Genomic DNA, 144,179 nt, shown 5'->3' with positions numbered 1-144,179 from the left:
AATTGAAGTACTGTACAACGAAGAATTAAAAAAGAAGGGGGAAAGAGACAGTAAGATGTTACTGACCTTTTAAGAAGAGAAGTTTTGATTTCAGTTCCTCTCTCGTGTACTCAGTCCCTGTCAGGAAGCTCAACACTGTTTCAGTGCTGGCTGACTTGTGAAAGTGAGAGCAGGCGAGATAGAGAGTCAAATTTGCTCTGAAGGTGTGTCGGTGATTTGGGGGAGTGAAAAGGTACCGTTCCACGAAACGGTTATCTAAGAAACACAACAAAACAAAAACTGCTACACCCACCAGCCTCAGCCAACACCCCTCCCTCCCCCTAAACCAAAAGTATTTGGCAGCGTTCCCTACAAGTCCACCTGTGCTTAGGGGAGGGGAGTGACACGCACTCACACTGGCTGGGCCAAGCCTAAAAACCTGCTTGCATGCTTGGACTGCGTGGTATGGTTATGGCTGGGGATAGGCAGAGTTGAGCTGTGGTGCTGGGGCTTGAGGACAGAGAGGGTGGAGGGTTGCTGTTAGGTCTAACCAGGGCCTGAAGGTCTGGAACCAGTGATGAGGCTGGAGAGTTGGAGCAAATGCCAAGCCAGTAGCAAGAACTCGAAGCACTGAGACGGGTCATAAAACAGCCAAACTGAGGCTGATGTGCAGCTGGATGACTGCGCTGAAATTACAAACAGAGGAGAGGAAAAAATTGGGGAAGAGGTTGTTGTAGTATAATGCAGGGTTGAACCAGTGGGTGGGTCTTTGCCTGTGCCAAACAGGAGCTAGAGGGGTTCATATCAGGTGTTGAACAAAAGACATATCAGGGGAGAAATGAAAAGAGTCGAAGAAAGGTTTGTGTGATAGAGAGTTGGTGACAGTATCTGAGTGTATCTGGGTGTGTGCTTCACTGTACCAGCTCGTACCTGGCAAGACGTAAGAACTATTGTGCTCTTCTGAAGCCTATAATGCAGCGTAATGGGAATATAATAAGAGGGTGTAATCAGTGATGTAAATGCTGCTGAAATTGTCAGGAGATATGAGAGCAGTAGACACCATGGGGTCTAATGATTCTCTGAATAAAGGTTGTGATTTTTGTGACATTTGGCCAGTAATGGAAAACATTAAAGTGAAAAATATCTACTGTTTTCTTTAGCAATGAGTAAGGGTGTATTTATTTCCATTTTAAAACTGAATTCTGAAAAATTTATGCTTGTGAAAAACAATCCAACATCAAATTTATAGCGTCTATTATCAATATTTTTGTAACAACGTATCAAATGACAATGTCATTAAAATTCTGTCCACACAACCTTTATTTCACACAGTAACTCCAAAAGCGTGCTGGTGTTAGCTTTCTTTCACAGTCTCCCCTTGTATACTTAAGTATACAACCTTCCTTTTTCAAAACATTGACTGGAAATCTCATCACTGTTGATTCTCCTTTGATATTTGATAATGTACGAAGGAGCTCACTCAAAAATACGACTGATGCCCTGGACCATAGACTGTATATAAAGATGGTCAACGTGTCTCCACTTCCTCACAGTGTACAAAAATGAAGCCAAAATATCTCGCATATGGTGGCTGCCATTTTGCGCTGGTGATGTCATTTGGAGCCGACTGGCACAAATACTTGTCAATCATGATGTCCATTTGGCTAACTAAGTCAAAGTTATTGGAAAAACGAAAACCTGAACGTACAGCAGCGTGATAAGAACTAACTAAAATGACAGGAACCATCTTTGAGAAAATTATTTGATGTGTACTTTGGGATTTTTAGTTTGGCCCATGTCCCATTCATGAACACAGAGAGGGCAGAGTTTATGATGTATACTGCAGCCAGCCACCAGGGGGCGATTGAGATGTTTTGGCTTCAGTTTTGGGGAGCTGTCATGTCGTCCACTTTTACTATATAGTTTATGTTTTAGACATGCAAAAATTTGTACTTCTCATCGACAACAATCTCACTTTGAAATTTGTCTCACCATCTGCTCACCACCGTTTCTGGCAGACTTTAAACCACAGGTGCTGAGGTGGACCAAATAATACTGGACCCAAAAAACAGCTCCATTCGTCAATGAAGTGGTGCAGCGATACTATACTACAATAACAATAACTTTAAGTGTAGTCATTAGACGTGAATCCATTCTAATAATATTGTATCCCCTGAAATATTTCTGTTGAACTTAATGAAAATGAAAATAATAAAAAAAAAAAAATTGATCACAAAAAAGTGTAGTCATTAGACAAAGCAGTGCAAACAAAGCACAAACAAATCGGTAGCACACCATTGCTGGCACATGCTCATTACAGAAAGCAAAAATGGGCACGTGCGATTTAGGGAGTTGAAATCATTTCGCAAACACTTGAAGCATTAAGTGTTCCAAAACTGTGTTTGCATGTGGATGAGAGGCCAAAATGTAGAGGAAAATATCAGTTTTCACAAAATATCTGTATACATGTAGACAGGGCCTTAAGGTCAATGGTGCTATGAGCGAATGTCAACATGCCAACATGCTCACAGTGACAGTGCTAACATGCTGATATTAAACAGGTATGTTTATCATGTTGTTTAGTTTGTTAGCATGCTAACATTTGCTAATTAGCACTAAACACAAGGTACAGCTGAGGCTGACTGGAATGTCATTAGTTTTGTACTGTAGGTAGTTTGTGAGTTTTAGAGCCCATCTTAAGTATGTGTGCTGTCCTGTACAGTGACTCCTCAGTCAAATTGTTATTTGTACTGAATCACACAAGGTCACAACAGGGCAAAGATGTAAGTGTTAAACATGCAACATCGTGCTTTTCAGTCTGTGCAGCGAGATCTTTTTTTCCCATGGGGGGTGGGGGGAGGTCTGAAACCTAGATAATCCACAGTGAAGTCAGTTTAATGCAGGAAAAGTAGCTTGCAATTGTGCATTGTAAAACCAAATGTATAGTTCTCAGTAGTGCTCAAACTGCAACATGACCTCATCCCTACTTGTCATATTTTGATGCTTGGGCGGTTATAATGAAGTCGAGGGCAGCCTTTTGCGTTGAATCTTGATGCAGAAAATGTTGGCAGTACGATTAGTATTCTGTCTTTAAATATATGAAATAATGCATTTTTTGAATAAACTGCATTTAGTACCCCAGAGTAGCCCAGAGGGAATAATCTGTAAGATTTCTGCAAGGCACATATACAAGGCCTTTACAATTAAGGTTTAAATTACTATAAAGTTCACGCAAAGTCCAAACATGAATCTTTGAGATTGTCCTGAACTTCCTCTCATACTGTACCTGCATAGAACAACATGATGAGGTGGTTGGTAGTCATTAGCATAAATCCGTTGGCAAGGTTTACCACCCTGTTAATTACCGGGGCCTCACAGAAACTTAAGCAAGGGGAGACACATCAAGGGCAGAGCAGCAGAGCAGAGGCAGACTTTTGTGATTTTTGAATTCCTAGCAAAATTAAAAGTGAATAATCTTGTGCAAATTCTGTTTTTGTATAAACAGATTTTCTCCATGGCATGCATAAATATTACCTCCAAAACTGATCGGTGTTTTTAATTTAGTCTCTGAGTGTGTCTGCTAGTCTGGTGATTTTTTTGTACATAAAGCTAGGGTCTTGTGTACAAGACTGCCCCCTTTGAATACAATAAAGAAAAAGGCTGACAGTACACAAAGCAACAACTCTAAGTTACACCCACATGCTTCTGTCGCTTTCATTCTGCCACCTGTGGAGTGGGTGTGACCATCCCATCCACAAAATCTGTCAGATAGACCTGTTTCTGCTCACGGGCCATGTTTTGGGTGATGGAATCTGTTTTATGAATAGCTTTTGTTGTGTTGTGAAATGTGTTATGCTGTAGGCTCTTCTCTCCCCACGCAGTAGATGTGGTTATATGGACAATCACAAAGTGGTGGTCACTTTGTACTGTGCTCTGACAGAGACATGTGAAAGCCAATTATGCTGATAGATCAAGAGCAAGACAAAAATGTTTTTATCTTTGTGTTATGTTAAAGAAGATTGGTGAAGTTCTGGCTTTGGTCAGGAATGGCTTTTTTTGATTTCCTAGAATAAAATGGTCAATTTGTCTAGCATCCACCCAAAGGGTTATCATAAAATTATGACCATACATTAAATTCTGTAAGGACGGTATTACGGTATAAATATTGCACTAAATATGTCATCAGAAAGAAGAGAAGCTGAACAAACCCACACATACACACAGAAACGTGACACTAGAGTTATGTAATTTTGATTTTTTTAATAATGAGGATGAATTACATTGAAATACTAAGTACGTTTTAAAACATGTGTAACACACCAACCATTGTGTAATCATGCTACGTTTTTTCAGCTACTGTATATAAATTGCTGTGAAGTTCTAAAGCCACTGCTTTTATTCACAGATTGATTGATTGGTATTGTCAGGGCAGATTTTGAACAATGCAAAAATGCACAAAGCAACAAATCAAGAGAGACGTTCTGTACATCACTACTACAAAAGCAGGACTGAATCCAACTCGTGTAATTATTTAAAAAGTCCCATGGAATGAAAAAGTAATTTTCCATTGTTCTTCAATCTCTTCAGCATGCCGCACATATGTATGTCAACTCCTCTCTCTCCCTGTAAAAAGTAAAAATTTGGTCCATCAAGCTAACTAGAACTAGAGGCAGTAACGTGGGTCAGAGGTGTGTAGGTGTGTGTGGGAGGTATCAGTTTGCAAAATCTCCAACATTATTCGCAGCTCTCTTTGCTTCCAATGGTTCGAACATATGTGGCCTGACGCCTGAGATACAAACATGCACCACCTCATTGTCCTGTTCCACCTCCTCTGTGAGTGTGTGTGTTGGGGGGGGGGTGGGAGGGGTGGGGTACAAAACAAATGATTGTCAGTACTAATCCAGTTTTCAGGCTTTGTCCTGCCTGATTTTGGATGCTCAGGTCCCTCTTAGTGTTACAGCACATCCCCATGACCCTCTGTAGGACTCAAGCAGTTATTTGGCGTTGCCCCTTTTCTTCAAGGGGTTATCACCCTACCTGGATTTACTTTATTTTGATTTAAGGTACTATAATATAGGCTTTGGTTGTCGCTTATGAGACTAACTATCCAAACTAGATCAGGAAGTGCAGTTCAAGTCTTAACTGTTTGTGCTATTAGCAGATGGTGGACACACAGACAGACCTGAGCACACACCCAGGGGTGTGAGTGTTTGCGACAGTTGGTTAAGAAAGGTGTACGTCAGTTTAGGGGCTAGCACACCATAATTCATCAGCCATTCAAAACATGTCACAAAGAAATCTTCCCATAGATGCAGTAAATGGGCCGCTGTGATAATCATAGAACCAGTTAGACATGCCTTCCTGAAACAGAAGTGGGGAGGAAGCCAACATTTCTCAAAAGAAAGAGGTGAAGACAGAGAAAGAGAAAGGCAAGGATGAAAGAGAGACTTAAAGAGCTCAACTGAGGAACACTGTCTAAACACTGTAGATATTGGAATAAATTACTTTGACCAGCAAAAGTTGCAGAAAGTTGCACAGATTCTTCACCTTACGTTTTGCCAAAGGAAACAAGAATATTTTGGGAGAAAGGGATCATGGCACATAAATGTGGCAACACAAACAAAAGAGAAAGCACAAGTGAACATTGTGTTTCCAGAGCACAACAGGCACTCCTCAAACTCTGCTTTGTTTTCTGTGGCAATATTTACTACTTGCTACTTTCCAGCCAATAATACAGCACAGTTCAAACCTTTGAATTTCAAGTCTTCAAGTTCCTTCATCTCTTATATAAAGACCTGGGTATTGGAAAAGTGGCTAATTTGAAGTTGTACGATCATAAAATCATGCACAATTGCAATGTGACTTACGATAAAAGGTGTAAACTCCATGTAATTGTCGCCATTGTCCATCTATTTCCAAATCAGACTCAGAACATCCTCAGTGAAAGCTAAAGAGGATGTTTCTGTCACCTGGCCTTGAGTAGTTAGCTTGTTGAATATGAACTGGGGTCCCTGAAAATCAGAGGATTTATCAGTATGCACTGGCTGAAGGTACTTTATTGAACACATTAACTAGTGGAAAATAAGCTTCCACATTTTCTGCTTTAATCAATGCTGTTGAGACTAAGTTAAGGAGGGAAGTCATTTACAACCTGATCTTGTTCCAGCAAGACTGTGAGTTGCAATTAAACAGTGGAACCAGAAGACATCTAGACATAGTTCAAGGTGGTCAAGACCAGTTCTTTTTTAAACTGATGTTTTAATATGATTACAGATCTGTCCCACATCTGTCAGATGGAGAATAATCTCTCATAAAGGCATCTCAGGATGTAGCCTACCAAAGAACGTCTTGGTCAACTGAAATTCAATTGATTGCTTGACAGGGGAAAAAAAATCTATGTTATCGCTAGATTAACTAAATCGTCTTAAGTAACCTTGACTGCACTCTTCTTGGTTGTGTTTTCCGGTCGCCAACTATCAAAAAAATGTTAACTTTGGGTAAAAATGCTGCACTCACCACTTAGACTTTACCCAGCCATACAATCACAGTGAAGGAAGCATGGGACAAATACCACAAGGACCAACACAGTGCTAAACATCAGCAATAGAGTAGGAATGAATACTGCTGGCCACATAGACTGGTGGGTCCATCCTCTTTCCATACATGCTTCAGCCTTTCCTCCATCCAGAACAAGCACTCTGCCCTATATTGAAATTTTCCTTACTTCTGTGGATATTCTGTATCATAGCAACCAGACGAACCAAAGCATTTCAGCTAAGAAAAAAAGAACCTGCGCCTCCGAAACACTCAAGCACTCCCAGCAGGGCGTTTTCATAAGGGTGCCTGGTGTTTTGGGTGGTAAAAAAGAAACCCTTTGAAAATTACACCAGTTATTGTCTGACCAATGACAATTTGGTCAGACACGAGCATAAAAACCAACCAATCGACCAACTAACCAGAAAGTGTAAGCCCTAAAAACGTCTTGGAACTAGCTTGTTTCGTCTCTGCATCACTGTAGAGCTATGTGGAAAATTAGGGCATTTTATTTCCAGCAGGTTATATTCCTATCAATCCTGGCCACAGATGTGTTCATGTGCATCTTATGAGGACTGTATCTGCTCCCTTAACATTTCTATTTGTCTGATTTCTGACAGGGTCTAAATCAAACAGCCCCAAGAACAAAGACTAAGTCTACAATAAATTAAGAAAATTAATGGCAGTAAAATGCTGGATTTGTGGCCTCTTTGTCTTTCAGCTCATGGACCGAGGGTGGTAGAATTCCTTTAGGCCTATCTTCGGTGCGGATTACCATTTGCTGTACCAAAGCCTTCAAATAAAATCTGACACTACACTGGCATCCCTCCACACAATGATTTCTTATATCCTGCCAAGCACACCAAATGTAGCAAATGCAGATATATTTCACAACAAAATACAGCACTATTTACTGCAGGCTTATTCTCATAAAGATGCTTAGACATTTAGTTATGGAGGAATTTGCATTTATTCTCATCTCAGGCTGAAATGATCTAATTTCAGGAACTCATTGCCCCCTCAGTCACTGTTAGAAGTGTATACACACAACTGAAGCCGTTTTCTCAAATGAACTCTGAACAGTGTTTGGGGAATCAGGTCTGGACATTGTCTGGAGTTTCTCTTTCACACATGTAGCACACAACAGGAGTTTGTCTGTGTCAGAAGCAGTCTGGAAATACTTCGCTTGGTTTAGGCGAGGGGTGGCGCCTGGCTAGAGCGTTCAGGAGGGAGGGACATGACGTGGACTACACTGTTCTCAGATAGCCGATTCATAATTTAGTCATAAACAACAGTCTCTTGCTGTTCCTTGAATTTGTCTGACCATTTTGGCTTCCGCCCTTACCACCAGAAGTTCCCAAATCTCATCCTCTCTCCAGTAAGACATTTTCATTGCCGTCTTCATGTACAGTAAATGACCCTTCTTCATTTTTGGTAGTTTGTTTTTGCCTGATTTCCTGTGGGCCGCACAACAGAAAAGTCATCAACATGTCCACTCACTTGCTGTGAATTCTCTGGATAATTACTTGCCCTTTTCACACATGGACATGGACATTACACAGACTTTGTACAAGGGAGCTGGCAGGGTGAAGTCCATTTTAATGTCCGATCCAACTGATTTGAACATTTGCATTCTCACATAGAGCTCCTCCGGGTATTATCTAGATAATTTCAGGTTGTATGTGTGAAAGGAGCTGAAAAGTTATGGGATTACCAAAGCTATTGTTTCACTCAGAACTGTCCGATGAAGAACACACAGCTCAAAACGTACGTCACGGTGCAATAAATTATATTTTTTTTCTGCAAAGAGTCTTGCAGTGTTGCAAGTCATTCACCCTTTTTTCATCTACGACTATCGACTCAGCACCTGCCCTCCCACGGTGAGATGTGCGTGCCTTTGGTTTGATTTATTACCAAAGTTATTACAATAGAGAGGCAGTCTATCCCCTTCCGATGTCCCCCGGGGGACCTTATTTTGAAAAAAATATGTATGGTAGTTAACAGTGAGAGACAGTTTTGATCCTGTTTGATTTGTGCCATGAGTGACACGTACGATGTTTGTCAATTTAAAAGATAACTCAGGAAGTCAAGAAAGTTGCAGTTTGTCATCAGTTTGTCATTGCACCATTAATTTGGTGTGTAACCACTCAATGAACTACATCTCTTGTCTCACACAATATATGTCACGAACACCAGCTAGCTAGTTAGCTAGGTAACTATTTTCCAGTCACAAATGTAACTTTATCTGACCTGATGTGTTGTATTCAGCGATTACTGGTATTTTTATCAGCTTGGAAGTGAAAGAACAGGCAAGACCCCGTTGGTCATGTGAGTTCATCCGGGTACGCAACATAGAGGCATCATAGCCTCAGTAAAAGAAAAAGCTTTTAGGTCACTTAGGTCACTTGTGTAGTCTTTCAAATTACATATTTTTACAGTCCTATACTTGAACAGTTCTACAACAAACTGCGACTTTTTTGACTTTCAAAGTTATCTTTTAAATTGACAAATATCCTATGTGTAATTCATAGCACAATTTAAACCAGAACCAAAAATTATTGGTCTCTCTCCATAAACTACCGGGCGTATTTTTTCCAAAATACGGTCCCATGGTGGTCCACCAGAATGGCAGGGACTTTACACTCTGTTCATCCTGAGGGGAAGATGAATGGCTCCATCGAATTTCATGATAATCCATATAATAGTTGTCGTTACAGTTCGCTAAAACCACCAATGTTAACCTCAAGGTGGCACTACACAAAAAGTCAGCGGATCACCGGAGTCATTTGGATTCATCATTGTGATCGGAATATCTGTACCAAATATAACAGCAACCCATCCAACAGTTACTGAGATAATTCTATTTGGACCAAAGTAGCGGACTGACCGGTCACAGCACAGCATTGTTAGAATTATCTTCAAAGTAATGTATTTGGTCCCTGCATGTACTGAAGCAACTGTAGAATACAGTATTCAGTATTAAATTAAGTGTTAGGGATGTCCCAATCCGATATTCGGATCGGTATCGGCCGCCGATATTAGCAAAAAACGGGCATCGGCATCGGATCGGACTGCATGGAAAAATGCAGATCCAAGAACTCCGATCCAGTTTTTCACGGAGTCCGCTCCAGGTTTTTCAGCCAGCCCAGCACTCCGCGATTCAAGCAGTCCATTCCAGTGATCCGCTCCAGCTCTTACTATCAATCCACCAGGCCAGCATGCAGACGGCAGACACACACAAAGGGAAGGGTAGGAAGAGTAGTGGTCAATTTAGTTAACTGACTATTTGTTTTCTGCTCTGTTTTTTTGAGAGTGATATTTTTATTTGGTTTACACTCTTACTGTTTAAGTAAAGAGCACTGATGGCATTGTTTTGGGCACAATTAGTGAAATTGGAGCCATGGATGGACTATTGCTTGTTTAAACTGTTGTACAATATTGTGTGCCTGTGCACCAGGCTGGCATTGACTACTAAAATAACTGAAAAGGAAAGGCTGCATTGTTTGTTAAATGTCAACAATGTCTTGTGGTGTTAATCTATTTTTTATTTATTAGGGGGCAAAGCACAAGTGTGTGGAGTCTTGCTGCTATTTTAATTTCAATGTTAGACATTTTAAAGATTTCTTGTGTTGATTTATTTTCTATTTATTAAGGGGCCAAAGCAGCCAAAGCAAACCAGCTATATTTTTTATTTAATGTTAATGTTCAAGTTTAAAGTTTGTTTATTTAACCCTGTTAACAATAAACAGGTCAGTTTCTCATACCAACTGTTGTGGATCATTCTAACTAACCTGATTAAGTAGTTGTTCTTGATTAGAGTAATATCGCTTGATCAAACCTTTTCTAACATGACTGACAACAAAATAAGTGAATATGTATAATACGCGCTTGGATCGGATGGGTATCGGTATCGGCCAAAACTCAAGGCTGTAATATCGGTATCGGATCGGAAGTGAAAAAGCTGGATCGGGACATCCCTATTAAGTGTTGCCACAGTCAAGTAATTTGAGTGATTTCTGCCAACTTTTAAGTGCCTGTCTTCTTGATATGTTTCATTGTATTTCATATTATTGTCAGATTTTTCTGTCAGTCTAAATCACTAAACTTATGTTAAACTGTTAAAAAGTAAAATCTAATTAGTGAACAAGTGGGAGGCAGCAAGAGAAAGAGAATGGCAGAAAGGAGGGTGGAGAAAGAGCTCGTGTGAACCAGTTTTGCCACTTCAGGGGCGTAACGCTGGTGCTGCTTTTGTGAGAACCGTCGGCACTGCCCATCTCACAACCCCCTCCACCCGTCTTTCACCATATCCATTCCTACTTCCCCCACCTCTCTTCCTCTGCCTCACTCTTTCTCTCTCCATCTCTCCATCCCCTCCCTCTCTTCCAGCCAGCCCCACCACAAAGCCCCACCCACAGCATGAGAAGACAGGGAGAGGAATATGATCTAACCACACTCCGAGAGATATTACCTCACCAGCCACCCCCCTACACACACATGCACACACAAACATACACTCCTACCTTCCCCTCTGTCATACCCATACCCTCCACTCCCCGTCTCCTCCCCTCCCCCCACATTCCCTTCCCTTGCTTCCCCCTGATCTCCTCCTCGTCCTCCACTCCCAACAACACTGCTGCCAGGCCGTAATGTTTTTCTTAGCCTCTCCTACACAGCTTTCACACAGTTTCCCTCTCCCTCAACATACAGCAACATCCCACACACCCTGGGCCCAGATGACCCACTGAGAGAGGAGGTGGGAGAGCTTTGGGTGGGCAATAACGCCATCACTGAGGGACAGGCAGTGTGTGTCTATTTCACTAACAAGACGACTGACGAAGATTTTTAATCAGCAGGAAATGTGAACATGATTCCACGCTCGTCCGCTTTGCTTTCAATGAATGAAAAAAAAATATTTTGTGGGCTTTCACGATGCATCTTTTCCAGGTTTCGATCCCTCTGCTGGCACACATTTCTGCTCTGCTTATTGCATGGTGTTTTTGCAGCAGTCTTGTTGAGGCCATGATGATGTGGGGTTGACAGGATGTGGTGTAGGATTCATTCCTCTCCACAGAGAGAAAGACAGCTTTAAAGGTTAAGGTGTCTGTTTTCAGCAGGTCTCGGTACCCGCCATCCGTCTGTTGTGGTTTTCTCAGTAGGGCCCTTAAACAGAAACAGCATCCATCTGTGGGTCTCAGCAGATACACCCCCCTGGTGTACTCTAGATGAGACAACAACTCTTGAGAATGAGAGGGAAAGCTAATTGTCACAACTCTGCCCTCTTTCAGTTGTCTCATTTAAAGTTAGTTAGTTACTTACTTAGTTTGCTTTGGTGTCATGCTAAACATTAAGCTTACTCCACTTGGGGTCACAAGACACCACTATATATCAAACAACTAATAAAAAAAACATCTTCTGGGGACACAGACCAAACAAAAATCATAACATTAGGCACATATTTTTAAATAACATAAAAAGTGCACTGAATAGCAAAAGAAAGAAAACAAATACAACTGAGTATTTTGTGTGTGAATAGCAAACTCAGTCTTTGTGCTTTGTTCATGTTTAAACTAGACGAAACACCTTAGCTTACCAAGTCTGTATTTTTTCGAATGCGTTTTTGACTGTCATCAGATCAAAATTGTTACGAGCATTCTGAAGACAATGTATTTATTGTTCTATTTATTGAGAAAATTTGCAGTACCAGACAAGATGGAAAGAGACATTTGCCTCCTTGTTTCGTCTTGCTTTACCTGAAGGGCCTGAACTGTCTTTCATTTCTGTCTCCACACTGTCTTTCTGCTCTCACTGTCTGTATGTGGTCTTCATCCTCTATGTCATCCTCCTCCTCATCATCATCGTCCACCTTAATATTACTATCTGACCTGTTGAAGTAGGCTATCTAAGTGAGGAAATGATAGCTTACTGTGCACCCTGTTCCTCTCTCTTTTTGTGTCCCATAGTTTACCCCACATTGTCTTCACTGCTTCTTGGTAGAACAACTCTCTCAGGGCTTTTTTACGGATGCAAAAAAACATATCTTGCAGGCATTATGTTCACCATCCTAGTTTAGCGTGTTAGCATATAAACATTTGCTTATTAGCGCTAAACATAAAGCACAGCTGAGTCGCTATGCAGGTAGCTTTTTAATACACCAGATAATTGGACAAAGTGAAACTTAGACATCTGATGATGTCACATTATGAAAGGTTAAATACCACCTCCAACGCAAATCAACTTTTTAATCTTGTTAACATGTCCATATGATGTTATTTTATCATGTTAAAAGACATCATGAGTGACATAAACGCTATGGCTGAACATTTCCACCTTGGAACTGCAGTGTAACAATGATGGATTCAGGACCCTTACATGCATACACTGCAACCTGAAATTATCTAGACATTACCCGGAGAAGCTGTATGTGAGAACATTAATGTCCAAATCAGTAATTAAACAGACTTTATTCTGCAAGCTCAAGATGCACTCAGACCTTTCTACCTGCTCCAGTCACCTGTTTCCATTTTCCCTCGTCAGCTCTGCAGTATAGAAATGGCCAATTTACACTCTTTGCCTACCCATTTGTCAAAACTGTGATGTTGCTTTTTGCTTATGAGCTTCTGTAACCTCACCGATCTGCCTGTCTGTGAGCCTACATACTGTAAAAATCACTCTGAACTAAGCCTGTCTGCTTGCTTTGTCTGCGTTTGGGTCCAGTCCTTCATTTCCTGAGTTCTGACAATGATAATCCATTCGGTAATTGTTGAAATATATCAATCTGGATCAAACAGCAATCAACAAACAGACGAATTTTACCACACTTTCAAATCGAATTCTGTTTTTATCTCACTCACAAAAATAGTCTTCTTCCCAGTAAAACGAAGTTATCCCTCAGTGAGCCTGAACAAATCTGACTGACACATTTTGTCCAGTTGCAACACTGAGTGGTAACACACCAGATCTAATGAAATTAAATAATGTTGTAGAATATTTTCACATTATGCAGCATACAGTGCCGGTTCATCAGAGGTCAGATCCCAACTCATAGCTGTCTAATTAACCACTGGCCGAAAACTACAGCCAAGAGTGGCTGTGTTAGAAATGTTTTATTTAGACTCAAAAAATAAAAAGTCATGTGTTGCTCTCTAAACAAAAGTGCATGGTGTTGACCTCAGATCCACGCAGCAGCCAGTTTGGGCAGCTGATTTTATTAACTTAATATTCTAGAGTGAGAGCATGCCAAATGGAAAACAAAATTTGTTATTTTCAATTGTTTCTACATCAATTTTTCTTACTGTTTTTTCACTAAATTCTCCACATTTCCCCCAAACTGTCCATCATAGTATTTGGATTATTTGGATTATTGTTTTGAATGTAATAATCTTTGGTGATTATGATAGAGTGTTTCAGTATAGCCACACATTCTTCAGCTAAAATACTGTGAATGTACATACTGTAGGGCAACCTCAGGCCCCAGGGGAATGCAACAAAAAAAAGAGAGAGAAAGTCAGACAGAGTAGGATACAGCACTCCTTCGAGATTGCTTGTTTACTGTTTTCCAGATTGAGGCAGACACATGCGGGACAATATAAAAGTATATTCAGTGAATGATAATAATCCCCCTGGTCTATCAATATCCACATAATCATTATGGCCAGCAGAGAGGAGAGGGCGCTGGTCAGTAGAGGATTGTGGGTTTTGCAGTTCAGAGCAGCTAAAATAGCCGTGCCACTGGTGGGGCATGTGACTACAGGGACCAGAGGAGCTCGGGAAGCGTCCTGGCAGGGTTGATGAAACCACACGCTGACACAAATGACTGGCCTCGATGGCTTTCATCTCAACAGGGAATCAGAGGCCCTGGTCAGAAACAAGCAGGCAGTTATAGGCCACAAAAGCACAAGTTACGAGTGTCAAGCCATGCTAGTGAGAAGGAAAAACACACACTGCCGAAAGGACAGGAAATGTTTTATTTAAACATCTTCATGGTAGTTTGATTGAAGAAGATACTTGACTTTTATTGGGTGATACAGTGCCTGGGTTTGTCATCAGATCGTCAAATGTGGGAGTCCACACATGAAAATGATTTCATTCTACATTCAACATCTGGATTATCTGAATTAGCTGAGAATGAAGGCTCTTAATAAAATAAATAGTTCAGCATTTAGACTCATTTTTTTAGATGAGACGATTGATAAAATCGTCTAAAAAATGAGGTTGCTTAAAAGCAGTAGTTCTCAACCTTTTTAATTCAAGGCCCCCTAAACAGATGATCATGGACCCCATATGATAGGATTTTACCCCAGGGACCTCCATCTGAAAATATTTTGAATGTAAGATAAGACCAGAGGTGTACAGTTGTCAGCTACAGTTCAGGAGAGAACTGTGGTGAAAGGGAAACCTATTATCAGAGGAGTCACTCTTATGATTCTTATACCCTTTTACACCAAATTTAGCTCATGTATGTGTGTTTTTTAAACACATGAACACCCACTAAAAATAGGGGATTGACTCCTTTCACATTGCGAGTAGTCTGGAGCCGTACACATGGCTCTGCAGTAGACAAGCATGCCTTTCTGGCTTTCTTTACTGGTTTGTCAGAATTGATGTCATTATTGACCAGAAAACAGGTTAGTAAACAGTAAAGCAGCATGGAGGCCAGTGGAATAGTTATGGTGGTTACTTCTTTTTATATCTCTTACTTATTCAGTCTCTGTTTCAAACTCTGTGATAAATTTGAACAATGTTCGATCACTGCTTGGATGAAGGTGGACAGTATTTTGTAAAGGGGCTAAAATTAGCATGTCAGCCCGGATCTTGTTTTTCCATCACTGCTAATCGAAGCCGATCTGAGCCGGAGCCCATACATACCTGTGACTACCGCAGAGTCATTTTATCTGGAAGTGAATACGGATGGTAACCTTTCCCATTGAATAAAAAAGCCACATGTTAGTGGGTGTTAGTGGGTTGTTTGTGCAGTGGGAATGGGGCGTTACTCACACTGGGTTCACTTCTCTGGTGAACTGAATAGTGAAAATAAACTATCCCCCATTTTTGTATGGACCCCCTGGAACTGGAAGGGTGCGGGATACACCTGGATCCCTGGTTGAGAGTAAAGTATCAATAACAAAAGTACTCCATGCATAAAAATAGCTACTGGCAGTATAATGTGTTTTTTATTGCATGTTTAAATCCCCATTTAAAGTATTTCTCAACAGTGTGTTACTATCACTCACTATGGGAGCCAGTGTTTACTGTATGACTGGTTTAAGTGCTGAGTTAAACAGGACTAACAGTTGATAAAGAGCTGATTGTGTGTGTGTGTGTGTGTGTGTGTGTGTGTGTGTAACGTTATTTGACTTTCGTGCACACCTGCAGGTGTTTGTGCTCCTGTGTGTGAGCATGTGCTTTTGCATGTGCGTGCTGCCTTGTGCTGGAGCCCCCTCACTAGGCGGCAACAGGGCTGAGGTAACATAACACGCTTTTTTCTTTCTCTCTCTCTTTTTTTTTTTTTTTTTTTTTTTTGATAAAATATATATATAGCTGGAAGTAAAAAGCTCTCATAACTACTGTGGTTTTTAGTGTTGCCAGGTCAACCTGCCCACTCTACACTCAACAGCACTGGGATGGGATGGGTTGAGCAGGGGAAGAGGTGAGTAGAGGAGAAGTGGGAATGAGAGAAAGAATTTGGGGAGGGAAAAATGATGGCAGGCAGGTGGTCGAAGGGAGAGGGAGGATGAGGAGGTGGGGATGAGGTAAGAGGAGAAATAAAAGGCTGAAAAACACTCAGAGAAGGGGAAAGAATCAAAAGAGGAGACAATTGATGCATTAAGATGAATCATGACGATGAGGACGAGCATGACGAAGGCCGAGGTGAGACGGGTGATGATTAGTTCCTTTTGCTCTTTAACCCCAGCACTCCACCCTGCACTAACTGTCAGACAGTGCTGTCCTGGCATACCCTCTATCCACTTATTTTACATGAGATAAAATGTGTTCCTGCGTGCATGCGTTCATGCATGTCGCTGTTCGTGTGTGTGCGTGTGTGTGTGTTTGCAGTTGCCCCGGCCTGCCAGCTGCCAGTGTGTAGCTCTCAATCCAGCAGAGGCGAAGCCTAATTACAGACGCATGGCTACAGATTTAGCCGGCATGCTAACCATAACGGAGGAGGCAGCAGGGAGGGGATCGCTTGGAAAAGTCACGGCTGGACGGGAGCTTCATAAGAGTGGACCACAGGGACAAGGGAGGGGGGGTACTCTATTTCAGGATCCGCTGCTCTCATTATTTATCATAGTAGAAGTCTCGGCAAGAAGAAGCAACCTACAATTGACTGCACACATTGGCGCAAATGGGCAGAAGCTGAGCTAACCCCCAACTCACCCACGCCCTCCCGCCCGATTCATGTCCGTCGCTGTCTACAAACTGTTCAAAACATCAAACAAAGCAAGCAGCATTTCCCTCATTTTCATGCGCCAACATTGCCATAGCTGCAGTTATAACGCACTTGTCTCCACCGATGTAACAGCCAGTACGAGCGGGGTGACACAGAAAGCATACTACTCATTACAGGGATAGATTCTTCTCGTGTCTAGCATACACTAAGTGAGATGGAAAGTTTTCCAGGTTGCCAAGCTAAAACTCTGTGTGCAAATGTGTATGTATGTGCAAGTGAGCATGTATGTATGTGAATGGTTGTGTGTGTGTGTGTGTGTGTGTGTGTGCATACAAGTGTGTGTGTGTGTGTGTGTGTGTGTGTGACGGACAGTTTGTGAAACCAGGGAGGGTTGGCAGTTAAACTCTGAGCTCACCCACGACTCTACCACTTCCACCCACAGTGTCCTCTATACAGCTGCTCTCACTGAGCCAAACTCACACTTCATCCTCATCCCTCTCTCTTTTTCTCTTTGTGCTTCTCTCTATCGCTCTCTCCCTCCCTCCCTCCCTCCCTCCCTCCCCTCGTCCATCCATCCATCCATCTCTTTTTAATTTACTCCCTTCTCTACATCTAATCTTTCCTTCTCCTTCCCTCCATCTGTCTCTATTTTTCTCAGTTGCTACCCTCTACCCACCTCTTTCAGTGTGTTCGTTTTTATGCAATCTCTTACCATTGGCAAGTCTTTTGCTTACTATTTCAAACTTTTGGACTTTTGACACAGCCTATCCCTGTACACAGACTCAGTGTAGGAAGAATTATTTTCACATATAGATGAAGCATCCATTTAAGGGTCTACTTATGTCTACTCAGCTTTTATTGAGATGATGTGATGACTGAGAGGGGGTGTCACAGAATAGCATTGGAAGGGATTACAGTTTGGCAGGTGTACACATGGCTGCAGGGGAACAGTCACAGTTACAGAGTTCATTGTCTTATTTAGACTGTTAAGTATTTTGAAGGCATGAACGCCATAAAATTCACATTTAGCATACACTCTCATTTCAATACTTCTTGTGTTCATTCAGTTTCTGTATAAATAATCTATCAGCCATTTGTACGAAAACGATGACTCAGCGTTGCAAAAGAAAAAGTCATCCACAAGAACAGAGGAGTTGACTCACACAACAACAGCTCATACTCAAAACCAACTCAGTGTTTGTGCTCTGTTTATCAGGGATTAGTTAACCAGAAGTCACACAGTGTTATCACGATCAGTCTTTCATTGACGAAAAGAGGAACTTAGAGTTGCAAACATTTTCTCTGAGACTCCCCCGAACTCGATCTGCTGACGCAGCTTCAACACTTCCCATCAGCTTTATAATAAATGTCCGTGAAGTCGCGGCTCGTCCTCCTGAAGCTGCCAAACAAAATTGACAAAATTGGCTCTTTTTTAGATATGGCAAGAACAATTGTGGTGATAGCGGTAGGTGCCAATTTTGTTGTGTGCCCTTAAAGCAATTTTCGTCATTTAAAAATAGGCTTCACTCTCCTGCAACCTGCACACACACACTCACATTCACACACTTCTACACACACATGCAGACAAGCTGAGGCCGATTAAAGGTTTAAATGGTGTCTAATGGTTTTATGCTTTGCAGTCAGTGAACTGGAAAATTTTGTCCTGCTACCAAAGTGCAGAAGGTTTTGGCACAAGGACAAAACTGCATATTGTTGACTGTTTTATTAAAAATATATACGTGATATGTATTGAAATCCAGAATTAAAATGTCTGCTTTTTTTTGGCTGATTCAGCATGTTTAATTGGCAGCTGAGCGCAAGAGAAGAGAAACAGAAGTGAGGAAAGCAAAAGAACGGCTAAGTCCAGAGGGCGTGAGATTGAAACAAACTTGTCATATCGGGTAAAATTCATAACTGTATTGGCCGCTAGCCCACAGTGATTATCTTTTGTTCTTTCCTCATCAGGTGGTATTGTTATTGTGCTAACTGGCTAACTAGCATCTAGGGCTGGGCAATATGACCAAAATCTCATATCACGATATAGGTCATTTCATATCCTGATAAGGATACATATCACGATATAGCATGTTTTAATCCAATGAATAAAAAGTTGCCCCCCCACCACCACTGGCATAAATGTGCCTCTGTGTGTGCTTTTACGTAGCATGCAGGTGTTCCGGATTCAAAGGGGTGACGGAGATTAGACTGATCTTTAACCTCTGCCATTAGGGAGTACAAAAACGTTACTAGGAAGAGGGGAGGACATTTCTCCTCGTTTGATAACATTACGATGAATTGGGCAACCGACTCATTTTAAAGAAGACGAGAGAAAAAGAGAGCGAGCGAGCAAGCAGCTGTGGTCGAGCAAGTTAGAGAGTGAGTGAAGAGAGGGAGCACTGGTAGCAAGAAAGCTGGTGAATCAATAAAACGTTATTTTCTGATTGTTTCACAGCGGTTATGTTCTAAAGCACAAACATACCCACACCCCCACACACCTAAGCTCAACACTGAGGCTGTACTCCGCACCACCTGATTTGGTCTGAATATTGTCACCGTCTCGCTGCTTGTCTGCTCTTTCAGCGCAGCAGAGACAGACAGCGGTGTAGTTATATAAACTCGTTATGTTACTGTAATTGCCGTAAAAGCTTTGGGAATTAAAAAGCCAAAAACAGTATTTTATCAATGTGATCTGTGCAAAAGATGGACAGACTCCAAATGACGAAAAATATTGCCATAAAAAGTGTAATTTGCGTCACAACGATATAAACGATAGAGAAAAATATGAAACGATAGACATTTTTCTCTCGTCACATAATATATATTGTCATATCGCACAGCCCTACTAGCAGGGCGTAAAATTAACACCCGCCAAGCGCCAATGGCGGGTAAAAAATGACTTTGCCGTGTAAAACAAAAACACACACCTGCCAGTGGCCGATGGAAAATTTTGAATTGCATGTGGGTTTTTTATGTGCTTCAACCATTTCTGCCAGCTGTGTCCAGGGACGGTTTTTGCTATGGGCAATGTGGGCGACCGTCCAGGGCGCAATCTATGTGAGGGCGCACGAATGCCCTCGGAAAAAAAAACAAAAAAAACTTGCCAGTTTTCTAGACTACTGCTCATTTCCACGTCAAGTTAGTGGAGTGGGTGCTGGGGCGCCCCTATTATCACGTTTCAACCAGCAGCAGAAAGGAAGGGTGAATCCTGGAGGTTGTGGGTTGAACAGGTCACAGACAGGAGTACGGCGGAGGCTCATAGTGCTCTGCAGCGCAAGATAACGGCTTACCGGTGACAGAGAAGTCCGACTCCAGGTCCAGTAATTTCCTCTTTCGTTGGTGTCATGACTGCCCAGTAGTACCTGGACAACCGAGCCGTGGCGGCACACAGGTATGTGGCATGTCAGAGGAGAAACGAGCCGTTCAGATTTCCACAAATCTCACCGCACTTGGGACTGTTCTTTACTTGTCAGGGGAGGAGGGTGGCTGGTGGATTTTTATTTTATTTGTTTATTTTATTTTGATCCCCCTTATGTTAATCACTTATTGATGCTGTTTTTGAAGTATGAATAAGTCAATAAGTAATTTATTCCATTGAAATATCATTGATGTATTATAGAAAAAGTGATTTATCTTTTTATAAATGACAAAAGGCACATCTGTCTCATTTTTGCCGTGGTATCGTGATACTACTACTGCAGCCTTTGCCGCAAGCATGCCAAAGAAACACAGGGTTGGATTTTTCTAAAGTTGGATTTTCATACTGAAAACGTAAGATAATTATTTTTTGTCAAATAAGGCACAATTTTTTTATTTGGCTGGTGAAAAATATGTTTGGCCAGTAAATTTTCACTAGCCAATGGCAGATGAGGTAAAATGTTAATTTTACGCCCTGCCTACTAGCATCTTGGATCCGTCCTGTCAGTCTTCCAGTTTCCAATTTTAATGACAACAAAAGACTACTGCCACCTGCTGGTACAGAGTTATTTTCTGTCATGCAGGTGCAGAATGTGCGTGTTGGTTGGCCTTTGGCTGTAGTCTTTGCAGTGTGTTCGAGTGCAACATTTGGGAAGAAGCAGCATAACAGTATGCCTTAATTGTCACTAGTTCTTTGATGTAGCTTTTGTGTGTCTGGGCCCTAAAGGGTCACAAGACAAATCTGAGGTAACGTGTGATGATTATTGCTGTTTTGTGTTTTTTTTGTAATCTTTGCATTTTTGTGGAATACACTTTTATCATTTTTCAAATTGTAATTGTTGTTATTGCTGCTTTTTTGTTAGTTGTTACAAGCTGAAAAATAAGGTTGGGATCCAGTGGTTTAAAGGTAAACAATGCAGGATTGTTGGTTACCATTTGTTAAGATTCTTGCTGGCAAAAGTGAAACTAAAAGCCAACCCCAGATTCACTCTGGCGTTTCGCCTCACTATATTTGCATTTCTTCAGCACTGTTTCACTTGGATGCCTGCTTCTTACAGTCTAGCAGCTGGTCACTACCTTTTTATAAAGCCCTGATCTCACCTGAGTGCTGTGGGGGTACACGCCCATAAATGTCCTGAACACAGGAAATAAGAAGATAATAAAAAAGGGCAAAGTGGGTCATAAATGATGATTGAAAGGGATACTTCTGTTTTGAGCTTCAACACCGTATTTATGGACAATCTTGCATAATGTACTTTTAATCTATAACCACTGTCAGCAACTTCGCTGTCAGACAGCAGAGAAAAAATGTAATGTCTCTGAAATCTATTAGAGTAGAAGTGTAAAGTACCATAAAATGGAAATAATAATAAGAATGATGATATTAATAGTAAAGAGCAAGTACCTCAAAATTAAACTTAAAACATACAGTACTTGAGTGAATGAACTTTGTTACTTGTTGTTACTATTATTATTGTTATTTTTATTGTTATTATTACTATTATTATATTCAGCAAAGGACAATATGTTCATGTGATGATGGCATATATGACTTGAAGTAACTTACAGACATGATTTTTACTGCACATAGCATTTGTTCATCTCACAGTAATTTAGAGAAGACGTTATAGGAACTGCAAGGAGTTGTATGCAAATTATGAAAGTGGGATTTATTTTTAAATGTATGCCCACAAACACACACTGACATGTAATATTTGTCTCCTTACCCCACTTTCTCAGGACACAGGTGGTGCTGACAGATGTGAAGCACAGCAACAGCAAAAACCCATGTTTATATAAATGAAAAACTGAAACCAATAAGTTACAGATAATGAAGATAAGTCTTAACCCCAAACCTCACCTTGAAAAGCAACGCCTACCACTGGTTTGAGCTCTACCAAGTCAGTAGTACAGTATGGGAAATGAGGAGTGGGTGGGTGTGTGACCCGACGACCTATCAACAACTTGCTCAGGGCCCAGCCGCACACCATCAACATCTCCCTGCGCTCGGCTCCAGCTCGATCGATCGCCCTCATTTTCACATATACAGAAGGAAGTTGCAAGATGTGTGTGAACTGGGGGAGGTGGAAAGGAAACTGCATCGCAGATGGTTGTTGTGTTTCTTGAACACTCAACAGTTTACTCACCTTCTGGGCTTGTTATCAGTTTTACATGATGATTTTATGAGAGAGAGGACATGAGATTATGGCTCATTAGAGTATATCATATTTAACCTTGTGGTTTACATGATTGCTGGTGTCTGAAAAGCATGTTTCAATTATGCAGTATTTTTCCTTAATCCAGTGGACTTCTCGTTAAACTTCTCGTTCCAACATTCAGCAGTTTATTACTAGAAGTATGTTGCCCACATATCTTCTAAATTGGATGCATCTTGATATAAAGGATAGTAATGGGTCTAGTTTTATGACATCATCATGTTCTGATGAGCTCCGTTGACACTTAAGAGAACAAGGCAATTACATGAATCATTTACTTAAATGCACTGTATCTTCATGTATAAATTGTGGTTGTGTACATATGAAATATGTACTTGCGAACCACAGTCTTATAGTTTATGCAATTAGAGATAGAACTATTCTGTTTTCTGACAGTTCTCCTGGGTGAGCAATGCCGTGTACACATGTACACTTTGTGTGGTTTAGCCTAGTTTGACATTAATTACCTCTACTGTTATTTATAGCGAAATGAGTTGATGTAACATTCAATAAGTGCAGTGAAAAGTAATGCTTCTGCTCTGATAAAGCAGAGTGAAGTGAAACTTCAACTGTGCTTCGTGGTTAGAGGTTAGTGAAATGATCGTCTTTCCCTGTTCAAGGTCACAAGGAGGCAGATCCTCTCCCAGCATGCACTGGACAGGTCAACAGTCCATCGTAGGTCTCAAACAACCGTGCAATCATCAGCCGAGGTGCCCGAGATGTCAGCCCACAATCACAGACGTCATGTGCTGACAGTCAGGTAGCTTGGCAGTTCAACAGATGGTACTCTTGCTAATCACAAAACTCGCACTCAGCAGGGAGGCTCAGTGTTTACACAGATGATCATTCAAACAGTGAAACAGAGTTCAAGAAGCCTCAGTGGTGCAGTTTTGTGACTGAGCCTGACCTTTAATTATACCTGGAACACGGTACGAAAGCATCAATAATGTATAGGATACTATTAAAGGATATATAATATGCTCATTTTTAGTTTCATACATGTGTTTTGGATTTCTACTAGAACACGTTGATGTGCTTTAATGTTCTAAAGCACTTTAAATATTCCTTCTACTGTCTGTGCTGGATTACTGATTTTCACCCTCAGTCTGAGACGCTGCCTGTCTCTTTAACCCCCCTTCCGAAAAAGCCCAGTCTGCTCTGCTTGGCCAGCGTTTTGAGGTCTTCCGTATCTGCCCTTTTGTTGTTTCTGCACCACCACTACAGCTGTGGATTGACTGTAACAGAAAGTAGCAGTCCAGTCTACCATTAAAATTACCAATAAAAGCCTCTGAACCAAAATCTTCATGTTCCAGCAGGAATATGATCAGAAATCCATGAAAAATTATCAAAATCATCAGTAAAGATTAAATGTTTCCCTGGCATTAGCAGCATTATATGTAACGTAAACACTTGCAGTAATGTTCTTGGAGCACATGACCATATAAATACATGCATTACAAGGTGACTTCATCTTGTCTTGAAAACAGAAAAAAAACCTGTTGGAAACTGTATTCTAAACGGTTTGAAGTTTATGTTTACCTCATTATTTAATGTATCCTCATACAACGGTTTGTATGATATGAAAACGAATTAGTGTCCAACAGATGGCATAATCACGTGATTTATTAAAGTTAAAGTTAAGTAGGATAGGTTTAGGAAAAGAAACATGGTCATGACATACCTTAAAATAATTCAGACTTTATTTGGGGCAGCTGTGGCTCAGAGGTAGAGTGGGTCGTCCACCAGTTGGAAGATTGGCAGTCTGATCCCTGGCTCCTCCAGTCTGCATGTTGAAGTATCCTTGAGCAAGATACTGAACCCCAAATTGCTCCCGATTATGCTTTCATTGGTGTGTGAGTGAGTTAAAACTGAGTAGCAGGTGGCACCTTGCATGGCAGCCTCGGCAACCAGTGTATGAATGTGTGTGAATGGGTGAATGTGACTCGTAGTGTAAAAGCGCTTTGAGTGGTCAGATGACTGGAAGGGCACTATACAAATGCAGGTCCATTTACCATTTGGTTCTACAGGGTCCTGAACACTGGTCCCATGGGTGAAAGTCCTGTGTTGTTTAACCCATCCACCATCCCAACCTGCCTCCTTATGTAGACTTTTGCTCTTTATACGACTTCCTACTCTCTTCTAGTGTAATGGTGATGTCACAGCCTTCACGGTCTCATGAGTTATACATGAATTACTTTTTCATGGTAACGTGTTATATACAAATTTTGTTGCATTACTTTTCTAACTAATTTATTTAAATTAAATTTAAATTTATTTAAAACATATTAAACGTTTGCCACATTTAATATGAACATCAGACATTGTAACTTTAAATATGACAGAAATTAAGGGGGGTCATCCCTATGTTTCCAGGGTTCTATGTTTCCCACTTACACAAAAAGGGTTCTATGTTGCCCACTTGGTTGAGCAGGCAACATAGAACCCGGGAAACATAGATGCTTTTTTGTGTAAGCGGGGAACATAGAACCTTTTTTGCAGGGTTAAATGGGGAACATAGAACCCGGGAAACAGATACGCTCCCAATTAAGGAGGGGCACAATATGCCCCCTTTAAATTACATTCAGTATGGTACAATATATAAAACTGGTCATGCTGAGCAAATATGTAGACTATTCACAATTTGTACCTAAATTTTTCATTTGTAAGATTTCTGCACTGAGTTTGATTTCTGTTGGACCAAGAGGCGGCTGGTTACTTGGGCTTGACGCACATAGAGATAAGAAATGCTCAGCACTGAGTCACAAAGTACTGATGAGATTCAGCAGGTGCAAAATTTCTCACACCTCCTCCCAAACTTGGGCTCAAAAAAAATAAGTTCCTAATTTAGTGCCCTTTTTTCAAACAGGAAAGCAGTCTTGTTCTTAAAATTATAATTCATTTTAAAGAAAATATTGTCATTGGAATGAAAAAGAATATAGAAGTTCAGGCCCTTGGATTAAATTCAGTGAGACACCCTTGTAAAGGTGGAAAGTAACAAAGTACATTCATTCATAGATTTCACTTAAGTACAATTTTGACTGTAAAGGCTGATAATTTACTGAATTACCAGAGTCTTAGATACTTTTACACCTTCATTCTGCCTCAGTATCATATATTTTAATCCACTTAATTAATGTAATAACAGTAGTAACAATTTAATTTTGCTTTAATGTGCTTGTCTTGTACGTGATTTTGTCAGTGAAGCATAATATAATGACAAATAAAAAACACACGTTGTAAAAAATGCATAAATTGAACCACAATCTGTGAACATCTTCACACTTTGTCTAAGAAGCAGACTCCGTACTTCCCCTATAGACACTGAGGTTGGGCCTCACTCATATCAGGTGTCAGAATCTTGAATAACAAACTGAAAAAAAAGTCAGTGATGCTCTTTTAATGATTGTGACTTCGGAAAACACTGCTAATGTCGTTATCTCCATGGCCTTAACATGCGTAAATACTTAATACACGCATACAAGGCATACGATAGATTAGAGGTGAATCACTCTGATTCAATTTCCTGATACACTGTTTCCTCTGATGAGGGTGCAAGATAGAAGAAAAGCGAGTTAAAGGTTTTCTGTTTGTGCTCTCTGGTATCAAGATCTTTTTCACTGTACATTTGTTGTATTCCACTGCATTAGCTTCAGCAAGATGTAGCTAAGACATTAGCAACTGAGTGTATAATTTCAGAGGGAGTGATATTAAAGAAAATAATAAATAAATAACACTCATGCATTTATCAAGTGCCAAAAACTGCAGTTCCTTGTATGACCACTTGAGGCCACAGAGCCCAATTTTAAAATGCCCAACTTTACAGCAGAAATAAACACGTTTACAGCCCGGTACAAAAAAAGGTTTTGGTCTCTATAGGTAATTCCCGTGTTCATGACAACTGTACGAGGTTAAGTGTTTATAGAATACACCTGTTAAATTTCATCAAGGCTTACAGTTTTGAATAATTCAGTGTGTGGCTGCTTTGTGTGACAGGCTTCACTACATTCTGTGAGTTAGATCAACCCCTCCCTCCACCCTCTCATCCAAATATGGACACTTCTGGCTCCAAAAATCCAAGATGGTGATGGCAAAAATGCCAAACTCGAGGCTAAAATCACACTTGATTTGTGGTGAGGAATGAATGAAGAAAAGAAAAGTTTGGGAGAATATAGAGTGTACCAGGGCTGACGTCAAAACCCAGAAGTTTAGCATCCCGCTGGTTCCCGGAAGAGAAAGTGAATGTGATTTTTGCATTGTGTTTTGGATTATGTCAGAAAATAAGCTCTGTGGCTAACACAGGTTTATGATACTTACAGGTTTTGTTCAGCGAGCTAATCTTCACATATTAACACCTTTCATACCGCATTTGAAGCTTAAATGCGATTGCCAGAAGTAAGACTCTTGACGTCACCGCCACTAAGCTTTCAACTGATTTCAGCCGCTTTATTTTAAAAACATTGTATAATGGGGAAATCGGACTGTTTAAGCTAAATAAGAAGCTGTAATGGTGGACTGCCAGCACTCTCGTCTGTTCGGGGTGATGACGTTTAATGTCCCCAACAGGGTTTGTAGTCGTATTGAGCAACTTGTTAGCAATCGCCTTTTTTACGACACGTAAAAGCTTCAAAATTCACAAGTAGGGTATTTACTGACGTGTTTTATGTTGTAGAACAAAACCTGAAACTCGTTTAAGCTTTTGTTAACCACAGACCTTATTTGAGGCATTTTACCAAAATCCCATTCAAAAAACGTATTTACTTTTAGACGAGAGAACCAGAAGTGCTAAAAGCGCTAACGGAGTTCCGGGTTTACTGGCATACTCTATTATGACCAAAGGAAAGCCATGAATTCCTTAAACCATTTCAATGAAAGGAAAATCAGGACAAAAGTGGAAATGCGACAAACAAAAAAGTAGATTGGGTGTGATTTAAAAAAATGAGATCCCCTGTAATGGACAGAGATGGTGATTGAAGCATGCTGTGAGAAAAGCAGTTGTATATTGTATATAGAGGAGTTGTGCCTTGATCTCTGAATGTGTGGTACTTGTATGAGGAGAATGAAGAACAGGAAGAAGCTGAGGACAAAGGGAAGAAGGAAGGAAGGAAAGGGCATCATGGGAAAGAGCTGTGGCCAGTGTATACAGCTGATGGGCTGCACTTTGTGTCTTGGGGTGTTATGCCAGAGGTGAAAAATACACTGGAGACAAAGAAAACAAGTACATGGGAAAACTGAGACTGGCATGTGCAACTCTGCCATAAAAAAGACAAAAAAACTGCAGTATTTTAGAGGACAACTGATGACTGAAGCTGGTTTATTTACTGCTGTTACTACAGTATGAATGTAGGGGAAGTGTTGTAATTTGAAACAATGAGCCAAACTACAAGTGGAGGCACCCAAAGGACAGTGGCCATGTTTGACAGTGGTAATGGGAGAGATAGAGCCTGGAGAGTGGCAGCAAGAGCTGAGGGCACTGGGGGTACTTTAGTTTAGTATAACTTTAAGGTCCTTGTATTTTCAGCCAAGTTTTCATTCCCAGGGCATCAAATGTGGCAGCTTGGTCAGTGGCCATCGGCATCTGATCAGCTAACAACAATGTAAACCCATCTGCAGCAATTATGTAATTTAAAGAGTGACAAAGTCTGAGAAGAGGGGGAAAAGAGGTGGTGCATGGGTCAAACAAACACAGGACTTTGAATCAGGAGACCAGGGTTTGTGTCCCATGTAAAACACTGTTTCTTTTAAAGGTATGCTATGCAGGAATTGTCATTTATTGTTTGTAAACAGCAAAAGTGAAAGTGAAAAAAGCCAAGCCTAGATTGGCATCCTCTCCCCAATATTTGTGGGGCGTTTTGGCGCTGAGTCCACAATTTTTTAGCTCCCTCTTGGATTTGTGCTTGGATTTGTGCTGCCTATGGTCTGCATCTCAGGTCGCTACCTATGGAGCTACGTTTGTTTCTTTATTATTCAATCAAACAGAGTAGGTTTTGCAATCAAAAACAAAAAAAAGATTTGAGAGCAAAAGTATCAATATTGCAATCAAAAAAATGTTTTATTGCAAGTAAAAAATGATTGATTAAAAAATGCAAATCCAAAAGTTTTGCGAGTAAAAAGTTGAACCTGGTGGGCGGGGCCTAAACTGAAAGCTGTAAGACTCGTCTCTACTGACCAGTCTCGAATGGAATGACAGCTCTCAAAGCAACATGGGAGTTCTGTAGTTCACGGGGAATTCAGTGTGGGAGCTGTGGCGAAAATCAATGAGCAGGTATGCTTATACATAACTAATAACAGCAAGAATGTTTTATTTGAACTGGTGCATGTAGATTGCTTTCGTTTAACCAGGGCAGAACTATTCGACGGCGTAACAGTCAGTACTGTCGATGCCCCGGTGTGTAGCAGTAATGCCGACTGTCGAGCGTTTGCAGTGGGAGAGAGGGAATTGTGGGTGTAGCCCACTCTGGAGCCATGTCAAACCCACCAATAGAAACTCTTCTCTCATCCATCAGCATAGGCCCCGCCCATTAAGTGCAGTTGAACTTGCAAGCAAAAGTTTTTAACTCGCAAGCAAAGAGGACTGATCTGCAAGCAAAAGTTTTTAACTCGCAAGCAAAGAGGACTGATTTATAAGCAAAATGATCATACTTTTTTACTTACAAACTTGATTTGTGACAGGGTGGAATTTTGTCCCCTTTTCTTTTTAATGTATATATGGATGACTTGTCACAGCAGCTGAATGTATGTAATACAGGGTGCATGGTTGGCTCTATGTTAATCAATCACCTTATGTATGCTGATGATTTAGTAATTTTTTGCCCATATAGTGCTGGCTTACAACAGCTATTGAAAGTCTGTACACAATATGGTTTTGACTTCGACATCAAATATAATGCAACTAAGAGTAACATTATGATAGTCAGAAGTAAAGGTGATAGGAAATTAGTTTTCCCTGTTTTCTTTTTATCTGGTTCTGTTCTTGAAGAATGTAATGAGGTGAAATATCTTGGCCATCATATTGTAAACGATCTGACAGATGATAAAGATATTAGCAGGCAGTGTCGCAAGCTTTACTTGCAGGCCAATCAGCTTGCACGGAAGTTTAGCATGTGCACTACTCATGTTAAGGTAGCATTATTTAGAGCATACTGTACTCCTCTGTACACTGCCCATTTGTGGCGTGTTTATAGCAAAAAAAACATGCAGAGACTAAATGTGGCCTATAATGATGCCATGAGGATGCTTTTAAAGCTTCCCTGTTGGTGCAGTGCCAGCGAGATGTTTGTGAGTGTTGGGGTGCCGAACTGCTCTGTTGTAATACGCAATCTCATGTACAAATTTATGTGCAGGCTGTCGGCCTCAGGAAATGACATCATATTGTACCTGTGTGACGGTAAGAAGAGCTCGTTTCGGTTCTCTTCAAGACTGTGGAGCCACTGATGCTCCAGTCTGTATGTGAGGGCTGATAGCCTACCTGATGTCTGTCCCTCCGTGACTACATCTGGTTGATAATGGCTGCTATGACTGTGATTGATGTACGTTTTTATTGTATTGTTGCATTGTTGTTTTTATTGTCTGTCTTTATGTATTTTTTAGTCACTATGGACCTCTTGCTTGTGTCCTTAATAAAGTCTTTATTATTATTATTTTGATTGCAGTTCAAGAAATATGCTCTCAAAACAGTTTTATATGATTGCAACAAAAAGACACAAAAATACCTCCATAGCTACCTTTTTATAAAGTCCTGACCTCATCTGACGCTGTGCCCAGGAACATCCTGAACATCTGTGTATCTGTGGATTAATACACTGCCACACACTTCTTGTGGGTCATATGTGATTATTTAGAGGGGTTACTTCTGTATGAGTCAATACATTGGGTTTTTTTTTCTTCTAAAAATTATGCATCATATTCCATTAACTACGTAATGTAGTTCATGTCATATCATGTGACATACTTGTAAACTTACTTAATAAGTCCCAGTCTCTTGAAAATGATATCTCAAATTTGGTACACACGTCCACTTGGACTCAACAATATACTGATCAGATTTTGGTGGTCAAGGATCAGAGAACAAGGTCACTGTGACCTTGCATCTGTCTTATTCATGTGAACATGATATCTCAAGGACACCTTGAGGGAATTTCTTTGAACCTGGCACAAACATCCACTTTGAGTTAAGGATGTACTGATTAGAATTTGGTGGTCACTATAAATAGAATATGGTCAAAGGTCAAGGTCACTCTGACCTAATAAAACATATGTTTGGCCATACCTCAGGAATTCATACAATTCTCATAACAGAATTTTACATAAATGTCAAAAGGCCCAGACACACAAAATCAACTTCAGAGAACTAGTGGCGATGAAAGCCAACTGTTGTATCGCTTCAGGTCACCTATGTCTTGGCCCAAAAAAGTTGCAGTTCTCACTTTGAGAAAATAACTCCATACCAACAGTCTGTATTTATCATTAAAGAGGAAAATCAGAAGACCATCTTGACACTAGTTAGCTAGTTAGCACATTAACAAAACAAGCCAGTGTTGAAAGAACAAAGTATATTTACCAGGCGCCAGTGGACAATAACACAAACCATCACAAATTGTTTTTGCCGAAGAGCTTAATGGCTAAGGAAAAATAATCTTACCTTATTTAACACCTCAGAGATCCTGCAACTCTGCAACTCCTCTATGTCATGTCCTCTTGACTTTAGCTCTTTGTTTACTTTCCTCACTTCTGTTTCTCTTCTTGTGCACTGAGCTGAACTGCCAGTCAGAGTGATTTCATTCACCAATGGGCTCAGCTGTCATCAATTCAAATTCTGAATTGTCCAAAAAAAAAAAAGATGATGGGGGTCCAGCGAGGGGCAATTGTGCAGGACACACCACACCAACTCGGGCGGAAGGTGCTCACCGACAGCCTAATGGTGACTGACAGCCGACTGTTGGTTTTAGGTGTGAGGGCCTTGACAGGATAAAATGATTAAGTGATGACATTTTATATCCGAAAGGTCAACTTACTTGTGACATCATAATGTTCTGCAAAAACATGTTTCCGGCCATTATTTAAAACTCAGGAACAGTAGGGGAGACATTTCATCAGCAATGAATTGGTGACACAAATTTTGGGTGTCCCAACACATTCTCATCCCAAGTCGTCACATATTGGTGCTTTGTTAGTGGACTTTCACATTTACATATTACGCGCTAGATATCCTCCTGTGTTTGCTGTTAACGTTCTGGGATGCTGCAACCAACACGGCGGATGTCAACAAAAGCATGTGTTTGGGTTAAGACAACAAAAGCACGTGGTTAGGTTTAGAGAAATACATCATGGTTTGGCTTTACATTCATATGGGAAGCAAACCCTCCCGAGTGAAAGTCCAGGATTTGTCGGACCCATCCACCAAATGCCGCCTGCCCTATGGGGACTCTCCAGATCATTATAGTACGTCTTTACTTTCAAAGTGATGCCGTCCAGGGCCATATCGCACTGCTGCGTCAGGTGCTGTCACGCCGACTGGCGGTGCATCATAACACCGCAAAATGTTCCGTCCAGCTGCGTTACAAACTGACACCACCCATCAGCATATCGTACCACCATGAAAGGTGGCTTTTGGCATTGGTATCTGATGCCAAAATCACTGACAAAGTGGCAGTAATTGACCACTTTCGAATGAGAATGGGCTGGGTGCCCTTCTTCAATTTGCTACATTAATTGAAACTCAGCAAGCACAGCATTACAAAGCAATGCAATCATAGTCATAAACCAATAACAGAAAGATCAAGGATAAACTTTTTATTTTTTATCTTCTGCTGTTTGGTGCACAATTTATGTGAAATTTGACATATAAACATGTTAAAGTATACAGAAATGCGTTAAATATTGTAGCCTAAATTATGTTTTCTGTTTGTTGGTCATGTGTTACCAGCAGAGCATGTGTATTATGGTTTGTTTTTAGTGTTTGATATACAGTATTGTTGCAGCTTGTAATCGTATGAGGGACAGGCCAAATATTTGGCATTACACAGAGGTAAAAGGTATAGTGACTCTAAAGGGTCCATTTGGCGTGATGAGTACTTTTACATACTTTTGAAGTACATATTGCTGATGATACTTTGGTACTTTTAGAAATGTATTTATCAAAAAATGTATAATGGCTTCCTCAATAGTTTTATTCATTCCTGTTGTGCCTATCTGTCCTACTCCCTCAAGCTATATCGTCACTTCCTATAGCCCCTGCACCTCTATTAACTTTTATTGCCATTCTCCAGCAGATGCTCTCGTACTTTCCTCATTGTGGTCACCCTACTCCCACATTCTCCTGCTCAGCCGTGTTTCTTTTCCCAGTCAGCCCCTTTTCTCTCATCACTTGCCAAAATTGTCAGTGATTATGTTTATGTGCACAAAAATATTTCGGTTTTTGCTCTTATTACAAATAAGACAGTATTCCTCCTCAGCTGTTTACTTGACTAATGAAAATGAATATTCCCGTTTACATTCAGCCATGTTTTCCACCAATGGTGAACTTGTTTGACTGTACGAACACAGCCTCCCTCCTTGATTCCTTCAGCCGCCGTCTTGAAAAGGTTGGCATTGCGACATTTGTGCATATCCAAAAACCTGTTAATATTCAAGTCTTCTTAACGTTTAAAAGTAGGTGTGTTTCCTCTTCCAACCAGGAATGTGGGCTTTTCTTTTGGGCATGCATCTCTGCCTCAGCCTTGCAATCTATTGGCAAGTTGATTTGTGTACAACACACAGAGCTGACCATAAACAGGCAAGAGGCTGTGTGTTGCAAACTGCAGTTAAAAAAACCCAAAACAAAATAAAACATTAAGACACGGATTTTGAATGTGCTGCATACATGTCCAAAGAATGCTAAAACCCAAGTAATATCAATATACCCCACATGTCAAGGCCAAACTCATAATATCCAAAAGGAATATGCTGTTTACATGACCTGTACCAAATTCAGAATATTCCCTTTCCCCCATGTATCTTCAACTAATCCTGTTTGGATATGCTACCCATACCAGTAAGCTTTTGTATTTTCTTTTTGTCAATATATCACTGCAGTCTTCCTGTCTGCTTGGACTATCTGCATTTCAGTCCTTCCCTTGTTCCCTTGAGAAAACAAATTATTCAACCGCTTTTATGTAGAACTGCATGTACATGTGAGATTTTTTCAAACAGTATATACTGTGCATATGTTAACGATACATGTGACTGCTTTCTCTGACAAATATCACACAATTGGAAGCCTAAATAAAGGATTACATTCTTCCCTCTTCTATCCATTTCACCAGATTCATGAGTGAGAGGTGAGAGGGTTTCCTCAGCTGGTAACTTAAAAACAAACAGAACAATGGTGACATTCTGTAGGTTTATTTCATAAAAAGGTCTTCAGTGTATTTTACATGATTGTGTACTAGTTCGTCCATATGTTTTTACTGGTACACACATTCCTCTGTGCCCGCTCTGGTCATAGCTGCTGTGTTGTGTGACATGAACAAGCTCTAATCAGCTCACTTCCTTGGGCATCAGCCTCTGGCCGACGGCACAAAAGGCCACACTGGGACCACCAAAATCCATCCTGGGCCATTAAATACCACAAACACATCAACTGACACACACCAACGCATGCTCATCCTCACACAAACATACGCACATACACGTTTTGGGATAGCATACAACCTGGATCAGGTCAGATCATACTGTTTTTTTAATAGTTTAAAATAAGCGTTTAAAGAAACATAGAGCTTCATACTTTACTTTTAACCTCCAATTTTTATATTGTTTTCATCACCTCCAATAATTTGTTAAAATATATCAAACTGTATTTATGTTAATTAGCGCATTTTATCTTCCAGCTCCTTTCTTTTCTTTAGTTTGCTAAAAGGTGAAGTTGACTAATTTCATGTTATTTTAAAGGTTTCTGTTTTTGTTTAAGGGAATCTACTTTGTATTATTTGGGTACTTTATTTCTGAAAAAATTTAAATCATTTGTGGCAAATATTTTGACTATGAACCAACTTGATATTTATTTATACTGTTTTCTGGGATGGGGATATGCCTGAATTTAAGTTATTTAGTAATTTTTGTAAACAGGCTGTAGTAATTTCACATAGGTGAACGTTGCGGTTGCTACCTTGAGTAACGAACCCTTAAGAACCCCCATCAGTAGAACTCAGACTTCTCAGCCAGGGCCAACAAACATTCATAATATTTTTCAGTATATAGAATAAATGAATTGCCTGTTTTCAACCTTTCAGTGTTTGCTGTTCTCACTCATCTTTGCCAAGAGGCAAATGCAGCCACAGCAGCCCTGTGCAGGTCAGGTGTATGCAGCGATGTTTCTAGGATTTGAGGACATTCAGGGTTTAGCCCGGGCCTCTGTCCACCTCAGTCCCTTTTTTTTTTTTTTGTTTAATAAAAAAGCTCTTTTTGATTTTTTTAATGTACTCTGGCACCTTAATGACATTCAAAGTTAAAAAAAAAAGAACATTGTGAATCACTTTATTTTCTTCGTGAATAAGAAAATGGTCGGCAGGCTACCCTGCATCCCATCCTAGCCCAAGGACCATAAATTGAGTATCACTGCAGTAGATTATTATTGTCGTTCAAACTATAGAGAATCCAGAGAGAAAAAAAAACGGTTAGGTATTGTACTTTCTATCGTGCACAAGCTGCTGAAGCTTTCGTCAGGAAGTGACCAACTGCAGATTTTTATGTTTTCTTAAAACCGAGATAAGTGTTTCTTCTTTCACCAAGACGATCGGTAGAAAACCCAGTGTCCGTTTTGTTATCTGCTGTAGATAGATGTGAAAGGGCTGACGTTTCTGGGTCAGTCCTGTGGGTTGGTCGTGTCAGGCCATCATAAGGTGGGCCTTTCCATTTTGTGCCTGAGTCACACACTGATGGCAAAGATGAGAAGGCCGTGTATAAGATGACCCCTTTAGATTAGAAAAAATGTTGCGTGTGTTGAGTGTTCTTGTTTCTTTGTGTTTTAAAGTACAACTGAGGTTCGTATTTCCTGAGAACTACATACAACCTTTGTGTTTGTTAACGACTGTGGATTAACCTAAAAATCATAATATCAAAAATTTTTAAATTTCTCCTCGCACTTTTTTTAATTTTTTTTTTGCATTGAAGGTGCCCCCTATTTATAATTTTTAGTTGCAATGCAAACAATGCCTGTACTACATTTGACTGCTGCACACACACACATCCTACCTGCTGTCCACCACTCTGAATAACATTACACAGGCCTATTTGGAGTAATTGATTAAGAATTGCTGTCTGATTTTGCAGTCTCTGGTTGCCATGGTGCACATGAAACTAAGATCTGATCAGGGTTATCGCCATGGTGACGCATATGGCTTCCCCTCACTGTGTCCTGTAGGATGAAACCTCAAAGCATGCAACTGATAGGTTTGAGAGTTTTCTAATGCAGGTGTATCCAAGCAGCAGCAGTTGCAGCACTCTCACACACACTCACCAGTTTCCCTTTACTCTTTCCATGTCCTCATCCCTCCACCCCTCCCCTTCAGCTGCCTTTCCTGCCCGCCTGAGAAGCAGAGGCACGGCCCGTTGGCGTTGACCTCACCCTTAGACCCCCAGGAGACACTGACCATTACTGCGCTTCCGGCTGTCTCACAGTCAGCCAGTTATCCCTGCTCAGACTAAAATAGCATCTCACCCTCACATCCTCTGCCTATTAGCAGTCACATATGCCCTCACCACTGTCCCCGGTATTGTTTTGTTAGAGGACTGGTTGTAGAGTGTTAATGGCACAGCACAGGCTTTACAAAAAACTATTCAGTAAGAATCAAACAGGGATAGGAAGGAAAAAGGTGTCGTGACACTAAATTTTGCTCAAAGAAATCTAGTTTTCTTTTCATATAATATTTACAGTATTCCCACATGAACCTTTTGACGTCAGTGAGTTCTCACTGAAAAAAGAAGTGCTCAAATCTTTTGAATACAAAAATGTAAAAATACTTAGTTACAAGAAAAGTCCTACATCCCATGTAAGTAAAAGTACACAAGTATTAACAACAAAAATATACCTGACATATTTGAGTGATATATTGTTATATATGACAATAAATAATACAATATAATATTAAATTGTTTAAGATTGTATTACTGTGTTAGCAGCAATTTACTGTTGTAGTTGAGGTGGAGTTTTAACTATGTTATGTACTGTATATGTGGGTAGTTAAATCCAGTGGTTCCCAACTAGGGTGTGGCCCCTATAAAACAGTGTCACAGGACGAATCTGGGGGGATGTGGGTTAATTAATGGAAGAGGAATGAGAAAAACACACACTCTCATACACAAATCTATATTTATTTTACGAGGTATCTCAAACAAAAGCATGTCTTTTGAAATATTGTTTTTTAAATTATTTTATGTGCTGAAACAATGACAAGTTTTGAGGGGAAATGTCTCTTTAATGAAACAGCTCACATAATCATAAATCTTATTATTTTATAAAGTTATTATATGTTTTGTAATGTAAAATCTCAAACTATGGCTGTCAGATAAATGTAGTGGATTAAATAGTATTTTAGTTCCCTCTGAAATAAAGTGGAGTCTACCTATAAACTAGGAAAAAAAGGTATACAAAGTAAAGTTTAAGTACCTAAAAAATTGTACTTAAGTAAATGTACTAAGTTACTTTCCATCACTGGGTTTAACACACAAAATCATGCCCAACTGTGTTGAAATCACTTTCAGCAGTGACGCAGTGGGCTGAGGTCGCCTCTGAGTCTGAGTTCATCTGTCACCGCTGGACGTTGTTTGACATAACTGGAGAGGAGGATGATGTTATGAAGGGACATGGGAAAAGAACAGGGAGGAGGTGGCACAAGAAACAAGTCTAGTCAAAATCATTTAAAAATGTATCTGAAGCTGTAGAAGTACTTCAGTTTTCAGTTGTTCTTCATGTGCTAGGACAACAACAACAGGAAACCCTTTGAGAATACATTCTAAGATAAGAAAATGGTTGGTGTGAAGGAGATAAAGATCTTTGGTATCAAGACACGGATGCACTGAAATGTCTGTTAAGCGTTTGAGAAGTCTTGTGGGGACAGAGGGTACATTTGGGATCTGCAATAACAGTTTCAGCTGGTTGTCTCCTGATATTCTTTGTACAGTGACAGAAACCCGTCTGGCTCTGTGAGACTAGACTCTATGAGGAGCTGGTTGTTGAACAGAAGCCACAGGTGGTAAAGATACAGCAGTATGAGCCTGGCAGGGAGGAGGGTGTCCAGAGTTTCATTATTAAGTCCCTTTAATAGGGGATCAGCGTATAGGTGTCAGCTGTGAGAATTAATTGTATAAAAGGTGATAATTCTAGCGACACATACCAGGGGTGTGGACTCGAGTCACAAGACTTGGACTTGAGTCAGACACTATAACAAATTTGATGACTTAAAGGGGATTTAGCCTATGCCCGTCGCCTATGCTGTTGTGAGCATTTTTACTTCTGCGGTGGTGTGTCTGTGTCACTCTGCAGTTACACCTCCAAAACACTAGTTGGCGGCAGAGGTTTCTGTGAAGTGCTGTGAAGTGTAGTTGATTCAAAACACACATTAAACACTCATTAAATATGGCTTAATAGAGACAATTTCAAACACAAGTACACAAATTGTCTTCACTACAACTCGCAGCATTCACAGACAAACACTTGTGTTAAGCCGGACACATTTTCTCCACAAATACAACATGCTAACATTATTAGCACAAGTCTATGGCATTTTACATTGTAACAACTTGCCTAGCAACTAGCGATCTTTTCCTCTTCTCATATAAAACCAGGGACAACAGCAACATTAAACAAAGGTAACGGCACACAATTTGGCTCCATTACAACTCACAAAGTTCACTGACAAAACAACTGTCCTGTACTAAACACGTTTTTTAAACAAATACGACATGCTAACGTTATTAGCACAAGCCTATGGCATTTTACATTGTATTGATTAGCCTAGCGGCCGGCGATCTTTTCCTCATCTCATATAAAACCAGGGACAATAGCAACATTTAACAAAGGTAACGGCACACAGTTTGTCTCCATTACAACTCACAAGGTTCACCGACAAAACAACTGTCACATTAAACACGTTTTCCAAACAAATACAAAGTGCTAACGTTATTAGCACAAGCCTATGGCATTATACATTGTATAAATTAACCTAGCGACGAGCGGAGATTAATTAATGCCAGTGACTCATGACTTCACTTGGACTCAAACCTTTTGACTTGAAAATCAAAGACGACACTTAATTCCACACTTTGAACCAGCCCAACATTATCCAATCAAGTTGCAGGAGAGAGCTATGAAAAACTGACAATACTTTACTGAGCACTAAGAAAAAATTATACCAAAGATCATTTCGTACGAAACTACATGGTGGTCAACAGAAAATGAACTGCATTAAGCAAAAAAATTACAGACAGAGATGCAAAAATTTTCACTAAGCGTATACAAATACAAATTTTAAAAGGCATTCATAATTTTTGTAGTTTTACCATATTACTCTGTTGTTAAAATGGCATTACATTGGGTAAATAGAGCATGAAACTCGGGACTTGCCTGTCTTGAATGCAAAGACTGGACACTTACTCCCAACTCTGCCACACACTGAATTACGCTGCGATGTTTTGTCCTACACATGGAGGACATGCAGGAAATGACAGTGTTGTAAAAAACATTTCTTGACCAATATACAACAGAGACTTCTGAGACGAGTGGTATTTTAAATCATTAAATTTTAGGACTGAAAATTGATATGTTTCTAACCTCTTGCTGTTTTATAGTTTTCATGCTTCCAGTAGCAAAACAGCAGTTTATTTTAGAGCAAACAAAATAAGAACCTAGTAGTTAGACTGAGCAGAGGGACCACACAAGACAAAGAAACAACTACTGAAACTTGAAATGATGGTATCAACAGCATCCTCTTACTTTGGCATCCCGACCAGACTTTATTCTTAATGCAGCTATTCTGCGCTTCATTTACCCGCTGTGCTTTTAACCGAGCAGATAAACTTTTGTTAAACATCATTTTTGCTACAGTTTTTTAGCTCCAGATGGCAGTTTAGACGGAGAAACTCAGTTACCTCCTTGAATAACCAACTGAATAATTGACTGACTGGTTTCCTCGTGGTGAAATATAACAAACACCTACTGAGACATACATAACGATTTGAAACTGAACCATTAGACAGTCGAACGCTCCTAATGACAAATGCAGGAGAGAAATTTTGCAGCAGTTAGCGGGCCCCCCCTAAATCACTCATTGTGAGCCCCGCGCCCCAAACTCTCCCCAAAAATGAATTGGACCAAATCTGTTTATGTATTCACTCCATATACTCTGTGGCACATTACATTCTGCATTGCAAATGGGGGTGCAGGTAATGAAGCTTATGCAGTGTGAAAAGGCCAATTACTCTAGTGTGTGGTGGCTGGGACTAGAGTGTGCTTGGGCTCCCTCCAGGCTAGAGACAGAACCTAGTAAACACCTCATCAGCTGATGAGATACACACACAGAGACACACACACACACACACACACACACACACACACACACACACACACACACATACAGGGCTGAAGATCCTCGTAGACTATTGTGAAAGACGCACAAAAACACGCTCCAATGAAGAGTGTACATGTTTGTAGGTATGCAGGAACGCTCACATGTATATGTTTGCATGTAACCATAAATGCATTAGAGAGGTATTAAAAACACGCACAGATCAGCATTGAAACACTTTATATAAAATGACAAAAGCTGATCCAACTATCTGCATATTCACAACAGTAACCTTGCCAGTGGATGAGTTGGGAGGAGAGGAAAGAGGAGGCGGAGAAAGATTTGAGCCAAGGATCCCTTCTTTGTATCTTCTAATACTTTAAATGTTTGCCGCCCATTTGTCATATCCTGCATGAGGACTTGTTGTGTCTTGTTTTATGTACACACTCGCTAAAGTAAAGTTTTTCCCTTTTTTTTTTTTACTACTGAAGACACGATGAGATCTGTAGCTGAGAAAAGAATGGCAGAGATGAGAGGAAATTGGGAAGACAGGAATAGGGGGCAGACGGGAGAGGAGAAAAAACAGGAGAGACTTGCAGCAGGAGGCCACTTGTGTCACCAGTTGAAGAGGGTCATGGTGGGGGAGGTGAAAATTAAAGCACGCGGGTGGCGTCTTGCACCTCGGCCCAGACTGAACCCCCTCCCTTGCCCTTGGTGGTGTTGGTGGCCTGCGTTTGTCTGTGTGTGTGTGTGTGAGGCGGATGGGTTAGGGGGAGGAGTGACGGGTGAGGGATATCTCAGGGGCACGGACATGCACAGGTGAGTCACAGGTGTAGCCGCTGTCACACACGCTGCATATTTCAAGAGTATCATCATGGGGCGGAGGGGCACTTGAGCGTGGGGCGCGCCATGTGCCTCCCTGTTCGTCGGACAAATTATTCTGATGTCTCATTGTGTAGAGCAGGGAGTGTGGACTGGAATTCAGCATAGAAGTGAGACCTGTTGGTTATGTGGAGAGACACAGCGTGCAAAAAGAAACTAGGTGTAATCGAGCTTGTAAACATGCTCTAAAAGGATAAGATTGGCTTTTTTTTGCAGCTACTTCTACTCCCAAAAAATGTGTTGTAAGGAAGTTGAAGAAAATATTGCAGATGGGAGGTGTCACCTTTGGAGTATAGAGAAAACAAATTTTAAAAAACATACAGTGTGTTTCAGGGTGTTCAAGATACTGTACATCATGCAAGCAAGTTTGTAGATGGATTTGCGTAAAGATGAGAGTCTTAAGACGTGCTAGCTTCTTTGTGAGGCGCTACTACTGAGCTAAATGCTAATATCATCATGCTAGGATGCTCAAAATTAAAATGCTAAAATGTTTATTTTGAAAAGTACAATGTTTTCCGCGTTCACTGTGTAGCCAACATTTAGAGCACATCTATGATTCACAACAAAGAACAGAGAAGCTCGGATTACAACACACATTAAGCGTCACTTTATTCTCTGCTCAGGACGCCATTACTCCACTGTGTCTTTACATAGCAAATATATCTATATGAATACAAATGATAAATATATTAATTCTATGAATAAAGTATTGTGTTGTGGGCCAGGAGCCCTTGCTCAGACCCATAGATGTACAATAAAAACTAGATACCAGACCCCAAGATAGCGCCTGTTCAGTCCAATGGAGTTGCTCACCTGTCGCATACACCAAAAAAAGTTTGTAGCTTCCAGGTGTACTTCCATTGAATGCGGCCCAGTGAATATGCGCAATAGTTTTTCTCATGCTGGCCCCGCCTGTAAGTTCGTGCTTGGCTCAGTTTACGTTGTGATGACTTAAGATTTTTAAGTAGTTTTTCTTGGCTCAAGGAAATTTTTACAGTTATGAAACCTCCATGCATCAAAAAAAAAATCATAATAGAAAGTGCTTTTATTGACCTTGTTTGCAGTTCAAGGTGTCCTGTCAACAGATGTCACTTTTATAGTGGTGGTCTAATGACCCTTTCCTCATTTCCTCCCCACCTACTTTTGGTGTCTTATCCTATCTTACACATGTTGTCACGTTGGCAAAAATCTGTGCACAGACAGACATATTATATTATTATTAACAATTTATAAAAACTTTTAAAAAAGAAACTCAAAAGTGCTTCGGTGGTAGTTCGTGCCACAATCTGTGTCACCAGGACCGCATTTCACCATGATGACACACATACATGCACACAGACTCACGAGGGGAAAACAATACCAGTGGCTGGTGTCTTTTTTCAAAGCATATTCATAACTATGTTTTCTTTAGTGAATAATCACCTGAAAATAAGAATAGCTGTGTTTTTGTTACCTTAGAATGAGTCCTTTATATTTACATAGGGAGCTGGTCCACATCCACAGTGTGCACCATGTTTCTACAATAGGCCAGAATGGACAAACCAAACACTGGGTCTAGAAAGGACCATTCTTGTTTTCATTTTTACCAGAAGGCTATGGTTCTACTTCACAGGATGCCACTAAACACTACACACTGCTTCTTTAACACGAAGTTCAGCTGAGGCTTATGGGTATGTTGAAAGTTTTGCAGGTTCTTGGTCTTAAACCAAATATTAGTATAGGACAAACTGAACATTTTGGCCTAATGATGGTGCTAGAAGACAAGTCAGGGGATCACCAAATTTCTTGCAGTTCATCCTGTGGGGAACATGAACGTCTGTCCAAAATGTCATGGCAAAATTTGGAACAGACAAATCGTTTTTAGACGTGGCTTGAAAATGCATAACTGCACACGACAAAAAACAGATGCAATCGGTTGTGTGTTATACTGTATATTACAACACAGTACCATTTTGATAACCTATGTATTGCATATTTCTTATACAATACGTTTTTGTATATGGCAATTTAATCTCATGTTTTAGTATAAAATGTGTCATATATCATATGAAAAAACATATAATAAACTAGTATGCAGTACTCCCCTAGTATATTCTGTGTATACAATATAGTATAATGTTGTATGAAGTGTGTGAAGAGGCCCTTAGAACATGACACAAAATATGCCAATTTCTTTTTAAAGTACAGAAATCACACATCTTACAAAATATGCCTGCTTTATTTTTTATATGAATAAGAGTTTTATTTTGTATTGAGCACTTTGAGACTTTATGCTAAAAAGTTAAAACATCAAGTGTGAATCCAGCTCATGATGAAAAAATGATTGCCAGGAATGAAGTCTCAGATTCCTCGCACCACTATGTCCGCAAAATTAGTCAGCAAACTGCTTAATGTGACTATGACCCTTCTAAAAAATAATGTGTTTAGGGATGGGCTCATTGTTCACAGCAACAGGTAAAACAAAAGCTAATTTATTGGTTCAACCACATTAATCATGTAAGAAGCTAAAATATATAACGTACATGTGATGAAATGATCATTGAGAGCATTTCACCCTGCCATCTAGCCATGTGTGTGTGTGTGTTTGTTTCATTCACATCCTATCTTGACCTATGTGACTCAGCATGGGTTTTTGTGGTCATATAATCGGGATGCCCTAGCACATAAACCATAATCATCTCCCTTTCCATCTCCCAACATTAAAGGCCACTCATTTTTTCTACCATGTAATAATAGGGAACTTCCAATTCATGCCTTACAACGGCTTGTAACTTTGTACAAATCACATGCCCATCAAAAAGCTGGCGCTTCCCCGCTGGTGTTTATTTCACTTGCTCTGAAGGCTGCAAAAACATAAAAAAAAAAAGAAAATCTCAAAGATTGTCTATGAATTTGGTTTGTTAAGTCGATGAGTTAGCGTTGTTATCAAAAGGAAGTGAAATTGAATTTGAGGTGGAGAGAGGGACAGATAAAAAAAACAGAGACGATGAAGGTCAGCATTGTAGACAGAAGGAGTGACAGGACACGAATCTCTGAGAAACACTCCAAATAAAGCAGCAAGAGGAGAGGGAGGAGGGAGTAATCTCTCTGCCTCACCAGAGGAGAGGAGGGTGGGGAGAGCTTGGACCTCACTGCGCACACACATACACATGCACACACACACACACACACAGACGCGTTTCCATGCAAACAACTTGGCCATGCCGGGCGGTTAGGTGGGAGGATGTAAGGGAGAGGGCTACACCCTTGTGCGAAGCTTTGTTGTGTGACACATAGACAGCCCACCCTAGCATTCCCACCCCTATATTTGGCCTTGAATACAATTGCAGGTTTGAGAGTGACAAATCGGACTGCAGGCAGGCAGGCAGACTCGGGCGAGGACAAGGGCAAAATTACATGAGTAGAAGGGGAAGCCACTATGGTGGAGTGGCTGTTCTGCAGCGATATTATAGATAACAAAGATACGGTGCAGCACATATAGTGAAAACTCATTTTTAGGTAATTTATTAAGCTTTTAAAATTAGAAGCAAGAAGGTCCTTCCTGTGTGAAGCTTGAGTGATACGGTCACTGTAATCAATAGGTGTGAATAGGAGACAGTGTTTCCGTCTGTGTTCATCCGGTGATGGGTTGTTGTTGTTTTTTTCCATTCTGATAACCTGCTATCCACCCAGTGCATGCTGGGAAAGGCTACAGACACCTGCAGCAATATAAATAAGTCAGGAGAGAAAAAGGTTGCAGATTTTAAAAAGATTTTCAACACATAGACACATCAGACTATTTATCTTCATGGTTCCAAATACAATTTAGCTCTGTTTGTCCTGATTTATTTCTGGGTCCTTGGTGCCCCAGATGTTCATCTTTAAATTGTTAATCTTCCATTTTAGTGTCTGCATTTGACACATCCAACATCAGCCCCTTGATTATTTGATTTAGATTTAGATTTCATCATTTCTGTCACCCCTTTTGCACATAATATTGTACCTGTGTTATATTGTGAACCTGCACATTTCCTGGACAATCATTTGCACATTCCTGCACAGCTGCACACTTTTATATACTGTTCATATATATGTCTTTATACTTCCTATTTTAAACTTTCTTGATTTTATTTTATATCATCTCTATATATTTTTGCACCATGTTCAAATGTTATGCACCAAATTTGTCAGATTTATATGGCAATAAAACATTTCAGATTCTGATTTTCAGATATGAAAAGAACTAATTCCAAGAAACCTAAAAACATATTTCAATTTAATTTAATTTAATCTATTTATTTTTTACCTATAAAAACCTTTAAAAAATAAAATAAAAAATGCACAACTTAAAACTACTCTCTGGAAATTTAAAATAGGGAAACTAAAATCACATAAATGCAGACAGATGGTTTTCAAAATACAGTATTTCAAAGCTATAAAATCCATAGTACTTGAATTTTAGTACATTTTGCAGTTAGGTATTCAGCTGCTTGTAAGATTCAGATCCTTACCGCCTTCCTTTGCTTCTGTCCTTTTTAAGTTATCTCATCCTATTTCCTTTTTCTTTACTTTTTTTTTTTTTTTAGAAAAATTATGTTTGGATTCTGAAACTAAATTCCATGTCATTGATTTGTTTTTGCAGCACAGAAAAACATAATTTTCTATCTAACCGGATTTTAAAAAGGGCTAAAAATGTAAAATAATGATATAGTTGAGCTCTTATTCGAATGCACACGTACACACACACAGCACCAATAATTAAACCCTGTACACAGAATTAGAACAGAAAACAAAACAGCACATACACACCGAGCATTTGTGTTCTGCAGCCATGTTTGTCCATGCATTGTTTTTTGTTTATTTTTCTGCCCTTGTGATGCACGTTTTACCCATGTGTGTACATATGAGTGTACAGTAAGTGCGTGATTGTGCTGTGTGACTGTGTGTGTAATTATGTGTGTGTAACTTTGTGCGTGTGTGTGTGTGTGTGTTAGGGTAATTATACAGTAGTGGACTGGTGGTGGGACAGTAAATCAACTGTAGAATGACTTGGATTGGTCTGCTTTGCCGGCAGCACTCCTCGCCCTAACCGGTCATCAGGGAGGGATACACTCTTAGAATAAATACTGTGTGTGTGTGTGTGTGTGTGTGTGTGTGTGTGTGTGTGTGTGTGTGTGTCTGTGTGTGTGTGTGTGTGTGTGTGTTGGGCTGCGGGCATGCATGCGTGTCTACATGCATCTATGCATACATCAGATTAACAGTACGTTTTTGTGTGCACATGTACGCGCATGTTGTGTCAGTATGGAGTGGTGTACCCGTCTGTGCGTCATGCTGTGTGTGTGCCTATATGTGCACTTGCAGTATGGGCGTGTCCGTGTATGAGTGTATTTGTATGTCGGTTGTGTGTCAGCAGAGTTCCTCACCCAAACAGGTCATGAAAAAGGGACTCTTGACTGCTGCCTTCCCACCGCAGTGGCCACTCGGCCTGCAGCCACACGGCTAGCTGCAATTAAAAACACTCTCCACAAACCCAGAGCAAAAGAAATATTTCAGTGCGTCACTCACAATCTAAAAGCATTTCTCAAATTTTATGAGACGGCCCAGCCTATAGAGGTCTAATTTGTTACAATATCTTTTTTCAGGGGTTTGTTATCTTAAAGGGTTACAAAATTACAAATTACAAAAGTATTTCCAGCCATGTAGATAATTTTGGTTTTATTTGTCTAGGTTGGGAGATATCTGTGTCCAGTGGTGGAAGATCTTTAACTAAAGAAAAAGAAGCAATACCACAATGTAAAAATACTCCATAAAAAGTAAAAGTCCTGCATTTACAATCATACTAAAAAAATCCCTAACCTTAACATTAACCCTAACCCTCAGATATCATCATACCAATTAGCAATGATCGAGTACACTATTACCATCCATCCATTTTCATCCTCTTATACGAGGCCGGGTCATGCAGGGCAGCAGGCCAAGCAAAGCACCCCAGACATCCCTCTCCCTAGCAACACCTACCAGCTCCTCCTGGGGGACCTCAAGTCTTTCCCAGGCCACATGAGATATGTAATCCCTCCAGTGTGTTCTGGGTCTGCCCTGGGCCCTCCCATGAATAGGACGTGCCCAGAACACCTCCTAATGGGAGGCGCCCAGGAGGCATCCTGATCAGATGCCTGAACCACTTAAACTGAACCCTTTTGATGCAAAAGAGCAGCGGCTCTACTCTGAGCTCCTTCTGGATGTCTGTGTGATGTCTCTTCACCCTATCTCTAAGGCTGGGTCCAGCCACTCCTGCAAGGACACTCATCCCGGCTGCTTTTATCCGCGATCTTATTCTTTCAGTCACTACAAAAAGCTCAATATTAGGTGACCATAGGTGAGGGTTGGGACATAGATGGACCAGTAAATCGAAAGCTTTGCCTTCTGGCTCAGCTCCCTCTTCACCATGACCCAAACCACATAGAAATCAGTATGCAGAATGACCCCTGCATTATCATACAACCTTTTATTGGTTAATTATTAGTGATACTCAAGCATCTTACTGTTGTATTTGGTGGAAGCATTGGAAGTCATTTGAACTTATCAATATACAGTTTGGTTGTATTTTCTAAAACAGCTCACATATTTTATGTTTAAGTTGATACTAAGTTTCTTTGTTAATAGGGGAGAGCGGGGCTGGTTGGAACATCTTTGAATCGACATGAAATGAGCCTCCATTACTCAAAGACTACTGGAACAGTAATAAAATAATTTGATCCCTGCACAGATGCAGGTATCTGCTAACAATCTCTCTAGTTTTTTAGTGCCTAACCCAATCATGAAAGGCATGATTTTGTAAAATGTATAAGTGCATCCCCCCCAAATTCTGCCTCCCAGTGGGTAGGGTCAGTTCCCAACTGTCCCATGGAGACAGTTGGGACAGTTCCCACTGTCCCAACTGTCTGTTGTACTACCTACCAACAGAAATTCAGACAGTTAACACTAGCATGAACTGATAGGCCAGAAAATCAGCTTACGAACAATATGTTTTTGTATGTGGGGTAACTAAAAACAGTATGGTAGAAAAACAGTTCCAAAAGAACCAAAACTGTTGTAGGTGCATGCTGTAGATTTCAAAACTGTGAATAAAATATGAGTAATAGCCAGAAGGTTTCCAGTTTGAGGCTGAAAGTGAAAATTGTGTGGCTGAGTATGAGCATGGTGAATGGCACAGGGGTACAAGGTATACACATACAAGGTATAAAATAGTGTGGTAGTCTCAAAATCTATAGGCTACATTTAGCCTATATGGTATCCACATCAAGCTGATAGGTGCCACTGTAACGAAGACTTGAAAGACAGCCAGGTTCCATATCTCAGTAACTTTATAAAATAAAATAATTTACAATTTTTTTCTTTTTCTCAAAAAAATGTGTGAACAAGTGACAATGCAAATATAGGGCATTCAAATTTAGTACGTCAAAAATACCTCAAAATTGTATTTAGGAACTGTACTTGAGTAAATGCTACTTAGAAGAAAGTAGTTTTAATAAAAAAAAGTGTGTGTGTGTTACATGTAATTTTGTGTAATGCTCTGTACATTACAAACATGAGGCCTCATTTAAACTCGATGACTGTGTTTGTATGTTTGTGTATGTGTGTGTGTTCGTGATGATGATGAAACTGCCGCTTCTGCCAACACACAGAACGTGACTGACTACAAAACTAAGAAATCTGAAACACAGGCATGTTCCAGCATGAGTCACACACACACACACACACACACACACACACACACACACACTGTCCAAATGATTAGAACCAGCGATTATTGGCAATAGACACCAATCAGCTTGCTCGCACGTCGTGTCAGTGTGTGTTTACCTCTTCCTTTACAGAGCATAAATGTGAAACTTGGATACATATTGCTGTCTCCCTCCACATTGTGTGTCTTTTTGTACCATTTGTTCATGATGAAAAGAAACCCACACCCCATCCCTGCTGCACACAAGACCTATAAAGCACCAAGTCTGTCTGTATGGGGGTGGTTCAGTGAAGCCACCGCTACAAACACACACACATATATACAGTATAACTGCACACAAAAAAAACGGTGCTCTTGATCACGTCTTTAGCCACAGCTACAGGGCAGCCCCCAACCTCCCCTCACCATGATGACCACGGGCCAACTGCTGACACACACATGTACATGCACACACTTTTTGCACACTCCTTCTGTCTCTCCAAGGCTGTTATTAGGGGTCTGGATTTGGGGTGACGCCCCGCAGGTGCTTCAATACTTAGCTCACTGTTTGTCCAGGGTTTGATAATAGCAGCCATGTCTCTTGTATGGAGCCCAAAAGTGAATATTAGATACATGAATAAGCAACTTTGAAATAAATGTATTAATACATTGTGTGAAATATATAAATGAAACAACAGTGTGTCAGATAATTCAGAAATATTGAAATTCATCTCAGTATATCATTATTTTTCATAGTAAGAGCTTTTAATTTCATGTCACTTTTCATTTCATAATGTGAGCACGCTTAGCAACTGCTGCTAAATTTAGCCAATTAGCCATTGTTAGCTTGAACAACAACAAAGTTAAAGTAATTCTGAATCAGTTATCTTGCTGCTGATGTGACTTTACACAGCACACAAACAGAAACTAACACGCCCTTGTATTTACAAGGCTGCATACTCTTCCTAACTGGCTACTTAGCTCGGCGTAGTTATAACTTGGCTTATTACTCAATATCAGAGTAGAAAGCCAGTGCTGATGGCAGCAGCTAACATTAGCTGCAAGGGTATAGGTTTAGTTTCAATATCAGGGGGACACATACTCTATATATAGACGGGTCCCCCCCCCCCGCCTTCCGAAATCTATGCCTATGATAACCTTGTTCATTTTGTGAGTTACAAAAGTCTTTATCTGTAGTCGCTCTCCCCAACAGGAGCCAACTGACTAAATTTGGTACCAGTTGTTGAGCTTACTCACTAAAGAGAGGCAGGTGGTGTGTGATTGGCTGAAAGGTGAGAGGGCTGTGACAACACCTATATTTTGAAAAGTGACAGTATGAAATAAAATATGTCATTAATGAAAGTGATATGGATGACACAAAATGAAAGTGTGATTTAGAAAATGCCAATATAAAATAAATCCTGAATAATGACACATTACTATGAAAATTAATAATAAACTAGGCCTAAATTAGTTATTTCATAATGCCTTTTTTATTCATTTAATATTAAACACTCTGTGTACTCTTGGGTGCATTTCTGTTTACCCAGCAAACAGCGCTGGCTTTCATTTTGAAGGCTTTCAGGTTATTTTATTGCACCACTGAACCACCACTGAACCTCAACAGAATTCAGTGCATCTAGAAAATAGAGAAAAAAAAGTTAAACTCACGGACACACTTTTACATTCAATTGCCTTTAACACACACAAAAGCTTATATTTCTTACAATGACCCAAAAGTTTTTTAAAAATAACTTGACTCCAATAACTAAAGAGGTATCCAAGCAGATACCATAGCAACTCTCAGCTCACCTGAGCAAGTTCAATGTGCAAGTCAGCCATCTGATGACAATGCTTTAACTTTTATTAACCCACAATAAAAATAACAAGTGTTATAAAACAGTTCAGACCTGCTCTTATGGAGCAAGCAAAATACAGTACAGTACTATTTGAAGCTGCAAAGAATGTATGTTTTGATAAATATCTTTTTTTTTTTTTTTTTACATTTGATTTTATTAAAATGCAAACTTATTCCTTTTCAGTTTTGTGTTCAATTCTGCTGTTGTGTGATTTAACTTGATGACTGCTGATTAAATAAACACAAATAGCAACAAGATAGGTGATTTTGCCATATTTTGTAGCCTTTTATGTATTTATATTTTACTCAAAATGAAAAGATTTGACTTCGTATCATGCATAGCTGCCATAGGAACAACGCTCACATGCCTATATTTGACAAGTCTAGAAAATAAATATGTTTCAGCATCCGTGAGAACACTGAATGCATTAAAATGATTGCAGCCATGACACATAGACATGGTCACACAAACACACACACACGCTCACATACACACAGTATGGAAGAAAGTGAAGAAAGTGAGGACTTTTAATTAAAAAAAGGTCCAGAGGAGCCCACAGTCTCTCAGCCTTGTGTGGGATGTAGTTTGGCTGGGCATGAACGCAGCATAACCAGACACACTCCTTTCATTTTCCCCCTCCCAGACAAGACATAGAAACACACACACACACACACACACACAGATGTTATGTTGGATAATTTTAACACCCTGCTCTGACCTGAAGGCACCTCATGCTATCACTCTGTGCACTGTACAGTTCAGACAAGGTCAGTTAGTGGGCTGAGATTTCTGTTTTAACACCCCTAGTTGGAGTCCTCCTGCTCAACACACACACACACACACACACACACACAAGTGTCCTCACATGCACACACACACTCTCTCTGTCTCTCTCTGTCTCTCTCTGTGTGTGTCTCTCTCTCTCTCTCTCTCTCTCTCTCTCTCATACACACACACACACACACACACACACACACATACACACACAGATAGAAACGAGTGAATGTGAAACCATGTAGCCACATCATGCAAAGTACATGCATGGGAAAGCAAGTTACCGGCTGATGTTACAGTAAAAGCTACTTTTTATCAGAGCAGAGGACAGCATACCAGACCTCATTTGTATCAGTGAACAAGGAGCAGACAACCCAGAAAACAAGAGCAAACAGACAGTGTGTGAGACCTATTAATAAAGATTTGACATGGGGGGAAAAAAGACAAACTTCACAAGCTATTGCTGATGAGTTTGTACAATGTGAAATTGTATTTTGTTTTACAGTTAAATTTAGATTTAAGCAATTTAGCATGGTCTCCAAAATGAGGTCAAATACACATTTAAATTGGGCTGTAAATGTGATTCCTCACATTTTTTTCCAACTTGTCCTTTGTCTCCAAATGTCTGAAATGACTCCAGCACTTACTCATGTCCAGACAGCAATAATGCCACTACATAGCTCATAAATGGGAAAGACTAGACCAGATTAAGCTGCCAAGCACATTGACATGGGGGAGAAGGTATAATGAAAAATCCCTGAAGGCTGACGTAAACGAACAGGAAACATGTCATCGGCATCTGTCACGAATGTTCAGACTTAAAAATTAAGGCAATGGATTTGAACAAACACATTACATCGTATTGGGTAGTGTCTGTTTTTGAAAAGTGGTTACATGAGAATGCAGATCTGAAGGGGTTTTATTGTTAAGTGTGTACGTTCGTCATCTTGACGCGTTGACTTATGTAAAATTTTGTTGAAGTCCCCCTTCACTCGATAATGAAGGAAACCTCAAGTGAACTCGTGGACATTTGAGATGAAAATGCTTGATGTGTTATTTTTCAATGGGGGAGAAGGAGTTTAATGATTTCAATTTTTTTCTTAACCGGTTAATTTAACTTTTTTAGTGGGACAAAACATATTGGACCCCAATTCCAAGCTTATTTTATACTCTTATTTTTTATATTTTAGTATTTATATATATCTGGGGGGAGGGGGGAGGGAGATCCTGATAGTTTATGTGTAAGTTGCGTCGTTTGCATGGTAGATTTATAGTATAAAAATAGCTTTGTAGTGATCCTGCTGAAACCTTCTTCTTTTAAAAATTAAATTAAATTAAATTAAATTTAAAAAGAATTCTTGCATAAACTCAAGACAACAAAAAACAACTCACAAACATTGTGTGCCCATTTCAGAGGTGGTACCAAGTCATCATTTTGCAAGTCCCAAGCAAGTCTCAAGTCTTAAACTTCAAGTTTCGAGTCAAAAACAAGTCATAATGACCTCTTTTCCAAGTGTAATGTAATTTTAACATCAGAACAATGACAAGTTACAAGTTTTTTAACAAGTTTGTTAAAAAAGTTACTAAGCTAACATTAGCAAAGCCTTAGCTCGCTAACTATGTTAATATTAGCCTTGACTTTGTGTTTGGGGGAGAGCTTCAAGTATTTCCAAGTCAAAAGGCTCACGTCCAAGTGATGTCATAAATTGTTGGTGTTTAAAAGGCCAGTGTGTAATATTTGGCATGGTTTATTGTCAATCTGAATCTGAATCTGAATATTCTACCCATTAATATGTTTATACAAGTGTATGATCGCTATAAAATAAAATGCGTTTGTTTTTTGTAGCCTTATAATTATGCTTTTATATATATATATATATAGCAAGGGCCTTGCTTTAGAGAGATCGCCATCTTGCGCCGCCATGTATGTACGGCAGACCAAGTGGACAATCCAGCCAGCCAGAGAACACGTTTCGCGTGTATAAATGAACCAACGAAGACAGCGGAAGGAAGGAAGAAGGAGGAGGAAACAGCAGAGTGTTAGTAGTTCGTCGATAGAGAGTAGTGAAAAGTTTTTTTAGTTATAAAGTTTGCGAATGGACCACACTTACCACGCAACAGGAGAGAATGAACCCGAACCGTCATCTGCGAGGAAAAGAAGACGCAACTTCACTCCTTGTGATGCACTCTCTGCGGCGCTTTTCCTCCTGGTGATATCTCCCCAACAATGGCAGCAGTAGCACCGAATCCCATTCTGTGTATTCAGCCTCTCTTCTCGCCCGCTCAGCATCAAACACATGGAGTTCCTCATCTGTGTGCTCCGGCTCAAACAGGTATGGCTCTGGGTCTGTGTCCGCTACAAGAAACTCTTCAAAATCGCGTTCAAAGATGTCCATTGCAGCTACTATAGTCCGGAGATATTGCTAGGCTAAATAAACAGCTGAGCACTGTTTACCGGCTACGCTGTCAGTCAGTGTGCGGGCTGGAGGTTGGCGGAGCAGAGAGGGGAGGGGGGTCCCCACTCGGTATGGTAAATGAGTATGTGTGTAAAGTTATGAAGTGTGTTTGTTACGCTAGAAGAGTCAGCGTTTGGGACGGAGTGGAGTGTTACCGTAGTTTCTGGAGTGCTCAAATAAACGGGCCTTTTTCCCGAACGCTCCTCTGGTCTCCTGCTCGTGAGGGATTCATTACAATATCGTAACATGGTTTAGATTTCTAAATAAACATTCACCTCGTTGCTAGATAGACCTACTCCTGAAAAACTCGTGCGCAAGGCTTTTTGTCCCTATGAGGCCACCGTCATTTACCTGATGGGAGGGGTGAGCAAGTGAGCCCTGCAATCTAGAATTTGACCACTGATGTCACTGTTTCCAACGATTTTCAACCCATTTTACACACTGGCCCTTTAAGTCCAAGTCGAATTGCAAGTCTGTTTTTGATTTTGTCTAGTCAAATCTAAAGTTATCAAATTTGTGACTCGAGTCTGATTCGAGTCCAAGTAATGTGACTTGAGTCCACACCTCAGTGTTGCAATCTCATTGTGATCTTCTCCGTGACATAATCTTACCTTAAACTCCACTGTATATTTGGAGGCCAATGCTTTAACCAGAAGATTGGCATATTTGAGCTATTATCATTTGGTCTGTTTTTAAGAGGGATCTTAAGAATAAAAACTGTTGGGTTCAGTCATATTAATCTCTTTTTGGGCAGTCTCAAATCTGTGAAGTCCCCTACTGAGCCACAACCCGTCCAACATAATTCAGATGAGTCATTATATTTCTATATAAAATGATGATTACAAATAACATCTTTCCGTGACAGAATATTTCTTGCTCACATCCAAACTATCAAACTATTGTTGAAGGTCACAAAAGTATGTCTCCTGCTCCCTCCCATCCTTCCACCATCCACCCATCCCAGTACCCTCCTGCACCTGATATCATTATCACCCCCCCAAACTCCAACTCCTCCACCCTCCATCCCTACCTGTCACCCTCCCTCCTACCCTTGCTGCTCATCACCTCTCCCTCTGGTACCTGACACATCTCTCAACTCTCCATCCTCTTACTCTCCCTCATCCTTTTACCACCCGCCATCCTTTCTCTCTGCATATCTGTCCCCTCATTCTCTCAGTTTCGCCTCCTCTACCTATCACTGTCCCTGTGGCTCTCTCTCTGAACCCCTCCTTCTCCATCCCTCTCCACTTTCTGACACTCTATGTGTCGCTGCTGAACTTCCTTCTGTGTTCCATCTGCCCTTTTCCCACCTCTCCCACTCCCTTCCAGCAGACCCACCTACTCAACGGGTGCTCACCATACAGGCAGGCGGGCGCACACACGGCCCGGAGCTGTCAACGCACTCCTCAGACGGTCCGCGCTCTACCATGGTTCAACAGCAGGGGGAGTGTCAGGCTGCAGAGGAGAGGACGGGGGGGGGGGGGGGGCTGAGAGCACAGCGACCTCTTGACCCCTGGAGAGAGACGCTGAAGGACAAAGTAAAGAGCAAATAAGTTCAGTTTCATCTATTTGGTTTTTATGGTCTTAGGAAAGTATTATATTCCAACTTGAATAATCCCTGCTCTCATGCACCCCTTCTTTTCTGCACGAACCTGAAAATCACATACCCAAATAAAATAAAATAGGTTTTGAATCCTTTATGACATAAGTCGTAAACTGAATGTAGATCAAAACTGGTAGTTCAATTACATTTTGCAGTAGCTTGCTGGTAATTGAATTACATTTATATTTGCTCAGTGATTCAAGTAGTTAAATTACTATTTGGCCATTTTTTGTGTAGTCAACGGCATAGACTACAAACAGTTTTAGGCCATTAAAGGAAAGGAATTGTGTGTGTGTTATTAACAAATGTTTGAAGAAGTTGTTGCGTGCTATTTTAGAAGTTACTTACTTTAGAGTAATCCTGCTTGGTAAAATACCTCCACTTAGACTCTAGTTTCTGGAGGCAGGTGTCTGACTGATGGACATTGTATACTACAATATTACATATTGTTACATACATCTATGTTTTTGTTTTTGTTGTTTTTATTTTTAACACAGAATTGACTAAATGTCTAACAGTCTCAACAAAATGGGTTATATTGCAGTACTTGCAGGGATATCGTGTTACAGTAGATTGCATTGGATTGTTAAGTATTCCATGAGTGAATATTCACCCCCTGTATATATGTAGGTTACAGTAGATGTTACAGCACATTATCATGGCAGTGCTCAGTGCACAACAGTCCTATGATCTGTCTACTGCCCCCACCTGCTGGTTAGAAATCATGTTTTTGTTACTCAACAAATTGAACCCTGGCCAATCTCAGTGTGTTTATTTGTCTGAGTGTTAATGTGTGTGTGTTTGTATGTATGTGTGTGTGTGTGTGTGTGTGTGTGTGTGTGTTTTACACAAAGAGATGTTCAGTCACTTCCACCCACTTAGTTTCTCTCTATCTAGTTCACAGTGATCTTTCTCCCACACCTATCTCCTGCACCCATTCGACCTAACAATAAAAGAGCAGAACGGCAGGGGACCACTGCACCGGGGCACCGGCCTAATGAACTTCACATACTGACAAGCACAAATAATCAGCCGCCCTGTTATAAAACCTGCAAGTACAGTAATAAGAGTTTACTAGCCAGCGTTGTTTATATCACACCGTTGCTCTCAGAAGCCACAGGAGGGGAGAGTCTGTGACCTTAAGAGCTGTGGGTCCTGCACTGTCTAATTCCATGTTTATGGTTTTGCCTTTTATAACACACACAGACGGAGCTGCCCAGGCCACAAGCACACGGAAATATCATCATGCGCCCTCCCCACTGCTAATTGGTACCTTGGTACCATCCTTCTGGTGAGGATTCAGCTTTGTGCAGGGCGACTTAAGGAGCAACGCCAATTTCAGCCTTTGACTCTCTTCCTGTTCCTCTTTCTTTACCCCCACAGTGCTGCTGTCAACATTAAAATGGATATTAAGAGCAAAGTTCACTTTAACAAAAAGAAAACTCACAAAAAAAAACTTATGATTACATGTAAATTCATATATATTCATAAACTGCTGGCAAGGTCTACAAGCGAATGTGACTGAGATCATTATACTTTAAGATTTGTGTGACCTTACTTGCTCTCATCCTATACAACTCTGACTAAACGCATGGAAAAGGTTTGAATCCTGGCTCTCTGTGGGTGTCTTTAACATTATTAAATACACTGAGAACATGAAGTAATGAAATAATGTTAATGGATTAGTTTTTCGAACAACTTTTCCGAACAAGTATTGTGTGCGCTGCAACAAGTGTTAACATTTTTAGAACACTGAAATTATATAGCAGCTCACCATTATGGTTTCCCTGGCAACAGTGCAAAGTGCTTTGACTCTTACCAACTTTTACACCTTAGCTTCGCACAAGCCTCAAATTGGCAGTTCAGTGGGTTCATTAACTTAAAACAGATTCATGATTTATAAGACAGAGTGAATTATTTCAGTGTATTCCTGTAAATGTTCTCGTTTTCTGATATTTTTTCTCAGCGCAGATTTCAGGGTGGCACGTGACATATCAAAAGCAGAAAGGTATGTTCATATGAGAAGAGATGACAGGGAAAGAGGCATCTGCACTGAGAAAACGCACAGCAGTATGGGAGAGAAACGGAGGGATGAATGGCTTGCGGTGCTGCGGGTGATGTGGAGAGGACAAAAAAGTAATTATGGGACGACTAAGGATAGATATAGAACTGGGCGAGGGAGTGAGGAGGAAAGGGAGACTGAGAAGATGAAGAAGAGGAACAGGGTGGGGGGGTGTGGTGACCTGCTGGAGTCCTTATCACGCCATGATAGTTAATTAGCCTCTGACGGTGGTGGCAAACATATTCTGTAGCCATCTGGAGCAGGAGGGAGCTGTCTACCTTTTTTAGACATATCTGCCTGTCTTTAGTTCATCTGTCTATATTGTGTGTCATGTTTACTATACACAGGTCTATCTGTCAGTCTGTGTGAGCGCCATCTTCCAGCTGCCTGCCATATTGACTAAGGACCCTGATAAATCCCTGTGGTATCCATACTCAAAATAAGTACACATCCACAGATTCACACACAAGACAGCTGAGCAGTCTGATCCTCCAACTGCACTCTTCTCATCATCCACAAGGGGTCATGATTACATTGGCAAGATTCTTCAGCAGGCTTTAACTGTGATCTGCAGTCGTGTTGAGTATTCAGATACAATGGGTTTAATTTGTACTACATTTGTTGAGAGCCCTTGTGTAGATGTCTTACATGTGCAATTATGTGAGAGGCAGTAGAGCAGAATTTTAGAGTTGACAAATATGAATGAAACAATTAATTTTTAGGATTATTTTACATAAAGACCGTCCTAACAATGTTTTATAATGATTCAGCTGCACATTTAAAGTGCTGAAATTTACATTCATTTCAATATGCCACACTGTTCTATTACGGCTAACAGCTACTCCGTTAACTATCAGTTACTTAACTAACAACAAATAGTCCTCTGCCAAGGTGGACCAACTATGTAGGGAGAGAAAAGGGGAAATTATTCAAACACATGTTATCTGTGGGGCTGGATTCTGCAAGAAGTGACAGATAAAGCAAAGTATATGACCACAAGTAAATAATGAAAATATACCAGCAATGGCTGCTATATTTGGCTTCAGCCATGGGGACAATGAAGTGTAAAGAGCTTTTTTCCCCCAACAATCTGTTCATTAAGTTTTCAACACTATGTAAAAATAACATTTAGAATACCAAATGTATGAATGTTTACAAAAGTCCTGCCTTTCTTTAAAATAAATACATACACAGTGACAAGCAACTGAAAAATTGTGTAGCACACTCACATGTATAAAAAAATAAGTAAATAGGAACACAAACAGCAACAGTAAATGATAATCATGATGATAATAATAATAATAAATGAAAAAAAGGCAAAGAAAGAAAAATTACATTGGGGGTTCTATACAACAGACACTGATACAAGTCCTTCATTGCATACTGTGTAATACAGTTACTTTGTACACAACAAGTTTAAGTGAGTTTTAATGTAGAGTGTGATTATGCTTCTTCCGTTATGTCCAACACACAAGATAAATCTTTGCCACTAAGATAATTTACAAATGGGCCCCTGAAAAAAGAGCAAAACTTAATTATTAGAATAGAAAGACCTTTATTGTCATCATTCAACATGTGTATGACGAAATTAAAACAGCTGCCTCTTATTACCATCCTTAATAAAGGTTACTTTTGAAAGAATATCAGCTGCACCAGCCAGCAGTTTACCATCATATCAGGGACTGGCGGCTTGCGCAGTCTCCCATTTTATTTTCCATTTAGTAGCAAACAAGCCGAACATATCAGATATTATTAGCTTTTAAAGAGCTTTAATGTTTGGCAGTAAATGCAAATTTAAACTTTTACAAGTTTAGAAAAATGCCTGTTTTGTTATTGTGTTGGTGGTGATCAGTGGTGTAGTGGCAGGGCCTAGCTGATGAGGTGGGTGTACCACTAGATGGGCAGGTAACATAGGAGGAAGTGGATAGACTCTCCTATATATTCCAATTAATTTTTAGCTTGTGGGTGCTATAAACTGCCAGATAAAGGGTATAACCTGTACCTTCACTCCACCACTGGTGGTGATACATTTGGAATTTTTTTCTATTAAAAGTGTTGAGATGGTTGTGTCAACAATTTTGTTTTTGTAGTTTTAGAGTTTTTGTAACTTCAATTTAGATAAATAAATGACTAAATCAATCAATCAATCACTAAGATGGTCATATTTACATCACTGTGATATGACTATTCCAGCTACCATAATGGATTTATAACACAAAGATTAATGTGAGATTGTAACAAGAGGATGGCTCAATCTTTTTCTAAATGATTATAAAGTGTTTCCTTTTATTCTATTTCATTTCAGTTGATCACCTGATGCTGCTGTATCAACACTGTCAGCCTGGCAGCTAGGGAGGCAACCGCAGAGGATGGTGTGACACGTCAAACCAGTTACTAATCAGGTATCCTCTCAATCAATACCTACATTAATACTGGACTCCTTTTCCCACAATGCGTCGCTCCTGAGTGCACGTGTCAACGCTGCCAGCAAACCGGACTGAACGTCACATTCCTGCATTCCCTTTTTCCTCAGTCCGGGACGGCGGAGTTGTAGCTACCACCACATAGCTAATCCTCTCCTCCACTCTTCATTTTGACAAAACACACCCATGACACGGCGGATTTGATCTCAGGAGGTGATCCCGGGTTCACCAGGAGTCACAGTCTCTTTTCGGGTGAGGATTTATTTTATTTTAAGCCGGGTGAAGGTGTCTGTCGGTTGGAGTGCTATAACCGTGGTAACCAGATAACAGTTTTATGAGATACGCTGGATTTGTAGCGAGTTGTCGCCGTGAGTGACCTGGTTATGTTTTGGCCTCAACTTAGCAGACCTGTTGATACAGCACAGTTGACGGAATGGGGTTTAAAGCCGTATTATGTGGCCTGTTGTTTACTGTTGTACTTAGTAGCTAGCTAACGTTAGCCCGGCTGGTTAGCCGCAAAGCTTGCGTCACCATTGTTACCGGTGATACGCGGGCAGACACGCCAGGGTGTGGAGGCTCTTCCAGATGTGGCTTTGTTACTTTGACAGGCACATTGTGGTGCAGTCATTTGGATAACCATAAACATCATGTCAAGTTGAAGCACTTTGCTAACGGATACATACCATGCTAGCATCCCAGACAGCATGGGCGTGGTTATATAGTAGTGCAACATTGGAAAAACTGTAGCTAAGGGAATCATGGGATCCTTATGGTCAGTTTGTAAGGTCACCTTTGCAATCAGTGAGGTTTCACTAACGTTATACTTGCAGGCTAAGAATATTCATTCATAATGTTAGATGTCAGTGTGTACTGGAAAGGAGCTGAGCACGCTGCAGGTCAGCAGCCTGTCTCAGCTGTTGACTCTAACAACAAAGAGTGGATCACAGCTGCTGTTAGTCTGGCAGGACAGAGAAATCAATGATATACGTTTTACTCATATATAATTTAAGATCTGTCATCTCTTCTGAGCACTGAAGCAGTTGAAGCACATAAGACCAGTTGTTTAGGTTGTTGGTTTACATATTTTTAATTAGCACCCATGGGACAAACCTAAACCATGTTGTACATGTGCTATAATCTTGTCCTCTCCACTTAAAAATCAATTCAGTTTTATACATCATTACTCATATCTTGTAAGTTAGCAAACTTTCAAAACTAGGTGGTCTATCATATAGGAGTCTTGACTGCTGTTTTTAACTTCAGTTCACCCATAACATTCCTGAGATTCCTGCTGTTTGGAGACTGATTGGATCAGAGGGACTTTAGCAGCGGTAAAGGAATGCCTGCATGCTGACACAAGTCACACAGCTGAGACCCTCCTGACATATATGTGACAGGATTTATCACATATTATTTGCATGATTTATCTTAAACAGGTAGCTTTTTCAGTGGAGAGTGGGTTAGTGAACTGATAATCGAATTTATTCGATCCTGCTGAGAGGAAAATGTGCTCCTTTGAATGAGGGATACCCTCACAGTGTTTGATCTTTGCCCAGGCTGCCCGCATTACCGTGGAGCCTCAGCTGGAGGCATTGGCGAATAAAAAAGTCTGCCTAGTTGTAAGTCTGGTTCAGACAGTGTCTGTATTAATTTTAAAGAGATATTTTACTTGGCTTGGTGCCTGTTAGCTGAAGTTTATCCAGACTTATTGAGTCATTGGTCAACTTTCTTTTAAACTTTTGTGAACACTGTACAATGGAACGTGTAGATAATATATATAATATAATCATAGTTCTATTTAGATTTCACATAGGCCTGGACTACTTGGCCAAAGTTATTTCCGCCATAGAGAATGACATGTTTGTGACGGTGCTCGAGCTTATGCAGGAAATGTATGGAAGTGTATGTGTGGATGTTATCTGTAGGAACCCACAAAACATGTATCCATGTGGTGACACAGCTATATAGCAATAAGTAATCTATAAGTCTATATAATATGTTTCCACTTGTGGGATCATACATATCAATAAACAGAGAATAAAACAAACATCTGGAGCACTATATAAATCGACCCTGCTGTTGCATAATGCATACATGCTGCATGTTGTGACAGTGATATTACTTAGTGCTGTAGTCAGGAAATATTCGGCATAGGCCTACGCAGTAAAATGCTTAAGGTCTCATCCAGATTCACAGTTCAATTCGTTGACATATTGCATTTTATCCTGACTTAGATTCATCTTGCAGCTGTGCGATACATGCAGAACTTATCCATGTATATGAAACTTTGTAATTTTAAGTTGGTGTTTTCTTGATGACCGAACCGCTTGATTGCCTCATGACAGAGGTGGCACGAGAAATTCAAGTAGCATTTTACTTTGGTCTTCTCTTGCATTAATCTGATCTAATCACTGTAATCTTAGACTGTTGTTGATCATCAGTAGGTGCACCCTTATCATTCAGCCTCTCATTCTTTAGGACCCTACCTGTCTACATCACAGCAACAGTCCAATTTACACTTGATAGTTAGCAACTGAGGAATAAAATACAAAGACTATGATTGAGCAACATCAGTATCGTTGATGTTTAAACTTGGCCTGAAACACAGCTTCATTTATACCATCTAAGCAGAGTGGGTGCAGTGTCATCAGCTCAGTGATCTGCAGTCCCAGCAGCACATTCGCCTGCTGCATAATGATGTGAGTGAGTGATTGAAGCGGTGAACTCTGCCCTCAGAGGACAAACACTGTCAGAAAATGAAAGAATGATCCCAGAGTAACAGTAACAAATAATGATGCGAGGGGCTCGTGTGAGTAGCAGTGTGTCATTTTTACCTTTATGTCTCATGTTAAAGCTGAGTCTAAGAAATGGGATAGTGTTTAGGGCAGTGATATTGAACTTATGGGTGCTGGGTGGCCCACCAACTATTTTCTGTTTCATAATTTAAAAAATAAATTGATTCACATTGGGAATTTTTGGTACTTTAAGTGCTCATAAGGTGCCAAAGTGCATTAAAAACCATCAAAATAGAGCTTGTTTGTGAAAAAAAGGTGCCATTTATTATTAACATTTATTTATTAACTGGTCCTGGTGTCCTGTCATTTTGCAAAAGTGCCCCCACGGGCATAACAAATTGAGTATCCCTGGTTTAGGGCTTGTGACGCACACCCAGGTATACGCATGCAGTGCTTTGAAGAATGTGGAGGAGGAGCGCACACAGCTGCATGTTATGGAGAGAGTGGGAGTAGCCTGCAGTAAACTGGAACACCCTGACTCAGCCTGCGTAGCACAGATCTAGCCTCATTTCAGTGGGAACTGCTGCTCATTAGGTTGCCTGAAGTGTATGGATGAGTGAGTGGGAAAAGAGACAATGACGAGAGGAAGATCAGATCACCCGGACCATGATTGATGAAAACGTACAGCAGGAGAGACACATCAGGTGGTTAGAGGTTACATCACATCAGGTTAAAGCTGAGGGTAGAAGGCCTTTAGCTTTGTATATGTAGTGTGCTTCTAGCAAATTACTTTTAGAAACAAACAATTGCAGGGCTATTGTCACCGTCTTTCTATGGCCGACCTTTTTGCACTCAGAGTTACTTGTTTTGTCATCATCTCATGTGTTCGACCCTCTCCAATAATGCCTGCAGCTCTGTAGCCAACTAACCTTTGTTGCCTCTCTTTTCACCTTTGTTGCTGTTCAGCTTTGAGGCCTCAGAACTTCTACCTATACTCCATACACAACTGTGAAGCTCGTGAGCTGAGTTACACACCCTCACTTGTTTGCCAGGACTTAGTATTTGTGTGTGTGTGGATCCGGACAGAATGGCATTGCTGGGCTACAGTCCCACAATACTGCACATGCCCAATGCTCTCCCATTAGGTCACATTAGGGGCATTGGAGGACAATGTGGGTATTGTTTTAGGTGTACACACACACACACACACACACACACACACACACACACATACCCTCGGACCCCCCTCTGTGGCGTGTGCAGGCTATCTTCCACTGGTCTGTTCCTCTAGATTCAGGTCATTCAGCTCAAACTGTATGAGTAAACACGTTTACTCACAGCAGCTTGTTACAGTGAATGGGAGGCGGGAATTACAACAGACTCCTTTTGAAGTTGGTGTGTAGTTTTAGCTTTGCAAACACATATTCCTTAATTTTAGTGCTGTGATCAGCCTTGTACTCTAACTTTTTGTAATTGCCATTTTCTTGTTGGCTATTTTTGCTTCCCCAGTTGGGGAGGTTTTGTGTATTTTGCATGTATTTCAGTGACATCTTGCATGTCTGCTGCCTGGGTTTTCATGTCTCCATCATGCAGGTGTTGAGGTTGAAAGCTGCATGTGATTTCCACGATTGACTGCTGATGTTGAGGGTGAACAGAGGTTTTCTATATCCTGTTCATATCCTGCCACACCAGTTCCACAATACAGTGACACTCTGGGTGTCCTGAGACTTCATGCAGGAGTAGAATTGATTGTTACTGTCTATTTAAAGCCAGATTTTTCTCCTTCCATAGCATTGCAAGTGAGTGAACCAAGACTTTGGGACAGGCAAAATGAAAACTATGTGCTGAAAACTTTGCCAGAAACATTGCAGCAACATTTTGAAGATTTGCCACCTGTGTTGCTGAAGTTTGCTGAAAAATTACACATATTTTGTTTATACTGCAGAAGAAAAGAGGCCCAAATCTTGTCCAGAATCTCACACTGGCCTTACGCTCTCCACTGATAGTGTATGAAATAGTAAAGGCACCATGCAAAACAAGATTCCAATTTTTTATTAGCATGTGCCCATATGTGCAGTGAAATACAGGGAAGCATACTCTTGAGGCTGTACTGAAAGGGCTGGTGGGATCGAGGAGTAAACACCATGCAAAACCATTAACGGCAACTGATTTTGCATCTCCACAGTGCCTCTCAAATTTTCACAAAACCCAACTTTGATGCATCCATAAGAGCACTTCCTGTACATAAAACATTTTGCTGTTTGCAAATGATCACAATTGTGTTTGTTGCTCCATCTAACCCCTCATAAATAGACTACTCCAGATAACATTTACACCTGAGTGTGACTTTGTTAAGCCAGCCAGTCAGTAGTAGACCAGATTAGGCGAATTAGCTGCTCTCGCTGCATGGGGTGAGAACATTGACTTGGACTGCCACCGGGGGAGACTGGGTCTCATGCTCCGCTCTGTTTGGGCCGTGTGGATTATGCTTCTTGCTGTTTGGTTGTTGTGTAACCATATCAAAGGCTACAAATCACATGGTGGCTCATAGCTTGTTTTACTTTGTTTATGATGCATGTTGTGTTTTATTATGCTGTGATACAGCCAGTTTGATTTGTTAGAGACTTGTACAGTAGTGGCATTGTGTCTCTGTACCACAGGGGATAATGGTTTACATGCAGCAGTTGTTTGCTTTATGTAGGTATAAAGCTTAAGAGTAAACTTTTAATGTCTCACTTAAATCAGTACAGTTGACCCCATTAGAGCTGAGCTTGTTTCGGTGAATCAAAATCTATGAAGTAACACTAGGAGAGAATGAGTGAAGCTTATCCTTAACAGAGGAAGAAGTCAATAATGAGTAAGTCCAAGAAGAGTACTGGCAGGCTATACATTGCTGCTACATAATCAGCAACTCTCAGTCAGTGCGCCTGGGAATGTGTGAATTCACCACTTTGCCATGCCATCTGAGCTGCGCTTAGTTTATTTTCAAAAGATAATTACATTATTTGACACCCCCCTTTGTATTCACACATCAGAGTGTGTGTCAAACATTCTTAGATAAGTTGAGAAGGGAGAGATGCTGTGCAGTGTATCATGGTCACAGTTGTTTCTTTTTGCAGGTAATCAATGTACTCTAAATCTCATCATGAGGTATGGATGGTGTAGATCTGTCTCTGCCTCTCAAACAAAGAAACAGTGTGCAGTCCAGTGCCACGCTGTGTCTGTCTGGCCAGTTCAGTATCAGTCTGGACGGTGCTGGGCTTTGGGCACAGTCTTCATCTCGGTTCTACTGTAGGACATGCTGCTTTGCATTTTACAGTTTTGATCTTTCTCTGCTGGCCTGTGGTGTCACTGGTTACGACAGGTTTCCCAGCACCAAGTTTTAGTGCACCATTCATCCGTCTCAATAACCTACTCTGTATTTCCTTAGCCTGGTTAGCAGACCTCTAAATCTCTGCTCACATCTCAGCTCAAATATACTCAGCTGCCAGTCTAATACAACAGCCATGCAATAAATCCCACCTTCATGAAGGTTATAATGTTCAGTCCTTCAGTCCAGTGTTAAAGAGTGGCGTTTATGGCCATTGTGGCTGCTACAGTTTTACTGCTGTGAAATTATACTATGTTCTCTGCGATCTACAGCCTCCAAAATGTCCATACAGTTTAATCGACACCTCTAAACGGTGTCAACTGAAACTGAACATTATGTTAAGACATCAGTGAGGTAGAATTTACTGCATGACTGTTGCATTACATAGTGTTTGTTTGAGCTGGTATACCTAATAATGAACTGGCATCTGACTGTTGAATGAATCAGTGAACTTAAACAAAATGGCAATTCAGTCTCATTATCAGGCCAACAACAACTAACTAGAACATACATAAGGATGTTTAAACACTAATACGTGGCTCCTTTTAATGTATGAATACAAGTATGCAGATTTCATGATGTTGCCTGAACAAGATATTCTGAAAGGGGTAAATGTAAACTGTGATGTCTAGACGTGTTACATACTGAGATGCCAGTTCTTCAGCTATAGAACAACAATGAAGCTAAAAATATGGCAGCCAGCTCTTTGTTGGAACAGCTGGTAGAATTGAGGGAGGGAGAGCGAAAGGGTGGAGGCAGGAAGGAGCAGGGGAGGAGTCGGGTATGTTGAAAGAAGTAGTTTGAGATGGGGAAGGAGAGCGGGACAGACGGATAGAAAGAGAAGGCAGCTCACACTGTGATGATCCATGTAGGCGGGCCATGGCAGCAACCCACAGACAACCCACATTAATTTTTTTGCGATGTCCACTACAACATATTGCTTCATCAGACGTGACCTTTGCCTGTCGGTACAACTCTGTTTGTCTTTCTTGGTTTTGCGCTCCATGATTTGTTTTAGGTTTGGTTTTCACTTAGTCTTGACCTACAACAATTAGCCAATTAAATGACTCGTCAGTCTATACAAAACTAATTGGGAACCATTTTGATAAGAGATTCATTGTTTTATTAATTTTGTTAAGCTAAAATGCTTAAAATTTATGGGATCCAGCTTCTCAGTTGTGAATATTTGATTGTTTTCTTTTTTGTCTATTAGATATAATCAACTAAATATTTTTTGGTTTTGGACTGGTGGTTGAACAAAACAAGTAATTGGGCTTTGGGAAATTGTGATGGGCATATTTTCTATACTGTACCATTTACTGGGCTGAAAAATGAAATCACTGTTGCAATGTCATCTTTTTATACCACACATTGGCATGCCTCTCACTTATCAAAAACCTGGTGCTTACATTACCCACAATGCAGCTTGACTGCTGAAAGGTTGGACAGAGATTTAGGTTTGTTGTGCTTGGAACCTCAAGCAGAGATTAAAAGAAGGTGAAAGAGTTTTGTAAGCTAACTTCTGTCTGACTCCACATTGCTCATTTTCAGACTTGTAGCCTTCACACCCAACAAGTGCTGCCTTAAGTGACGCTACATAAAGAGCATTAAACAACCTTTTCACATCTGCTGGAGTATTCACCAAGACCTGTAAACAAGATTTGATGTGTAGAATTGGCACACTTCTTTCCTGGTAACCACACAAATCTACGAGCTCATGTTTTATTTGCTCAGGGAGATGTGTCTGGTCTGCCTCCCATTTAAACAAATTTCCATCCAACTGGCGCTACATGGGCCAATCACAACCTTTTATCGGATATAGGGCGTGTTTTAGACGATGACTAGCAACTTGCGCAGCTTTCGAGCTCTAAATTCTGATCGCAAAAACAGCAACGCTCATTCCCAGACATATTAATGCTACATCATGACAACTCATCTCTGCATGCTGTAGCCTGTTCACATGTGTCAAAATCGCAAAAATAGATAGATAAATAAATAAATAAAGACACATATCAATTATGAAAATATTAGTTGCAGCTCTAACTCATTCTCCTGTTTAGTTTGAGCCTGAAGGGAAAGGCTGATAAATCATAACTGCTAAATTTAATTTCAAAGTCTTCATGAATGTATATGCTTTCCTTCATCATTTGCATCAGTGTGTTGTAATGTGAGAGCCCATCATTGCTTTATCTTAAAGTATTGTGTATTTGCAAAACTTGTGTTTAGTTAATGTGAGATTCCTTGTGATGCTATTTGTGTTTCTGACCTTGCAGAGTCAGTTTCTGTGTTTAGTTTAGGATCAGAGGAGCCACCGCCCTGCTGTCTTTGTTTGTTTGTTTTTTCTCATGCACACTTAATACAGTAGTCTTTTCTTTGTCTGGCCCAGCTGAAATCTACAACCTCCGCCCCTCTGTTGCACCCCACAGGGATGACAGTAGTTCGGGTTGTTGACTCTCACATGAGCATATTTGTGCCACCTCAATATCATAATGGCAGGAAGGCAAGCTTGTTCCCCACCACCAGAAGAACGCTGATGTTATCGTTGTTAAGGTGACAGATAAAATCCACAGCTGACGCAAAGCAAATGTAACCAACTCTTAAAAGCAGATTTGAAGTGATGTGTTATGAAACAGCAGGATAGACAGGACTTTGAGTCAGGTCTATGATAGATACACACAGTCAGTGTTTGCTTTGGATATTGATGATAATGTTATTCAGGGTGACTGTAATGCATGAACAGGCCTTGTGATTTGTTGCTCCTGCTGCAGGGTGAGCAAATTAAGTATTATGAAAGTATCACACAGATGCTAAAATTAATAGAAATCACAGACACCAAGACAAAAAGACAGAGAGTGAGATGAGTTATACGGACGGATCAATAGCTGTTGGCAGCAGCTTGCCCACAGGCAGTAATTCTATACTACATGTCAAGGACAAGTGTAGGACATGTGACTGTGCTGCAACCATTACCAGTATGCATAAAACCCTTGCAAACACCCAGACTACTACTGAATGCTTCTCTATTTGTTCAAGTGGATTTTAATTGATTGAGCTCTGCTACAGTTGAATTTATTAACTAAGATGAAAAATCAAGGCTCCTACAACCTTACTTATGTAAGCAGGGGTGTACAAAATATTAAAAACACAATTCAATAATACTCTACTGTTAACTGCAGCCTCAGAAATGGCCTTACAGGTGAATTAAAACTTGAGAGAGTCAAATAAATAAACGAATAAAGTGGAAAGAGCAGGCAATTCAATGTAATAATCAGGCTGGAAGAACTGGAGAGAAGCATGACCTGAATGACTGGGTGAGAGCTGGGACGCATATTGGTGTTGCGACATAAATGGTCTGATTTTGGGGCAGCACATGATCGCGCAGGAACAGGACACAAAAACTGGGCTAGTAGTTCAGTTTGAAGTTTGAAGTGTCAAATCAAATCACCATGAACACTGAGATGAGTCTTTATAAAAACAGTAGGAATAACTAATGAGTTTATTTTTAAAGAGGACAAATCCTTTCACACGAAGATGAAGTTAGTGCAAATGTAAGTGCATGCAAGCATGTGTATGTGTATGCGCCCATACATGTACAGCATGTGCAAATGCATACACAATAGCCCATGCCGGTTATGCATCACAAGTGCTGTTTGTTGTAATTTCCTGAGGTTAAAAAAATGTCAAGGCAGCTGATGGCAGCACTGATGAATCTGCAACCTGCTAGCGACAAATCACCATGGTAATCAAAGCCCTGGTATCAATAGGTGGATGGATTATACTATTGACATGTATGGATTATACGACTGATTTCACTGTAGGTCAGATTAGGACATGTTTACTCTGCTACATAGCGTGCAGAGATTAACGATGTTCATAAAGTTAAGCGGGAGGGTAGTGATGAGAAGGGAGACCCGCTGTCCTTGTGCAAGAGACAGGTTCAGGTTCAGGTCTCTTGCTCAACAGGGGTGCTGTCCTGTAGCTGACCCTGAGATCTGATCTTCCAAAGGGACATTCATCTCCTGTTAGTACTTGGCAATAGTAAGTCAGTGGGTGTAAATATGGTTTTTAGTGTTGTTGGTGCCCAAAAGGAATTAAAAGACGAAGATTTTAATTTGTCGTGTTGACATAGTTGGTGTGATCTCAGTATATTTTTCACTTTGACATGTTGTTGTGTGATAATAAAATAGACTATGGACATTTAGGATGTAGCACTCCTCATTATCATGGATTTGGATAGCCCTGCAGCTATAAACCACAACAGAGGCTTTAAACTTTGTGTGACTGACTTGCTGGCTGCAAATGCACAGGGCTCCCCAGCAAGCCCCCAGGGCTCAGCAGATACCATTCTGCGTGCTCCAGGGCCATAAATCCTCTTTGCATGGCTGGTGATCAAGCCATGATGTAAAGGAGCTTAGTAGCAATAGACAGCCAGGCAGGAAGCTGCTTCCCCGTTGGCCACTGGTCAGGTGATCAAACACAAACACTGACAGGAGAGAGATAGAGAGAGACAGCAGGGAAGAGGTGTAAAAACAAAGAGGGAAATGGACATGGAGAGTTGTATGAATGGTGACACCAGAGGGAGTTAGCTGTAGGGGGAGTCTTGCTGTTGGACACTTTGGAAGCAAGCAGTGCATGCAGTGTATGTGGATGTTTGTTGGCAGCAGTGAGGTTATGTGCCTTCCTTGAGTGTTTGGAAGGGACCAAGGTGAGAGAAATGTCTGTTGGTATTGCTGATAGTTTGGGCTGCAGCTAACAATCATTGCCATTATCGAATCGATTGACTGGTTGCTACCTAGAATATCGTGGAAAAAAATATTCCTGTCATAATTTCCCACAGATAAAAAAGACAAAAGAATAAAATCATATTTCAGAAACTGGTTTGGTATTTTTGCTTGAAAAATGATTAAAAAGATGAACTAATTATCAAAATAGATGCAGATAAAGTTTTGTCAGTGAAGAAATTGAGTACTTGACAATCCGTTTCAGCTGTACTGGTGCTGTTCTCAACAGGTTGTTGACAATGATGTCATTGTTTTGATGCTGGAGGTCTTACTGTAGACACCAGCTAGACTTCCAGTCATAGGAGATAAATGCTTTTATTTCATTCTAATCTTCTTCCCTGCACAGGTCACTTTCCTCCTTCCCTCCCCCTCCTCCCTTCCACCCGTCACCTCGCTGGTTGTCATGGAGAACTCTTCGGTGGCGTCCGCGTCGTCTGAGGCTGGGAGCACACGCTCACAGGAGATAGAGGAGCTGGAGCGCTTCATCGACAGCTATGTGCTGGAGTACCAGGTGCAGGGGCTTCTGGGAGACAAGGCAGATGGAGACTTGGACTTGGACAATGGTGGCAAGGTGCCACAGGTCAGAGCCTTATTATTTCAACGGATGACATGCTCTCAGTTGTCCCATATCTGTTAGCAGCAGTGGTTATTTTTAGTGGTGTCTCTGGTTTGTATCTTCCAAAACACACCGGCGGGTCCTGCCTGCATCAAAACACCTGCCTGTATACTTACTGTGTTTGTTACTTTTACCTTTACATTTGCTTTTGGTAGTGGTTTTCCATATATATGTAACCCCCCCCCCCCCCTTTCAGAAATGATAGCACCTTCTCCCCCCATTTCTCTCCTCCAGTGGACAGATGACTGTAACAACAAGAGAGATGGCAGCTGGACGTCTTCACGGGGGAGAGGCTCAACCAAGCCAGTAAGTGTGTGTGTTAGTGCGTGGAGTTTACCTTAAAGGTATACTATGCAGGAACACTACATTCAAACTTGCCTCCTCCTCCCCACACTGCAGTATGAGCACTGCAAGCTACTGTTGTAGCAAAGTTTCATTTGTGGTAATGGAAAAGCTGATACTTTAGCAAGCAAAGGAAGCTAACTACCGGCACCTACTTGTTTTGCCTCGCTATATTTGTGTTCCTTCAGGGCTGTGTCTGCGATTTTCATAGCTTCCTCTTGGATGCGTGCTGCCCACAGTCTGGCAAGTGGTCGCTACCTTTTCAGAAAGTCCCAACCTCACATGGGCACTGTTACTGGCCAGGGGTTACACACCACCGTCCAGATTTTATCTTAGTCATTAGTTCAAGGTCCCACAGTTTCAACTAATCAGTGTCATACTTGAGTTTGACCATGTCCTCAAGCTAGTTTGCTGTCTCTGTTAAGTAGCTGTTTGTTAGTCCCTCACTCTACAGCAGAAAACAGCACTTCAGAACAAAAGCTCTGTGCCATAAATTCATTGTACTTCAAAATAAAGTGTGTTTTTTACAACTTAACACATTCACGAGTCCCTTGCAGTCCATTCAGAATGGATGTACAACCCACTTTTGGACCACGACCCACCAGTTGGGAACAGCTGGTCTAGAGCACAGCAAAAGACGAAGAAACAAAACAAATACAGGCAGAGGGGCAGGGTTTCTGCTGATAAATGCACCGCCACACACTTTTGGTGGGTCACATGAGATGACTGAGGGGGATAACTTTTGTACAGGTATAGACATTGCTTTTTAGGAAAATCCTGCATAGTATACCTTTAATGAATTAACTAAATAATCATTCACAGTCTAGTTATGCATTGCATGGATACAGTAGGCCCGTTTCCACCGCAGGAACTTCGGGGTAATTTTATGGGGCCGGGGCCGTTGGTGCGTGTCTCCACCGCAGGAACCACCCCCGAAGGACAGAGTTCCGGAACTTTTACGGGGGCTAAACAAGTCCCTGCCTCGGAGTAGGTACTCAGAACGGCCCCGAAAGACTCCCGGCTGGGGCTTGGGGATTACTTGGTGCTGATTGGATATACTCGAGGAGGGATGTGACGTCAACAGAAAGCAACAAAATAGCCGGCATTTTTAAAACTCAGCAGACGAGGGTTAGCTCGTTCATATACAGTGCCCTCCAAAAGTATTGGAACAGTGAGGCCAATTCCTTTATTTTTGTTGTAGACTGAAAATATTTGGGTTTGACATCAAAAGATATGGAATATGGGAGAATATGGGACAAGAGATCAACATTTCAGCTTTTATTTCCAGGTATTTACATCTGGATCTGATACACAACTTAGAAGATAGCACCTGTTGTTTGAACCCACCCATTTTTCATGAGAGCAAAAGTATTGAAACATGTGACTGACAGGTGTGTTTTGTTGCCCAGGTGTCTCCCAATTACATTGATTATTCAAACAATAAATAGAACTGAATGTCTGAGCTCAGTTTCAGATTGGGTACGATAGGTTTTGCCTGTGCAGACTGCATTTAGAGGTGGAACCAACATGAAAACCAGAGAGCTGTCTATGGGTGAAAAAGAAGCAATTGTGAATCTGAGAGAAGATGGACAATCAATCAGAGCCATTGCACAAACATTGGCCATAGCCAGTACAACCATTTGGAATGTCCTGAAGAAGAAAGAAACCACTGGTGTACTAAGCAACAGACGTCGAACAGGTAGACCAAGGAAAACATCAGCAGTTGATGACAGAAACATTGTGAGAGCTGTAAAGAAAGACCCTAAAACAACTGTTAGTGACATCAGCAACAACCTCCAGAGGGCAGGAGTGAAGGTATCACAATCTACTGTTCGCAGAAGACTTCATGAACAAAAGTACAGAGGCTACACCAGAAGATGCAAACCACTCATTAGCAAGAAGTATAGGAAGGCCAGGCTGGAATTTGCCAAAAGTTACAGAGATGAGCCTCAGAAATTCTGGGAAAAAGTTTTATGGACTGATGAGACAAAGATTAACTTTTTCCAAAGTGATGGAAAGGCGAAAGTTTGGAGAAAGAAAGGATCTGCTCATGATCCCAAACATACAAGCTCATCTGTGAAACACGGTGGAGGTAATGTCATGGCTTGGGCATGCATGGCTTCTTCTGGGACGGGCTCTTTCATCTTCATTGATGATGTAACACATGATGACAGCAGCAAAATGAACTCAGAAGTCTACAGAAACATTTTGTCTGCTAATTTAAAGAAATATGCAACCAAACTGATTGGGAGATCCTTCATCATGCAGCAAGATAATGACCCAAAACACACTGCCAAAACAACAAAGGAGTTCATCAGGGGCAAGAAGTGGAAGGTTTTAGACTGGCCAAGTCAGTCTCCAGACTTAAACCCAATAGAGCATGCATTTTACCTGCTGAAGAGGAGACTGAAGGGAGTAACCCCCCAAAACAAACAACAACTGAAAGAGGCCGCGGTGAAAGCCTGGAAAAGCATCACAAAAGAAGAATGCAAAAGTTTGGTGATGTCAATGGGTCACAGGCTTGATGCAGTTATTGAAAGCAAAGGATTTGCAACTAAATATTAAATCTCATTCACTTTAATCTATTTTAAGTTTATATGTTCCAATACTTTTACTCACCTAAAAATTTTGTGTTCCATTACAAATAATGCTATCTTCTAAGTTGTGTATCAGATCCAGATGTAAATACCTGGAAATAAAAGCTGAAATGTTGATCTCTTGTCTCATATTCATTTTTTGATGTCAAACCCAAATGTTTTCAGTCTACAACAAAAGTAAATGAATTGGACTCACTGTTCTAATACTTTTGGAGGGCACTGTAGCTTTCGCCGCCATGTAAAAAAACCTCACTAAATGGCCCGTGAAAAAAATATTCTTTCCAGCGGATATCTTAGTTACAACATGATTAAGCTAGCAAAGCAGTTTTGTGTTGATATGTGTGGTATTTATTCAGTTTTGGGAAATCACGATGTCTAGAAAGCATCAGCTAACAGCAGCAGCAAAGCTAACATCAGGATGTCATCTGTTAAAAGCCTCCCGTTGTCGGATACGACATGAAACTACTACAGTTAGCTCAATCATGTTGTAACTAAGACATCCGCTGGAAAAAATATTTTTTTCACGGGCCATTTAGTGAGTTATTACAGACACCGCTATTGGCTAACGGCGTCCCTACGTCGCCCCGGTCAAAATGGTCGCGCAACGATTACGTCACATCCAGAGGCAGCCCGTAACTTTACAGGAACCTTCCTCGTACTCCACTCAGTGGAGACACAGCGGTTGAGAGGGCCGAACGAGAGGACATTCCTGTAGTAGTTCCTGCCCCCCAAATAGTACCAGGAACTTCTTCAGTGGAAACGGGCCTAGTGATTCACTCAAGGGCTGTACTGGCAAAAAACAGAGATGGGGGTTGGTAAATCGTATCATACCATTCATCGTAAGGACCATAATGAATGAAAGATGGAACCTATTAGACTCCATCTTAAAAAAAGAAATCTGGAATCAAATAAAGTCTGTATGGTCTTTACTATAAATCAGTGTTTGTATAATAACAGTGTTTGTCATGGTTGTTTCTCAACCGATCATAACTGTTACAAACATTACATCTCCTCTCCTTAGCCTGTCCTTTACTTTCTGAAGATTTAAGAAGGCTCCATTTTAAAAGTCTTACAGTGCACAGAATGACACCTAAACTTCCAGGGTTATTTAAGATACTGCAAATAACAACATAATTAGGGATAGACCGATATGGATTTTTTAGGGCCGATGCCGATACCGATTTTTTTCCATCACCCTTAGCCGATGACCAATTATGGACTGCCGATTTTCTTGAGCTGATATTTGGGGCCGATACTGCTTTTGCTCCCTCAATTTACATCAAAAAAATGACACAATGATAACAAATATTACAGGTCTCAAGTTTAAAATAAGAAACATTTATTGAACAGTAAAAAATACTAAAACAAGATGGAAAGTTGAGGTAGAACAGGTAGAATATTATTATTATTATTATTATTATTGTACATTCAAATAAAAAAAAGAGTTCAGTGCTCTTAAATCTTCCAGTAATATCTTTATAAAATAAACAAATATTTAAGCTGAAGCATAAATAAAACAACAACTACTGTACACAGTAGGATTCGCTGCATGTGCGCTGCAGGGTCTTCCGGCAACACAGAGCTGCCCGTGGATGCCTGTCTGTAAATCATGCAAGGGAAAAATAAATCCGCGAACCCACACGTGTATCGGCCGATGCCGATACAAGTAAAAAACTCAAATGTCGGCCCGATATATCGGCCGGCCGATGTATCGGTCTATCCTTAAACATAATGTCATAATGGTGTGGGAGTATAGATCATAAATATAATATTATAAATAAACAACAGTACTTGTTTTATCAAGTTATGTTAAGTCAGCAACATCCTAGATAAACTGGACATAAGAAGACCACAAAAAAACCCAAAACTAATGTGGTAATAGCTACAGTACTTACCTCAATTTGACCAATATTATGTGATGCAGCACATTTTAGATAATGTCATATTTCCATCTGATTTATTCATCTGACCCATAAACCCATGATGCTAGTCTGAAAAAGCTATGAGAGTAGGCTTGGTTTTACCCCATACACAGGAGCAAAAAATACGTAAACACTATTTCAGAATAGAGGCAAGGAAATCGTGTTTACCCCGCATTACAACAGTGGTTTTACTGCCACTTCCATGTTGTTGTTGTCTACTTCTGTGCTCATTTGGACCTCCTGGTCACTGGTGCATCACATTAATTAAAGCATAGGTTTGCTCTGCTCTCAGTTCTTTGTGTTCGGGTTAGTCTTTCCCTCGCTGTCAGCTGCTCAGCTGTATGATTAGAAGAGACTGTAACACCAGCCTTAAGCAGTCCACAGCTCGTCTGCTTTCTTGTGGTTGCTAGAGACGAAGTATGCTTTTAATGACTAACATGGGATACTATGAGGCTAGAGCCAGTAATTAAATAATCCTAAATGAATTATCAGTCAGTTAGTCTGCTAAATATGTGTGTGTGTGTGTGTGTGTGTGTGTGTGTGTGTGTGTGTGTGTGTGTATGTGTGTGTATGTGTGTGTGTGCGCTGCTCTGCTCTGTTCTGACTCTACAGAGTATTATCACTCCCCAGAGATTGATTGGTATGATTCACCAGGAAGTGAGTGGTGAGGCAGCATGGTTGAGAGGTTCAGAGAGCGCAGAGAGATGTAAAATATGAGGGAGGTAAAGACAGAGACTAGAATTGAAATGTCATTGTGTATACCAATGCATCAAATTCATTTTCAGTGCAACAAAATTAGGGAGTTTGTTTTTAACATGCTGTTTCAGAAAGTATCACATTATACAAGGCTTGGTAATAAAGCTGAAATTTTTCGTGACCCTTGGGGCCTGTTTTCCCACGCAGTGTTTAGTGAAGCAATTAACAACAATCAGAAATAATTCGGCAAAGAGAGAAGCAAACATCTGGTGATAGAAATGGGAGCTGTTATCTCAGCTCAACAACCAAAGTGCTGCACTGTTCTCTGTTCTCTCGATTGTTTTCCCAATCAATAAAACACAATACAGGTTGTTGTCACACTTCTAATATGCACTTAAAACAAGTGTAAAAGCAAGAGATATGGCAATCTTGCCTCCAGTAACAAAAAGGCAGACCAGTCAGTTCATTTAATTATATTTATAAGGAAAACACACGTTAGATATCAGTTCTATTAATGTGCCAGTGTCAGCCAGCTGCCTACTTTTCATTGGAGTTTGGTCTAATTTTGGGAGAGGGGTTTGTCTCTCTCGTGATCTTATTCTGTGCTCTGTGTGTCCGCGTTAGCAGGCATATGAAAATGCGTAAGTACAGTCCGTAGTTGAAGCAACAGCCTTAGAGCCAGCAACTTGCACTGAGATGAACAGGGAGATCTAGTATCCCTTTAATTGTGAGAGAAAATGAATCACATTTTGGATTTATCAGAATACTCAGTCCTTTTCTTTTCATTCATTTACAACTCTGTAGGATGAGTGGGAACACAGCAGTAACGGCAGTACAGGGTCCAGGCCCAGTTCAGGGTCTAGACCAGGATCTGGCTCACGCTCTGGCAGCAGAGGCAGAAACAACCAGTTCACAGGCCCTGCGAAGGTACAGATACACCTGTGTGTGTGTGTGTGTGTGTGTGTGTGTGTGTGTTTTTTGTGTGTGTGTTTGTCTGCTGTATGTCTGTTACCGCCACCACCACATTATCTCATTTTTCCTAACATGATCACCTCTGAAACTAATGAAGGGGAACAGCTTGAGACTTTGAATGAATGTTATGTTTGCTACATCTGTCACGTGTCCTGCCATACTCATGGTATTGTTCCCTCTGGAATCTCAAGCACCTAAACATGTCACTAGAAATCAAACCTTCACCATCATTAAATGTTAATTGGCACCAATTTTGCAAATGAAGATCAGGCTTTGAAGAGCTTTTGTTAAGTCTGAAAAATAACACCCCTGATTATATGATAGTGATGAGTCTTTTTAGGATTGGGCCTTTTAGCCTCAATTTTTTTGCCTGACAAAACCAGTTTAAAGTCTGTGGGCATTTACCTGGCAAACACGGTCTAATGACAGATGCTATTGAGTTGCATTATGGGAAGTGTAGGATCCAAAGTTTTTAGAGCTTTGCCCATGCTATGGACTAAGAGTCAGGATATCTCAGTCTCTGCTGCTTCTATTTTAACCACCCTCTTTTAAATCTGTCTCTCACAAGTTCCCCAACTTTCTGAAAGTGCAGCACCAAGTTGGTGGGATACCTCTTTAATCAACAGAATAAATACACTGAAGAAAACTGTAGTTACATATATACTATAGACTCACACTGCTTATTATCACAGTTGCTAAGTTTGGAAAAAACTATGAATTTCTTTCCAAAAAAAACATTAAAAACGAATCTGCTTCTTAGGAAGAGTAGTTCCAGTGGTACATCTGTTTGTAAATCTTAAATACAGGCTAAGTAAGCCCGGTATGTGATGGTTTGGTAAGAGGTGTTTGTAATCATACTGAAAATATTTTCCTCGTGTGCTGTTGGGACAGAACGGGAACAGAGACGGCTCCTTTGACATCCTGGGGACAGACATATGGGCTGCCAACACGATGGACTCACACGGGTAAGTGCCTCGCTGTTTCACAGACCTAATATGTTGTACAGTTTACTTGGTCTGAATTCCTGCCATAGTTTCTGGAGGGTCATATGACGAAGATTTAGACACACGCTGTCTTTGCTGTTTAAGAGTCCCTTTTTCCTTTCAGTTGCTTTTCTTACGTCTTCTCAACCTGACATTGCTTGGAGTATCAACAGGGCTATTTGTTTATTTGGGGTCCACTGTTTCCTCTATCTTGAAATTGTTTTCTCCTGGTTAGCCTGAGACAGTATTCAGAAAGCTTAGTGAGCTTTTATACTTGTACATTTATATTTAACCTATTGGCTGGAGGCTTGACTTCCTCCTCTGAACACATTATGCCTCAATACTTGAAATCTTGGTCTATCTCATACAAGCGAGGTCGGTCTATAAATCTTTTTCAGCCTCTGTGGACTAAATGATTTTTTCAAACAAGAGCTGGACCTGAAAGTTAGAGGAGAAAAAGAAAAGGAATTGAGTGACACATAAATCAGTTTCACTGGAGGGGAGGACTGGTTGCCATGGTAACAGCTGCATGGCAGCTTCAGCTACCTAAGTTCCGGCCACGTTGGCACATCTGAGCAGACAGCGAAGGAGCAAAGGATGATGCAAGCAACTCTCCCTCCGTGCAAAGACAAAGACAAAGTGCAGTTGGGATTAAATATTGAATAAAAACTGATTTAATTAAGAGTCATTTCTGCCTTTCCAGTTGAAGCTGTGTGAAAGCAGCGGCCTTACAGTTAAAGTTTTGCTGAAGCTTATATTCTCAAACTGGTAATGTCTGTAAATGTAGTTTTAACTCAGCTGGTAGGTCAGCAGTTCATTGTAGGGTTGGTTTGGCTGCAAATTGCTCTCTGTGTGTATGTACAGTATGGGCAAAATAATATTTTTAAGAATAATTTATATGTATAATAATAATGTTGAACTCTTGAGTTGTGTTTGTCAAAACTCTTGTGCCCCTCTGTGTACTTTTTGGAGAACATTTTGTATGCATTTGTTTAGTACAATTTATTACAGTGAATAAAGTGAGTGTCTCATCAGCCAGCGCCACCTAGTGGTGACTGAAGTCTCTTGTAGCATCATGTGGTCATTGATAAATCCCTTTATAATGTAGCTCCCCCACACCTCACCACCTCACAGTCTCTTCTGCTGACTGACTGTTAAGCATTATACTTAACTTTTGTTCCTCCAAGTGTATTCCTGGTAATATAAAACCATCCTCAAACACATCATCTGAACTAAGGCACATTAGATCCAGCATCAGATTTAATGTAAATATGTAAAACTGGAGAACAACCTGGCTCTGATGAACCATTAACAGAAAGAAACAGACCTGGGAAACTGCAGCAGCTGCTCTGAGCTGCAGCTGTCTGATTCTGCTGCAAAGAGTGGCCAAACTAATAGTTAGGGATAGTTTAACTTTTACAGAGAAATTGCGGCTGGAGAATACACGCAGCCAATCAGTAAACAGAGTCCTGTGACTCCTGTGACATGTTGACTTGTGTTACAAAAAATGTCTCCCAGCCTGAAACGCATGAACACGCCTCCCAGCTGCAAAAAAGAGTAATTATTGCTGCGAGCTGCACATTGTCGCTGCTTGGTGTCTGTTTGGCTGTAGATAGCTCTCTTGCAGTGCTCATCCACTTTGTAACCTATTGCGATGAAGCCAGGTTAATGCAAATAAATGATATCAGTGTTGAATTTATGATTATGAAAATTAAAGGCCCTGAAAATCTGTTTTGTCAGTCAGCCTCTTCCTATGAATGATAAGATCTTACATGAACACAGTTATCTGCCAAAACTCTTTTGGTTATAGCACAAGTGCCCACACAGCCCTGATGCAGCAGATTAGCTGGGTTTTTGACTGTTAAACTCTTTGTAAGTTACATCTAACAATGTCTTTTCCCCCTCACTTTAAATGTGATTGTTGCATTTAATGTTATAGAAAATTATTTGAATTTGAAACCAAGCTTGTAGGGGCCTTTCACTTATTATAACATTCTTTTAACATTCTTAACACATCTCTTTGTCTCTGGGTTGTAGAGGTGCAGGTTGGGACGTGCAGCCAGAGAAGCTGGACTTCAGCCATTTCCACAGGAAACACTTCAGAGGAACGCCAAAGCACCTGCCACATATTGACAGAGAGGGGTAAGATCTCGGATGAGCCTGTGCTGCTCTGCTCTGTATTATCTCAGCTATGTCATTAGGATTCTCCCCCATCACTAATTAAATCTGTGTGTGTCTGCCTAACATCCCTGATGGTTACAGTCCATTGAATGTGGCTTCCTCTCTTTTAGGATGAACAAAAATAAGTTTGAGGAAGATGACGGCATAGACATGAACGACATAGAGAGGTTCCTACCCCATCTACGCTCTGTAAGTCACTGGCCTTCATCTTTAAGTTAAACTAAATTCATGTATCTAGATTGTTGTTGTCTTGCTATACATATCTCTCTGCTACACAAGCAATATTATGTAGTTCTGAAAAACAGTTCTTCTGCACTGATGTGATACTAAACAGCACAGTCTCATCAAGATAACAACCTCACTATCCATTAGCTGTTATCTGGTGACCCCTGTTGGTGCAAAAGAAAGATAACAGGCATATTGACCAGAGAAATGGTGGTGTTGTCAGGTCTAAAATCACCACAATATGAAACATCATTGCAAAAAAGAAAACAAGTCATGTAGGGTAATTTTTTGTACTGTTTTTATTCCTGTTAAAGAACAATTAAGGCATGTACTATTTGTCTGTCTGGATTTACATTTATGTCACGAAGGAGACAGGTTGGTCATAAATGATCCTTTGGTGACACCTGCTGGTGAGATGCTGAATTAACATGAAAACTGAATCAAAATGTTACCCTGACCCCTGGTGGCTAAACATGTGTACAACCTCTACATGTAAGCCAATAATGTTCAGAGAAAACTGATGTAGGTTGTTTCTGAGGCAGTGGCTGTTTGAAACCTTTTCAGCAGCTTTGTGGCTCAACTCAAAGGGTAGGTGCACATTTTCCCAAGTCCATCCATCATCAAAATAATATTTAAATGTTCATATCTACACTGAAAGATAAGACAAAATTCCCTCTTCTTGTTTCCCCAGGCAGTTTTCTTGCCGAGCTTTAGCAATCAGATAGTAAGACATGGTGAATCTTGCACTAAAAAGACTGATACTTGAGAAATGATCTACTTTATTTGGCTAACTCAGACTTTAAGAGACTTGCTGAAGGATTGAATTTGTAGAATGCTTCCCCAGAAGAGATATATGCCCTCTCTTTACATATATTTATAGTTTACAGCTTCATAACAACAACAGTTTCCTTATTTCATTATAAGGTTTATCTCGGTAGTTCCCAACTGGTTTAGTCACAGGGTCCAGATTTTTCCACAGGTCCACAGAGTTCATTATAATCAGCATCATACTACAGTACACTCTACAGCAGGAAACAGCACTTCAAAATAGGAGCTCTGTGCTGGAAATTCACTGAACCTAAAAAAAGTGTGTTTTTCACAAAATTGATATGTTAACAAGTCACTTGCGGTCCACTGAGAATGGACCCACGACCCACCAGTTGGGAACCACTGGTTTATCTGAACATGAAGTGTCTCACCTCAACAAATATGGAGCTTTATCCCTAGCTTATTCAAGAGAGTGGTCTATCAGTTTGAGAGCATTATTTATTGATTTCACATTCAAAAACCCTGCCCTCGCACTCAAATAGCCTCTGCTTGCGCTTGGATCTGGACGCTCTAAAACTAAAGCGAGCGTGCCCGCAAGGACGCAGGGATCATTTCATTGGTCAACAGTAAATCTGGCATTCTATTGGTTGGGGGATTTTGACAGGGTTGTTACACAAAAAAAAATCCAAGCGCAGGGCAGAAATCTGAGAGCAGAAATTCCGTGAGCGCACAGAGACAGTTTGAGCTTGAGGAGAAAAGCCGAAGCTTGAGCAGGAAATCTGTGCTAGCAACATGGTATCTGAGTGCAAGCACACAGTTTGAGCAGAAACGGAGTAGATCCAACTGCAAGCAGAGGCTATTTGAGTGCGAGGGCAGGGTTTTTGAACGTGAAATCAATAAATAATGCTCTCAAACTGATAGACCACTCTCTTGAATGAAGATAGGGATAAAGCTCCATAAACAAAGTGAAAAAAGAATGTTGAGATGATATTGCAGTTGTGTATTGCAGGGTATTAACCATTGTGTTTTCCAAGGCGATTTGTGATTCAGTGGGGTGGCAGGGTTCACTCTCGGTCACCGATGTCATCCTCCTCTCTTCCTTCCCTGCTCTCTGAGCCAAAATGTCTTCCATCGTTCATAGTGTTTGAGCTACAGTGTCTTCCTCTTTCCTTCCCCTCTTGGCTTCTGTAGCCGAGCTGCATTTTCAACTCTCACAGTCTTTCAGCCAAGATGGGCCTAGTTGCGCTACCAAGATGGCCTCCTCATTGTATAGCTCCCAAGCCAAGATTGCCGTTTCCGCTCATTCATTTAGCGCCAAAAGAAAGATGGGGTCAACTGTGTTTGTCTGGTGTGATGGGATCGGATATGTGTGGGCACTGGGACACAGCAAGGTCAGAGACACAGAGCTGTGGAGTGATTGCCACATTTTCTCTCCCTCACATTCCTAAGCTGTTTCTAGCTTGAGCCATCCTCGCACAGCTACTCTCTGTCTGCGCAGGGTATCATGCCCTGGCATCTTTCAACTTTATCCCAAAGCTCTGCCAGGCAGAGTCATGCAGCGGTGATGCCAGGCCACTGATGCCCAGTTTTTTCTCCTTCTAATGAGGCCATCCACTGACAATACCATGCTTGGTCTGGGATAGCCCCCAAGACAACTGTGAGGGCACTTAAGTTTCCATTTTCCACTTCCAGGGCCAGTAGTTTAGAGAGACCACACTGTAACGTAAAACACTGAAACCACAATCATTGTAAACTTGAGCTGAACTGAATTGGAGTGGTTTGCAATCAAGAGTATGGACAAGTTATTTTCTGCGTTATGTCAAATGTCTAAGGAACAAATTTATGAAACATTTTTATTTAATGTGCACTCTGTCATACAGGAAAATATTAGCACTGAACTGGGACCCTGTATGGTAAATGACTCAGACTGGGGCAAAAGTCACATGCACATCACACTTCACACCAACATAGAATATGCCATGGAATTTCTGATATATCTGGGCGGTGGCTGTGTGTGACAGAGTTTGAGTTGTAAAATGTTTTTTGTACAGTATGCTGCTTTTTAATGATGTTGATTGTGCTGGCTCTGCTGCTACTTTCACTTTTGTTACACAAACACATCCGTCATCTTTACTGTAACCAAAACAGTCTTATGTGCCAGGGGTTTTTTATTTGTAGCTATTAAAAGACAAGACTGGCTGTCATGTCTCACTTGTTAGCTTGTAGCAGGAGTGGAACAGAAGTAATTTACTCAAGTGCTGTGCTTCAGTACAGATTTGAGGCACTTGTATGTCATTTACTCATTTTTATATCCATTTTATACTGCTTTTTACTTTTACACTGCCACATTTCAGAGGGAAATATTGTACTTTTTACTCCACTACACATATCAGATGGTAGTTACTTTACAGATTAAGATTTCACACAACAAAACATTTGATAAACTCTTAAAATACATCACATTGTAAACCCTTTGCACCTCTTTGAATAAAATTAACTTAAGTAAGATGTTTGAGGCCTAAAGAGGTAAAATGATCCAATATTTCACAAAAACATTAGCAGTTTAAAAAGATTAGAGGAAAGAATATATGTTTGTATATCATAATTTTGTTCTTCTTCTTCCCTACCAATTTAATCGCCTCAAGACTCCTCAGGTTTATCTTGCAATCATGGACTAAATGATCTAACTATATATAATGACGCTAAACTAGCTCCATCTCGACAGACTACCTCAGTAATCTGAGTTCTTCTTCCTCGACGGGCTCGTGGTCAAAGCTTTACTTGTGCATTGTGCATCTTCCTGTTTACTGTTTTGTGTTGTTTTTTTAAACTATTTTATCATGAAAAATTCTCACCCAAGCGAAAACAACAACAACACGTCTCTTTTCCCCAGTCACCACCTCCAGCTACTGTACCGCCAGGCTACATCATCCAAAGTCCCCGTCTACGTTCCACACTTCCTGCCAACATTCACCTCCCCTTTCCAGGAGCCAGAATAGACTTACAAATAGCCCTGGGATGTGGAAAACATCTCGTTTGTGTGCGTGGGGGTGTGTGAGCGGCTCTGTGAGAAAGGGCTTCCTCCTTTTGCCCTCGGAGTCTGCTTCACCTCCACTGGCCTCTCTGGAATGTCAACCTGCGCATATAATACATGCACGTCCAGCGTCAGGTTATAATGACAGAAGCATTCAGGGGTCAGAGGGCAAGTATTTCACTGTGGATACATGTCAGGGATCACATAGAGTCTTATTAACACCAAACATGAACATTAAGAGTGCACAATTTATTTAATGTAAATAATAATAAGGTTTTTTTGTTCACCACTGTGTACAAAGAACTTAACAAAATTAAACATTAAAACACAAATACAGTGCTAAAATAAAATGTGAATTAAATAAATTTAAAAAAAAATGCTGAAAACCAATAAAATAAACATGATAAAACATCTAACCTGAACATAAAATATTATGGGATCAAGGATAAAGAAAATTTTAAGTTATTTAAAAATTTTAAGTTTTAAGAATTTTAAGTGCTGGTAAGATGATTAATTTGCAGATCTCTCACTTAACCGAATAATTGTCAAGCGATTAAACATCATAAAATGGTGAAAAATTTCTACAGCCCAAGGTGACATAATCAAATGGTCTTGTCTGACCAACAGAACTAAACCTAAATATATTTATTTGCAGTGATATTCTGAAAAGCAGAAATTCCTCAGCTTGGAGAAGCAGTAACCAGAGAAACTAAAGTCTCAAAAGTACAGCAGTAAACTGGCAAATTTAAATAATGTTTTCCCCTGGAGATGGGAGATAGTTTAAACCCCCCTGCTTCACCTCTCCTTCCATCATGACACATACTATACAGCAGCACGGACACCCGATCTCACTCACATGCTGTTTGGCATCATCAACATGATCATGTCAACATGATCCTCGGTGTTGTGACAGCCGCAGCTCGTGTGTGTGTGTGGGTATATGTGGGTGTTCTCACCACTAACTGTACCTGAAATCATGTCAGCAAATGTCTGCTTACCCCACACATCCACAGTGTGGTGTGTGAGTATGTGTTAAAGGTGATGCACACACATCCCCCTGGACCCATTATGATAGAAATGCATTCATTTTGCATTTGATCAGAATCCTCTCACCTGTGGGAGGTTTCTCATCAGAAAAAGAGTGGGTACTTCTGTTTCTGTAGAAGAACTATGACTGTTGTGACCTAATGGTCTTTCCCAAGAGGTAATTTATTGACTGCAAAGATCATGTCGGCTCAGTGTTACCAGGCTCTAGCCTTAGTTTGGTTATAGCTGGAAAAGCCATAGTATTAATAGCAAATGGTGTTTTAAAGGAATAGTTTGAGATTTTGGGAAGTGCACTTATTCTCTTGCCAGGATTTAGATGAAAATATTGATACCACTCTCACATCTGTCCTCTGAATATTGAACTTCAGCCACAAGCTGGTTAGCTTAGCTTAGCATAAAGATTGGAAGCAGAGGGAAACAGCTAGCCTAGCTCTGTCCACAGGTAAATATGTATGAAACCAACAAGAAATAACGTGCTAATTAATGATGTGTGGGATTTAGGTGCATATATTAACATGAATGGAGTATAATATCATAAGTATGTTTTCTTTAGTGGAGAGTCAACTGAAAGTCTGCCATGCACCACCATGTTTTCTACTGTAGCCCAGAGCAGACAAACCAAACACTGGCTTACATAGAACCATTCACTTTTTTCCTGTTTTTCCTCGTCCACTGTAGTTAGCGGACCCTCAGTGACTATACCATCGAAGACACTGATTTGTTATGTGAAACTGCTTTATTTTCTTTCTTTTTTTGTACTGGTTTAAATCACCTGGCCTGTTTGTTTTAGAGCGGAGGAGACCTTTGTGGATAATTTGGCTCCAGATAAAAATGTCCTGAACATTGAACACAGGAGTTCACCTTTGGCACATGGGAGAAGTTTAACCTGGTTGCAATCTGCAATCCTCGCCTCTAGATGCCACTTAAACCTATAAATCCTACACACTGCTCCTTTAAAATTTTTAGGTTTGGGATAGTCAGGCTAGCTGTTTCCAGTCTTTATGCTAAGCTAAGATAGCTGTAGCCTGGTTGTAGCTTCATATTTACAGTACAGACGTCTGAACTCTCAGCACAAAAACAAAAAAATATAATTCCCAAGATGTCAAACTGTTCCTTCAAAACACAGCAATAGTAAACCAGTTTTCTCAGTGATGTAATTTGTAGCAGGATATAATTATATACTTTACATACATGATTTAATTTTATTGTATTTCAAAATGATTCACATGTTTTGCTCCCTCGCCGCCAGTGACAAAATACAACATAACTTTAAGAATGGAGGGCACCGGAGGAGGAAGAGAAGGTTGGGGTTAGACCAAGCAGAGGGAGAAAGCGGCTAGTCATTTAGGAGACATCCGGTCTCTGGTCTGTGAACAAAGCCGTCCAGCAGGGGAACAAAGCAGGAGTCTGGAGCTGAGATATCACAGACTGGTTGGCCCCTCCGTCTGGAAGTGTACGTGCCGCAGAGCAGGACTCCAGTTGAGAAGGGACATTGGGGGGGCGGGTTGGGCTTTTTGGGCGGTTTGTCTGTCAGCAGTCAGTTGGTCTGAGACCTGCATGTCTCTCTGGGTATTAACTCTCACACATTTACTGTTCCCATGTGTTTCTGCCCACCTCAAACACACTTGTCCGCACGTCTGCTCTATCATCTTTTACCTCGTCTCCCTTTGCGTCTTCCTATTTGCTGTTTCCTTTTTCCTATTCTCTTCTGACCACCATCATTACGCTCCATCCCCACCACCTCCCTCCTTTCCTCATGTTGTCCTTCACTCCTCCCCTCCATCCTTCAAATGTTGGTGGGCAGCAGAACAATATCCAGGGGGTCATGGTGACCGGCAGCCCCCTCCCTGTGGTCTCTTCCTGCAATTGTTCCTGGTCCTACTGCTGCTTGGCTACTACACTCTATTAACTGCACACATACTGGCTTAATCACCACTGTACACTGTTGTGCTTTGGCCTCAATCATGGGAGAAACACTGGAGACTTGAGAACGTACATGAAAGCAGGATGCCTTGGGAAATTTGTAATTAATTCCACAGAGGTATTCAATAATAGTGCTTGATCTGTTAAATATATCACATCAGAATGACAGTAAATATATACACACAAACAAGATTAACCAAATTTATTCTATTACAAGTGCATAATAATGAAATGTGCATTGTAAAACAGTTGATGACGGGAAATAACAAGGCCAAAAAGGAGGATGACTTGATTTCATGCCCCCTTTTTTTTCTTCCCCCTCCTCTTTTTGAACTGATTTATATACTTGGCATTACTGCTGTGCTAAATCCCAGGAAACAGGGTAACCTCCAGCCTGTACCGTAATTAAATTCATCTTCTATCCCTAGTATGTGTTCATGATAGGTTAATTGCTGCCCCCAGTGTCAATTTATGGTGATAATATAGTAGTAAAATCAGCTTGTGTCACAGTACGGAGCAGCCAAAATGTCCTCACAAGAATAGGGGTCATTAAATAGTCTTCATAAATTTATTGCATACCCGCCCGCAGACGCACACACAAAGCATCAGGTTTGATCCTGCAGAGAAGATGAGGTGACTGTCAATGAAAGGTAACACAGAGAGCACATGTGATTGAAGTTTTTTTTTTTTTTTTTTAAACAGAGCTGTAAACATGTGAAACCTGCTGCTGCAGCAGTGGTTGGCGTATGATTATATTTCTATAGGGTACTACAGGTTTTTCCCTCTTTTTCTCTGACACTTTGATCCCACAATGATCCCTCCATCTCCTCCTGCAGCTAGACCCCCGAGTTCTTTGATGTGCCTGTCTATCTGTCTCTGCTCTGCTGTGGCCCGGCCTCAGATCGCTTATTAAATGAGACACGGATGTCAGGACCTCACATCTTTTCCTCTTATCACCGATCACCCACCATACCTGACTGCGGCAGCTTTTAAATCTCTTCTTTTGGCACAGTTGGCAGGCATTAGCTGCAGAGTAAGTTACATGAAAGGCTTAAAGTAGGGATCATGAAACATGAAGCAAATCTTTTTCCTACAAGGATTTTACAGAAAAACAATTCTAAATACTTAATGTTAGCTTGATTTCTGACATAAGTGAGCTAGTCACATCCAGTATCGCAGCAGTAGCACGTCAGTGCCAATATTGAGCGGTGCACCACTGCCTGTCACTTAATTCTCATGGTAGAAATTTGCATTCTTTCATCTATTAATGTTAATTCTTGTGAATAAAAGGGAAAAAAATCACCCAACATATATATAAACAGATTGTAATACAGCCCCCTGTGGAGCCCAGGTATCCTAAAATGTCACTTTTAATGATTTTAAATTCAACAAAGTTCAGATTTGAATCGTTACTGGGCACAAAATCAGAGTGTATCTACAAGATTAATCCAACATTAGCACACTGTAAAGCAGACACTATATGGTGGAAGTTTTACTAAAGAATCTTTCTGGACCTGCACTCAAAATTACAGCAAAAATAAAAAGCACAATAATTTGCCTATTTAAGGAATGGAAAACATCATCACATGGTGCAGCAATTACAAAATGCCAACTGACCAACATATAAAGAGCTGAAAGGCTAAAGCTAGTTTTCATATGGACACAGAAAATAGAAATACAAATCAGAGGCTGCATAAATGCCATGTTATTCATTCAGGTTTGGTAACTGGCCACAATGTCCAAATGATTTCAGCCTATACATTCCTGCTCCTCTCTCTCGGTATTCTACGTGCCTGCTATCTTGAATTTACAGTCTCTCTTGTTTTCATACTTGCGCTGTCTCTCTCTCTCCCCCTCCTCTGCTCTCAACAACCTGTCCTGTAATGCCACCCTTGGGGCAGTTTTAAATTTATTGCTTTTGGCCGAGGGCCCTCGCAACATAAATAAGCGGAGAGAAACAATGGTCAGACTGAATGAGCATCATACCAGAATTGTTACACACTGGAAGGGGCAGGAAGACGTGCACTTCACTTTCTATGCTATTGCAGAGAAAGTTCTATAATCGTTATTCTCCATTTCTGTTCTTCACGTTTCCATCCCCGTTAGCGTTTCTCATTTCCTTACTTTCCTTCCTTGTTACTTGTACCCCCTTTCACGCTAAAGCAGCGTCATTGTTATGAATGGATCCACAATGGTTCCTGACCCAGGTCAGCGACCTTTCTGGCCAAACCCTCGGAAAATAAAAATCCTTTTTAGGTACTACTGGGAGAAAGCTGTAAAAATTGCTTTAAAAGCGAAATCATACATCATTTTCACAGAAGATATGTGCGTGGAGGGCTACATGTCGACGTGGAGTGGTTGTAAAAAGGACACATCCTCTCTGTTAGCCTCCCAGGTAGCCTCTCCCAGTGACCTGTGATTTTTCCTGGAATGCTTTGCGGTGTGTCAACTTCCTCTCAAGGCAGACGTGCACACCCAACCACATAACACAATGCATACATAAAAAAACACACCCCAATTAGGCTTGTTAAATTTTTAACTAACTTTTTAACCAGAAAACCACTTCATTTTCTGATGGTTGGGTGAGCAGTGGGCTGTTGACACTGTGTGACAACTGAGACTTGCTCTTGATGCTCGTGCTTTACAGTAATAGTAACAGTAATAGACACATAAATACATATCCAGACCTACACACTATTGCTGTACACCTTGTCTCATTCTTCTTGTCATTTTGAGATTGTCCTTTTTAGTTGACAGGATATTCAAACACATCTGTTGTTGCAGTCCATGTCTTCAGCGTCTCTTTAAACTAAAATTGCCACCTTTTTTGGGTAGGCTTTGGTGTGCCATGTATAGCGGGTCATCTGTGCACGCTGAACTGCCAACTTTACCAAATGCTCCACGTTCGACTACACCATACAGCAGACTGTATGGGTTGTAACTGCTGCAATAGTTGGCCAACGAAATGTCGCATCAAACCGAAGAAAGCTTGCATTGATTACTTACTTGGACTTAGTTCCTTCCGTTCCTATAGGAACATTGGGTGACGAGTCCCTTCCACTTGCTCCGGTCCCTGGCGACCTTCCTTGGACCATGCCAGGTGACACCCATCTCGCTTAGGTCTTCCTTAAAGTCTGTCTCCACGTCTTCTTTGGCCTCCCTCTCTTCCTCTTCCTGCCCTCAGGCACCCAGTCCATTGCCACACTAGCTGGTCTCTCTCGGCAGTCGGAGTACGTGTCCAGCCATTCTTCTTCTCTTGTCATAGACCATGACAGACAGTAGTGCCACCCCTGACTTTCTCATCACCTCATCGTTGGTGATGTAGTCTCACCATGAGATCCTCAAGATGGTTCTGAGGCATCGTCTGTGGAAGACATCCAGCATGTTGGTAATGCTGGCAGTCGTCATCCATATCTCGCAGGCGTAGGTCGCTGTTGGAATGACCACTGACATATACAGGCGTTGCTTGATGGCTGTAGTGATAGCTTTGGACCACCGTATGTTGCGGAGCCGTTGGAACACTCCTGCAGCTTTGCCACTTTGATTAGCTGTGTGTAAAACCATATACCCATTGTCTTCTAGACCTGGGTACAAAAATGATCGAATGCAGGTATTGTATCACTAGAGAAGCTCTGATACTACTTTGTAATGGATTATTTTGGTTGATAATGTAACAGTATCAAGTACCATTACCCAGCCCTACTCAAAGATATAATGACCTGGATGAAAACATTCAACATATTCAACTGTCATGACTGTGAAGTCGTCATCATTGCTCCTAAATCTCTCAATAAGCACATGCAAAGCTTTTCCTTCTGTGTGCACAGCTCCAGTCATTTTCCTCTTGCATTTTCATCCTTCAAACTTTACATGAATCACATCGTCAAGACTGTCTTTTTTTTCATCCAAAACATCCACATCCATCCCTTTCATCTACTCATTAATCTCTTCTGGTCCTTCTTCGAGATTCCTCCAGGATCTTGCTTGGCAATGGCCAATCAAATACACGCAAACACACAGTGATGGTAGATTACTTTGTAGTGTTAACGGGGTAATTCTAGTGTTTACCGTGTGCTTGAGAGATGGAGGATAAAATGATTGTGGCAGCTTTCAAGCTTTAGAAAATCTTGTCTGGCTGTTACCGGTGGATCTATTTCCTTAACTTGACCCCTGGATAACATTGTATATTTTCTGTAGCTGTAGCAACACATTCTTCTTGCGTTTTCTGAACGCAGCTCTATTTTCAGTCTAAATACCACTCAGGACAAATGGGGGTGAAAAGGCGCATTCTCCATAGTCACATTAGCAACTGGAACATCTTCACCTTGTTTAAAAAAAAATAAAATCTCAAAATACACCTGCACTGGTCTCTCAATAATCTTTATAGTCTTTATTTTTACAAATATAAATAAATCCACAAACAAAATCTCTTTCTCTGTCTGCTTCTATCTACAGTACTCTCAGTCCCTCTCCCACTTCCACAGCCAGCCCCCCCTCACCGTCCTTGTCACGTCCACAGGGCTCTCGCTGCCTGCCGCGAGGTGAGGGGTCTCCTGGCTGGGGACCAGGACAGCACACGCCTCTCTTTGATCTACCCCGCACTGGCTGCTACCTGCAGATAGTATATTCACACACATAACACATATACACAGCACTCTTTCTTTCAACCATAGAGACAACTCCACATCTCTCGCTTCCTCCTTCTCCGCTTCTGTCGGATGCATTATACACTGCGCACACAGCTGTGGGTCCGCAGCTTTTTCACTAATGCACTGCAAAACAAGCTTTTATTTGTTTGCACATAGATGTGAACAATTCAATGAGCCATTTTTGTACTTACAGCAAAATTCTGAAGTAATTATTTGAATATATTTCAAGTTGAATGGTTCTGGTAAAAACATGCAGTGTGCACCATTTCACCCTTTCTCTGTGAGAGAGTGTGTGTGTGTGTGTGTGTGTGTGTGTGTGTGTGTGTGTGTGTGTGTGTGTGTGCTCACTGTCATCTGGTTGCTATTTGAAGTCAGAATTACAGCTAATGATATCCTAGAGGAAAACTACAGTAGCTAAACATGCAACAGTTCCTCCATTTCTTTCTTTTTCTCTCTCTCCACCTACTTTTCCTCTCTGTCAGACTGTCCTAGTGGCAAGTCGTTTAAGTCTGGAAAAAAAGCTGAATTTCACAGATATGAATACTTTTTGGGGTTTATACATAAAGTCTCTGGTCAAAGTAAAGCTTTGTACCAATAGACAGTTCACATGAGGGTTTGTCTGCCTTTTTTTATATATATTACTGTGCTACACGAATACAGTACCCCCCTACCCCCCTTCCCTGTACACACACACACACACACACACACACACACACTTTCTGCCTCTCACATCTGGATTTAATCAGAATCCAACGATTCCCCAGCAGCCTCTGTGAGAGAAGTAGGTTAGAGCGGCCGTGTCAAATATCAAGCAAACTCATTAGAATATCTACAGTATTTGTTCCTGGAAGTTTGAGTGTAAAGTGTGTTTGTGCAAAAGAGGAAATCAGAGAAATCTATAGACACAAAAACAGCAGTAGCATTTTTAGTTTGTGTTCATGCAAAAGTGTGCAACCATGCTGTGCAAGTATGATGTATATGTACACATGAATGCTGTCCTTGTGGATTAGTAAAAGACTGCCGTAAGCGAGTACAGCACCACAGAACAGTTTACAACCATTTTCTATAACTCTGCTTCTCGTATTTTCTTCTTTCTCTTCCTTGCTATATTTAACTGTAGGCCTCAGTGCAAAAAAAAAAAAAAATCTGTCTTTCTTGTCTCAACTGTACAAAATCCACCACAACCTCTTGTTACTTCACCAGTGGAAAACAAAAATACAAAATCCAAAAACATTGTCTGACTTAAAAATAAATAGGAAAGAGAGTTGTTGGGGTATAAAAAGATCGGAATAATCGGAATATGTGCTGTGACTGCTTCTAGATCCCAAGAAAAGAGGATGAGACATATTTTTTTAGTGATAAATTATTTACTGGTCATGAGGCAACATGCACTGAGATTCTGGTTCTGTTGTTCTTATTATACTTTTATCAAGAAAACAGAAAAAGGAAGAAGGGAATTATACTTTACCAAGAGCAAAACCAGTGCACAGAGCTCCACCTCCCTCTTTACAGACTTTGGTCACCTTCTTGCACAACGCACTGGGTTGAGAGTTTGGGGAAATTTGGGGCTTTTTGCTCTGCATCAGCCTGCAACTATTTGCTTCACAGCACACACACACACGTATCCCTGTTCCTGACTGACACTGACGCTAACTGAAACAAACTCTAGCATCTACTACTTATGCAGGGTAGAGTATCTGTTTGTAACATGATGTCTTGGACTCCCAGTTAGACAGCATGCGCACACACACACACAGACAGTCACACACATTTATGCACCATCTACCATTGCATACTGTATGTATACACAACAGAGTTGGTCTGAGGGCACCTGTAACCATGGTAACAGCTGCACATAGTGATGCTCAGCGAAGGGATAGTGTGCTGTTTGATTGACAGGGCTGATGTTTAATGGATGATGGAGGGTTTTATTTCCTTTTCTCAGGAAGTGAACTGTACAGCAAGGGATACACTCCATGATAATGCCATGTATGTACCACAACCACATGCAAACAGAAGTGAAAAATATCTACAGCTGCCCCCTGAAAGTATAAGAGATTCAATTCCTCAGTTGGAGACCCCCAGTTGACTGAAATTCTTCAAGCTGAGCAGTCTATATATATATTTTGTGTGTGTGTGTGTGTGTGTGTGTGTCAGTGTGTGTCAGTGTGCAGTGTACTTTTGTGGACTTTTCAGTCTCCTGATGTAGCTGCCGAGTGAGGGCTGCTTGCTCTCCGGCACAGGTACCTATGGACCCAGACCCAGGGGGAGTCTAAGTGAGATGGAGGCAGCTGCCTGAGAAAAACACTTTGTTTGGTCAGGCTTCAGCTTTTTTGGGCTTTTCCCCTTTAATGACAAGACAGTTTGAAGTCTGAAAGGAGGAGAGAGGGGAATGACATGCAGCGGGGGGCCACGGGCTGGAATTGAACCCGCGGCCGCTGCGGCAAGGGCGCTGCCTTTGTGCATGGGGTACCCGCTCTACCCACTGGGCTACTGGGTGCCCCGGAAATGGTGAATTTTCAACTCACAGCAACTTAATACGATACAGTCTTGGCTTTGTTCGATATCTAGTGTCGCCAAAAAATGTTGCAAGTTTCTGAGCCATTGTTAGCATAGTTAGCATGCATTAGTTTGGAAGGCTAACTTGCCTTGTTTACTATATTATGTGAACATTCCTGTCACCCTGAGGGTCTCACAGAATCCTGTTCACATTCTGAAACTCTACATGGAAAAAAGGAATGAATACTCCAATCTTAGCATTGAACATCTGATTCCAGTGATATAATTCTGAGCCCTAAAATAATCTGTTATTTATGTACCTAAATAAATCATTTTGATCTCGCTCTCCTAGTATTGTAATCGTTAAATTTAGTTCCTGTAGGTAAGAATTCCTGTCGCTTGTGCTGCTTGGCAACATCTAGTTAAACAGGAAGCAGTACGTTTCCCAAGGCTGTGCCATGAGTTTTTAAATCCTGAGAAATGTTTAAAGAAATTTTGCTGATTTCTTGAGAGAGACACGCTACATCCTGCCACGCAGTATTATTAAAGATAACGTTTCACAGCCTTCCCTTACACACAGGCTGCCTCTCTGTCTTCCTACCTCTATCTGTCACAGACACACACACGCACATAAGCGCTTTATTAGATAATTGATTAATCGTTAAAGTCATTTCTCAGGCAGAAATTACCAAAGTAACATTTGCCGGTCGCAGATCCTCAAATGTTAGAATTTAATGCTTTTCTCTGTTTTATATAATTGTAAATGGAATATCTTTGGTTTGTGGACAGTTGGTCAAACAAGAGACATTCGAGTATGTCACCTCTGGGGAATTATGATCAATCAATTTTTTATTTGTAACTATTTAAAATAATCAGTTGCATCCCAAATTACTGTTTCTATCTTTGACCCTCCCACATTCTTACATGTGAAATTTTCATATGAGGTCAGGCATTGAACAGATTCCTAAAGAAAAAGGCTGAAATTTGTCTGTTCTATTAAATATGCGAGCACGTTATACACTTTTTCATATAAAATGGTGAAGAATTCTGTAGATACTTTCCACAAAGTGATCTGTATTGCTGGTCTTGACAGCAGCTGTCTCTTTTTCTATGATTTGTCCCTAACAGGTCTTCCCACCCCTTCCTAATGAGGCTGAGATCGCACACACCAAAAAGCTCTTCCGACGCAGGAGGAATGACCGACGGTAATGACGCATGCAAGCTCGCACTCACACACACACACATCCCTACCTCAGTGAGAGGGAATGTTTTTTCTGTTGATGTCAGATGTCAGTGCACAGCCAGTCCTATAGCCTTAACAACTCTCCCCAGCCAAAGCAATGTCAAGACAGGAATGCTGGCTCCACACTTCACTGCAGACAGGAAAAAGAAAAGAGGGAAAAAAACACTATGGAGACATTCAAGGTTTTTTCAGGTTTAATAGGTCACTCAAAAACATTTAAGACAGTTATTCAGTCACCCGTGTTTGCCTACAATACTCGAGCTTTCTTTCTTTTCCTCGTTATGGATTTACTTGTCACGCTTTTCGACATATAACCTATAGTCCTGTCCCCAAACTCTTGACTCTGCCACTAGATTTTATACTGGCACATCTACTCTAATTGTACACACTCTGAAATCTAATTGCACCCAAGTCTGACTTCATTGAAACCACGTCCTTAAGAGAAAAAAAAAATATCTCTCTCGTTCTCTCGCTCCCTGCCCTGATGTCACTGGAAAACTGTTCTTCAGTTGCTAAGAGACAGGCAAAGAGAAAATATTTGGGTTGTATTTGTGGTTTGAAAAAAGAGGAAATTTTAGCTATACCAAATGGACAAAAGCACTTTCATCCTTGTTTTTAAGCACAGAGAGTAATTGGTTCTGTCCAGAGCTATTGTGTTTATGTGCAATGGGCGCAGCGCAGGCCTGGCAGAAAGAAAAGAACAAAAACATAAACTTGGACCAACCAGCAGTTTGCTTAGGTTTGTTTTGTGAACTGGAAATATTAACAAGAGGCCATCCTGTTTTCTTGTACGTTCCCAAACACACTTTGTCAGTATTTTACAGTTTGTGTTTGAGGGCACGTTTTACATATGTATGTATGTATGTATGTGTGTGTGTGTGTGTGTGTGTGTGTGTGTATTTGTGTGTGCATGCTGAGATGTCATGACCTTTAGCAACGAGACTGAACCTGAACCTAAGAGAGTGGCCTGAAAGTCTGGAGGTGCTGTTTGTTTGTATCTTGTTATACGAACTGAAACTTTGACATAACACCAAACAGACAAACAGGGTGGTGGAAACATTGCTTCACTCGTGTCAGAGTTAGTGACTTGCACAAGATTAGCTACACATTGACCAAAGATTTGGACCACTCTGTTTTACAGAGGCACGGCTAGCATCAAAGCATACCACTCTCGCCGCCACAGACACCCTAGTCCAACCCTTTTTGTGTTATTGGGAACAATTGAAAAGGAAAAATGTGAAATATTACATAACAAGACGCTGCCTAGGATGCTCAAACTGTGCAGGAGAATACAGACACCTAAATATTGCAGAAGGTTTAGAAGTAATGGTAGAAGTTAAACCTGTGATTAAGGCTGACCAGATACTGAGAAATGTTGAGCTTGAAGGCTAATTGTTAAACTTGGAAATCGCTAACTCTTATCACAAGGTTGAATAACATACAAAGTTTGCTCAGTGACTCTTAAGTGATGAACTGAAACTGTCAGACTTTTGAATGTGATGCATCGTACAGGTTAGTCGAATTTATTTGCACTGCAGAGATGGAGAAAACAGGATGAGGGTGGGGGAAGAAATAATTCAAAGGAGAGATGAGGAAGAGGATATGAAGACTGGACAGACATGAGAAGGGGATCAGTATACTCTATACGCAGACGTTTATAAAGACTGGAAAGAGTAATGAAGCTTTGCCTGCTCTCATAATACAGATGTCAGCAGTCAGCAAAGAGATCTCTGCTTGACAGGATCTCTGCGGGAAAGTCTGGCTGACCATTAAAACATACATAAATACACACAAAAACAACACTGACAGTACAAATACTCCAAGTAATTAAACACAATATACGCAATACAAGTAAAACACCTTTAGGGGGGAAAAAGGTTTAAATCAAGTCTGAGAATTGAGCATGCCTCTGGATAAGTTACTCCGTATGATGTTCTTTGTAGCCAGAGGCATCCTGCAGCTCCTACCAGAGTTTAGCTTTAGAGACATCAATCTGGGCTTTAAGACATGTTTTTTTCATATGTGTAATATAAAGGTTGTAAGATAGAATGCCATCATAGTTGGTATATACACATTTACAAGCACCAAGGCAAAATATAACTGGGATGTGACAGGCTCATCACAACAACCCAGGCGACCCTGGCCCAGTGCAGAGTTTAAAAGTCTTGGTATGAAAGCGTGCAAACAAGTTATTGTAGTAGAGTTATTCCAGTTGCCACAGAAAATGGCCTCCACATACTGTCCTTTGCAAAGCTTAGCATGTTTGCTTGTCAGATACATCAACTGCACGTGTTTGTCTATCAAACATGCTAATCCTCTTATGTCGATATTGTCTGGAGTTCAGGTTCTGACAGAACACGCAGCACTAGCCTGTGGCGATGAATATTCATTGTAATGAGAAGCTGCACAGATAATAATGTCACATTTGTTATATTTTGTGTTGTATTGCATGTGATGTGTCAACACAGCTGGGAGAAGAAAAGAAGACAGTTCAAAGTAAACTGCTGATGAAATATGGAGATAAATATTGATCATTTGACTACATGTGCAAAGCATGAGGCTTGTTTTGAATCAAGCACCAGAGAGAGAGAGAGAGAGAGACAGAGAGAGACAGAGTGAGGCTGTGAGATTGAGTAAAGGAAAAGTGTAGGCTGGCTGCGGCAGGAAGGAAAAGAAAGGGGAGGTAGTGCATGTGTTTCTACTTTAGTATGCACGTCAAGCAGGGCTGAAATTAGTTGTGATTTACTGGAATGTGCTGCTTACCGCTCTCTGCTCCAAAACAGAAAAGGGGCAAAGAAGAAGCTAATATGCTCCCTCTTCCTTCCTTTTTGCTCCTTTTTAGATGAAGATCTGTTCGTTATTGAGGAGCTTTTACACATCTAGACTTTATTCTGTCTGTCTTGCAAGTAAATTTGACTTACAGTTGCAGGAAGAGGATTTTTTTAACACCAAACACCACCGCCTACCTGCCTAGTTGAGCATCCAGTTTCCACACATTGTTGTTATAAAGTGATAAGCTGAACAAACAAGTACTCAAGTGTGAGCTGTTGTCAAGTATGTGTGTGTACATGCATTTATGCACTCAAGTAAAAGTGTGCAGTGCTTGTTTTTCGGCACTGACTATGACCTGCCTGCTTTTCTGCTGCTGGCCATGACTCAAAGTTATTGACTGCAATCTCCAATTTATGCACACGTATGCACACACATTCAACGTGTTTCTGAGATTTTGAGTCTTAAAACTTGATAAAAAAGTAATGCAAATGTTCAGTGAGGCAGTCAAAGCCCCATCTCCCCACAGTCCATTAAACCGGTGTGTTGTGGCCTGCATGAAGCTCTGGCAATGTTATTGACTGTCTGGCCTGCAGGCTTCTCTTCCCCCCGGGCCAATCGATTCGCTAGTCTGGGTCAACCCAATGGTCCAATGGGTTTGCGAGTTCTCCATCTACATGCATCCACAGCAACAATCGCAATCGATCATCAGCATCCTACCTCCTCCAATGATTGTATCTGCAAATTCATTTCACCTTTTTAGTTACCACTTCCTGTAGTTCTATGCATGTTGTTTAAATGACATAGTTATCAACCTATAGTTTTCTCCCTTGTTTCCATCTTTGCTTCCCTGCTCCCTGCTCTCTCTGTCTTCTGTAATCTCCTGTCTTCTCCTTTATGCTATCTACAAAAATTCCCCGCCGTTTTCTACAAATTGTTCTGCCACTCTTCTCTCCACTCTCCATCCTTCCACTCGCCTGCATTGTGGCAAATCCTCCTCTCCTGCTTGTAGAGTGGTTGATCAGTTCACCCGAGACCAGTTAACCATACTTCTGCCCACTGGCCCCGGGGGAAAGCGGCAAGTCTCAGCCAGGTTAGTGACAACATGAGCCAGATCCTGGAGACAACAATGGGACCTGAATACATTTTTCAACAGTGGACACAGTGATTTGATTTATTCTAGTCAAGAAAGCCTCAGCATCCAAAGGTCAGCTCATAATTGCTGGGACAAGAATAAGGTGCTTTTTAATATACTTGTAAAGGGCACCTGTTATGCTTATTGTCAGGTTCATGCTTGTATTTAAGGCTTTTACTTTTTATTTACATGCATACATGCATTTAGTGCCTGTCTCTTAAAGCCTACAGCCACTGCAGCCGGGAAATGACTGTAATGGAGCATAATGGCACTTTTTATTGTGGAAAAATCACTAGTAAAAGCTTCTAAACACAACAGAACATGTTACAGCAGGAAGATGATCTGAAACTGGGGAGAAATGTACAACATCGGCAAATAAGATTATACGTTTCCCTGACGTTAGCATATGGCTACATGCTAAATATAAACACTTAAAGTAACATACCTGGAGCAGATGACCATATAAAGAAATCTGGCACCATCTGATGACATACTGTAGCCAGAGTAGAAAAAAAATTGGAAACAGTATTCAGAATGAGCTGAAACCGTAGGTTTTTGCTTACAAGAATTACTTTCATATTTACATTTACATCATTGTTTGAGACGTTGGCCAAATTGAATATGAACACCCATCATTTAATATTAGACACCGATCAGCCAAAACATTAAAACTGCTGAGAGGTGAAGTGAATAAATTAGTTATGTCGTTATAATACGATAACCTGCTGGGAAACCTTGGGTCCAATCTGGTCAAGTATCTGTGGGACATGCTGGTACCCCATTTTATGAGCCACAGGACCTAAAGGATCCACCGTCAACGCCCTTGTACCAAACACCGCAGGACACCCTTTAGAGATCCTGTGTACATGGCTTGACAGATCAGAGTCAAGTTCAATTCTAAGGAGGCCCCACCATAGATCGAGGGTACATTTGGGGTACTGCCACTTCCCACAAATGCTTAAAATGGATTGCGCTCTGGGGAATTTGGAGGCCAGGTCAACACCTTGAACTCTTTGTCACATTCCTCAGGACATTCCTAAGCAGTTTTTGCAGTGTGGCATAGCACATTATCCTGCCTGAAGGGCTACTGCCATCAGGGAGTGCCATTACCATGAGGGTGTGTACTTGATCTTAAATGGTGTTTGGGTGGGTGGAGCACGTCAATATCAGGACCCAAGGTCTCCCAGCAGAACACTGTATTGTAACAAGATGATTAATGTTATTCACTTGACCTGTTAGAGGTTTGATGTTGTGGCTGATCAGTGTATATATGACTGAAATTAAGGAAAAGCTTTATGTCCCCTTTTAAAAACTTGAATAGCTGAAAGAAAGAAGTTGGTAGGACGAAAGTAGAGAGATTTAAAAACGGGACGCAGCGAAATACATCCAACACTGATTTAAATCTGATTAATACCAGAATGTCACCAGACTCGACACCTTAAACAAAAAAAAAAAAAAAAAAAAAAACTAGTTTCTTATTAGACAAGATGGTTGATCGTGCCAGAGATGACCTGTTTCTAACTAACAAGAAATTGTGAGATGAAATTTCATCAGTAGTCCCTAATTTATCCTTAATGCAAACATCTCCCTGGATGAGCGATCCAAGCAGCACTCAAGCTTCTGCAGAGCTCACAGTCATTAAATGTGATTAACATTTTATTACTGTCTCACTTTCACCTCTCCGCATCACCAGTAGATCATGAGAAGAGCTTATTAGAGCTGAGCCTAAACTAACAGCTAGAGTAAAGATCAAATTAATCGTTAGATGAGTGAACGTGTGCGTTGGTGAGGGAGACTCAGGGTGTCTCGGAGAAGTCTACGGCTTTGCAAAAGATTATACGATCTTACCCTCTGCAGTCAGATGAAATGAGATTTCACGATTTCTGTCAGTCAACGTTAAGCTGTTATACTTTATCTGTTGTTTCTGTAGTTGGTTGAAAAATGAAAACCTTAATAAGCAGCTTTGTAGTAATTAAAACTGGCTGTAGAAAAGAAAAAACAGACATTGAGGGATGCTGAGGAGAGTGCCTGACAAGTGGGCGTTCCCTGATCATTGTGTGCTACTGAAGAGCTCAGTTTTTCTGTCAGTCTGATGAACATACAACTAAGAAAAGAACTGAAGATATTTGCATATTTGAAGGCAGAATGTTGGGTAGAGGAGAGAGTCAGAAGATGAACTGTCTGCCAACCTCCCCGAGAGAGTGGAACAGAGGGGCCGAGTGAGACATAAACCAAATGAAACTATAAATACTCTTGGACAAATTCACTTTATCTGTGCTTTTACTGGCACACACACAAACACATTTCTATATACAGACAGATGACAATTTAAAGTAAAAACAACTAGAGCTTCAGCTAACAACTGATTTCATTATGGATATATCTGCTGATTATCTTAATTCATCGATTATTCCCTTAGTCTGTAGCCCTTTTACAAAGATTGCACAATAAAGCTGCAATTAAAACCCTCCATTACCTTGGCCTTGCTTTTTTATACAGAACCAAACAACTGAGGCATCATGCCGCAGCGGGTGTGACATGTAACACAATAGCGTCGACATATAACATGTAACATATAACATACACGTCTGGCAGGGCTTCATAATCAATAACAATGGCATAACATGGCAATAACAATCAATTACCATCCCTGTTACACAGCGGTTGATCTCACTCTCTGCTCGGGGGGTAAGGAGCTCCTGGACCTCACCGTCTCCCCAATTTGCGCACATTTTTAGTTGTTATTCTTCTTTGAGTTAGCTGCTAACTGCATCTAGCTGCTTTTAAAATCTCCTGGCAGTGGGTCGCACAGGTAACACATCTTGAAAAGGTCACACTCATCCCCTCCATGGTCCTGTCCTGATTGCTGTCTCTTTAACACAACTCTGTCTCCCCATTCCACGATCGTACCTTTGAAACAGAGCAGTGAGGATAAATAACAGTGCAACATTCCCACCTTTAACAGGCAGTATCAAAGGGGTTTTTGAAATGTTGAAATATTGTGGAAAAAATGTTCATTGCAGTTTCACAGAGCCCCAGTCTGATGTCTTTAAATGTCTTCTTTTGCATGGCTAACAGTCCAAAACCTAAACCTAACCTTTGTTATGTATGACAATAGCAAAGAAACATGCAGGATTTACAGCTATCATTATCTATTAATCTGCCAATTATATTCATAAAACTGTGAAAAATACCCATTACATTTTTTTGTATATTCCAAGGTGACCTGATAATTAAATATCCTGCTTTGACCAACAAACAGTCCAATCTGCAAAGTGATTTCATTCACTATAATGCATGACAGAGAAAAGCCCCAATAAGTGCATTGACTTTTTTTTTTTGCTGGAAATATTACTAAAATGATTTTTTTTTTTTTAAAGGTTGAAGATTTATTTTTTGTTGATCACTGCAGCCCTAGAAATGTCAGTTTGAGCCTTCTATATGTCGATCTCATCCACACTTGTAGCCATTTTACTGTATTTTTCATGAACCTAGCGAGCCAGCAATATAGGAAGATGTGTTGATGACTCAAACCTGTTTAAGCTGCAAAATCAAAGATGTGTTTATGTTACTGTGTTCAGCAATGCATACTCACAATACAGCACACATACTGTATATAGGCTGCTGGTTGCTTAGTTCTTTTCATCAGGTCTCAGACTCAGTGACTGAAATGCATGTTAAACAAAGCCTCTTTTCCTTTTTACCACTTTCTAAATATTCTTTTTTTAATTTGTATCAGTGCTCTTTCTGCTAAAATGTGTTTGACCTGCCCATAGGAATGTGTCAGACTTCTTTTAAGCTCAAAGAACATTTCCAAGGTTTTTCTCCCATTAATTTATTTGGGGTGGTATGAACATTTTTACAAAGGAGGTAGACTTAACTTCTGAGTGTGACAGTGAAACACAGTTCTCTTTCACAAGGCAGAATAGTTTCTGTGCTTTTGTAATACAGCCTCAAAATGTCTGGCATGTCGATTCATCTTTCATGTTTGGGTCTAAAAATCAAGCTTTTGAAGGTTTGCTGAATTAAAAAGTGCAAGGAAAAGGTTTTTGAAGAATGATGAAAACCCACATTGCAGTCTTGGCACTGATGAACTCTTACAACGTTTAGGAAAGGATGTCACAGATTTTGCTTTTGTGTCACATCTTTTTTGGTACCATGTCTTTATTTAAAAAAAACCTTGTCCCTAGTATTTGAAGAAGGAGAAAAGCTTGACTGCACTGCTCCGGTGCATTTGTTTTAACTTACCAATGACCTTGTCCTTGTGCAAGCAGAATAAACTTTTATTAGTTTTCAGGATTTGAAAGTATCGTGTAGCTGTTAATTTACAAACACACCTAAAATAATTTCTTGTGGTATTTGCCATGATAATATGATGGTGCTAATATGATTGAAATGTATTGAATGTCTAGTGGAAGTGTCCAGTCCTGACTGTTAAAATCTCTTTGGGTAGACAGACAGATGTCTACCAACATATAGTTTAACAACACATTGATATGTCTTATAATTACTTAAATTAAGACACAAGTTCTGTAGCTGTTTATCCATTTTCCACGGTTTTTGATGGCTCATCCAATTTGTTGTGGCTTATTAAGTATTATAACCAGTTATCTGTCTGACAACATGTCGTACTGCCTTAAGTTGGCATTTATGCTATGTGTTGCAGCCCAGCACAGTTTTTTAAAGGGACAGTTCACCCCAAAATGAAAACTACATATTTTTACTCATACCTGTAGTGCTATTTATCAGTCTAGATTGTTTTGGTGTGAGTTGTTGAGTGTTGGAGATATCAGCTGTAGAGATGTCTTCCTTTTCTCAAATGTAATGGAACTAGATGGCACTCAGCTTGTGGTGCTCAAAGGGCCAAAATAAATGCATTGGAAAAACTCAACAGCAATGTCTCTTTCCAGAAATTATGACCTGGTTACTAATCCCCAGACTTGTTGTGAGCAGTTTCATGAAGGAACTACTTTCTTTCTACTGAACTACACATGCCAACCATATCACAGGGCAGAAGGTAGTGTGCATCTGCTGCTAGCTCACATAGCATCACTGAGCTAACTAGCAACATTACAGCTCAGTCAAGGAGAATGCCATAAACTTTTACATCTCATACTGTCACGAGCACAAGCCTCTCGTCCATGAGTAGATGCTCACTTCCTTCAGCGTGGTGATACAGTTGGCATGTGTGGTCAGTAGGTCAAAAGTAGTTCCTACATGAAACTGCTCACAACAAGGTCTGTGGATTATCTTGAGTAATAGGGTCATGATTTCTGGAAAGAGACATTGCTGTTGAGTTTTTCAAATGTAATTTTTGTGCTTTTAGTACCACAGGCCAAGTGCCATCTAGTTCCATTATGTTCAACAGAGGCCAGACATCTCTTTGACTGATATGTCCAACATTTGGCAACTCACACCAAAACAATCTAGATCCATAAATAGCACTACAGTGAAGAGTAAACATATGCATTTTTGATTTGGAGATGAACTGTCCCTCAAAGAGAGTTTTTGTTGTTGTTAAGCAAAGACAGGAGATGCTTTATATCAGATTTTGCAACAAGCTACTTTCAATTTGATAATCTATCACTAAATAATTTTCTACTGTAAATCTGTGGCCAAAAGATGCAAATCCCCTTTTTATGCTTGCATATTTATTTATTGTGCAACAGGCCTGGATTTATTTCATTTGCAGATCCCATCAGGCATTTATACACCGCCTGCACAATTTCACAGTGTAAAAAAAAAAGAAAGCACTGTAGCAAAGGTGTGCTAGTTGAGTTTATGGTAGTTCGCAGGCTGAGGCAGATAATAGGTCGCCTCCTCGGTGCCAGGGTGACTAATCCCCTGGACCATATGTCAGCGGCTTGTCAAGCCCAGAGCCAGTACAGCAAAAAGGACAGAGCTATTCAGGACAGGGGAACACAGACACACTGTGCCTCCACATGTAAGCAGTCACTGGGCTTTTCAATTTGTAGTTATTTAAAGATTGTGTCAGTAGATGATTGCTTACCGTTTGTGTGTTATGTTATAGTATTTACAGAAGAGCATTGACTAGATGGAGAGGGAGCTGAAGATAAAATAGAACATGTAATATTTCTATTAACTGCAAGTTTTGAGGATGGAAAGAGGGACAGGGAGGAGGGTGTGGACGATCATAGTGCCAGTGTGACACAGAGGGGTGTTCAGAATGTAGCAGAGCAGTTTAAGGTACAAGCCAGCTGCAGCTACATCACAACAAAGCTAACTAAAACCTGCTCTCATTCCAGGAGACAGCAGCGGCCTCAGGGAGGAGGAGGAGGAGGCGGCGGAGGAGTGAAGAACCAACCTCAGCTGATACAACAACAGTCACCACAGCACCAGAGGGATCAATCCCAACAGCAGTCTCCAAACCAACAGCAGCAGAATTTAACAGAACTGGGAGATAACAGAAACAGTAGCGTTGGTCGGCCGCCTCGCCAGTATCAAGGAGGACATGGGCAGCGCCAAGGAGGACCCCCGCACCACGGATACAGCCAGAACCGGCGTTGGCACCACAATCAGAAAAGTCAGGGGCATGTACAGACAAACACTACAGGTGATAAAGGAGTACCCCCAAGAACAACCAAAGACAAAGAGACTGAGAATGTAAAACCGGGTGACGAACAGATCAGACCATCTCAAGACTGCGGCAGGAAGAGTCCCAATGAATCACCCAGGCCTGACTCAACACCCAGTACAAATGCTCTCCCACATCTGACAGTTGGAAAGGAATCTCCCAACCCATCAGGAAGTGGAAAGGCAAGCGAGGGCCAGTCGGAGCAGCCCAAAATCAGCTTGCTGCAGTCGTCAAAGGAGAGACTGAGGAGGAGACTAAAGGACAAGGTACCGAAAAGCTGCTTAGTGCCTGTCAGTCAGAATTAAGGAAATCAGGACTAATGTGTATGTGTACACACACGCTACCATCTAGTGTTATAATTACTTTCATTATGTTCAAGCACCCACACGCACTGTCATTATTATATAGACAGTTTTCTTACACTCCCTTGCTTTAGTCATTCATCTACTGTACTTAGTCATTTAGCATTCAGATTGGCACACCCAGACTGGCAGGGAGGGGAGTACATGTTCTCACTAAGGAGGTGAAGAAACTAAAGTGGCATTAGCTTAACAGTTTTTGATGTTTTTCCACTAAACTGGCAAGTCAGCCAACTGTGTTGCTGCTCTCAGCTTCCTTTTCCTCCTCTAACTCATTACCACCAGGGGTGGTTTGATTTGACAGCACGGGACTCCCCAGCAGGCAGCAAGGCAGGAATTAATAAACAGTGATGCCAGTGAATCAATGAAGCCGGTCTCAGAGCCAGCTTTTGCTTGATGAGGGTGAACTAAACTCCAGCAGATAATATATATATTTAGCAACTTATTTAAGCAGGGGTTGTTGTTTTTTTTCATAGTTTACAGTCAGCACAGGGCTTTCACCTCACAGAGATACACGTAAATACCACGTTCATGTTATTTTGGTAAATACGTTACATGATGTGCTTTCTTAATAACATGGTAATATCCATACAGATCATTAAACCAAAATAAGATTGAGGACATTGTTTAAATATCACAAAATATTGATTATGTGTCATATCATGTTGATTATGTCATGTGCAACTGACATTAAAGTGAATGTCATTTGTCATGTAAGCGCATACATTAGCACAGTGATTTCCAACCAGGGGGCTATCACTCCAGTATTTCTGCAGTTACCAAGCATATGTGGAAAGGCTGTAGAGTCGTTCAATAAATTTGAAAAAAACTGAAATTGCAATTTTACTTTGAAAGATATATGTATCTCCATATTGTGGAGTCAGCTGCAACATGTGAACACTTGTCACTATTGAGAGTACATGAAAACTTGTCAGTTGTGAATCAGATAGGTTGAAGTAAAAGCAAAAAGCAAATCAAGACATTTGGAACATGACAGGTGGTGTAAATGAAATCTTAAGTGTAACTAACATTAAATAGCACATTAGACTAGTGACTAGCATCTAAAAAGTCGGCATCCAAACAAATCACTGAATAAAACCTCCTAGGTTGTGGTCAAACCTCCAGTATGTTGAAATTGAATATCGTCACCTACCACTCCATGTCCTCTTCCATCTCTCCAGGAAGAGGCGCGCGTCGAGGCGTCAGGCTCCGGCTCACAGAACATGGACCGGCTGGTGGAGCTTCTCAACAGCATGAGGAGCAACAGCAGCGGGGTAGAGCAGCAGCTGGCCTCCTTCATGGAGGAGGCGCAGTGCTCCGCACGGTCTGAGGAAACCCTGGCTCAGGTGGTCAGCACAATCTACTCCAAGGCCGTGTCGGACAGGAGCTTCGCTGCCACGGCCGCCAAGCTCTGTGACAAGATGGCGCTGTTCATGGTGGAGGGGACCAAGTTCAGATCACTGCTCCTCAACATGCTGCAGGTGGGGGAATGGGTTAGCTTTTCTCTACAAGATTTTTATCTACTATTGACATAATTCACATTTCATTATAACTAACTCATTAATTTTATGGCCTTGCCTTGCCTTTTAAAAAAAAAAAAAAAAAAAAAAAAAAACCTAATTTCCAGATTAGTTGGATTCAGTTGATGGATTTTTTTTTTTTTACTGTAGTAATAGTTACCTCTCACAGAGATACAGTTTGATGAAGATACAGCTGTATGATGTATGCTGTATGGTTTATTATTTATATCTAGGTGAAACTAAGACAGCAGTCCTGCATTAAATTCTACCTTTCTACTTTCTACTTTTAAGTATCTGAGTACGTCTTCCACCACTGCTTTGTTGCTGTAGGAGACTGTCCACTGATTGTGCAATAGACTGCTGTCTTGACATTGAGCTGACAGAGCAGAGCATGTTTAAATAATGAAGACTGTGTTATGACTGTCTCAGCTCCCGTCTGTGCTGATGTCGGGAAATTCAAAGGTCCCTTACAGCTTGATTTTGGATCTTTCACGGGACTTGTACTGGTCTGTAACAGCTGACTTAAAATAAAGTCACAAAAAACATTGTATAAAACAATGGACGTAGCCACTGATACGTCACCCACTGGTCTTTGGGCTCCCATTTTGTTGCCTCGAGTCTAGCATTTTGACGGAGGCTTCAAAATTGTCAAGTACACATATTTGGACAAGAGAATGGAGCTAATCCTAGCACTAGCTGCTAGCTTGGCACAGTGCATTGGCAGTCTATGTTTAACTGTGACAATGCTAATGCTAATTTTTGCTGTGAAAAACAGGCTTAAAATCATTAAAACAAAATGTACTGTATGTAAAAAGAAACCTGAAAATCTGACTCTTGGAGGGTCTGTTTATACAACCAGACACGAAATAAGACTTTTTCAGCCAAATAAAATGTTACAATTAACTTCACTGACTTAAAATACACTATAATAGCGACAGCTACGGCTACACCTTTACTCTGTGAATCTGGGGTTACGCCATGGTTGCTAACCTAACTGCTGTGATAGCACCTTCTCAGTAGACAGCACCAACCTGTCACTCAAAGCATTCTTGCTCTTTATTATGCATAACTTTAAGCCTCTAACATTTAAACAGGTGAGTTATATCAAAATCATAGCGTCATGAGGGAGAAATTAGAGATGAAAACAGTCATTTGTCAAGCAAAAAGTCCAAACACACTCTTGTTCCATCTTCTTAATGTGAGAATTTTCTACTTTCCTCTGTTTTTCTATAATCTAAAATCAGATATTTCTGGATTTAAGCTGTTAGTTGGACAAAACAGTCAATTTAAAGATTTCAGTCATGGGTTTTGTGAGATTTTGAGTGGCATTTTCCACTTTTTTTCATGACCTTTATAGACTAAATTTTCAGTTGATTAACTTGATTGTCAAATTACGTGATAATGTCCCCGATGATTTTTGTATCTTTAGGGTGAAACTACATTTCATTCTTTTACTAAGGTATATGGCTTTACTTTTGTTATCCCTGTGTAGCTTCCACCCAAATACATTTGTTACTTTAAACCAGATCTCAGAAAGGCTTTTAAGGCTCTTTCTTAGCCATCACCGCACTGATAATAGAGGTTTTTCTTTTTAGCTAACCAGTTATTTCTTGTCCTCTATGTTTTAATCCTCTCTGCAATTTTAGTAGTTCCTTTCAGCTGTAGTTTTATGGAAGCACTTTCAGGTGGATGCCAACTGTGTGTGTGATGTTGTAAATGTCAGTGGGCAGAGTAGCTAATCTAAACACCCAGGGGAGAGAGACCTGTCTCTCCGCCTCGCCCTCCATCCCTTCACTTAACTACATAGTTCCAGTCTTGCACCCATGATGAAAACACTCTCTCAGCCGTTATATATTTCACTGCCTCTCTCTCTCCCCGTCCTCGTCCCTCATGAGCTCTCTATTACCGTGCTCCCCCGTCCTATCGCCTCCTGTCACCCAGAACAACACGGGCCAGTGCCTCGCTACTTCTCCCTGCACACTTCCCCTCTTTCTCTGTTTTTTTTTTCTCTCTAACCACGCTCCTCCCTTTCACCCCTTCCTCCATCCCGAGAGTCAGACAAACCTCGCCGGAGCAGCAGACAGTCTGGGAGTAGGCAAACAAGACATACTGTACATGTTGTCTTCAGAAGACATTCACGGTCTAAATGTTAACCCACCTGCTGCCTTCTTTTCCCTCTTCACTCCCACTGCTGTTTCCTTCTCCTGCTGGTGCTCTTTTTGACTGCACTCCTACACCTTTCTGTTTTCTCCTCCTTTTGTTTTTCCATGGAAACACCTTTCTTCAGATGTTGAGATTTGCATCCCCGACCCAGCAGTAGGGAATCCCACCTCAGTCCTTTTACCCCCTCTCCTTCCCTTTTCATTAATTCCCCCCTTTTTCACAGCTCTTCTTTTATTTTTCACTTTAATTCCCACTTCTAAGCCAGCATGGACCCCCTCCTCGTCTTTGACATTTTGGCTTTTTGCTTTAAAACATTCTAAATGTCATAAGTGGGCTCCTGAAGGCTGTCGTTAATGATGTTGCTTGCAAACCCCTGGATCTCAATATGGGGGCAATTAGTCTGTGACCGCTCTGTGTATAAAAAGAGAGACATCAGGGTTTGTTTTTTGCTATCATTTACTGTTAAAGATGCTATTTATTTTCAGCTGTGGCAAAGGCATGTGGCCTTTTTTTTGTTCGCTAATGCTGTTGGCACCTTTCTCATCATCTCCTTTTTCTAAAAAAAAGCTAGTATTTTTTGTTGCTGACGCTTCAGTCATCTTTTTTTATCTGCTTTGCTATACGTGTATATCCTGCCGTGTTCCTGGCTTGTTGTGCAAGTGTCAAATACTGCGGCGATGTCCTTGGAGCTGTATGAGCAGTGTGTGTAGTTGTTTTTGAGTGTGTGTGGTATGTTTGTTTTTGACTGTGTGAGTGAGGTTTTTTTTTTTTTTTTTTTGCTGGATCCATTCAAGGCCGCACATTTTGTGTGTGCACGCACAAGCAGGCCTTCAGCGCAGTTGTACGAGTCTGTGAGAATATAAGCCGCTCGTGTTTCTAGTGCACTTCAGTAACAGGCACAGTACACTCTGGAAAAGCAGAGTGAGTTGCTCTGACTGTTAATAAAGTTTCAGTTTAACCTGATGTATAACATCTTTACAAGTGCGCATTACGCATTAACCCATATTAACCCCAACACTTTTGCAGCACTGACACAGTTCAGTACCCTTCACTTTCAAACCAGATTAACATATTCTCCTCTACTTCTGGCAGATAAAAGAAACTCATGAATTTGTTTAATGTGTTTTTCAACTGCTTTTTGGCTTTAAGTACTTTAAGCTGAGAGGTTAATACGTGTGCCACCTACAAAAACTCCCATCACGGAGATAGCAAAGATGTTAATGGTGATTACCACCACTGCTGATGAATTTATGAAACACTTAAAAAATGTCCGCCTACCCATCTACCGCCTACTTGGAGCTTGTAGTGCACATTTACAAAAGCTGGATAGACTGTCGTGTGTCGGTGTACTTTCCAAACTTAATGTGAATCTGTATGTTTCTTCCTCCCCACAGAGGGACTTCTCCCGTCGAGATGAGCTCCAGCAGTCAGATGTGGAGAGGTGGTTAGGTTTCATCACATTCTTGTGCGAGGTGTTCGGTACCATGAGGAGCAGCTCGGCAGAGCCATTCAGGGTGCTGGTGTGTCCCATCTACACCTGCCTACGAGAGGTCTGTATCCACATCTGCACTTTTCTTTAATCAATAAGTGTGTCAACAAGCAATCAATCAACGCCATCCACATGTCCCAGTAAGAGGAAAGCATCCTGCTGCGTTTGTATATCTTGTCCGGTCGGATCGATTCGTGCACCAAGCCAGAGTTTCCTGTTTTTGGCCAGACCTAGTCTAGACTCGAGACACCGCAGCGGGGTTTGGTTAGTGGTGTAAACAGTCAGGACACCATCAGTTCCAGGAAAAAGCATGACCCCAGGTTCAGTTCTCATCAGCTGGTCATGCTCTCTTACGCACACTCCCTTGGTCACCATGGAAACTGTATAGGGTAGCCACAGCAGACGCGCCACGATACAGAAGTGGTTAGCGACAGATGGAATATTGAAACGGGAAGCGAGTGAGGGGGGTGTGTTGGGGAGAAAGAGAGAAGAGAAGAGGTGAGAGGAAGCAGTGGAGACTGTGGTCAGGTTGGCAGTTACTGCAGAGGAAGTTTACTGATGGCATGACAGGTAGAAGAGGACGGAAGAGGGAGCGGAGCGATGACAGAATCTGGGAGAGAAAATCATTTTTAATATGTAGTTTGAGAGGTAGTGAGGAAATAATGGCAGGTTTAAGGCACATGCTAGGTAGTTTTCCCACCCCATTCACACGCGTCTCTGCCAGTCTGGCACTCAACACACACCCCATGTCTCACTAACAAACACAACAATCAACACACAACTAATGCGATCCACACCCTGTCTGAGTGTATGCCCAGGGCATTAGCTCAGCTTGTTAGAGGGTTTTGTATGACCGAGGGTGCATCAGCAGTGTCACGTTCAGCCTAATGATGCCTGAGGTCACAGCTGTGAACAATGTCAAAGTATTCTTAGAATAATATGTCTTAATCTGTGTTTCGTTTGTGGTCGCAAGTCATGTGCTTGTTCAACAATCTCCATTTCCTAGAGCCATTGTTCCTGATTTTATCCATCTGCTGTTTTGTCTGTCCTGTCGTAACATGTAATCGTCGGATTCCAGCTACAAGCTATGTGCCGTAACATGTGCTCGTCTGTGTGTGTGTTTGCATATGAAAGTATATGTGCCTGAACGTGTGTCTGTGTGTGTCAGTGCATTTTGCAGCGGCTGTCCTCTGTAGTCGTAGCCTGCAGAACAGGATTAGGTAACAACTGAGGTGTGTTAGGAAGTGTGTTTGAGTATACATGACAGCTGTACATGTAGACAGAGCAAGTCAGTGAGCTGTAATCACATCCATTCATGACTCACACAAGCCAATAGTTCCTTTTTTACGTGCCAAAAACCACGTCGATGCACTAATTTAGATAATCCTCGACTACCCTAAGTGTGCATTGAAGCAAACCTTAAAATAAATTACTCACCATGCTCACTTGCCACAAATGTTAAACACTGCATTTATTGATTTTTTGTTGGTTTTTTTGCAAATTAGTGGGAGCACAACAAGCTGTGGTGACATATTATCACCTCTTAATTTGCAATGGCAAACACGTTAGCAAAATAATGAAACTCCTTGATTGAATGTTTAAGGGCTGAACCCAGATATTTCACTATTCCTTCATTGGGTAGGTATTCTGTTTTCAGTTTTGGGATTCGGATCCCCCCCCCCCAATCCCTGTGTTACCGCCTCATATTGATTTTTTTCCTTCTCTTTTACTTTATAAAATAGGCAGGATTATTTCCGGAACCCAAAGAATGGTATTCGGAGAGCCCTACAATTTTTAGCCTCACTATATGATATTTGATAAGTAAAAGTTTTCATATCTTGCTTTTTCATTTGGCCTGTTACTGTTTCAGCATGTTACTATGGTTACATAAGTTGTTAAACTCTGCGTGTGAGTGTGTAAATTTAGAACGATTAATCCAAATAACATGTTAATTAAACAGTTTAAATACACATACACCGGCAAATCTGAGATTAATATTTCCCCAGACCACTGTATAAAAGCATATAAAGCTCAGTCTGTGCCAAGATACAAAAGCAACATTAAAAAGAACAGATTATTATGATAATATTTTACCTTTATAGAAGACAAAACATTTCTTTATCAAGGAGGAACAGTCCCGCACAGCCAAATGGTTGTAGAAAATCAGAAGGCAGGTACCACGGCACTCGAATTAACATATATACCCGCAGTGTACTAGAGCAAATGACCTGCATGTGGCCCACAGACGTCTCCATCAGGGTATTGGTTTGCAGTTGCACACTGCAGAAAGCATGCACATACACTGTGTCTGGTGGTGACCTCAGGAGCTATTTATATTGTGCCTTGGTATCCTTCTTTGAAAATCGGCACAGGCCCTCATAGTCTCAGACAATAAACGCAGAACATGCAGTAAATTAGGACGATGATTATGTACATTGAAAAAACTTAAATATTTTTGCACATCAAGCAGCTGTAAGTGTGTTTATATTTTACTTTTTGTTTTGTTATGCAGTTACTAAAGTACAGAAAATGGAGTAATATTACGTAATGTTACTAAGGGAAGTTCTGGTCGTGACGCTAGATCTGTTGTTGCTATGCAACTATTGGAAACCCAGTTAAAGTTGAAGCAGTCATAATTTTAACTTTGAGCTCCCTGAGTGTTATTATTACCCTGATAAAACGTGTTTTTCTCTCAGTGCTCATTCATCATTTCTTGTTCTTGCTAGCAATATGATGACAGGTTTGAAAATATACAAATATAGCTGCGTTTGAGTAATGAAGTCAAAAGATGAAGCCTCAGCAGAATATTTAAATAAATAAGGATGTCTGTCGACTTGACTTCACTGAGTCATTCAAGGTGTTGTTGTCATGTTGGATGCATTTCTTCCATTCAGCGCTGCAACACGATCACGGCTGTCCTAGTTTCTGCTGCTTTTTATGTTGCTGATCAAATGTGTTTTGAATGAAAATACTGTAAATGGAAATCACACAGAATCCCAAGGTTTCCCTGTGCAAGAGAGGTTTGTTTGATGATGATGTAACTAAGCAGAGATCTGGCTGTTGTCAGCTTCAGCACAGAGACATTGTGCGTTAAGTAGTTTCACAGACACTGTTCATTTTCCTGCAGCTGTTTCTCTTCTACTTAAATAAAAATGTAGGTAATATGGAGCGATTTAATGTATGTTACGGCGCAGGAGCGACAGAGGAGAGCTATCACAGACAGCGTATAAAAAGATATCTCAGTGAATAGGAGGACTGATTATAGATGACTAGATTACACCGTTTTAAACGTATTGAGTAAAAACTTTACCCGGGGCTCCCCAGAGAACTCATTATGAGCTAATCCTGCCTGTCACATAGCTTTCCTACTCTGGGAACGACGAGACTTTAGTTCCCACATCAAACAGCCACACTGTCACCACACCCGTCTAAGCATACTGAGGAGCTGACGTCTGCTGGGCCTGAATGATAGGTGGAATACCATTAAGCTTACAGCGTGGAAATAACAGGCCAGCTCGAGTGTGGATCGCAGCATCAGATGGTGGAGGTCCTTGTTTCTCTTTTCAGTTATGAAAATTCAGACACCATTTCCATTACAATGTTTTTCTTTAAGCACTTTCCTAACGCAAGCGTTTAAGCGAACTTTAAGTGTTTAAATGAAATACAGTCAGACTTTGGTTGTATGCAGGTGGGCTCCGTCAGTTTGCTGGGGCACCTTTATATCAAGCCAGCTGAAAAACAAAAATGCGCTATTTTTCAGTGTGATCCCGCTGATATAAACCTACAATAACTGTTTTTTTTTTTTGTTTTTTTTTTTTGGCCATTTGGGCGCTGCCTTTTAAGCAGGGATGCAACTAACAATGAATAGAGGTTGCATTGAGTTACTTTATGATGCATTCAAGCTCTGTTCAGTGTTAGGTGAAGATAAATAATACATTATCAGGCTTTGTTAAAATATAATCTTGTAAAATGTAGTTTTAATGAGAAACATAAATAAATACTGTTGTTTGTAGATATTCAAGGGGGAACTGACCCTTCACTAAGTGCCGCCCCCAGGTGCAGGCTGGCCAGTCATTGAGCTGGCTCAGACCAGAGTGTGCTCCATTGACTCTAATGCAATAATTTTAGACTTCCTTAATCTTTAAGCTGGTTTTGTGGGTTTGGAGCTAAATGTTGTGCCTGGGGCACGTTGTGTATTAATGATACTCGTTACCTGGAGAGGCTGGAAAAAGACGTACATTTTTCCCTGTTAAGTCTGTGGATATTCTCATTTATCCAGGTCAGTTCCATTCTGGCAACAATTACATCGTAGGCAACTGGACTTTGATTTTGTCTAGAAGACGTTTCGCCTCGTCTTCTAGACAAACGAAACGTCTTCTAGACAAAATCAAAGTCCAGTTGCCTACGATTTAATTGTTGCCAGAAATTTTTCCCTGTTCCAAAACCAAAATCAGATCCTTTAAAGTATAGGGTTAGCTAGCTATCTACTGAAGATATAGCCTACTGAATGTATACACGTGCTGCAACACTGAAAAAAGACGGACCCTGCTGTACAGGAACCAGTGAAGGGAAGCCGGGAAACTTTGCTGATATTCAACCAGCTGTGCGTCGTCGCAGTGTGCGCAGATGAACGTTGTGTCTACCCCCGGGTATTCCTGTCTGTCCGGCGGCAGAGGTCCGGGTGCTGGCAGCAACCAAACAACATTCATCTGCACACACTGTGATGCCACACAGCTGGTTTAATATCGGCAGTTTCCCTTTATATTCATTGTCTTCTGTGGCGATCAGCAGTGATGTGGTGGTTCACTTTTACACTGTGATCTGCCTGTAGTTCGGCTTTAGCTACTAACTATCTTTGTCTTTTTAACCTGTTGTTGCTGCTGAGTCAGATTGACATCCTGGATATATCCTTCAAACACAGACTGTAGACCCCTCTGTCTGCTTCTCTCTGGAATCACTCTTTCATTTTTCCAAAAATATGATAATATTTCTTCAGGGAGTGCAATTAGTTACAGTGTGGGCTCCATGCCATCACAAAGGGGCGGGGCGTAACAAAGGGTCAAGTATGATATATTGTATACAGTGAAAAGGCTTTTGAATTGTGTTTTTTTTTTTTTCCCCTAACTTATTAAAAACATGTTTTAAATGAGAAAGGTTATAGTAAGGTTGTTTTATAAATTTGTATGATATGAATATGGCTCATTCAAAGATAATGTAATAGCTATCTGCCAAATTGTTATCTTAAACATTACTATCGACCCAGATTTTCCCAATCAGTGCATCCCTACTTTTAAGTTAATATAGCGAACCTGTCAGCACACTGTTGCTTATTCACACATTCAGATGTTACATAACATGGTCAATTATTTGCAGTTGTGTTTCTGGCAAATTCAAGTGCATATTCAGTCTCTTGCAGCACAGTTTTTATTCTCTGCTGAGGAAAATATCTCAGACGCTAATGCTCCCCTCTGCTCACCAGTCAGTAGCAGTGTACGCTGGGTTTTTGGAGCTTTTTCACTGAAAACAGGTCCCTGTCCGTCTAAAAACCACGCTGACAGCAGTGAGAGTGAACCCTGCATTTATACCTTGTTTTGCTCATTGTGCAGCAGGTCCACGCTTCCAAGGTTTAATTAGACATCACTCCAGCAAAAACATCTCTTCTTCCTTCCACCCTTTTACTTCCTTTCCCTCCTTAAGGTTAATCAAAGTAGCACTTTGGAAACAGACTTGTGGGGAGTAAGGAAAGGAGTGTTAAACCAAATTCCTTTCTGCTGTAATCTGATGTTAGACGTTCACAGTTAAGCATGAGGGGTCTCTCTGTCTCTCTACCTCCCCTTTGTCGCCATCGCTCCCTGCATTGTTTGAAAGTGCCAGTTGTATGCCCATCTGTGCATGAGGCCAATGTTGGGGGTGGAAAGCCAGCTAGCATGTTTACCAGCTCCACGGTTTGTTTTTGGCTACACTGTGTGTGTATGCGGATATACAGTGTGCATAAAGCCAGCCTTGATGTCTGATGGTTAGCTAGCTTGCCAGGATGAAAGCCTGGCGTGTTGTCTTCCAAGATTTAAAATGTTAATGTAGAAAATATTTACAATCGGGATTAGCTTTTTCTTTTTTCCTTCTCTTGTGAACTGATTAATGCACGCAAACACTTGCCTTTGCTTAATCTCTCCATGTGGCCTACATCCAAATATACGTACATTTATCTATCTGCTATGCCTTGTTAGAGTTTGTGCACTCACTTTTGTGCAGCTCTTTGCTTTGCAGTGTCCCTGTATATTCACACAGTGTCTGTTCTTGTTCCTTTTAGCTGCTGGAGTCCACAGATGTTAAGGAAGATGCAGTCCTGTGCTGTTCCATGGAGGTATGGTCCCCCACACGTGCACACACATCCACCCACACACAAACACACACACAGGGAGAGAGAGGGAGTGTTGAGTTAATATTCATGTCTTTGTTTGAAGCAAAAGGCTGATTTGAAATTTGCTTAACAGCCACGAAACACAATGTAAATACAGTAAAACATGTATACTAAAGTATGTAAGAAACTAATTCTAACAGATCCACTGAGCCCCATGAAGCCCATGTTTTATTTTAATGCACAGACTTTTTTTCGTAGACATTTTTAATTACTTACTTTATTACAGGGATTGAAATCCCATGTGCATATGCATGGTAGTGCATGTAAAAATGAAGGCTTTCCATGTACTTTTTAGCTCCAGAAGCGCGTGACTTGGTACACAAAATATGTTGTGCAGGGCTGCCGACGCTCACGCATTGACCGTGATACTTTTCACGTCTCATGACACACATCTATTTTCTCACATAGTGAAAACCAAATTTATAACTGATAACACCACAGTGCAATAAGATGATGCCAACACTTTCAGCACGCACAGATAAGATAGCACAATAGCAGCACCATGTAAACACTGTGTTCAAGCTAGCCGCTGCTGCCATACTGTGATGAAGTTAGTATTACATTGGATGTTGGACAGACATTAATTCCAGATGCAGCAACGTTTTCTGACTTGGTAACATTTTCAACCGGTGTTGACAGTAGGTAGAAGGGTAGCTCACCATCCAATCCTTTTGTTTAAATGCTGGGGGCTGAGCCACACTGTCTTGCTGAGTGTCACGGACCCTTTTGCGTTTTATATTGTAAAATTAATTTTTATTTAAAAAAGAAACTCTTTTTTTTTTTTTTTAAATTACTTCCAGTGTCACATTTAGTTTTATTCATATTTACAAACAGCACTGAAAAATGTTGGAAGTTGGTAATTGAAGAGTAGAGGTCAATATTCAGTCAGTTATATTTCTTTATGTATTCATCAATATGAATAAAAATTCTTATTAAATAGAAGAAGCACTAAAAAAAAACAAAACGATTTTTTCTTTCTTTCATTAAAATAAAAAACAAATTGAAAATCACTAAAAACCCATATAAGGAAGTGTGTCCTACATAGGTGGTATGTACATTTCATGACATACTCTACCTTTGACTTTTTTTTTAAATTTAAGACACACTATGACTTCTTTTAACCACATACTATACTATGACTTTATTTATGATTTTATGACATACTATACTATGACTTTTTTTTTACATTGACATACTATACCATACCTATTTTTTTTTATTTTTTATGACATACTGTACCATGACTATTTGTTTTACATTTTTTATGACATACTATACTATGACTTTTTTTTTTTACATTTTTTATGACATACTGTACTATGACCTTTTTTTTTTTTTTTTTTTTTACATTTTTTATGACATACTACACTATGACTTTTTTTTTTTTACATTTTTTATGACATACTATACTATGACTTTTTTTTTTTTTTTTTTTTTTTACATTTTTTTATGACATACTGTATCATGGCTATTTTTTTTTTACATTTTTTATGACATACTACACTTTACATTTTTTATGACATACTATACTATGACTTTTTTTTACATTTTTTATGACATACTGTATCATGACTAATTTTTTTACATTTTTATGACATACTATACTATGGCTTTTTTTTTTTTTGTACAATTTTTATGACATACTAGTCATTTCTTTATATATTATGACACAGCATACTGTTACTACTTTTTGTGACACACTATACTATGACTTTGACGTTGCATTGGGTAATCAGTCAATTCGTTCTCTTGTGCTTCAATGTGAATACAAGTACAAAAATGGATTTACTCAGACTTGGGTCCTTGGAGAAGAACAGAAAGCTCTCAGCAGCAGTGATCTGGGAATAAGACAGAGAGGTAAAACAACAGAAAGAGCAAAGACAGGTGAGCGCCGGTTGGCAAACAGTTCCCAGATGATCACAAACACAACCACATCCTTTGCAGTCTTGATTACTCACCAGCAGGCTCTCTCTCTCTTTCACACGCACAGGCACGTGCGCGCGCACACACACACACACACACACACACAGAGCTCAATGGCCAGAGGGTGTGTGAACCTCTTCTGTCTGACTGAAACCACAGCAACAAGGTGCCAGACGTGTCTTGCTCTCTGTAAGGGACGCACACACTTTCTCTGACCTCCTGCCTCCTCACTTCCTCCCTCCCTCTCTTCTTTTTTTTCTCTCAACCAGTTACAGAGCATGGGACGTCTCCTGGAGGAGCAGCTCCCAGAGATGATGACAGAGCTTCTAGCAGCCGTCAGGGACAAGATGCTTAGTCCGACCGAATCTCAGCTGACACGCTCTCTCCTCATGGAGGTCATCGAGCTGCATGCACACCGCTGGAGCCCGCTTGAGGCTCTCACCACCCAGTACTACAACCGTACCATCCAAAAGCTCACCACCACTGCCTAGGTGCCAGCTCCTTCAGGAGGAGAGGAGACAAGCCCCCCTGACGCCCCGTGGAAACTATTTCCAGTTGAGCACCAACATGCTCTTCTAGTTTTACCAAAACATAGGAATTTAATAATAATGTCACTCTTACCTAAATAAATACATGCTTTATGCGGGTACTGAACGTAATCGTACAATTCGCTAAATTCTCCAAGATAAGTGACCACTGCCACAAAAAAAACGTACACTATCCACCAAACAGGTAGCCCTGAGCTATCAAGGGAACACTACAGTACATTCGGCGTTCAAACAATGAAAAGACAGCAGCTTAAATACGGCCAGTAGGGGCGTGCTCGGCCATACAGCTTCCAGGAGCTCGCCTGGCTGTAGCTTCTGAGGGATAAAGGAGGGAGCAGACAAGAGAGGGGTCACACAGGGGAGAGGAGGAGAGGGCAGCAGCCTGCCCGTAGGGAATAGAGAGATCTGTACCCAAAGATGAATGGAGGAGGGAGAGGGGGGGTCAGGGTAGTCCATGTCAGTCTCCTCATTGTGTTCATTTGCCCACCACCCACCCCTCCTTTCTCCTCCTCCTCCTCTGTCTCTCTGTCAGCCCCTGGGGTCTGTGTGGCTGATAAAAGAGAGAGGGGAGGAGGAGGAGGAGCAGGAGGCAGGGAGTAGACACGTTGCTGTCTGTCTGGGCCGTCTGCCCCGGCGGGCCAGGGACCAGGTCAAAGGGCCTCGCTGTGGAGCTCCCCACCTCCCACAGCTCCTCCCTGCCTTTGTCTCCCCAGCTCCACACCCCCAGCAGGAAGCCTTTTTGTGGGGATGAGACAGCAGGCCTGCTGGGCTAGGCTGGGCTGAGGATAAGGATCAGGCTGGCTAGAGTAGGGTGGCAGATGGCTGCTTGAGCCCATGTGAGACGACACACCCCTCTGGCACCCCAGCTCCCTGCTCCCCGAGCTCGGGCCGGTGTCACCAATAGAAGCAGTAGAAATATTGCATTTGAGGGGGGGCAGCATTAGAAAAGCATTAAAACAAACACTGCTGTCTGATAAGTCTTTTGTTTTTGTCCTGCAGGGGAAGGTCTCTTCTCCTCTGTTAAGCCGTGCATGTACATGCTTTGTTAACCACATCTTTGATATTATTATTATATTATTTTTTTAATCATTGTGTTTTTATTGTTGGTTCATTCTGAAGTCTTGTTTTTATGATAAAATGTACGTATGAGGTATTAGTGGTAGGCCTTATTGCACAGGTTTGATTTGTTTTGCACTGTTTTGCTTTAAAACTCAAAAAAAAAGCAAAAGTTTGAATTTGAATCAGTGCTTGTGGATTAATATTAAAAATCTCAGTAGTGAGACAAATGGGTTGAGCATAGCGAGGGATTTTAGGATGTTTTAATGGACTAGTGGCCTTTGTCATATATCCATCTTTATAGGAGCTCTCTTGTTTGGAGGCCTGTAGGGCCTATGGCAGCAGAGGGCATGCTGAGGACTAAACAGACTTATTCACAACATTCTGTTATTGAAGGGGGAAAAAACACATTTGAAGAGGAGAAAAAAGTGATGTGACAGCAGAAAAAGGAGCATGGCACACAGAGAAACAGAAGTGAAATGCTTCTTTAAAAAATTCTCTCACTCAAGCCATTCTTTGCAGTGGACATTTTGCAAGTGTTTAATATCGACTGTATTTGCGTTTGTTTCTAAGGAAAATGACAACTATTAACCTGTGTATTTGAAGATGACAATGACGAAAAGAAGAAATCTTATTGTATGACCTCATTAGCTAGTCATGTGACCCTTATTCCAGCTAACGTGTGTACTATGATATTGACGTACCAAGCCAATCATGTACCATTTGTAAATGGGCTCTATATATAATCTGCATACAGTATATTTACAAGTATTTAAAAACATTGGACTAGAGGGGGATAGTGCAACAGAGATGTTACACACAGGAAGACTGTGGTCGTGTGGCTAGAGTTCGGCCTTCCCACGCATTTTTATCAGGAACTAGCATTTTCTTTTGGGAGTAGTCATATACACACACACACACACACACACACACACACATCATGCACATATGCACATGCATACACATGCTTAGTTTCCCATTGAATCTCTGTGGGCAGGTTTAAGTGTTTTTATATTATTTTTTCTGTCTTGCATCAAGAATTCTGATCCTGTGTGGTAGAAACACACCCCAGAAGATTAGTTAGATGAGAAGGGTGATTTAAAGCTCACAAATGTTTTTTGGAAGGTGCAGCCTAATCATCTGTAAGTGTGCGTCTGCTTAAGAAGTAATTTGTTTTATTGTTTTTTTGTTTGTCTTTTGTTGTCTTTATTTTGTTTCTAGGTTTCTATTTAAATTATATTTAGCTCATTTATATATATATTTGACCGTCTGGTGGGTTTTTAAGACATCTGAAACAGTTGTGATACCTAGCTTGCTGTGTAAGTGTGGTATTACCGTGTTTTAGTTTGATGAAAAGAAAAAACACCCATCGGTGAGTTTCCATTATGCAAAGAGCGACTCGCTCTCACAGCAGATGGGGGCAGGTGGGGATCGCTGCCGCCCCCCCTCTCGTCTGTGGCACTGGAGCCTCCCCACCTCTCGTGCCCTTAGACCCCTCTGCTCGGGTCACATGACTCACTCGACAATTGAATGAGACACCCCTTCATTTGCATATTCTCATGAATATTGAAAAACAAGGCTCTGGTCAGCACGGACGCGCTGTAGATTGGCAGTAGTGGGTCATCTTGTGAGCTCTTGTTTGTTTTGTTTTTCTAAGCAACTGAAAAATAAACTAACAGGAAAAAAAACGATGAGACGGAACAAACTGTGGTGTGTTCTTTCTGTCCGCTCACTTATCAGCAGAGTCACATGGAAGTCAGCGTGGTATCATGGAGACATTCAGACATCACAAAGGAGACACAATGGCGCGCACACTGCTTCCTCTGCCATTACCAGATAGACTGCGTAACTAATCTTGGCAACACAGTAGGTCATTATACTAACAATTCATCCATGTGCACATTGGAGCTCCTCATTTACATGTCTTCGCCTTTACATGGTCACACATTAAACATACCACACTTCAGAATTTTAACAACAGTGTCTTGCAGCACGTCCTTGGCCAGTGATTTGCCTTTGGTTAGCCCCGACACATGCCTGAGGCTCCCTGACTGTGGGCGTCCCAACGGGAGCTCTCGATGCCGGGGTTGCCTCCCCACTGAGGACCCCATTCCTTGAACCTCTAGGATGTCCTTCAGCACTCGTCCACATCAATCAACATAATCCCAGGCGTCAGAATATTTAAATCCATTTGACACTGTGATTTCAATTTGCTATCAACACCATGAGAAGCTTTGTTTTCATATTCTCAGCTGTGTCCTTGACAGAGATGGATTCATGACGATGGTTTTGTTGCATTTAGAATCCCAACACGTCACAACAACAATCGCTTATTAAAGTAATACAAACAGGAACAATAGAGAAGATATTGTACAGACATACTCATGCAGCAAAAGCAGCGTAAAAGAACGATTCAGCTGCTGCAGTGGAAGGAAGAGGAAGAAAATAAGTGGGAAGAAATGGTGACAGACGAAGTGAAATAAATGTAGGAGGAGATGAAGTGAGGAATCGTATGTACATACGTACGTATATATATAGAAATGGCTGGATCTTGGGACAGTATGGAGGAGCCTATTGAGCAATAAATGCAAATAGTGGAAGAAAGACAGAGCCAGGGCCAGCTGACAATTAGCATCACAATTAATTTGGCTTTGTGCAGTGAAAACAGACAGTTGAACAGGCATGTTAGCCCTGAGGGATTATGTCTTGCTGGCTGGCTGGCTGGCTGGCTGGCTGGCTGGCTGGCTGGCTATGCTGCTGCAGCCTAAACTGGTAAGATACAGTAGCTGTGTCTCCAATTTAGAATCAGATCACATTACAACAAGATGGTGTTATTTGTCTGCGAGTAAAGTGACACAGTGAGGAAAAAAATGATGAGTGGGGAAAAGGACTGCAGGGTATTTGGATTTACATAGGCTGCTTTTAGTTTAAGCTTCGATTCAAAATGTTTGCAAAGATTTACGAAGAAACTACAGCTGAAATGACTCATCAAATCAAATCAAAAGAAATGATGGCACAATATCAGAGAGTCTGAGCTGCTGTTGCTACAGAGAAATCAATCAGAGGTGCAAACCAGAGCGGTAGTGAATTACCAACAAAAAATATGTACTTGAAGTTTGGGAGAAAAAAAACATAATGCAATCGTTGCCGAATTAATCAGAAAGTGGCCCAGAATCATGGAAGCACTTACTACTTACTTAACGGGCTTGGGAGCCCAAAGTGCAAGGGGGCCCCCCTGGCCCTCACCTGCAAAATGTGACTTAATTTAACACGTACTGACAAGGAAGACATTGAAAATTACCACAAAGAGATGCAAGGGAACTGCAAACTGCAGACTTAAAATAACTATAAAATTACCTTAAAGAGACACAAAATGACAAGAAAGAGACACAAACCTACTTCAAAGAGACACAAAATGACAACAAATAAACACTTCAAAGAGACGTTTTGCCTCTCATCCAAGAAGCTTCTTCAATTCTAAATGACTGGTACGAAGTTGCAGGCTATAAACCCTGTGTGGGTGGGAACCTCTGCAGAGTCGTAGGGGTCACGTGAACTCTTAGTTTCAGAGTCGTTAAGGTCACAGGTCATTTAGAACTGAAAAAGCTTCTTGGATGAGAGGTGAAACGTTTTCAAGAAATGCAAGCAAGTCCAGTTGCCTACGATACAGCACTTACGATTACCATGACCTGGATGACTGAGAATCTTCACCAACAAATATTTCAAAGAGTCACACAAAACGACTTCAAAGAGACACAGAATGACAACAAAGACAAAAACTACTTCAATGAGATACAAAACTACTTGAAAGAGACGTAAAATGACAACAAAGAGACACAAAACAACTTCAAAGAGACAAAAATGACAACAAAGAGACACAAAACAACTTCAAAGAGACACAAAATGACAACAGAGACAAAAACTACTTCAATGAGAAACAAAACTACTTGAAAGAGACATAAAATGACAACAAAGAGACAAAAACTACTTCATAGACACAAAACGACTTCAAAGAGACATAAAATGACAACAAAGAGACACAAAACGACAATAGAGACATAAAATGACAACAAAGAGACACAAAACGACAATAGAGACATAAAATGACAACAAAGAGACACAAAACGACAATAGAGACATAAAATGACAACAAAGAGACACAAAATGACAATAAAGAGACATAAAATGACAACAAAGAGACAAAAACTACTTCATAGAGACAAAACGACTTCAAAGAGACACAAATTGACAAAAATGAGACACAAAACTACTTCAGAGACACAGAATGACAAGAAAGTCACACAAAACGACTTCAAGAAAATACACAAAATGAAAAAAAAAGTGACAAAAAACTACTTCAAAGAGACACAAAACCACGAAGGTGCATTTGGACTACATAGAGATGCAAAACGACAACAAAAAGAGGCTATACAACTATAAATTGTGTGTCTTGCTACTATGTATGAGAGGTGAGGGGGGCTTTTGCATGTCTGTGCCCAGGGTCACATTGTCTGATAATTCGCCCCTGTCCAGAATCCAAAAGATTGATCCAACTGCGGACTGTATTATGCGCTTCCTCAACACAATAGCCTAAACTTAAGCTTTAGCTCGACCTAACAGTATTTTACACTCTGTGACTGAATGCTTCATGCTAAAATGCATCTTGGGAGTCACAGTTAATTTCTAAACTGAAGTCTCTCGGTATGGTATTCAGGCCTATATTTTTGACCTGTTTATAAAGAACCAGATATTTTCTAACATAACTGTTCATCTTTTTGTTGATATTTTCCAATATTTTGACATTTCTTCAACATAACAATGAGTCACTTCATCAAGAAAATTATCAGTGGTTTGACTGATGATGAAAATAATCATTAGCTGTACTCCTAATACGGACTATAGGGGTAAATTTGAATTTGCGTACGTTATGGTGTCGTATCATAACTGGAGCTCTGCCTACTGTCTCTGCTGGCGTTGACGGATGAATGGATTTGTGTGCGTATGTGTGCTAAGGGTGACTCACACCAGCACCATCCATTGTTTGAGTCAGACAAAAGCAGGCTGCGTTTTAGCCGGCCTTGATGACGAACCAAAGACGAGGAGGGAGGACACTCACATTAAGATAACTGCTCACACACTTCACCACACACCCTCCCACAAACTTAAACCACACAAGCGCCAGCAGATCCTGTGTTCAAGCATCTCCTTGTGGATGTGTCTCGTAGCTTCAGTTGTCTGATGGCTCGCACGTTGTGTTTTTTAGACCTTTATTTTTTTGTTTGTGCCCTCTCGTCTGTGCGGTGTGAGGCCTTCTGTGTTTGATGAGCACACAAACAAACTAGAGGAGAGTACAGCAGAATCTATTCTGTTTGGTCCGAGGGGTACAGAGGCCAGATATTGTGTAAAACAAAGTGGAGTTAAAACACACAGAAGCATCCCCAGATGTTTTCCTACAGTACGTTTGCTGTGGGAGAAATCAATAACTGTGGGCTACGAAGTGGTTTTAGCTCGCTCTCTTGACCTTTCCATCTCAGCAGCAGCTACTGCGCTGTAGTTTATTCCACTGCCCAAAAAGCAGATTCTAGCTCCACTATATTTGGATACAGACATTTTAGTTGTACCATGTGCTGAATCTGAGTCTAATGAGGATCTCTGGACTACATTTATTTATTAATAGTGCTTTTCAGGACCACTATTTCTATATGGCTGCTTCCAAATTCAATGTGTGTCATGCCCACGTATACAGCTTTACATTTTTTCATGTACTCTATATAGACTAATACTCATTTTTTCATCAAATACATTTACAGTGCCTGGCATTACCTGTTGTCCTGGTTAAAATGAGACTGTACTGTATTTGGCTTCTCTGTAGGTCTATGTGGTATTGTTGTGCAACTTTATACGTGGTTTATTGCCCCCACCCTCGAAAAACAGAGATAAATTAGAGACTGATAGGAAGCAGAGCATTACATAACAGAGCAGGGATATGATTAACAAACAGCAACTGCTCAATGAAACACCAGAATATTGTAAAAATATCACTTCCTGGATACAGCAGCCTACGCGCACACACACACACACACACACACACACACTTGTGTGTCAATATGTCAAAATGGAATTTTTCAAGTAAAAGTAAAACATGATTTCAACCAGAGCGGAAGCTGGAAAGCTGTATTCCTGCTTCCTGGACTGGCAGTGGAGGAAATGATGTCATGACCTGCTCACATCCTGAATGAACTGATTCAGTGGCCCTTTTGGTGAAGCACCTGCTAAGTCAGTAGATCACCCAAATTATTGGTTTCTGTAGCCATGAATGGATCACATCAACAGTCATTCACTTGCGTCGATTATAAGCTAATTCCCACACTACAGTGTGCACCTCCATTCAACAATACAACCAAAATATGGGCAACATCAAGGTAGAACGATTCACCGATATCTTAAATGGCAAAAGATTCAAGCATCTGCACAGATACAACGGTCTGTATTATCTGAGGGTAAAAGAGACTGTGCCGAAATGAAGGAAAAAAGAAAACTATTTTGGTGTACACTTTAGTGATTAGATATTATAAAAGATTCCCCTGCTGTGAGATCATTTCAGTCTCCTTCTGGTACAAACCTTAATAAAAGAATTTTCCATAATCAAGTGTATTTTTTATTATTCTTATCATTTTAATTTAAGTTAAACAATCTGCCTTATTCTGTCTTGATTCAAGATACTACTGTCTGCACTGGCTATTTCTTTCATCATCTGTTACAAAACAAGACTAACAGTCTACAGCCCAGCTAGTACACCATGATCAGCTAAATGCTAACATCTACATGCTAAGGTGCACACAATGACAGTGCTAACATACTGATATAATGTTTAGCATATTTACTGTCTTATTTTAACATGCTAGCATTTTGCCAACAAGCACTAAAGACAAGTACATGTCAGTTGGTGTTTCATCATATAGCTATTACATCCAGAAATGGTGTCCAAAAAAAAAAAAGCCGTACTGTAGTAGGTCATAAAATGTCATAAAAGTGTATATAATAATATAATTGTATATTACTTCAGAATGTTTGAAAAGATGAATAAAAACAGTATAACATTCCAGAAAAAGTCATAAAAATGTCATAAAAATGTGTCTTGAAAAATGTCATAAAAAGTCATTGTGAAGTATATCATAAAGAATATATTATTTTTAAAAAGCCATAATATAGTACATCATTAAAAAGCGACAGTATAGTATGTTGTAAAAAAAAACAGTATAATATGTCTTAAAAACAGTCATAGTTTAGCATGTCGTTTTTTTAAAGTCATAGTATGGTATGTCATAAAATTGAAAAAAGTCATAGTATAGTATGTCATAAAATTGAAAAAAGTCATAGTATAGTATGTCAAAAAATTGAAAAAAGTCATAGTATAGTATGTCATAAAATTGAAAAAAAAAGTCATAGTATAGTATGGCATAAAACTGAAAAAAAGTCATAGTATAGTGTGTCATAAAACTGAAAAAAGTCATAGTATAGTATGTCATAAAATTGAAAAAAGTCATAGTATAGTATGTCATAAAATTGAAAAAAAGTCATAGTATAGTGTGTCAAAAAATTGAAAAAGAACGTCATAGTATAGTATGTCATAAAATTGAAAAGTCATATTATAGTATGTCAAAAAATTGAAAAAAGTCATAGTATAGTATGTCATAAAATTGAAAAAAGTCATAGTATAGTATGTCAAAAAATTGAAAAAGAACGTCATAGTATAGTATGTCATAAAATTGAAAAAAAGTCATAGTATAGTGTGTCAAAAAAATGAAAAAGAACGTCATAGTATAGTATGTCATAAAATTGAAAAAAGTCATAGTATAGTATGTCAAAAAATTGAAAAAAGTCATAGTATAGTATGTCATAAAATTGAAAAAAAGTCATAGTATAGTGTGTCAAAAAATTGAAAAAGAACGTCATAGTATAGTATGTCATAAAATTGAAAAAAGTCATAGTATAGTATGTCAAAAAATTGAAAAAAGTCATAGTATAGTATGTCATAAAATTGAAAAAAAGTCATAGTATAGTGTGTCAAAAAACTGAAAAAGAACGTCATAGTATAGTATGTCATAAAATTGAAAAAAGTCATAGTATAGTATGTCAAAAAATTGAAAAAAGTCATAGTATAGTATGTCATAAAATTGAAAAAGAACGTCATAGTATAGTATGTCATAAAATTTAAAAAAGTCATAGTATAGTATGTCAAAAATGTTAAAAAGAAAATCAGAGTATAGTATGTCATAAAATTGAAAAAAAGTCATTGTATAATATGTCATAAAAATGTTTAAAAAAAGTCATAGTATTGTATGTCATAAATTTTTTTTTAAAAAAAAGTCATAGTATAGTATGCCATAAAATTGAAAAAAAGTCATAGTATAGTGTGTCATAAAATTGAAAAAAAGTGATAGTATAGTATGTCATAAAATTGAAAATAAAATAATAGCATAGTGTGTCATAAAATTGAAAAAAAGTCATAGTATAGTATGACATAAAACTGAAAAAAAGTCATAGTATAGTATGTCATAAAATTGAAAAAAAAAAGTCATAGTATAGTATGTCATAAAATTGAAAAAAAGTCATAGTATAGTATGTTATAAAAAAAGTCATAGTATAGTATGTTATAAAAAAGCCATAGTATAGTGTGTCATAAAACTGAAAAAAAGTCGTAGTATAGTATGTCATAAAAATGTAAAAAAAAAAAAAAAAGTCATAGTATTGTATGTCATAATTTTTTTTAAAAAAGTCACAGTATAGTATGTCATAAAAATGTAAAAAAAAAAAAAGTCATAGTATAGTATGTCATAAATTGAAAAAAAAAGTTATAGTACAGTATGTCATAAAATTGAAAAAAAAAAGTCATAGTATAGTATGTCATAAAATTGAAAAAATGTCACACTATAGTATGTCATAAAAATATAAAAATAAAATGTCATAGTGAAAAAAAAATCATAGTATAGTATGTCATAAAAATGCAAAAAAAAAAAAAAAGTCAGTACCATATGTCATAAAAAAGTCATATTATGGCATGTCAAAAAAATGTTATGTTGTACAAAAAGTTACAGTGAAGCATGTAATTAAAAAAATATAGTATTGTTTGTTGTAAAAAAAAAAAAAATTAACAGAGTACATTATTTTTTAAAAAAAGTCATAAAAACATTATATTATACCAAAGTCAGTAGGATTAATCCTCTGCAGAAAATTAATGACTGTACAACATTTTATGGCAATCCACTCAGTGGTTGCTGAGATAGTTAAGTTTGGACCGCTGTGGTAGACTGACATTGCCTCTAAGGACTCAATAATAAAGTAAAATTACTTGATAAGATGCAAATGTGTCTACACTGTACAGAGTGGAAAATATGTAGCGCCTTCACAATCACTGTTATTTATACTGAACAGACAAAGAGAAAAGTGGCCATTCATTAGTTTAATAAAACATTAACAATGACCAAGTGGCTCAAAATCTTGTTAACAGCTCTGTGATATAATGAATATACATTATATCAACAGAGTATCTGAGTAAGGCACCAGCTTTTCAGCCCAATGAATGCATAATACACAAGGTTACTTTTTTCTTCAGAAATGTGAAATGCACACATTCGTGTATGCCAGTGACAGGTCTTAAACAGCTTGCTTTAAGGTGAGGAAACATGACGTCTGTGTTGTGCAGGAGCATGTGTGCCCTTGCAGTGGCCTGGCTGAGAAGTGTGCTGCAGTAGGCTTTTCTCACTTTGGTGCTGCCAGCAGCAACACACACACACGCTGCCAACGTCAACAGACGGATCTTCATACAGGGAGAGGAGAGGAGAACGAAGGTGAGGGAGAGGGGAAGGTAAAAAAAATGAAGAAAGTTCAGAGAGGAGGGTGACAGAGAGGAATCATTGGTGTATGGAAAGAGAAAACAGAGGGGAACCATTAGATCATTCGCTCCCTCTGCCTTTATCTCGCTTACAAGGTTCATCTCAACTAAATGCTGTAATTTATGAGGAATGACGTGTGTGTGTGTGTGTGTGTGTGTGTGTGTAATTTCCTAGCTTGACCAGACCAGCCACCCAGAAGTGTGTCTTTCTTTGTGGCTGACAAGCCGGCGTGAGCAAAGCTTCCGCTGTGAGCTGCACTCAGTGGCTGATCACTCAAGCAGAAATCAACATACAAACACACACACATACACACACACACACACACACGTACACACACACACACACACACACACACACGTACACACACACACACACACACACACCATAATTAGAGATGGGAATGGGACATGAGTATCATCAGCAGAGTCTCGGCTGCTAACTGGAGCAGAGGTGAACACACACATACTGCACACACACACACACACATACTGCACACACACACACATATTGCACACACCCACATACTGCACACACACACACACACACACACACACACACACACACTGCAGCCGTTGGAGGTCGATGGAAGTGTCCGCAGACAAGCAGTGGGAAGTAACACCTGATGTCTTTGTTGCCAGGCTCCCGCCTAGAGACTGTCATTGGGGCAACCCGCTGCGACAAGCACGACCCTGTTGCTAGGCAACCTGAACTTCTGTGACAGATAGACGGAAAGTTCTGTGGTGAGAGTGAAACTGAAAGACGGAAAAGGAGAGAAGTACAGAAAGTCAACACAAAAAAAAGCCATAAAACACTAAGGGGTGAATGGAGGTCTGCGGACAGTTTATCAAATAAGCACAAAAGCAGCAAGAACTTAAGTGTGTCTTCACCAAAACTGCTGCATCTGTCTGCCACCTCCTGCTTTTACAGACCCACGGCCCTGCGTGCCAACAGTCCTTTGATTTGTGAGGTGGCATGCTGTGCAAGGCATGTTCCCAGTGTACTGTGTGTAAACACACGCATAAAAGAGCTCAGCGTACAGCCAGTGGATCACATGGAGTGTACAAGGTACTGCTTTGTCTGTGTCCATGAAGACTCTCTCCATACAAACACTGAACACATTCCAACACATAAACATAAACTGAATACACCTCTACAACACAACCTGCATCTCACAGCCTGCTTCTTCAAACCCCTCCAAGCTAAGCCTACATGTAGTAAAGCTAAGAACTGGCAAGATCTGGCAATATGATATGTATCAGGATACAGGGGTTACACCTCAATATTTTGTGATGTTGCAAACAAGGCGATATATTGCAAATTTAGGAGCTAGCACTCCGCCCTTTATGACTCAGCCTGTATCATAGGCCAGTGTTTTTTGTGTTTGTACTAGTGACATACTGTTACACTGGAGTGGAAGAGTCAAATGGCTGAAGATCTAGTGGTCGAGGGTTCAAACACAACATAAAACAAACCACTGCCATGAATCTCTGCATTTAAATTATTAATTAACTAGAATTACCGCCACGTGGTTGTAAGCCACCGCAAACTTGTCGAGCTGCAGTTACAGTTTACATCCATGTCTGTGAAAACGTGGACACACACATCTTCAACTTGACAGCACAGAAGATCTATACAATCAGCACAGTTTCAAGATCGGCCCCCAAAATTAGCGTCACCAGTTCAGTATCTGACCAAATGTCTCCCCTTCTGTTCCTGAGATATGACGCCAAAAAATGACCAGGAAAATGTTTTTTCCAAAATATTATGATGTCACAGTGAAGTTGACTTTTGACCTTTTGGATATAAAATGCTATCACTTCATCATTTTATCGTATTCGATATTTGTGTGAAATTTTGTCACAATTAGTGTATGAATTCTTAAGTTATGGTGAAAAACATTTTTTGTGAGGTCCCAGTGACCTCTGACCTTGGACCACCAAATTCTGATCAGTTTATTCTTCAGTCCAAACGCACATTTGTGCCAAATTTAAGGAAATTCCCTCAAGGCCTTCTTGAGATACCCTGTTCACAAAACTGTGACAGACAAGGTCACAATGACCTTGACCTTTCACTACTGACCACCAAACTCTGATCAGTTTATCCCTTGACTCAAAGTGGACGTTTGTGCGAAATTTGAAGAAACTCCCCTGTGGTGTTCTTAAAATATTGCATTCACGAGAATGGGATGGACAGACATGGACAACACGAAAACATGATGCCTCCAGCCAGGTTATCACCGGCGCTGAGTCATAGCAACCCATACAGTGATGTCAGAATCAATACAGTATCAACAAAAACAAAATATTGCGATACCCAAGAGTATAAAAATTGTCGTACACCACTAACATGTACGTTTTGTAGTGTGTGTGTGTGTGCCTCCCTGTTACTCAAGTGTGTACCATTTTATAGCAACATTACTAGCTGCAGTAGAACTCACACAGTATATAAGTATTTTTTAGAAGCAACTAATGGCTTAGTTGTATGTAAAAGGTAACCTATTAATTCATTAATTATTATTCAATAGATTAAGTCTGTCAGTTTTCAAGAATGATGAGAAATATATAAATGTTTGGATATACACCTTACTAAGAAGATAATCAATATCATTAGGGCCGCAACAAATTATTATTTTTTATTATGGATCAATTTGCAAATTATATTCTCAAGGAATTAAATAATTGTTTGATCAATAAAACCTTAGAAAGTGGTGTAAAATGCAGATCACAATAGCCTGATGTGACTTCCTCACATGTCTTGTTTTGTCTGACCAACAACATCAAACCTAATATATAATTTATGGTATGGTATTTACGGTATTTATGTCTGATTATCTGTCAATATATAACTGTTAGAGCTCTCAATATGATCAATCTGTAATCAGAATAATCATTAATTAATTCAAAATTAATATTCAAGCTCAGAATTTCCATGCACGTGTATATCATTCATTTAATTTTTGTGTGGTTAATAAATACAGTATATAATGTGCAGCTGAGATATTTTTAATGACGTCAGATTTCAGGACTAAAATCTAAACTGTATTAAAAGTGAAAATTGTGGTAGATCTTTCGCTGTCAGACCGCCGTTTAGTCTTGATTTATTTGTTGATCCACCAGGAGGTTTTGGACAATTTTTATTTTTAGAAAAAGTAATGTCTGGACCACAGTTGTCATGGTGAAATGGATGCATGTTTTTAAGTCCAAATGGCTTGAATAATCAAGGTTTAGTTTAACAGAAAAACATTTGTGTCAGGTCCTATACTGTTTATTTGAATGTGCTGTGAGTCTGAAGCTGCATTAAGACTTATTAATTAAAAAATCCAGAGCCATGTCTATACAGTAGTGGTAAGTGATAGTCGCTGAGATTTCAGGAGCTAAAACAAGTTGTGAAAAAGTCAGTAAAACCTGACATGCCTAATAACAGCTGAGGATGATTCAGAGGGTTAGGCAGAAGCAATGCTACACCACTAAATATAACTGTTAGTGTCCAAACTCTATTAGTATTGGCATTGTGTGAACACTTGTAATGTGTGAGTCAGAGTGATTTTGACTGGTGAGTGTCAAACGCCCACAAGATCCAGGCATGGTGGTAGTCTGTCTAAATGATGCTGCGTTACAGGGTGCTGTACTACAAAAACCACTAAAAGGAAGGATTTGTATTTGTCATCCTATGTGTCAACCGCAGTCTTACATGATCAACTCTAAAAAGAGATTACAGTCAGTGTGTGCAACTTTAGCTACTAAAACACAACTTTATTCTGTGTTTTAGTGGTTTAAATCACTGCCTCTGTTTGTTTTTGAGAGGAGGAGACTTCTGCGGATAATTCAGCTCATAGTAAAAACCTCCTGAATGTCTGGATCAGAAATAAGGTGAGGAAACATGAAGTTATCAGAGGAAATAGGTGAGCACACATTAGCAGGTGCTGTGCAAGCGGACATGCCAAACAGTGTCAGAGAAACACTAATTTATAACAAGAAACTGCTTTATTCAGTGCTTTTACCAGTTTCAACCACCTCATCCGTTGAAATGGAATTAATTTAATAAGTACGTTCTTTAGTGTATAATCACTGTGTTTTTGTTACCGTAAAATGAGCTGTTTATATCTACATATGGAGCTGGTCCTCGTCCACTGAGAACACCATGTTGCACCACCATGTTTCCAAAGTAGCCTAGAACAAACAAACCAAATGCTGGATCTAGATAGGGCCTTTGCTTTTTAGCGTTGGCCCCAACAGTTAGTTGCCCCTCCTCAACAAGCTGACAGAGTCGGGAAGATGCTGATTTTTAAGGTGAAACTGCTTTATGCAGTGATTTTACTGTGTCAATTTGTGTTGCAGAGGAGAAGACCTCTGAGGATAGTAAGGCTCCTTGTAAAAACTTCCTGAACATTGGCTTTTACTATAAGTTATCAGAGAGAAAAGATGAGCATGCATTAGCAGGTGCTGGGCTAGCAGTGTGTCTGCCATGAGCTGAACCGCATTGTTGAAACACAGATTTGTAGGGCTGACCCAAAAAATGTGACGCTTCGAAGCTTCGTTCGATGGCACGTGATTCGATTATGAAAAAAAAAATTCGAAGCTTCTGCACTTTTTTTTCGTTTTTGGGGGGAGGCCTTAAACGCAACACTAACCCCCACCAGTCCGATACTGACAACGAGCGCACTCAGAGCTGGCAGACATGTCCAAGAAGTAATCAGATGTGTGGTTGCACTTTAAAATATGCCCGACAACCCCCAGAAAGCAGAGTGCCAGATTTGCCAAAAGCAATTGGCATATCACAACTCAACAACAAATTTGGGAAATCACTTGAAAAACGTAAAAATGAATACTGAAGAAATCCTTTAAATGTAAGCCTTTGGTGCTACACAACTTAAAAGCTACGAAAGCCGTTTTTTTCCCTCAAATGTTAGCACTGACAAGACTTTCTTCTATTGGTCAATGGTGACTTAATTAACATATCACATAGACTTTCCTTACATTGCAAAGAGAGCAACCCGAACACCAGAACAAACGTTGACATTGTACGTTTCTGCAAACCACAGGTATGTACCTATGTAAAACTCTGCGTTTCATGTGGTTATGTTTAGACACAAAATACACTTTGTTTTGTTTAGGAAAATATCATGTTTTGGCTTAAAGTACTTGTGTTTGGTGGCAACATCAAAGGTGGAAATAACGCCTAAGTCTTGCTAAAAAAAACAACCGGTTTTGTTCTTTGTTGGTCTCATATAATGGTCTGCAGCTTGACAGCCCTCTCATCTAGTTGTCATGCTATCCATCACCCCCTCCACTTCCCAATGACAAAGTCAGCTCATAAACATGTAATCAGAACCAGTTCACGTTGATACCTATGAAATGTACAAATGTAATGTATCTGTGGTTTGCAGAAATACAGTACAGGCCAAAAGTTTGGACACACCTTCTCATTCAATGCGTTTTCTTTATTTTCATGACTATTTACATTGTAGATTCTCACTGAAGGCATCAAAACTATGAATGAACACATGTGGAGTTATGTACTTAACAAAAAAAGGTGAAATAACTGAAAACATGTTTTATATTCTAGTTTCTTCAAAATAGCCACCCTTTGCTCTGATTACTGCTTTGCACACTCTTGGCATTCTCTCCATGAGCTTCAAGAGGTAGTCACCTGAAATGGTTTCCACTTCACAGGTGTGCCTTATCAGGGTTAATTAGTGGAATTTCTTGCTTTATCAATGGGGTTGGGACCATCAGTTGTGTTGTGCAGAAGTCAGGTTAATACACAGCCGACAGACCTATTGGACAACTGTTAAAATTCATATTATGGCAAGAACCAATCAGCTAACTAAAGAAAAACGAGTGGACATCATTACTTTAAGAAATGAAGGTCAGTCAGTCCGGAAAATTGCAAAAACTTTAAATGTGTCCCCAAGTGGAGTCGCAAAAACCATCAAGCGCTACAACGAAACTGGCACACATGAGGACCGACCCAGGAAAGGAAGACCAAGAGTCACCTCTGCTTCTGAGGATAAGTTCATCCGAGTCACCAGCCTCAGAAATCGCAAGTTAACAGCAGCTCAGATCAGAGACCAGATGAATGCCACACAGAGTTCTAGCAGCAGACCCATCTCTAGAACAACTGTTAAGAGGAGACTGCGTGAATCAGGCCTTCATGGTCAAATAGCTGCTAGGAAACCACTGCTAAGGAGAGGCAACAAGCAGAAGAGATTTGTTTGGGCCAAGAAACACAAGGAATGGACATTAGACCAGTGGAAATCTGTGCTTTGGTCTGATGAGTCCAAATTTGAGATCTTTGGTTCCAACCGCCGTGTCTTTGTGAGACGCAGAAAAGGTGAACGGATGGATTCCACATGCCTGGTTCCCACTGTGAAGCATGGAGGAGGAGGTGTGATGGTGTGGGGGTGTTTTGCTGGTGACACTGTTGGGGATTTATTCAAAATTGAAGGCACACTGAACCAGCATGGCTACCACAGCATCCTGCAGCGACATGCCATCCCATCCGGTTTGCGTTTAGTTGGACGATCATTTATTTTTCAACAGGACAATGACCCCAAACACACCTCCAGGCTGTGTAAGGGCTATTTGACCAAGAAGGAGAGTGATGGAGTGCTGCGGCAGATGACCTGGCCTCCACAGTCACCGGACCTGAACCCAATCGAGATGGTTTGGGGTGAGCTGGACCGCAGAGTGAAGGCAAAGGGGCCAACAAGTGCTAAACACCTCTGGGAACTCCTTCAAGACTGTTGGAAAACCATTTCAGGTGACTACCTCTTGAAGCTCATGGAGAGAATGCCAAGAGTGTGCAAAGCAGTAATCAGAGCAAAGGGTGGCTATTTTGAAGAAACTAGAATATAAAGCATGTTTTCAGTTATTTCACCTTTTTTTGTTAAGTACATAACTCCACATGTGTTCATTCATAGTTTTGATGCCTTCAGTGAGAATCTACAATGTAAATAGTCATGAAAATAAAGAAAACGCACTGAATGAGAAGATGTGTCCAAACTTTTGGCCTGTACTGTATACAATATCAACATTTTCATCAGATGAGAAAATTGTGTTTTTCTAAATTTTGCTACATGCAAATACGAAATAGAAATTAAGCTCTAGCCATAAAATATGTTGAACTAAAATTACCATTCTTACAATTTTTACAATTCTTGAATTATGGTAAAAAAAAAAAAAAAAAAAAAATAGGACGTCACAGTGACCTTGACCTATGATCACCAAATTCAGTTCATTCTTGAGTCCAAGTGGATGTTTGTGCCAAATTTGAGGAAATTCCTGCAAGGCCTTCTTGAGACATTGAGTGCGTTACATGATGGCTTCTCATTCAGAATGAAATAAATCTGAATGAAATCATTCGGAATTAAAGGAGTTATATGTAAGAAATCTAAAGCAAATAGTCGTAAAATCATCTTAATATGTCACAGAGACTAAGGAATAATGTTCATATAACATACTGATCTCACCGACAACAATAGTACAGCCAGAATATTCGCATTTAAAAAAATTTTTTACAGTCCGCAAATCATGTTTATGTTTTGAATTTGTGTTTTGGCCTGTTGCGCCACCCACCGCCGTCTACCAGTCACGCAGTCAGTAGAGTCTCAGCATCAGTTACAGTTACGACTGAGCTACACCAACACGGCAAGCAGCATTAGCAGTGTCCCAGTACATAGCATTAGCAGCCGGCTCCTCCTCAGCTGTATCCCGGCAGCAGCGTTAGCAGCAGAGAAGCCGGACTTCCACGAACCGTCCGCTGGAAAACCGAAGATTAAGGACGCGGCAACGCGGCCCTGCCACGGCAGCCGCCCGTGGGCAAACAAATCAGTCTCCAGCATGCCGCTGTCCAGCAACCTCGAATCTGTAGGGAAGGGGGGCGGACACGACTCGTGGCAGTATTTTGAATTTGAGTGCAGTAACCGTTTTGGCCACATTCTTACATACAGCGCCTTTAAAGTCTTTCCAGGTAATTTACATGGGAAATATTCATTCCGAATGAGGGTTTACACGGGAGATCAGTTTAATCACCTTTATTCGGGTCCGCGCAAGGTTTGGGGCATGGAAGGTTTCTGATTGGATAGGGGGCGGGGCAGATGTTACATGTTTACGTTTACCGGAAGAAAACACTGTAGTCCTCGCTCAGGATAACAAGATGCTTGACGACGCCGTTCTTAGTGCCTTTGTCGGGCTTGTTTTGCTTATATTCTTGAAGCAGCAGTACGACAAAAAGCTTGTTCTGCTAATGCTTCATCTGATGAAGAGAAGGGAGGTAGAAAGTCGAAGAAGGGAGATAGATGACCGTGCTGTGGTGAATGGAAACTGGTGAGTGCAACAAGTCTGACTGCTCTATCTAAGCCCATTGCTATGCGCTATATACGTCATCGCACCAGAAGGGCAAGGAAACGAGCATGCGCAGAAAGACCTGAATGAACTTAAAGAGGAATGAGTGTATACAAGTGCGAGAAATTAATTCATTCAGAATTAGAAACGGAATATTCCAGCCCCTTACATCGGATTGAATTTTCAATCGCATTGGCCATTTTCAATCCGAATTAGGTGTTTACAAGATCACTTTTAACAGGAATGAACTTTCATTCCAAATGAAAAGGGAATTAAACTGTCCATGTAAACCCACTCACTGTGTTCGCAAGAATGAGATGGATGCAAGGTCACTGTGACCTCAACATTTGACCACTTCAAACTTAAATCATTTCATCATTGAGTCCAAGTAGATGTTTGTGCCAAATTTGAAGAAATTCCCTCAGGTGTTCCTGAGATATTGCCAACATGAAAAATAAGACAGATGCAAGGTCACAGAGACTTTGACTTTTAAGCTTTACCACCAAAATCTAATCACTTCACTGATGAGTACAAGGGGCTGTTTGTGCCAAACCTGAAGAAATTCCCTTTAGGCATTCTTGAGATAACGCATTCGCAAAAATGAGACAGATGGACGGGCAACTCGAAAACATAATTTCTCCAGCATTATTCTTTTATCTTCTTATTCTAGTTCCAGGAGGCAGTAGCCTATCGCAGCAAGCAGGTTAACAACCTGGACAGGTAGCCAGTCCTTTACATGGTAAATACAGACAAATGCACAACCGCTAACTGCAACTTTCACCTCTATCAGCAACTGGGAAACCCTAATATACTTGATTCGGATTTTCAGACTGTGGAGGAAAGATTTGTTTGATTTATATCATCAGCTTGAGACTTTGTAAAACATGATAGTAGTGATATCCAGCAACACAGAGACCATTAATGAATGTGCTGTGGCTCAAGGCCAATAGAAAAGAGAATAGGTAGCATAATTACACCAAGCTGAGAGCTCAGTTAATTCATCTAATTAAGAGTATTGTTGCGAGCTTATCAACTCACCATAACATGCTGGGTGTACTTGTACTAGCTGAGCTTTGAAGTCTGCTAACAAAAGAACAGTAAAAAGTGAGTTAATAACCACAAAACAATTGGCCAGTGTGTGAATTATTCAGAATGTCTTCATTATTTTTCTCTGTTTCCACTACAGCAGGTTAACTGCTCTGAAGTCTTTTATCTTACAGTAGATCCAACACTGAAAGAGTTGTTTTCTTGTTTATTTTCCCCCTTCATCTTCACCTTCATCTTACAGTAGAAACAACACAGAAAGAGTTGTTTTCTTCTTGTTTTATCCCCTTCATCTTCTCCCCACCCCCTCTTCCTTTTCCATGTTTCTTTTTTTACTTGTACATAACAATGGCATGCCAACTTGGCACCTACAAGCACACATACCAACACAAGAGGCACACACAGACATCAGGTACAGTAGGCGTCGTTACACGTTTAGTCTTCTGGTCTCCTAGTAACCAAAGCTGGTGCAGCACAAGAGCAGCTGTCTACTCTTTTGTTAGCTGTCGTCTGTCTGACTGACGGAGACCATGTCCACATTAGAGTGACTGAATTTGAAGGTGAGACTCTTTAAAAAATAAGCTCAAAAAATGACAATCCTTTGACAATCATACATACTGACATACAGACAAATTAAAGGAGAGACTTGAATAAATTAGTGGAGAATCATAACAAAAGCAGATGCTTTTATTTGCCAGGGGTCACAGGATGATTTGATGAGACTGAAAATGATGTGAATTGCCAATTACTGCAGATCGGGAATTCTGTACCAACATGTTACACAGTGCTCTCAAACGCCATCATCAAAACACTAAATTCATCCAATGTTGATACATTCAGGAGTTATTTTTTACACATTATTTTGTGTTGGTAGCAGTTGAGTCCCCGCTGGAGTGAGAAGCCATTTTTACATAGAGATCTAAAGGGCTGGTATGAAGTCCCTTCTTTATGCAGCCTTTGCATTTTAACACAGAACCAAATAACAGCAGCATCATACCGCTCCAAAAGATGCGTGATGGGCAACATGTAAAACAACAGCGTCAGCCTCTAGTGTGACATATAAAATATGAGTCGTCAGTGCTTTTTAAACAATGACAATGGCAATAACGATTATTTACCATCCTTGTTATATGGCCGTTTATATTGTCTGCTGCTTGGAGGATAAGGGTAAACTTTAGGACCTGATTGTTTTTCCAATTTGCGGGCATTTTTGGCTGCTGTTCTTCTTCTTTGAGTTAGCCGCTTACTGCCACCAGCTACTTTGGTTACACATGTAACACCTCATCAAAACATAACACACGTCTCATACATGGTCCCATCCTGCCGGCTGTCCCTCCTGCACAGACATTGTTTTGGAGCTCTTACCACTTCCGATGCTGGCTTAAAGGCGAGATAACTCTGCCCCCCAATTCCATGACTGTACCTTTTGTCAGAATGGCGAGGCAGCATGATGGCGTGAAATTCCCACTTTGAGGACGCAGTGTAAAAGGGACTAGATTGCTTCCCTAATCACGATGGATTCACAGAATAACATGTGTGTACATGTAATCAAGCACAATTTTATCTCTTAACAGCCTCACTCTTTACTTTTTCCTCTCTTTACACTGAAGATATCTTTAGTTAATAAAAACTGCTTCACATTAAAAGCGGAGCACAGGGTGGCTTTCGTCGTGAAGCAAACAAATACATTAATGAAATGTGTTTGCTTGACGATGCCTGATTAAGATCCCCATTGGATTAAAAGGTCACACTTAAATTACATTTGCTGGGATCTGTCTATTTATTTATCAGTGCAGTGTGCAGATTTGTTTGTCTGACTTTTGCCTGTAGTTTGCATTTTAATCCAGCACTTCTACAAGTTTTTGGGATGTGCATATTCTACACTCTGGCTTTTATTGTGAAGGAAGAATCAGAAAAAAATCTGCAAACTGTATTAAAAGATCCCAGCAATTTTAATTGGGCAACGTTTCCATCTCTGTCAGGCATTGCCAAATGATGAAATCGGTGATTTGACGCCTGACAGAGATCTCTGTTAAATCAAAATGTTGCATGATTTCATGAGCTTTCAATACAGTGTGCAGACCTTTTGTCTGATTTTTGCAAGAGTACCCAGCTGCAGGCAAGATGGCGTACAAGGGCGCCACCATATATCCAATCCATACCGGAAGTTAATATTCTTCGTGTATACATACCGGAAGTTGTATACATACCGGAAGTCCATTCCGGAAGTCAGTGTTTTGTTTTTTTTCCCCCAGAAGTTGTTTTTTTAAGTCTGTCTTTTTTATATTATTTATTATAGCAATACATTTACAAACTTTGAAGCAGTCAACAATTATAAATATATATATTATAAAATAAATAAAAATAATAATACAATTATTTCAGCAATTATTTTAAATACAATCATGTTTTGTTTGGAATAACATTAAACAAATTAAACCTACAAATCAGCAAACACATGAATTTTAGTTGGTTTAATTTTTAACAAAGATTAAATAAGGTGAG

At 40.4% G+C, this 144,179-nt stretch overlaps 2 protein-coding genes across 4 annotated transcripts in view; one reads left to right on the top strand and one right to left on the bottom strand.

Annotated features, from left to right (window-relative positions):
- zbtb7c (zinc finger and BTB domain containing 7C) overlaps window positions 1-227 on the bottom strand; it is a 21,314-nt gene extending 21,087 nt beyond the window's left edge. The window contains exon 1 of the mRNA XM_033646471.2: window positions 67-227. The gene's annotated coding sequence lies outside the window, so the exon portion shown is untranslated. The remainder of the gene's footprint in view (window positions 1-66) is intronic.
- Window positions 228-59,912: 59,685 nt separating this feature from the next.
- Window positions 59,913-126,434, top strand: ctif (CBP80/20-dependent translation initiation factor). Of its 3 annotated transcripts, XM_033646826.2 has the most exons (14): window positions 59,914-60,080; window positions 71,061-71,294; window positions 71,565-71,636; window positions 77,692-77,814; window positions 78,751-78,824; window positions 80,880-80,984; window positions 81,134-81,212; window positions 96,297-96,373; window positions 100,193-100,273; window positions 106,582-107,176; window positions 108,451-108,750; window positions 112,347-112,502; window positions 118,752-118,805; window positions 121,055-126,434. In XM_033646826.2, the coding sequence occupies exons 2-14, from the start codon at window positions 71,118-71,120 to the stop codon at window positions 121,274-121,276; spliced, it is 2,115 nt and encodes a 704-aa protein (XP_033502717.2). In that variant the 5' UTR covers window positions 59,914-60,080; window positions 71,061-71,117; the 3' UTR covers window positions 121,277-126,434. The 3 variants fall into 3 exon arrangements, with proteins under 3 accessions (XP_033502721.2, XP_033502717.2, XP_033502720.2); XM_033646830.2 differs by lacking the exon at window positions 77,692-77,814 and having other exon boundaries at window positions 59,913-60,080; XM_033646829.2 differs by lacking the exon at window positions 100,193-100,273.
- Window positions 126,435-144,179: the final 17,745 nt, after the last annotated feature.

This window comes from Epinephelus lanceolatus, chromosome 19, assembly GCF_041903045.1.
Source record: "Epinephelus lanceolatus isolate andai-2023 chromosome 19, ASM4190304v1, whole genome shotgun sequence".
Lineage (NCBI taxonomy): Eukaryota > Metazoa > Chordata > Actinopteri > Perciformes > Serranidae > Epinephelus > Epinephelus lanceolatus.
This window is presented reverse-complemented; position numbering and strand designations above follow the sequence as displayed.

What these genes read in the sequence shown, in the direction of transcription:
- ctif (XM_033646826.2), top strand. Translation starts at nt 71,118, where the DNA reads ATGGAGAACTCTTCGGTGGCGTCCGCGTCGTCTGAGGCTGGGAGCACA. An exon ending in GGAGAGGCTCAACCAAGCCA is followed by an intron (nt 71,637 to 77,691) that starts GTAAGTGTGTGT and finishes ACAACTCTGTAG; the next exon opens with GATGAGTGGGAACACAGCAG. An exon ending in TCCTACCCCATCTACGCTCT is followed by an intron (nt 81,213 to 96,296) that starts GTAAGTCACTGG and finishes TGTCCCTAACAG; the next exon opens with GTCTTCCCACCCCTTCCTAA.